General features: G+C 41.0%; 1 protein-coding gene across 4 annotated transcripts; it reads right to left on the bottom strand.

Moving 5' to 3' along the window:
• Positions 1 to 9,237: 9,237 nt before the first annotated feature.
• FAM171A1 (family with sequence similarity 171 member A1) lies at positions 9,238 to 105,981 on the bottom strand. 4 transcript variants are annotated; one of them, XM_065666472.1, is made up of 8 exons: positions 105,580 to 105,981; positions 45,520 to 45,747; positions 39,832 to 39,924; positions 34,468 to 34,626; positions 29,150 to 29,326; positions 15,429 to 15,545; positions 12,868 to 12,922; positions 9,238 to 12,117 (listed from the first exon to the last, which is right to left on the bottom strand). In XM_065666472.1, the coding sequence occupies exons 1-8, from the start codon at positions 105,671 to 105,673 to the stop codon at positions 10,416 to 10,418; spliced, it is 2,625 nt and encodes an 874-aa protein (XP_065522544.1). In that variant the 5' UTR covers positions 105,674 to 105,981; the 3' UTR covers positions 9,238 to 10,415. The 4 variants fall into 4 exon arrangements, with proteins under 4 accessions (XP_065522544.1, XP_065522542.1, XP_065522545.1 ...); XM_065666470.1 differs by having other exon boundaries at positions 12,868 to 12,982; positions 105,580 to 105,980; XM_065666473.1 differs by lacking the exon at positions 29,150 to 29,326 and having other exon boundaries at positions 12,868 to 12,982.
• Positions 105,982 to 132,347: the final 26,366 nt, after the last annotated feature.

Here is a 132,347-nt window from a genome sequence, read left to right on the forward strand (position 1 = left end):
AAAGGCCAAATGAACAATGCTGAATTGTGCTTTGCATTTATGAATATGCAATTTTTGCATATACCACAAGTTGAGAAGTTGACCAGAAGCGAGAGGTATGCATCTGTCCTGCACTAATGCATTTCCAAAGTTACCAGATGGATTCCCAGAGTGTTTAAATTCACTCTACAGACACTGCTCAGCACTTGCACTACTTCATAGATGTTGGCTCTCACCTTGTATAGGTGATTTGTCCTCCCAAAATAGAGCAGCACGGTGAAAAAAATGTACCCCTGAATTTCAGGACCCCATGTTCTCAACCACAGTGAGTTACAGGTGTTATGTACCAACAGGACAGTAAGCAGCATGGATGGCACCTGATGTGCCTGAACATGCTATCTGTACTTCTAAGACCTCTGTTGTTACAGGTGGAATGTCTGGGAACTCCCCAAACTGCTGTGTGTCAATTTACCATTTTTAACGGATTACAAAGACCTCTTCCTAGATGTATGGGGAAGATAAAAGCCTTTTATTTTATGAAGATTAAAAACACAGTCATTTTACACAAAAGCTAAAAAATTAATAACAAAGGAAAACAGACTTCCTAATCAGGAGATACACTTCACTTACTTGATACTAAACACCATATCATGAAGTCAGTTAAAATCATTCCAGCACTGATGAATTATTCATTGGCTGGTTGGTTATTTTCATAGGTCTCCTTAGAGCTTCAGTAGTGACTATAGGTTTGCTTCTAGATGTAGCGAAAATATCCAGTTGTTTATAGCAACAAATTGGAAGTAAGGGAGAAAGGTCAGTAACACACTATAGATGTAGTTCTACGTAGCTACTCCCACCATGGTCAGCCACTGAGACAAATCACTATAGGAGACCCCCGACACTATCATAAATCATAGCTTTCTGTATCTTTCCCAATCCTACTTTTCTTCCTAGGCTCTCTCTCTCCCCCGCTTTCCATAACAGATGCAATCATGGGTCTGTCATGGATCACAAAATTAACCTATGCCTGAACACCAGATTCTGGTGTTGCCATGTTTAACATTTTCCTAGTTGATTCCCACAGCAAAATCCAGGACTCAAAACAAAGCCCAACAAACACTGGAATACTTGGGGCATTTCAGTGTCCAGCATGAGTTCAAAAGAATCCCAGGCTACAGAAGGAGGAGATATCTAAGCTTGGCGGTAAGAAATACTGAGGATTGGGAAGCCTTAACTCCCAGGGCTGTATGGGGCTTTGTCAGACCTTGTTTGTTGGATGAACCCTCAAGTGAAGCTGTGTAGGACGTGGTTAGGAGCATACCTTTCTTCTCTTTGCTTTTCTGTAGCTGAATAAAGCCAGCCAGTCACAGATTCAGTTTCCCTCAAGCAGCCAGGCATAATCCAAACTTGTTTACCTGCCTAGTGATATATATTAATTACATCCCGGGGGCTAGTGATATACAATACAGCATTCAGACTATTGGCATCATTTGATTAGCCTGTGTTTTGAGTGTTAAACACAGCAGAAGAAAAGCACCTGAAGTTTTCATGCAGTCTTCTGACTTCTCCTACCTTCACACACTGTATTGGAATGTCCATGGAATTTATAACTTAAAATGGATTTGCTATTGCAAGTAATAATATAATAAAAACATGGTATGAACTTTTTGTAATCTTGTAAATCGGAAGCAAAATAGATCCAATTTGAAAATTAGCTAGCAGTTTAGTGTTTTCTCTATTTTCCTAATAAATATATATATGTAAAAAGTTATGGAACAAACATATTTAGACTTTGCTCCATAGAAGTGTCCAGTAGTACCTTACAACAATATCTTTTTTATTGGCTGTTCTTTATACCAAGAACTTAAATACTGCCTTCTTCCATCCTGAATGAAATGCAAGGGTAAAAGAAGACAGGTTCAAAATACACTGAACAAAACATATGCTATAAAACAGAAACAGGTAAAAACAGAATAGGTAGAAATAGGAAATGAAATGAGCTTGTGTATTGTGTATTGACCATGTATTGCACACTTGTATCCATGTGAGATCATGTCTGATATTTATGGTTTGTCCTACCCACTTTACGTCTCTTTAGCCTCCTTCTGCACACCACACTTGGTGAGCTGCAGCCTTGCCTGTCTCCCACAGCCCATTTGCTGGTCTGTATTGGCTGTATTCATACAGGGGGGCGAGCACTCTAAAGAGCCCATTCTTTCTGCTGCACTCTTGACATTCAACTCTTTTTGTTGAATTTTATTTTGAAATGCAGCTCATACCACACCTCTTTGCTTTTATATCTTACCTTTTACACTAAAGCATCTACTTCTCCATGCTGATGCCTGCATCTGCAAGGGCTGTGGGCTATGCAGCATAAAAAAGGGTTAGACATTCACATGCATTGTGAGAACATATTGTAGCATTAAAAAAAAATGTGTATGATAAATAAAAAGCCTGATGCTTAAGGATACATGTGATAAGGATAGGAAGACTTTTATCCTGTGGGGTTATTATCACTAGTAGAGATTTCTTCTGCAGTTTTCTGATCCAGCTGTTTTTGATGATTGTTTGAAGCAGGATACAAGACTTAGATCAAACACAGGTTTGAACTGGTTCCAGCATTGCAATTCCTCTGTTCCTAGGGTCTCTATCCCTAAAAGGTAAAACATAAATAAATCATTCTTTATACTGCAGCGATAGGACAAGGGGTAATGGGTTTAAACTTAAAGAGGAGAAGTTCAGGTTAGATATAAGTTTTTTACTGTGAAAGTGGTGAGGCGCTGGAATGGGTTGCCCAGGGAGGTTGTGAATGCTCCATCTCTGGGAGTGCTCAAGGCCAGGTTGGACAGAGCCTTGGGTGACATAGTTTAGTGTGAGGTGTCCCTGCCCATGGCAGGGGGTTGGAACTAAATGATCTTAAGGTCCTTTCCAACCCAAGCTATTCTATGATTCTATGATATTTAATAATCAGAACTGACTCTTAGTGACTATTACAAATATATACTACTACAAATATATTACAAATATGCATATTTTGCATTTCTATGTCTGTTTTTTTTCCCTCTTTCAGGTTTTTCTCAAACTACATATGTGAATGAGGATTAGTGGTGACAGTTTTTTACAAAAATGATGTTGACACTCCTGCTGCAGGAGCTCTCAGCAATACTCAGCAATTACTTCTGCACATCCAATCTCCAAATCAATCCAATTTACTCCTGTCTGCTCCTAAATCAGTTCTCCCATCAGCCTTTTACAGTTCCCCTGTATCATTATGCCTGCTGTTTCCTCCTCTTTCAGGGAGGCTGCAGGCACAGTCAAGATGCTTTGTTTTCCAGATTCTGGATAGAGAGAGCAATAGAGACGTGAATTATTCTTTGTCTTGTGACTATTTCAGTATTTTTCCAAGCCAAAAGTTTTCAGAGTTTTCTTTTTGTCTGTTTCTGATAGTTTTTTATTCTAAACCAAAAAGGGACTTTTTCCATTTTTTTTCCTGCTGGATTGAAGAGGCTACAGCCTGACTGTAACTCTCAGAGCATTTGTAACAGACTAGAACTATTAGGGTGCTCCTAGGGTATTTAACACTGTTAGACATCATCAAATGGAGACTAGAGTCCGGAAACCTTGAGAATATTAAGTAGGATAGTTCTCCAAGTTCAGGTCCAGAGAAGAGAACCTGAAAGTCTGACTATCCCCAAACAAATGGTATGTTTATCAGATCCTGTAGCATTCAGTATCTATTCACATTAGCATAAATCACTTTTACTTGGAAAGTGCTCTTCCAGTCTTGGGAGATTGCAGTCTAAAGACAAGCAGGCCTTGGATGAGGATAGTATTTTATGATGCACAGAATGCCCCTTGTGACAACCTGCTCAGGGACAGTATGTTGTTACCTCTGGGTAGATGCTGTATTTCTCACATTTCCGTGAGAGAGCCAACAGGAAATATTTTCTAATGTTCCAACCAGAAGTATCCCATTAACTTACAAATCAGATAAATGGATAATGCCAATAAAGGTTCTGCATACCTTCTGGGCAGTTAGAAGCAGATTAACAGTGTTGTTCAGGACGCACGCCTACTGCACGGAGAATTACGTTGGATTAAAAGTGTCTCATGGACACATTGTCTTCCCTATGACGAAAATGGGAGATCAGACTTTATTATAACTCCTCCATTTCTATGCAAAATTTTTGGAAATTTTGCAGTAAGATTTTACCCTTCAGAATTTTACAACTTGCTGCAAAAGAAATGCCTCTGTCAAGTGCTGCAACAATTGCAGAGTAAATGACTTAAAACATCATCACTAGACAAGCTTTAATCATAAAATTTAGACATTGGGTCTAGGCTAGTAGGGAAGTGTGAATAAATCTCATGGAAGGTGAGGGCAGAGCCACAGCAGAAACTCACCATCAAGCATGGTTTTGACCCTGCAACGTCAGACCACAAGGACAATTGAGTTAATTAATACAAGTCTTTATGAGCTCTTATGCTGGTTCATCCAGTCAGCCTAGTTGAGCGACCTTTACTTTGGCATCACTTGATGGCAAAATGCTGAAAGTAGCATTTAAGCCAGCTTTTATATTAAATGCACATGTATCTACGCATGCAAATACACACATACATTTACTCAGGTATGCTTTGCTGATTTCAAGGAATAAAGGACCAATCTGTCTCAAAATTTTCCTCATATGGGGGAAGATAGCTACCACATTCAGCTCCTGACATTGTTACTGTGTTATTAAATATAGGATTACAAGCTGTTAAATTCAAGGCAGAGCTAATGGCATAGACACAGAGACATAGCTTGAGAAAGCTCACCCTCACCAACATCTACATATAGCATTCCTGAAATGTTATTAGTGTCACATTGTATGTCCCATCCATGTTGGCCTCACAGCATGGTACAAAACTGAAGGTGGAACTGGGGTTTGAGTTTATAGAAGGGCTATTCCCTGAAGACATAGGGAAGGAAGCCCCTGAAGACACAGAGAAGGAAGCCAAGACCTGTGGGTTCTCACCTTCAGGGGTTGGGGACACTGGGAGAAAGGCCCTGCCCTGAACATGTAGGTAAGGGTAGTATGCAGACAAATCTGCTGTTAGTTTCTTGCCATGCAGATTTTCCCAAGTTTGAGGTGTGGTTCTGGCTTCTTCCTTTATTGATGGAAAAATCCCAGAAGAAATGCGTAGGGAAGAAAATCTCCCTGGAGTAGCTGGCACAGCTCTGGCTGTGGGGCACATGCCACAGCCAGAGCTGTAAGCTCCAGCATCAGCGTAAGACAATGGGTTTCTACCTAGGGAGAAGCTGAGGGGCCAGCACCGCTGCAAGTGTGCTTGTGAAAATCTGGTGAGGTTAAATCCCTACAACCACTAAACCACCAAACCCCTTTAAAAACCAATGCTTGTAACAGGACCCCTTTCAGATAATTTCTTACAGCTTTGATGCCCAACATCTTTCGCAGCAGGACCAGCCATTGCTCTGAAATGGTATTTCTCATTTCAAGAACCATTTCCTACCTTTATAATACCAAACTGGCAGGACCATTCCTCAGGTGAGTTTATGCAGGAATCTGTTTCTCCAGTCATGTGAACACAAAGTGCTTCTCTCAAGAATTACCATAAAATGAACTAGAAAGAAACCCCTTCATTTGTACCTCCCTGTTATCATATTTTCCTTCCCTGTAAGATTCCCAGGCAGAAGAGATATTTAATGATCAAACATCCTAACTGGCACTGTTTATTCCTAAAGGAAAAGTGCAATAATAAACCAAGAAGTACTTCAGTTAAATGATAATAGACCAGGTGCCACATTTTGCAAGCTAGTAATCTGTGGATACCAGAGGATTATTAAAAAGAACTAGATACCTTGTCTGCTCTTACTGTCACATAGAAGACAGTACCTGGTGTCAGTTTTCCAGTTGGAATTATACCAGTAACATAAAAAAAATGGTCCTCCACACTGAAAAAGGCACTTGGCTGCTGCCTACTGGTGTACCTGAAGCTTCAATTCCAAATGGTTTGCAGCCTGGAAATGAAAATATCAGACATGTATCATGAAAATATCATGTATATGTATCTATCATGGTACAGGATCTATCATTATACTCTTTGTATCATATATCATATATATAATGCGAGTAAGGTCAGCAGTGAGCCTGACAGCTTACATTTATCTGTAAGTAGAGGAACAGGAAAAGAATAATTATCGAGTAGCTTTTATTTTTCTCAACTTCTGAAGCATTCAGATTGACAACAGGCCCATGGAACAACTGATGCTCTTTTGCCAGCTGCCTTCAATAACTGGTGCTATTAAAGTTACAAACTGTGCTTTATATTGAAATTATGAACTGTGTTTTATAGACGGCATGTACAGAGACAGTTCACCACCAGGTGGCGGATATTCCAACTTCAACAATTTCAAAGGCTTAAGCGGACCCAAACGGCAGCAGTGATTTAAAAAATACCCCTTACCGGTCAGTCATACATTTTTGAAAAGCAAACTTTTTTTTTATTATTATTTTATTTATTTTATTTTTTAGAAAAGACATTCCTCTTCTAGTTTGACCAAGTCCAAGGACGTGTGGGATGGATGCTACCATGCCCCAGGATACAGCCTATTGATAGTTTAAGAGATTCTGTGTTATACAAGAAGTTTTAATCCTCAGATAAATTCGTGTTGATTAAGAAAAAAATCGTACCTTTTTGTTTCACTAGGGACCTTCCTAGAGAGAGTAAATATCTAATCCAACACTTGCTCATTTACACCTGTACTCCTCTGTAAGCTAAACCCTACATGGGACAAGTAATTTCTTACCAGACCAACCATGTTGATTTAGGATAATGAAATTGGTCCACCAGAGCATTCATGGATAAAACAAAAGGAAGAAAATGAAAATACTGCCATGGCATTTCAAGAGTGCTTAATTTACTCTAATAAAGCTACTAAATCCTTCCTGTAAGAGAGAAAAGCATCATAAGCAATTTCCACATGATGGGGTTTCTTTGTAAGCTGTTCATTTAAGCTCAGTACCACAATTTTGTGTGGTTGTGTAATGCGTTACTGTAAATGCTGCAAGGCAGGAACCATTTTTTTCCTGTACTTGTAGAGGGTTTAGCATGCTGGTACCGACAAAGCACTTAATCAAGTAACAGAAGGTCATTATCACAACAAGTCAAGGTGCTTGACAGACAGTTTAATAAGCTTTGAGAAGCAAGTGTTTAGTGAGAACAAAGTGGGAGCTGAGAGACAACCATGAAGTGAATGGATTCTTAATGAGTATATTAACTTCCAACAGTCCTAACATTTCATAGGCCCTGTGATATGAAATGGACTTTGGATAATATAGCCTGAGATTTGATTTTACTCTTTCACTCATTATCCACCTGAAAATCCTGATTACTGACAGATCAATTGAAGACCTATTCTTAGTTTAAGTCCAATGTATTTTCATGACTTTTGTAATCTTTGTCATTACAATATTTTGCATTTTTTCCCACTAATAGTTGCCATCAAAAAGTAAGAAAACAACTACTTTTCTAGGTTATCGTATCTTCTACATGGGCTAAAATGACTTGGGCGCTGCTTAAGCCAAGACCTATTCAAGTTATAGTTCACCCTGTTTTATACATCTTATTGGTACTTGCTTCACTGTGCAACTGCAAAATATATGCAACAAAATTTCTTTATATTTTACAGAACTCTTCCTCAGTATGCTTTTGAAAATTAAAACACAGAACTTGTCACTGGACTGTAAGATTACACAAAGTGTGTACAATGGACACACTTTAATCTCAGCTGATTATCTGATCTGTGTTCCTCTGTTCCCATTTCATTTAACATGTGGCTCAGGTCTGTTGGATATACTGAGAATTCAGTTTCATAAACTATATATTCTGCACAACCCAACTACTATATGGCTCATGGTTATGACAGCAATTTAAAAAATGCTATTTTAAAGATGTGCAATACCCACAGTGTTTGTTCAAATATATTTGCTGCATAATTTCACAAATTATCAGACCATCAAAATATATGTTTTGAACATAAAACCAACACAATTAAAGAAACAAACCACTGCCATTTAATAGCAACAATCTCACTTTACAAGATAATAATGATGGAAAATGCAAAGGAATCTGAAAAAGAATGCAATTAAAAATGACCCATTTAAGACAACAGAGAGTTCAAAATTAAATAGCACGATAATTATAGTGAGTGGAAATTCTAACCAGAATGTTTACTTGATGCAGCATTCTGTTTAGTAAGAGACACTGTTAACCAGCACTTACTGACACCTGACAAATACTATTCCTTTAAAGCAGTATTTTTCTGTTCAGTAACCTTGCACAGACAGGCCCCAGAGACAGTTCGCATGTGGTCAGTAGCAAAATTCCTAAATAGAAGAGGAAGGATGTGGAACACATGATGAATAAACCATAACTTACTGCCAATATGGTGACTTCAATATTCAGTGCACTCCACAAATATTATTATAGATTTCTTTTACAACATACACCACTTCCAAACATAAATCAAAGCAAAACAGAGGTCAAGTGACTTTGTGGATGGAGAGGAGAACTGGCCTGGCAACTAGGAAATCAGGATTTGGTTGCTGGCTCAAGCCCAGATTCCCAGTTAAGACATTCAGTAAGAGAGAAATTACAACACTGGCCTCCTAAGAAAACCTTGAAATATACTGAACCCCCCCCCCCCGATGAATCCAAGTCAGAGCTTATTATTAAAAATTAAATAGGAACTATATAATACTTTCTCTAATCACTTTGGAGACGATGTAATAATTAACTTTATTAAGCATGACTGCTGCTAATGTTGCATAAAAATAAACATGATAAACTGAATGTATATGAAGGATTCCACAACAGTGAATGTCAAACTTTGCCTTCTTTGAACCCAATTCATGAAGAAGTGAGAAGTGTGCGATGAGCACCCACAGAAATCTCAGAAAGAAAACTGGTCCCACAGGAAGCGTGACTCCACAGCAAATTTTAGTGATACCAGGATTTCATTTCCAAGGTCTTCAGTGATACTTAAGTAAATAGTTATGTATTTATCCAGACAGGGAGGATGCTTTTCTGAAAAGTGGTCTTAATTTCAGTATTGACTGAAGTTCATGAGAACTGCATAAGAAAGTATGTAAGTCACACAAGCATAGATAAGCACAGCGAAGTGAAACCAAAGTATTTTTCTCATTAAATAACATAAAATAATGTGATGACTATCAACAGAGGAAGAAATCCACAAAGGTATTTTTTGCAGTTTATTTTCAATTATAATTTTTGGATAACCAAGCAGCTCTGTATGGAGAAAGCACAGAAGAGTCATTCTGGCACTTTTGGATAGTACATAATTATTTGTTTTTTCTTTCCCAAAATTTTTCTAGACACATTCAGTCCACTTGCTCGGTCTATAGTCCATTTGATATGAGCATGATTAGCTCATATGATTCCAGAGGAAACTAACAATATATACAGTCAATGAAACTATCTTCTTGGCTACTCTGGGCCCTTTAAAATGACTTCTAAGTCTATCCTGGCTAAACAGAATCCACAATATACATGATAGCTACAGAATACACTGTATTGAAATGAGGAATGCTCAGCACAAAATGGGACTCTTGGCATGCAGCTTAAAATAAAAGACAGAAGTTCAGAAATTTATAAAATCTCAAATGGGGTCAATTAAAAGGAGTTAGCAAAAGAAGGGACTGTTCATTGTTACTGTAAAAAAGGCACTTTGAGTAAATGGGACCAGAATTGGAGGAATCTTAGTCGACACAAAGTTCAGTTTGGTTTCATAAAAAGGCTTCAATGCTAAGGGATGCTACTCAAGTTTCCTGCAGTTTTACATTAAAATAAATTGCTGAGTAGTTTATAATAAAGGACATAAAATGTTTACAACCAACTTGTAAAATTAAGAAAGCATAGTATAAGCAAAATATTACTAAAAGCAGCAATGCATAGCCTTTCATTGAGATAATGCACGATTTTGGACACCATGTGTCAAATTCTTGTTTTTAAGATACTTTCAGTAGCATTATCAACATAAAATTGGCCTACAAAACAAAAGCTTTACCAGCTCCCATTCATAAGGAGATTGAGGTCATAAACCAACCAAAACAACTTGTCAGTATTTTCAACATCCTGGATGACCAATATCAAGTATATGGAATAATAATCACACTCTTTGTTCAGCTATCTCACTGGAGGCAGCTGTTAAATCAGAGGAATGATTTTAATTCTTTTCTAACATTTACACAGTAATGCATTTAAGTTCTTTCAAATGTTGCTCACCACAGTTTGTTTTTCTCTTTTCTTTCCACAACAAAACAAAAAACAAGAAAGGAAAACAAAAATCAAGCACTTCCACAGAAAGAATATTTGGCAATTTTATACTCCACTGAATGGTGGATTTTCACAATAGCTCACTTCAGGTTGAAAGTCATTAGTGGTCGTTCCTCTCGCTTCTGCCAAGGACTCTTCTTATCTTCACCTTGGTCATCTTCCTCATCCTCCTCATCCTCCTCCTCATCTTGAACTGACGTTCCGTGTTCAGGACTAGTTAATGGCTCTGGTTTGGTATCCACAGTTCTTGTTTCCTCCTGCAGGCTGGGCAGCTGCACACCACTTCTCTTACTCGTGCCTTCTAGTAGGCATCGTAGAGCATTGTCCTCAGGGCTACAAACCGCTGTTCCACACTCACTGCCACTTTGGTCCATATCATCCAAGTACACAAGCTGTGTGTAAGCTGTGCTATCTGAAACCTTCCGCTCTCTCTGCTGGTGCTCTTGCACTGGTGGGTGACTCTGTGGCGCAGACAGATGATCTCCTCTTCCCTTTCGAGCAGATTTTGGTTCATTCATGTCAACGCCAGAGTCCAAACTGGCATCGTTACTCCCATTCCTACCAGCTCTTTGGAGATCGATGTATGAATGTCTAACGTGAGCATTTGAACGTCCATCTAGAGAAACAAACCATGCTCGAGGATGAGGCAATGGCTTTCCACCTCCTAATTCCATCAAAGCCTTTTCTGTAAGAAGCTGCACTTCGCTATTCATTTGAGCCAGGGATGCATCATTGAGTGAGGCAGGAATGGAAATAGATTCAGACATGGAAGCATTCTGTTGACTCCACTCAGCTGCACCTGCATCTTGCAAATGTTGCTGAGATATTGCTTGGGATGCTAGCTGCTGGGGTTGCAGCTGTTGTGGGGGGTGTGGAAAAAGCCGTGCGTGAGGGTTAGGAAGCTCGGCCTGAAGTCTTTCTATATCAATCTGCTGGTCAGCTGGGACAACCAGTGGCTGGCTAACAAAAGGATGCTCTCCTGGCAATTTCATGTAATGACCTGGGATTACCAGTGCAGGCAAAACTTTTCTGTAAACACTGTCATTGACTTGGTCAACAGAATTGCAGCAGATTAACTGACCTGGTCGAGGGAAAGATGTAGGTCTTTCAAGGTGATCAACTGAACGAGACATCATACAATCAGTAGGTCTGCAGTCCAGCAGCTCTTTTTCAGGGGCTGAAGGTGTGGGGTATATTTGTTCCTGAATATTGTATTTACTTCCAGTAGCAATATGATTCATAGATACTTGAATTTCTCTTTCTTGCTTTTCAAATAAGGGCTGAGACAGCATAGCATTGTAACTCCTCCTATACTCATCTTTGAGAGGCGACTCATAGCCTTCAGCTGTTTCTGTAGATTTTCTTGTCTTTAAAGGAAAACTATCTGCTGACTTGTGGTAGTCTTTCCTTAGAGACCCACTTGGAGTCAGGTCATCCAAGGAAATTCTGCTCTTGTCTTTCTCCTTCTCAGAGAGCAGCTCCTCTCGGGAGCTGAACTCCTGGGAAGTGCTGAATGAGTGTTTGAGCATAGGTGTATGCATATCTGCTTCTCCACTAGGTGATGCCATCTCCATGTGGACAGCACTGATTAATTCCTTTGCACCTGAGTTTTCAGTGTGTCCATTGCTGGCAACGGACAATCCGCCAGGAAATTCTGACTCACGACGTGAAAAGATTAAATTTATATGGGACATTGAGGTTGCTTGATCCTTTTTAGAGGTGTCCAGTGCTGTTGAAAGCTGCAGTTTCTTATGATGCTGACGTGGTCTTAAACATTTTCTTCTACAAAAGCCAGTAAAAAAAGAAGTTACACGTTTATGACTGTTTTATACAGAAACAAGAGCAGCAAGTGTGTTTCAATGGGAGATTTTTAAGCACTGATTAGTATTAGGGGAATTGTGCTTTTATTACATAACCTAACAATTAAAAGCTTATTCCAGCAGAGAAGATAAAATTAAAGAATAACTAATGTCAATTGGGAAATATCTCAAGCACCAATTATAAATTGGAGCAAATGTCTGGAGGAGGCAAATACCAAATCGTTCATTAATATACACTTGCTGATAAAAGTTTAACATTCATTTTAATGTAAGGCCAACCGAAAGATCACTTGCAAATATGTGAGGTGTCCCTGCCCATGGCAGGGGGTTTGGAACTAGATGACCTTAAGGTCCTTTCCAACCCTAACTATTCCATGATTCTATGAAATGTGTAACAGGTACAACAACAGACATCTTGTACCTATGCCCATGTTCGACAGGAGGCTTTAGAACATCTTGTAAGAAAATCACAGGTACAGATGCGTATGATTCACTCAACTCCCATCCTACCAAAGATTGTACATGTTGCGTGTAATCAGGAATGTATGAAATTTGATTTCACTGTTTCTTTCTTTTTCAAGCCTTTGCTTGCCTTCCCCCTCTCCCAAATTCCCAAAGTGAAAAAGTTTCAGTACAAAAGCTTGTAATTTGACAAGCACAAAAAACCTTCCATTTCCAACACAAACTAAGTAACCAGGTTTCTGAATCTTACCTGCAATAATACAAAAGCAGACACAGCAAGACTAGAAGTATGAGAGCCATCCCTCCTAAAATTGCCAAAAGAAACATTGTGTGATAGCTGGTAATGTCGTGAGTTACAACGGGACCTGGAGGGCCAGAAAAGAGAATTTAGACCTGTAACAACCTGCAAACAGGGAGCGGACCAACACTTAAACAGAGAGCGACATCCACCCCTGTTATGAGGGTGGTAAGTGAGCAACACTGCCACTCATAGCCCTGGTGCCTGTTGAGCAGACCATCTCTGGATCAGGGAGCAAGTCTGTGGAGAAAGCATGTGCTGGTTTTCATGGCTGCGAGTCCAAATAGATCATTCTGTGGAAAAGCAGTTAGTTTCAATGGGAGTATGCGCCAGTGAAAGCTGCCTTCCAGTTCCTGATGCCAACACAGTGCACCAAAGCTCTCATCACTGCAGGAAAAAGCATTACAACATCTTCCAGCACTGTAATGCATGCAGCAGCCCTGTGGCAAACAAATTCTCTTTAACAACATTTGTGGTGCTTTGCACTAAACAGTACGTACAGTGCAGTACAGGATTCACTGGAAGATGTGTGGTGCTCTGAAGTCTAGATCAAGCCAAGCCAAGCAGATCTTCAGTAGCTTTAAAAACCAGGCCACTAGTGAAACAGTGTTGTAATTCCAGGTTTCAATAATGCTTAGTAAATGTTCTAACAGACGAAGGAATGCACACACATGAACAGCATCTGTTCACAATTATGCATGTGGAACCCTGTTGGTTTGTAAAATCCTTATCATGGTTTTGAAACAAAGGCCCAAATGTTCATCTGCAGGCAAGGAGGTACAGCACCAGCTGATAGAGTAACATGCACATATTGTGAAGGACAGCCAACTTGGCCAACATTCAGGTTCTAGATCATGAGGTTTGTAAAACCTCATCTGTGGATCTTGAATTGTCAGCAGAGCCACTGCTAGGAATACAATGCTCATTTTTGCCCATTTTTTGAGATAAGAAATTAAATAGATTCAATGAGGAGATAAGCAAATACATTAACCTTATTAAAAATAACATCAATTATATGGCATTTGGGAAATACAAATATTTATACATTCTGGCCCACCACTACCTTTATATAATTGATTGATACTGTTGCTTCAGGACATTAAGCAAAAAGAAGAGATGAACCACTTGAATTTTTTCATGAAGGTATTGTTCCCATTACAACAAAGTTTTAGGAACCCAGATCTAACCCCGGGAAAGAAGGAAAAGTAAAATACAAGTAGAAATTCTGCTGTACAAGTGAAACTGCAAGGACAAATAAGCCTTCTGTTAGTGTTACACGCCTTCTAACCTTAGCGTTACAGGAACAATTTCATGGCTAGTGTAACTTCCTTGTAGTCTGCAAAATGTCTGATTCAGAGCAGTTGCTTTTTCTTGAAGTACAATTCTTTTGTAAAGTTCCATTAAATTCAGTATGACAGCTTACCCCGATCTGCACCTGCCTCTGAACTCTGCTCACCAAGGACTCAGCTGAACATTCCAGCAGTTTCATTTAATATAACCTCAGATAAAAAGCTTGCATATCATGGAACAACTTCATGGCATATACAGCAGACTTTAAAAACAGTCCTCATGCTAGAGTTTGTTTTGTTGGTTAGATATAGTTTATTTAGCTTGCACAGCCAAGGCAAGAATGTTTTCATTTCTACTGATTTGGTTTTCATCCAGAAAACCTACTAAAGAAAATCTGGAAGAGGATGAGGTGTTTTTTGTTTGATTGACTGGCTCTTTTATACAGAGAGGTATCTCTGGTTATTGGTGGCTGAAGAACTCATACTATGAAATTCAGGCAGCCACAGACAGAAAAAAGGAAGAGCAAGCTGCAGCATTAATGATCTCCATAGGCATAGAAGTACATATAATGCCTAATTCAAAGTGATTTTCTGCAGTTATGCCAAGAGACTTGCAGATGGACGGTCAGCTGGTCTCCTAATGCCACTCTGTTAATACACTTTCCAGAACTTCTATGCCAAGTTATTTGCGGTGTGAATTAATCGGTCACCAAGATGATGCAAAGCATAAGTCCAGGCAAAATGGGCATCTTCAGTGTAAAAGAAAAACAAGTTGCAATCAATCAATTAACCAATCAGACCATTAGTAAACATCTAACCCAGAATGATGCTGGTCTTAGGTGAATCAATTTCTTTGAGAATTTCTGTGCAGAAACATCACAGCATGTATTTTTCTACCTGCTGCAACACCAACACATTGATGTTATAACTCCCCTTATTTTCTAGCAATGGCTCTACCAGGCAGTGTTGACATAAATGCATCAAAGCAGGAACACTTTAAAAAGTTTCCCATTTAAATGGCTCAGAGATTTTGAGCACAAGGGTTGCCCCCCACAATCCCCAAAAGATTTTAGCCCTTTACTTTCAGATTTCTTTTTTCTAATAATCCATTATTGATCAAGCTGTGGCATCTCAGATGGGGTCATTCTGAAAAACATAAACATTATAGATGAATAAATAATTACTCAGTGCTGTGAACATCAATAAAATTTAATTCCATCTTACCTGGGACAGTAGGTGACATAGCTGCAACCCAGTAGCCCAGCTGAGGTGCAATGTAAGTCCAAGTTAACTGATTTCCTTCTTGTTGTACAAGGCCCAAACTACTCTTCAGCCATGTCCCTGTAAAGTTTGTAGGAAGGCGTTACAGATATAGTCATGCCTTCCTCTGCAAACAAGTGGAAAAATAAATAGTGACAAACCCTGCAGGGGTTGTATACATTGCTGTTAAGTGGAAGATTGTGCCTTTTTGTCAGTGGCATTTGAGAGCTTCCACAAGCAGACATCCCCGTGGCCTTCTCAGAAGCTTTGTACAGAAAAAACATTGAAGATTAAATAAAACTAAAAATATCTTCAAAAAGGGTTAAAAGACAATTATTGCTGCAATATTAGATTCCATTTTGCAAAGAAGGATATTCCTGAAGCTGATTATATGTAGGCAGCCCACTTAAAAACTGCATTTCAAGAGACATCACATCTCCCAGACCACATGCGAGTTCTACACACCACTATTCTTTCTATGAGCTCTGGCTGTCAGCTTCTGAGGGCTGAAGAAAATACTTACACAAAATGTGAGTTTTCCTATACAGAAACCAAGCTTATGAATATTATTGCCAATTCACGTAGAATTAAGTTGCACCATCACTTTGATTCATTCAGCATGTGTATACACCCAGGAATCCTCTTTGATAATAGAGGATGCGTTTTTTAAAACATGTTTCTCAAAGGAAATGTAAAAGATTTTTTAGAATTACCAAATGATCATCCTGAAATAAATAAGACTGGCAATTGTAAAACAACCTGTTTAAGTTCATATCGCTCTTAAGTAGTCCAGATTGACAATCTACACCAATTGAGAGTTGTTCTATTTACAGAAGATAAATTTTGTTGCAAGAACTGGGCTACAAAAAACCTTTGTAACTGAATCAGATGTATGCCTTTTTGTAATTCATTAAGACCTCTGATTCTGGGGCTGCAGGAGAACAAAATTATCATAGTTTCTGATGTATTAAATGTCCAGTATGGCTTGTAGACTGCTCCCATATGTACTGTCTCTAAAAGAAACACAGAATTGCTGGCCTGGACACTGAGAGCAGTTGCTGCGAAGCCACCCCTGACATCAAGCAGTGTTTCCAAAGCTGCAGTCCTGGTCTGGCATCTCCAGTGGGTGCCGTAACACAGGACATTAATTCACTAAAGAGGTTCTTCACTTTGGTGGCTACTACCGGTACAGCTGACCTGTGTACAGAGAAGGGATAAATCCCTCTGCACTTCTGTAGCACAGCTCTCTGTTTTTGTGCATTTCCCTTACTCCAACTGCTCACTGTAAAGGCAAGCTGTATCTTGTACTTGTGATTCCCTTTCCTTCAAACAGTCTCTGGCATGTAATTCCTGAAACAGTGCTTTTCATCAGATGTCACTTAGGACTAAGACTGAGCATTTGTGGATGACAGTCATGACAACACTTAGCAATGAATGCAGAAGAGATGCTGCTATTGTTTTGGGTTTTTTTAATACCTCTGATACCCTGATGATTTACTCTGTATTCCTTAGACTGTCCATTTGTGCAAACCCTGTAAATATCAGAATGTCTTTCGTAAGTATTTATTTTCTCTCTACTACTGACTTGTCCTATGTAAGCACACCCTTAAAGTCCACCATCTTTGGCTAAAAATAAACACATTTACATATTGTTTATGTTTGTTGTTTAGTCTGGAGAAGGGGGGACCTTATCACTCTCTACAACTACCTGAAAGGAGGTTGTAGTGTGTGTGTGGGGGGGAGGTGGTGGTGGTGGTGGTGGTGGTGTCAGTCTCTTTTCCCAAGTAACAAGTGATAGGACAAGAATTAACAGCCTCAAGCTGTGCCAGGGGAGGTTTACATTGGATATTAGGAAAAATTTCTTCACTGAGAGGGTGCTCAGGCATTGGAACAGGCTGGCTAGGGCAGTGGTGGAATCACCGTCCCTGAAGTGTTCAAAAACCATTTAGATGAGGGCCTCAGTGAGAAGGCTTAGTCATGGACTTGGCAGTGTTGGGGTAACGTTTGGACTTGATGATCTTAAAGGTGTTTTCCAGCCTAGATGATTCTGTGATTCTATGATACAGTGAAAGATTTAGAAAAACACATGTTTGAGAGGATTTCTAGATCTAGGTGACTAATATTGCCAGACAGTGACTCTGTATTTGCAACCAAACTGAATTTGTGGGCAACAGGGGAAAGGAATTATGGATGTAGTTTTCAGCTTTCCAAGTATTCTTTGCAGTCTGTACAGGATAGCTATAATCTGCTATTTCATAAAGAAAGTCACACAAGACAAGTGATTTTGATTCACAGTACCAAAAGGACCAAAATCTGTACAGATCTGCACATATGGCATCCATAGCTGTCATATCAGAGCACAAAGAACAGAACTGAATTGTCCACAGTTATGTGTGAAGGTTCTGGAAAACCCAGGAAAAGTAGATTTATTTTCTCCACTAAGATGGCCACTATCCCTTCACATTTTCTACCCATGCACTTTTTGGGAAGATGTCATTCATACTAAACAGCCCTGAACCACAAGGTGAGAAATAGCCCATAGGGTCAAAATCTGCTTCTAAAATGTCATTTGTAAGAAAACTCCTGTAAGCTTAAACTTTGTAATCTTTTTCTGCACATTCTAGACAACAAGATTGTGCACTAACTATTCAAATACGCAACAATGTGAAACAAAACTTTGAAGACCAAAAGAGATATAAAAGTGCTGATTAAAAACAGAAGAATGGAAGGACCTGGGTGATGAATTCATCATGCTTCCCATACTTACCTTACCATCTCTAAGCCCTTTACATTTACACACAAGCAGAACAAACATGCCATGTAGCAAAGTTCATTACCTCTGCACTCTATATAGCTACCTCACTGCGCAGAAACTATTACTGATTCCCTCACTAGGGGGAACTTGTGTTCAGCTTCCCTTATTCACATTGCACTGCACTCTAATGAACACAATCCTCCTAACGGCTCTTTAAAAGCCTTTTGCTCAGTAATACTCTGCTTGCATAATGCGGTGATCAAGATGCTAACAGAGGCTGAACTCTAATCGCTGTGAGCAGAGCTCAGCTGCCATCCTGCCAAACAAGCAGCAGCTCAGATTGCTCATATTTTAGCAATGAAAGGAATCCCTGTATTTGCAATGGAAGCAAACAATAGTATCTACTGTACATGATCAGTCAGGTTTCATGCTTGTCTTCTGCTCTTTTAGGTCACCCTTTTTTGCTAACCACTGGATATACACAAGAAAATGTACGGGTCTGTATAACATTAGAGAAAAATGTAATTCGCTCTTTCTCTTATGGACAGTGAAGAATTTCAAAAGACTAACAAATATATCCGATATTGGTAATGGAACTTTTGTTGATGATAGCCTACACATCAGTATGTGATGACTGCTAGAAAAGAACTACGTTTTTAAATGGCACTCTCCCGACTTCCTTCATCAAGACAACACCAAGTGCGGGTTCCCGGGAACCATGGGTACACATCATCAACTGCCTTTTTTAATACCTTCTTGGTCCAACATTTTAGTGATAAACTCTCCTCTTATACTTTCACCATATCTTACCAATAGTCCACTAATAAAACAGAGCATCCTCCCACATGATGGGATAATGAGAATAAAGAACTTCATCCTTGAGGACAGCAGCGGCAAAACAGGTTCGAGTGGAAGCAGTTGAAACGCAAAGTCCTGTACTGTTTCTTATGCGACCATATAGCTGTAAGCCAGCATAGCATTACTGGAGGGAACTGATATGCCTTTGGTATTCTCCAAATCCATCGCAACATTTCCAAGACTCTCTCATATTTCATACTTTATAGCTTCTAATATCCTGGTTGCTTTTCAACTATGATTAAACACCAAGCGGAGTTCTTGTAGCTTACTACTTACAATGCCTTGCTTTAATAACTAATGCTGGACCTTCTACCAAGCAAAACCCAGCCACACTGTACTTTCTGGCCATTGCTCCTTGTGTTTTCAAGCTGCCTTGAGTAACCACGACTTCATTGCTGTGCAGCCTCAAGAATGAATTCCCTATCCTGCCCCAGATTTTTCCTTGAAGGGTGAAACAAGATGTTTTCCTGTTCTAAAAAACACAGCTGCCTATCCTCTGTGTCCTCACATACTTGCTCTTGTAAGCAAGAGAGGAGACTGAGGGGCCATGAGTAAAGGACTTTTTCTGTCCTTTCCTATCCACTAGCCTGCAAATGGAGTAAGGGCAAGCAGCATTCATTTTGCTCTGTGCAGGCAGGATTACAACTGCAGAACTAAGCAGTAGGATTTAGGAGGGAAGAGAGATCTTACCTCCCTGCATGGCTGTGTTGTGATCATTTAATTCATTATTCTCCAAATATCCCGTAACATCTACTTCCTCCCCATACCCAAGGCAGCTCGATCAACTGGCTTTATTGATTATAAAATTTAATACATGATGTGCAATAATTGTTAAGTAACAAGCAATATAGGATTATAAATAAAAAGCAGTACAGATAATTGATGTAATAGAACTGGTAATTTTTGTTCAAGATTGTGTACTTACAAAGAAAACTTGTCAATGCATCTCTGGAGCAGAAACAGCAAGTTCAGTATAGTTTGTAAGCACTGTATGATTTGGGACAGTTTGCCATTAATTCCTAAGAAGTGCCTGGTGCTCCATGGAAAACTTCTATATATAGAGACATTCTTGCTTATAGATCATTTTTACATTTCTCTGCCTCTTTTTCCTCTATTGCTGCTCAGTGGAGCCAACATGCTGATCCAGGATTCAAGTCAGGGGAGCTGTCTCCTGGCTCAAACTAATGGCAGGGGGAGAACCAAAAAGTTTCTTAACTCTTTCCTTACTAAAATTATATTTAGTGCTACTGACCTTTTCAAATAAATGGTGTCATTCAACAAACTTTTAAAAAAGCCTATGAAACAGCTACCCAGCACTCCTTCCTATACAGAACTTAAAACCAAGGCAAGAGAATTACCATCATTGACACTACAAAGGATATAAAAATGAGAGTACTTTAAAAGAAATACAAATCAAAAAACAATCAGATAAAGAAAGCTGAGCTCCATCTGGCCGCAAAAATACCCAAATATCAGAGATAAGTTGAAGATTTCAGCAGAGCAGGAGAAATAAATTCTGCTATAGAGAAGCATCTTGATGCTTTGCAGTGACTTTGATTCTGATGAACATGCTTATTTATCTCAGGCAGCTTTTAGGACTTGCCAATGGGGCAAGAGAGGGTTACAAGTAAATATAACGGCAACAGGTTTGCACATTAAATCTTCGTTTCAACACACATTCTCCACTAAAAATGTCTTTTTGTAATTTGATCTAGTTTACTTCTAAATCAGATTGCAAAACCACACTTTCAGCAAGGAGGGTGTCCAGGTGGGCAGCTACTGCAGAGAAGCCATCACAAAACAGCTATTCTAGACTATTTTCCTGCACAATCAGGTCACTACACGCATGGCCAGTCTACCAAGAAAAGAGACATCCCGTTGTCTTCAAAGATACTAACTATTCAATGTGGCAGCTTGCTGGTTCCAGGCAGCATGAATGGATCTGCTTTTGTAGCACAATGCCTCTGAATAAGACATTGCTTCCATATTCTAAAGGTAGGCCTCATTATTTTAAATTAATCTGTGGTGAAATCCAGGGAATCATGCACCTCTCTGGCTTCCATGTGTGTGACTCTGCATGCTAACAACCTTGTGCTGCTCCAGCTCAAGCAAATGGCAAACCTCTGACTGGCCTACACAAAGCAGAACCACACTTCGTTTAGGCAGGATTGTCCCACCAGGCCACCTGCTCTAGAGACACACTTGAGACTCCTACTGAAGTCAAGAAGAAAGGAGACAAATTCCCCTCGTGTGTGCTGGCTGTAAGGGAAGTTTGCATGCTGGCGCCCCAGCACACAGTGCGACTCTCTGGGAGGATGTACAATGCTGCTTACTTCAGGTTGAACTTTCTAAGCTGACCGTGTCAGAGCCTCCCAGATCATTACTGCTGCAGTGATTTCTGTTGACTTTGACTGTGACTTCTTCCTATCACTGAGCAAAACAGTTCTGGTAAATGACTGTTCAGAGGAGCGTGCCGTAGCCAGCAGCTTCCCCTAAGGACAGTCATAAAGTCTAAATATTGCTAGTGTTTAAATATATGGAAGCTGTGGTGTTTTTTTCCATGGATTACTTTTACATGTGAGCTTTTGGTAAGAAACTCTTCCACTGATCAAATACTGGATGCTATTTGTTTCGTTTAACTGGCAACAGCATCATCCGATCCCACTCAAACAGGGAACCAAAATTGTGCTATTTACAGCATGAATTATTTCCATCCAATAGGTTTGACAAATAAAGAGGATTTAATTAGCCAGAGAGCAAATTAAGCATAATCCCATTATATGAATTTATTTTTATTCACAGGATTACCTTCCCTGGACAAAGGAGTTTTGGAAAGAAAAGAAAGATACTTATAACTGTACAATTAAATAGCATAGATGTTTTAAATAAATATAATGGGAAGTGTTTTGCTTTCAGCATGGATCTTTTCTACGCTGTTTATGATGTCTTGCAAGACTGCTGTTGCCCCTTTCTTGGGCAGAGATTCATAGTTACATGGCGATAAACGTGTCAAAAGGAATGAGGCAGATTGTTAAACAGGGTGTGGGACAGCAAAGGATATTCAAAACATACAGTCTTTCCAGGACTAATTGATTTAGACACTTCAAATGGCAACGTTGTTACGGAGGTTAATCAAGGGCAAGTTTGTGAAAATAACTTCCTAAAGCATGTTCTGACATACATAAAATGCAGCTTTTCATTCTAAAAGCTGAAAGCTGCTTATCAGATTTCTTCTTCCAACCGAAAATCACCTCTAATCTGCATCAGCACAGGAAGTTTTACTACAGCAGGATAGTTTTGGGGTTTTTTTTTGTTTTACCTTTGTCTATTTTCTAGAAAGCAAAAAGCTGCTGGAACTGGAAGCCAAAAATTTCCTTCTTGAATATTGGTAGAGATTACTCTCCTCCTGCCCTGCCCCAATACACAGGGGTTTAAAAATTCATAGTATTTCAGTTAATATCACAATTTTGGTTTTGGAGTTGCTAGGCAACATCAAAAAAAGTAAATGTCCCTGCTCTGAGCTCATACCTTCATTATTCTGCCACTCTCACAGAATTTGTTACACAAGCCTTCCAGGGCTGAATCCTGCTACTGTTCAAGCAGCACCACCATTATTTGGTGCGCTGTAATGGAAATGTTTTTAACATCATACCTTGAAGATATCTGCAAGGATGTCTAACTGTTCTATTTGTTACTAGTGTCTGAGAAGCTCTGTGGTTTTTCCCATCTCTGCTCATTTTTCCCCTTAAATCACCTGTCAAGTAAAGAACAAAAGAACACGACAGTTTCATTATTTCATAATTTTAATTATGTCAGGGCAGAAGGCAGAGCACATTGTCCACAGAACTGCTTGCATTGCTTCAGTCCCCTCAGCATTTCCTTCCAGAATGCCAGAACAGAAGAGATTTAGTAAAGGAAATGACTTCCATACATAATTACTGGTTAATAATTGTATTTCAAAAGGGAAAGCTTAGCTGTGCTCGCTAGACCATCATCCCTAGTTACTGGTGTATGTGAAAGATATTACCTTTAATATTTACTTTATCACATTATTAACCACATTCAGTCAATTATTGACAAAATTGTTAGAACAAGTAACAAATAAAAGCTCAAGGCAGTTCAAAACACTGCATGGCTTTTCCTTCAGTCAGCCTCACATCACACTCACATTCAGTTTCTATTTTTCAAGCTGGAAGTAGAAGCAGATGCACTTAGATTTGATCTGCCACCCCAAGGCCATAGTGAAAGGTTGTCCCAGCTCCTCCTCAGCCTCTTCCAGCTCCACCCAGACACTTCACACCCCTGCTCTATGCCCTCCTGCATGTATTCCCACCAATCTCCCAAGTCCTCTCCAGCCCAAGCAGCTGCACAAGCACAGCAGCTTTTAAATCTCCACTTTTGTAATTTCCATGTCCACCTCTTCCCACCTTCTACTGCATGCCTTCTGTAGGTGGAGCTACAGGGCCATCTACATGATGCAGCATATAGTCTGTTACTAAAACCTGTTTCCAGAAGCCACACTATTTGTATCATCAGTGACATAATAGTAAAGTATTTGCATTTATCGCTAAGCTATGGCACCAACCTGATTTCTTGAACATCCTCTTAAGCTCCACCAGCATGCTATGCCATACCATACCTGTTTTACCACAAATGCAACTCACATGGTATATGAGGTGCGCAGAGGATCAAACAATCTGTTCACATCACTTTCACATGTCTAAGTCACAACATCCATTTTAAAACCAACATACGTATCAACAAACAAGCAGAACTGCATCCTGTGTTCCACTACACCTCTCCACAGGAATCATGATAATGAGAACATACCTCAGTGAGCTACACTGTGAAGCATCGGAGGAAGAGCTTCTTTTCCTTTCAATGCTGAGGTCTGTCTACTACTCTGCAATTATATCTGCACCTATTATGTAGACATCATAAATGGTAAAAAGCTGGGTTTGGTAGCTGCCATTTCTATGGCAACACATAAAATACGAAAATCTTTGAGAACAGTTAGTTAAAAATCTGTATTCCTTGGTGTATTTAGTCTTTAAGAATAATTTAACCTGCACAGATGAGATAGAAAAGGAAGTCAAAATCAGATTGTCAAGGAATTTGTAAAGTACAGAAATAGTGTAGCTATGAACTTTGTGAAAACTTGGATTTCTTCTTGCAATCTGCAAATACATCCCCGTATTACCAGTGAATCTGAGCTAGAACCAAATGTTCTGGATCTGATTATATTAAATTCAAAGAGGCATGTACTTGTACCCAGTGTCTGATCAAGTAACAGACAGCAGAAGCTTTTGTTAAATGATTGTGTTACGCAGTGTATGTCTGCAATCAGAAATTAACAGAATTCATAGCAAAAGGGAATGATTTTTACATTTAAACTATGAAAATATTAAGTCAGTCTTGTCTTTGGGTGGATTATCTTTGCTACCACACGGCAATCTTGAATCAGGTTTTTACAAACCATGTTATTCACAAAACATGTGCAGTGAACTAGACAGGTAAGTGCACAGAAACCCGCTTACATTTTCTGCCTGACAGTAGCTGTTGCTCTCTCCCTATGAACAAAAACCAGGCACCATTTTACCTCTATGAAATACAGCAAAACCATACTGCAGTCAAGTTTAAGTAGGCACTGATACTGTTTGTGCATTAAGTATACCCTCATGGCTTCTTTCGAACACAGAAAACATTATCTTCATTTTGCTGAGGAAAGAACATAAGGAAATTCTGACTCTACAAAAATAAATGGAAATTTTACCGCTGAAGGCAGGAGATCACCCTGAAAAAGCAAGTACCAGACTCTGAAATGTATTTAGAAATCTATTATGGCATTAAATGCAGTCAGAAAGCACTGACCAAGCACAGCAGATTACATAAACTATTGTGCTTTACAAAGCTATAAAAAGAGCTCCCCAAGATACTCTTCTCTCTATTCTGCCATCACTTTACATTAATACATGGTTGAGATTTCAGGCACTGGGGAAACATCCTGCTCTGCAAAGAAGCTAGTAATTTAAAGACAACAAGGTCATGTCAAAGATGTACACCAAGTGTTCGGAGAGGAGGAAGAGCAGACAAACGGTACTTCATTTACCGGTAGTGCACAAGAAATAACACATTTTAAGGAGGAGGAACAAAGGAGTGTAGGTTTAACCCCTTCACTCCACAGTCCTTTGCCCCACAAGGTAAAAATAGTGTTGAAAATATTTTCCTGTTATTGGGTGGAATTAATAAACTAGCAGATACATTGATATTGCCGCTGAAGAATAAATCCCATTTCTGTATTATACATACTGGAATATTTGGTAATATTTTAAAGTCCTTCATACAGCTCTAGATGGGGTTCTAGAGGTCTAGGTGCAATACAATGCCGCCGTATCACATGGGATGAAACTGAGGACTTAAAATGGAGAACTCTGGTCTTACAGTTCTACTCACTGAATCCAACGAGAAACAGACACCTTAATATAAAGCACAAGCTGTTTAAATGGGGGCTGAGGAGAACACAGCTAAGCAAGTGCTGTGTTATTCAGTCCAGCTGGTGAGAGCTGGAAATGATACAGGAGGCACAAAGTTTCCTTCCTATTGGGATCTGCAGTATTCATTTCTGACTGAAGAGGACAAGGCTAGAAAGAAGTCTTGGACAGAAACCTGGTGTCCAAGAATAGAGAGATTAATTTCATTGCTGTAAATCCTGCTGACATCAAGGCAAATAAAGAGGGAGGAAGTCATGATCCCAACCATCTGCTTATGGATAAAGAAGAAAAAAGTTTTCCATCCCTTCAGATTTTGAGAAGAGAAAAAAAAAAAAAGACAACACTTGGGAAATAAAAAAAGCCAGCAACCTGAAAACCACACTGAGCAATCCTGATTTATAAAAACAAGAACCCATATCTCTTCTTGTTCAAACCTTTAAGTGTGCACTATGAAATAAAACTACACTCCTACAGTAGTGCGAAACACAAGAGATACGGATATGTCAACAGCAGGGAATGATTAAGATACATTTTATCACAACATCAATGCATCTGTGCTTATTATTACCAACACTAAGAAATGCTGCAGAGAAAAGTGGTGGAGTGCATCTCCATCACAAGAACAAGGCTAGACATATTCCTTTACCCTAAAACTTCTCCCAGGCATAGCTAGCTGCTCTTCATTTTATTAATTATTCAAAAAGGTATTACTGCTTTAATTTGCTTGCTGTGCACGTAGAGCAGTAAGTTTGTTTTGTAATGGAAAATCTCATTTGGAACAGCATAAAATAGATGTAGCAGATTGTCTTATTTTGATGTCAGCCTGCTTTTTCTGGCTGTGTGTTTCATCAGTGTCAATGGAACCACCCTCAGCCCTAAGTAGGCTATGCTGCTTCTCCCCATTCTCAAGGATAGAAACTGTAGTCATGAAAATACAGATTGTTTACAGTAAACATCCAAAAAGCCATTAATTATTTCTGGCTGCTATAATATGCTAATATGCCTAATTTCTGTAGAAACTATAAAAATCTCTGCACTTCCAATCAGACGCCACTGGGTTTATATTAGTACATCATGAGATCAGCAAAATGTATGAGATTCTAAGGTTTAAAACATATTTGTGGTATTTCTGTCCCTTCTCCATTTTCTCCTCTAAAAGTGAAAAGTAACTCTGCTTTTTAGAGCAGAAATTATACTTCATGCAGTAATGATGACAACCACATGGATTCTAAACAAAAACAATGGCTTGCACGAACAAGCACCCACTGTACTCTAATATGCTAGAGAGAAGCACTGAACTATTGCCTGGTAATACAGTCACAGTTCCCTATCTCTGGCATTTACTCAATTTTCAGATACAAGTGTGAAAATTTAATTCACTGAAAATCTATTAAGGAGAGACTGCAACAGAACTATCACTGAAAAAAGCAGCTCCTGAAACAAAAGACAATCAGAATAATGAGGTTAGGTGTCCTCTCCTGACAAGGTGCAGATCTGGCAGTGCAAACGTGTTACTGTAACTTATTTGCCAGTTAAATATTTCTCCAGCATGGAGCCATCCCAGCCATCTTCTATCCTCCTCCCTTTACAGTCCAAGCACAATAGGAATGGCGAATGACAGGGTAACACCGTGTTTACTTTACATATAGCTAGTTTGACAGCCCTTAGAGTGCTCACGTAGCCTGCACGAATAGAATGGCTGCTTACTTATTAAATTAGGCTACTTTAATATAAATTGGTTGGGACATGGCCAAAATTCTACTAGAACTGGCACGATGCAGTCAGGGCTTAAATGCGTCTTTGTTCCACATCTTTGGTTGCACGGAAAGATGCTTGCTTCAGCTGAAGTGTGAGCTGGAGCCTAAGCATATCATCTTCAATACCTTCCTTTCCATGGCTTTGTGAAGCTAAGTGGCCCAACAAAGACACATTTTGTTTAGTGGTCCTCAAGCTTTCCTTTTCCAATAACACAAGTGCTCCAGCAGTTTGTCATGAATCAAACAAGGCTGGATTTGCCTCAAGACTGGGAGCCTCAAGCCTGCAACACTAATTAACTAACCCATATTGCTCTTTACTAATATATACTGCACACAAAAGGGTAACTAGCTCTTTATATGCAGGAGTAAAAACCATTTTCCATACTACGAGGAAGGACTCAGGATGGACTGCTTTTTGTGGAGAAAGTAAATGTGAGTCAGTCTCCCCTGTCTTTTTCTGAACAAGGGAAAACAAAATAGTTTATAAATTCACAAATTAAAATCGGTTTCAGGAAGAATGCAGTGAAACTTGGTGTGAGAGCACCACCGGAGAAGTGCCATTTCCACAGTTAAGGGAAATGCTGAATCCATTCATTGCACTCTTTTTTCTATTACTCAATTTTATATCATATTCAAATTTATTCTTTATTAAATCCCACTGTTTTATGCTCTAATACAGCCAACTTCTGACAAAAGATTTCTAGCACGCTCTTTGAAAATACATCACCTTTTTCAGTGAACAGAGGCAGGAAGGAAGCAAAAAATGTTTCCCCCTTCACCTCTCTCATCCTCCCACCCCTCCCTTCTGCCAACACGCTGGTTTCATGCTTGTTGCTCTACTTCTGGATGTGATCATACACTGGCTCAAAGCATTTGTCTTGCAGGGACAAAAATCCCACCAATTGTCTATACAGACACACATTTCTGGCTCCTTTTTCTTCTCTTCCTTACAGCATCTATCTTTCTCACCTTCCATTCTTCTTTTTTTCACTTCTTTTTCTTAACAACCTTCTGGTGCATATTTAAGAAGACACAGTGCAATTAACTGAAGGGGAACCACCCGAAAAGACTTATGCACCCCTTAATCGTTTACACTTGGAAGGTGTAAAGATGGCCAGCACAGTATACCAGCTAGCAACGATAAAACAAACAGAAATAGGGAGCCTAAACCACATTATTTCTGGAAAATGTCCTGTTTGCAATAGGGAACACTATCCTAAAGTGTAGAACACTGAGTGCATTTTACAGCTCGTATTACTCACTCGGTCCTTTCAAAAATATTAATCTTTTGCCTTTTTTTTTTTAAATTTTAAATCATTTATATGTACTTTCCTTCTTTAATGTAGTAGTCAATCTTAAAGTGATTTACAAAAGAAGTTGGTACTATATTCCCTATCTGACAGGCAGGAAACTGAGCTACAGACAAGAGACAGACCAAAGGTCAGATAGCTGGCTGCTGGCAAAGATAAGGCTAGTTTCCATTTCTACAGGCTTCCAATTCAATGCTGCAGTAAATTCGTCTTCCTACTTCTCCGTCTGTGGGTGAAATCAAGTTTTTTCAAGATACTTTTTACATGAAATATTTAATAACTGCAAAAATGGCACATTTACAAAAAAATCTGTCTAGAAGTGGCACACAATGCTACTCAAGTATATTTGCATATATACTATGTATTACTTGATGAATAAAACTCTGTCTTCTTTTAGACAGAAAACATTTCTGTGTGCTTATATGACCATACTATGTTAACATAATAAATGCAGCAAGACATTTGTTTCAGGCAAATGAAGCCATCCAGGGAATCCCAATGAGATGTTACCTACCAAATTTTTGGTCAAACCTCCATGCTGGAACGTGCGCATTGTGCTTCAGGTTGCTGTTTGGTGGCAGAGGCACTGTTACATAGATGGGGCCATTCACAGGGATTGGAGTCCCATCACTGTTGAGGAGATGAACGCTGACTGCAGTGACAGGGGTGAGGTCATACCTAGTGCTGTTTCCTACCAAGAGAATGAATTAATATTGTGACCACAGAATTTCCTAGAATTTACACCCATGGTGTCCTAAAACTGCAGTACTACACCAGCATATTTCCTCTAGGGACTGTGGAAGTAATCCTCCCCACCTTACAAAATTCACAACACAGATATCCATGCTTCTGTATTTTTCACTTAATTATGGAAAATTGTGAAGAAAATGACAACGAAAAAATCTCCTGCATATATTTTAATTAATCTTAAATAAATATGAGTATCACAGTGATAATCATGGCAAAAAAAATTAATCTCACAAGCCTTTACTATAGCCTCACATGCCCATATTATAACTAACACAGCCAAACATGCAGTGAAACTACAATGATGATCAGGCATATGTTTAAGAATGCCAGGATGGGTTTCCTTTGGCCTTTCACTGAAATAAACCAAGCTAAAGGGATTATTAGGATACACAGTGTTAGCTTCTTATCTATGTAAGGTAATAATAATTATTCTTTATGTTTAAACTGCATGCCAATGGATGTTACTTCATGACAACACTACTTAAAAAAGCATTATAACTCTTCAGCTATTTAACCAAATTAATCAATGATGGGAAAAATACCATATATATACATACACACACACACACACACACTCACATGTATTCAGGGTATATACAGATATGTATTCAGAGGAGAAAAGCTTGAAGTTTAAAACCATAGAGAACTGAAACTTTAAGCAATAGTGGTAGTAGTTTAAATCTGAAGAGGTGGAGCTTCCAGTTTTACGGGTCCTTAGTGCTGCCAACAGCAGCAGTCCTGCAACCTCCTTTGTGCTAATCTGGGGTTGTGCAGCTGGTCATCCTGCTGTGGGGCTGATGTGACAGCAGTAGCAGGGGTGCCTGGTTGGTAGAGCATGGGGTACTGTCCTTCCTGCGATCCTGGTGCCTTACGTCAGCATAAACTGCCTGTAAAAGCACATTCACACCCCACAATGGGACACTACCTGCTACAGTGAGACACACAGTATTCTCAGGAACATGCATTATCTCAGTGACTGTTCACTGGGATGAGTACATTTGAGAGAATGAAGGGAAAGCATTAAGACCTTTATGACTTCTCCTAACAGTGAGCAGGTCTCAAGGAATGGCTTTTAAATTTGGTATCTCTGAGTAACAGCTCACCAAAGTTAAGACATCACCAGGAAAGGGGTGGGAAAGTGGCGGGAAAGTGGCAAAGGGCAAGGAAAAAGACAAAACTCCTCAGAATTTTCAGATTCTTTGGATTTTGCAAGAATTGCCAAACTAAAGACATGGAAAATAACCAGCATGTGGCTTATTTACTATAGCATCTACTCTGATGCACATTTTCCCCAGATTCCAAGGTGAGTGTCACTGTTGAACAGCTGACACACAAGGGGCATGCATGCTGCTTTGATCTACTGTGAACAGCAGGGCAGAAACCTATCTTCCAGAGGAATTAAAGTGCTGAGAAAACAGGCACTCTGAAGATGGCCATATAAGAAAGCCACAGAGCTAAAAGAGAAAAAAACAGAAAAAATAAGGTTTGGAAATTCAGTTAAGGGGTAGGAGAAGGCTGCCAGCCTACCCAAGCATTTGTATATTACAGGTTCCAATGGTGCACAATATCATCCCCTTACGACCTTAGAATACAAAATAAAAATAGAGGAGGGAACTGGTGGGGGAAAAGTTGTTCTTTTATTCCTGATTGGTCGATCCACTGCTTCTGTCATGCACCTATAACTTATGTCAGATTGATACTTGTCCCCAGGTCACTGGACTTGAGCCACTAAGTTTCTCAGGCTGTATCACAGAAATAAATTCCTGGTACTTAGTATAATGACCTAAGTTCTGGCATATACAAATTCCTAATGACAAAAGGTACAACTTCAGATCTTAGTTATCTGAACTAAGATTAATACTTAAGATTAAATTATATATTTTACTTATTTTTAGATATTAAATGTCTTGAATTTCTCTTTCATTACTGTCTTGATAAAGCACATCGGCTTAATACCTGTAAATATGAGTTTTCATCCCCAGAAAAAGCATTCTGACTTTGCAACTTTTTTACTTAAGATGTACTGACTTTGCTCTGTGTTGTCTTGTACTGATGCTTTGCTCAGTGCTGGGTTGAACAAGTTATACTAGAAAATGGAAGAAATTTCTGAAATCCACTGACTGCTGCAAGAAGAAATAATCCTTCAGTTTTCCACCTTGCACAGTATGTAAATGCTCATTAAAAAGATAAATCTTTGTCTTTTCTGTTGTAAAGGTAAATTAAAATCAATGCTTATGAAATTCTCACATGATATAAAAATGAAAAGCACATGCACAGATTAAATGGGAATGGACTTCAATAAATGTCAGCTTTCATTTCTTTCTTGTCATTTTTTACTTCTGGTGACCTGCAAAGAGCTCTAAAAATAATTAGAGGAAAATCCACTGTGATTTAGACTCGATTCTTTATAGAACAGCCTACAAATGCAGCAGGAGTAATGGTTATTACCCAGCTTTGTCCATTGCTGCAGCTAATGGCAAGTTTTGTTTACCTTAGTTAAAAAGACAAGATATTGTGAAACCAATCTGTCCAACTGGTGATTAATACAAACAATAAGCTAATACTATACAGGCTTGTCACTACAAGCAGCTAAATTCTCGGAATTTTTATGTTTGGAACATGCTGATTCATGCAATGAATTTTCACTGCTCCATATTCAACACCCAGTTGGGATTTAGTGGAAACTGTTGAACTCATAGATAATAGGTTTTAGTTAAACAACTGTAAAGTCATTCTGGATGAACACTAGTCAGAGAACTGAGCTCACTGAAACAAATGGGAGGACCTCTCCAAAACTCTGCAGACATGTAGAACTGCAAAAGAACAGAGGAGTAACTGGGTGGGGAAGAGAGGTGAGAGACAGGGGAGACGGAGCAGTGCTCAGGAACACTCCAAAACCTCCCATGCATGTAAATGCTAAGCTTTTTTTAGAATTCTAAAAGTTTTACATATTTTCCTTTTGATAAGAGAAATATCCAAATTACCCCAGCAAGTGGTGATTTCATTTTTTATTTCTTCAAAAGCTTTTCAGGTGAAATCTTCACCAAGCCACTTGGAGATGAAGGAAAGCAAGTCAACCCAAGTTTAGGATTTTAAAGTTTCATCTTTCCACAGGAGAAACTTCTAATAAAAACGGAGAACATTCCACCTATACTACAGTGCATATACAAATATATTGTATTTGTAGTCTGTATTATATCATACTGAATACTAATACTACAGCATTCAGAAAACATGGCTCTTCACAGTCTTTTAAACTCCGTCTGCCAGTTATTTTGGTCTTCTGTGACATACTTTTACTTGAAGGCTAGTAACAGTCAAATCCAGGGCCCCACGCTCAAGTAGAAAAGGTTCTGCCATGCAAGCAAACACAACACTAAAAATCCAAGGGTGTGTTCACCTGTTCTGTAGGAGGCAAAACAGGAGAAAGATGATACCCTGGCTATCTGGGGGTGTTGAAGGCCAGGCTGGACAGAGCCTTGGGTGACATGGGTTAGTGTGAGGTGTCCGTGCCCATGGCAGGGGGTTGGAACTAGATGATCTTAAGGTCCTTTCCAACCCTAACTATCCTATTAGTCTATGTAATTCTCAGGAAAGTGATTATCTGAAAACTTGGCAAGACCTGTTTTCACTAAATAAATGCCAAGGGTGGGAAGCTGGGTTGCTGAGTACTAAGGAAAGACTTGGGAAAGAGGAATCCCACACACATGGTTAACGCTTTGTTCAGTGGGTTTAGAGATAAAAAGAAAGTAGATGAGGAAGGAGACAGATGAAAGAGATCAAGTGCAGTCCTTCATTTTAAAAAAGAGATAATTGATCATGTCTGAGTATGAAGAGCCAGATAAGACTGACGGTTGAAGATGAGAATAGGGAAATAACAGAGAGAGAGAATCAGATAGGATGAGATGTACTCCCTGGAGCAGACAGAAGTATTGGAGTAAGGTAGCAGACATTCCTAATCATAATAGAAAAGGAGATATTCAGATTTGTACAAAGGTAAGTTTATTTTGCCTTTTTTTTTTTTTCGTTTTTTTAGGGAAAAGATAGCAAGCTCAGTATATACACACATGACCTAGCATTCAAAGTCACCTAGATCAACACATCACAAGTAAACACATCCTGGGAAACAGCAGGGAGGGATCTCAAAGGGTTATTCAGCCTTCTTCAAAGCAGGCTCTTTACACCTATGCCATCCTCACAGGTGATTGCCTAACCCTGTCCCAACACCCTCAAGCAATTGATTCTAAAGCTTACACTATTCTCACCATAGCAAGGTTTTCTTCATAACTAGTCTGAATCTCTCTTGCTGCACTGCAAGTCCACTGTTGCTTTCTACATCAACAGAAACATAGAGAAAACATTATTCTCCTTTTCCCAGCAGCATTTTATGGATTTAAAAGAGTTCTGCTCCCAATTCTATTTTTCTCTAGCCTACACAACACCAATTATTTCAATTAAGAATAAATGAGAAGTGGAAGAAGATTAACAGGCAGTCGCAGTCATAAAAATGCATTACAGCTTTGAACTGAACACTGGTTGTGTTTCTACTATGAATTTTCATTGTTTTCCCTTTGGTGCTAGATGAATTTGCACATTTTTGGCTGAAGCTAGATTCAAAAGTATTAACCAAGTCATTGAAACAACTCTTAGCTGAGACAACAGAGTACTGAATCCTTGCTATACAGGCATTTTTTTATTTTTAGAAAAAAAATGAACAAGAATTCTATGGCATCCTGAAGTTAAATTCTCTTTTGTCCCTTCGCATTAACTTCCATTCTTGTATGCGCATGCGTGATACATTTGGAAACTTAGCTCTAAACTACAAGTGTAACAAACTTTTCTGACCTCCCAAGTCCAGAGTTTTCACCTTTGCTATTCAGTGGCCCCATTTAAGGGAGAGCGGGCCTTGCTCTCTTGCTTACTGGTAGGGAAAGGAAGGCACTTTGGTAGGGAAGGTGAACCTGTCACATCACATGAACTTTAAGGAACATTTGCTGGAATGGGGAATGGAAAAAATTGTATGTTCAAAAGTCAATCCCAGGACCAATATGAAATCAGAGCAAAAACAAAGTAGTGGGTTACCTGTTCCATTTCCATCTAATCCCTGCAAATAAGGAAAACTGTCCACTTCCCAGGGTGAACTGGCTGCAGTCAGATATGCTGTTAAATCGCTGTAGCTAGTGTTCTCGGGTAATTTCACAGATCTTCTCTGAAAGTGAACTTGTGGCTGAGTCCGTGCACCTAAAAAAAATTAGAAGCGCCTTTGTATCCAAGGTGGGCAGAATACGCAGGTTTTCACATTTATGGAAGCACATTTACAGTCTTTTTTTATTATAAATTATGATAGTTTGTGAAGGATAGAGACATCAGAGGGCTATTATGAAAGAGGAGGGAAAACAGTATTTTTACATTTATTTTGCACTTGCCATTATTTTTCCACAAGTATTACAGAGCAAAATTGTTAAGGCACCTACTGTCAGAGGCTTTTCTGACTATGCTTTTTCCCCTGGATCACCTCCAATTTCATTACATGCTTATTTTAATGTATGTAACTGAAACTAAAACTGAGTTCGGAAGTAGAGCATGTGAAAGCACAGAAAAGAATCCTGTTCATCGCATTTGTTTATATTTTGTTTTTCCTGAATTCCTGAAATAGCAAGATAAATATAGTTTATACTCTTGAAAGTGATTTTCTAAGAAACAAGTCTACCTGCAGTCCAAATTAACTTGTGTAATCTCTGTATTTAATTTTTACAAAGCTTTGACCACGTTACCTATCTCTAGTGCTGAGGGAACAATTGCTTTTTATTTAAATCACTGGATAAAAAGATTTACTTGACAAAACTTGTGTGAAAAGTTTCCACATCTCCCCACATAAAGAACACATCTAAACAGAACCAGATTAGCTGGCATCTGAGATTTCTCTCTTTTCCTCTGCGCTGTACAGTTTGAGTGTTTTTTTCAAGATCACTAGGTGTTAATTGAGGGGTCATTGCTGCAACATGATTTAAGAGTGTTTTATGTGCTGTGGCATTTCATGTCTCATTTAAATCTCAGTTTATAAAGTCAATGGTCTTTTCTCAATGGATGCTCACCATTATCACTGTTCAGCAACACACAACAAGACTCCGTCTGCAAGTCTGTGTGTGCAACATGCAAATTCATTTTTAAATCAAAAGGTGTTGTATTCTCTGGAGCTCATTTTGAACACACACAGAACACACACACACACAGCCAGCACAAAAACAGGAGGCAAACAGGTTTTTTCTTAATTCACATTTGACTATGCAGTTCAAAGATGTCAACTCAAAACAATTTTGCTTCTTTTACCCTATTAGTCTCTGCCAGCACTTTAAGGCTACATGCAACTTCACTGCAAGAAAGATTAAAGAGTTTGACTCCCGACTCCTATGCTTTGTAACTGCCAATGTCATTAACCAGGAGACTGGAATCTTTTCTTGCATTATATTCTAGCAGGAGCTCTAGCTATGAGAAAACACAAAAATTCCACAGGACAAACTTTGTATTGGCCAACAGTAATCGCTATGTAGGCAGGCAAGTATCTCCAAATGGCTGATCATTGTTTAGTTCTCATATCTTTGGCAATTCTGCAAGAAAAAGCTATAAACCAAGTTTTTCAATTTCTGAAACACATAAGTATTTACAGTAGGCTCTCAGGACTGGCAGTATCCTCAAGTGTTTAAGACAGGCACTAAACAACACTCATGTGAAATAGGGAGAAATCTCCCTTACCCAATTTCTAGGCTTAAATGGAAAACAACATAAAAGACTAAATAAATTGACTGCAATGAACTTGGGGAAGATTTCCCTCCTGAGTGCTCTGCAGTACCACAGTAGTTTGCTATACCTTGGGAACAGATCTGTTCAGGTAGTTGGGAACCTCTGACTGCACTACTGAGCAGGCTCCTACAGCCCGTAGTGATAAGCATTCACGGTAGCGTAACAGAAAAAACCCCAAACACAATAAAGAAACTGGCATTAGGATTATCACTGACAGTTCAAATGTAAAATTGTAGGATCTTCTGCAGTCTGAATCTCTGGTTAAGGTGACTTATGCAAGTTGCCAAGAACCAGTATTATATTTCCAAAGATCTGAAGTAATTAAGAATTAAAAGCAAAGTAACTGCTGTTGAGTGTCTAACACTGTAGTTTATGTGAAGGCTCTACGGTCTTCTACTAACAACTTGCTGTTTTGTAGCACTGGGAGAGCACTGAGCTTCCAAATTTTAACTAGATAGGGAGGACTCAGAAAGCCAGTCTTAGTTTCTTGAATCCTACAGGCAGCACAAAGCATTCCTGTGGCTGAGCCGCAAATCTGGCAGGAAAACTTGGATGCAAGTTTTAAGGTGAAAGAAACAGCTTCCTCTGTAGATAGTGCTGATACCTACAGTAAATCAGTGCAGAGCAGTTAATTCACACTCTACGTTAACAAGCTCTTTGATACTGATGTTAGCATCTGCCACTCACCCTGACTCTAGCCTCAGATGGATCTCTCCAAACCTGGCAAGAGCCTTCGAAGGGGCAGAATACTGGGACCTAATCAGTGAAAGGCTTGTGAGGGAAGCAGGTACCAAAACTTTTGCCTTCTCTCACCACCTTGCTAGAAGATCATCCAGTGTATTCCTTTAGCTGAGATCATAAAGGATTTTGGGGCATATGTTTAGGAACAGATTTACTGGGGGACTTGGAAGTGATAAAATGCAGAGAAAGACTTGGGCTGACCATACTCTTTTTTTTTTCAGCAAGTCAACACTTATCACTGGGAGTGGATTGTTACTGTTTCTAGCGAAGTTATCTGGACAGCATGCTGGGAGATCTAGTCTAGGTCCACTTTGCCTAAAAAGGTTGGACCAGATGATCCTTGAGGTCCCTTCCAACCTGGTATTCCACGATTCCATGATACCTAGTTTTGACTTAAAAAACCCAAACAAAATCCAAACACATTCAAGTATTAAACTGGCATGTGAGCTCTCTCCACCTGGTGATTGCCATGAGGTAAAGGACTGCTGATCACTGATCTTACCTCCTTTAAACATCTTCTTGTCAACACACTGGCCCTGCATTGATTCACACAATGATTCAAAGGCTGTCAGCTCCAGTTTGCTAGTACACACCTGAAGACATAACCATCTCAAAGACTCTCTCTAGGGTACCTCTTATCACACTGAATATGTGACACACGGCATTACTGGCATTTGACCTTCAATCTATGCAAAATAACACTGAAGTATCATCAGTTCATGCTCTGATTGCTCATATGTCAGAGGCAGATAGAGGGTACCCATACAGCTCCCATTCACTGAATGCTGAAGTTCAGCTCATCACTGGGCTGGTATTAAATAACTTGAATGACCCAGTGGCTGGCAAGCTCCATCCCTTGCAATTACTGACAGAGCAGAGCAGCGGAATGTATTGCCATCATGAAAATGAAGCTGGCTGCATCAACTCAGACAAACCTCTCAACTGCATAATAAGTCGCTTGCTTGCTTAATTATTCAGAAGCAACTGGTAACTTACTGTACCAGACAGGCCTTTCTTTCCCTTTGACTGGTGTTTCCAACACCAGTGCTCCCACTCTGTTCCTGGGTATAATGAGTCCTGTTTTGCTCTCATTTTTGTACTGAGGTAACTCCTGATCAGCTCTTTTGAAGCAGTGCGAAGTTACTGGGAAATAAATTGGAAAAGTAACAGAGAAAAAGTAGGTCACAGGGACCTCGGATCAAGACAAGAGAGTCTCCATTCAAATTTTAGTACAATGTCTAGGCTGTCCTTCATTCAGGTTTCACCGTAAGAGAATTCCCAAGAAAAGGAGTGTGGGCTGTTCCCATAAAATAGTTTTTACTGGACAAGACTGAGGGTTCAAATCCCAACCCTTAGAGTACTTGGGGTATCAGTTTCCTCTTTTATCCTCTTTCTCTGCTATACCAGCAGAACCAGTACTATTATTCTAATTTATATATATATATAGGGGACACCCTCGATCAATTCACTGAAGTGAGCATGATTATGAGGGAAATATTTACGGGTGTCACTCAGTTGTTAAATTGTCCCTCTAGCCTTTTAACATCCCCCATTTATTTGAAGAAAGGAAGCTGTAAATATGAAAAGACTGGTCTTTTAAAGTTAAATGCATAATATTGGCACTTTTAAAAAAGAATAAGAGTATTTAATACACTGTGCTAGTAGAATACTGTTGGTAAACAATATTTCATGTCTTGTCTAATGGAATCCCTTGTGGTTTAACACAGTTCACTGTCCATCTAATCTAACCATTAGATAATATCAGCTCTCAAATTGCAGAATGTCTGTATGGCAGCTGTGCTGTTCTCAAGCTCCTTCTGAGCGCTCCATCAGCTACCTAGTTTGTTTAGTGCTTTTTCAGCTTCAGTTGTATCTACTGCTATCATTAATGAAAAGCCAATTGTATATCTGGATGCTTTCTAACTATATAAAAAAAAAAAGGTGTCAGGAAGGCATAACTGTATTATATTCTCTCAGATAAAACAAGGTTCTCTTAGGATGTTACTGAAGGTAGCATTCCCATGTTTATTAACTATCTGGTGGAGTGATGCTAATCATAATACATGTGAATAAGACAAAGTTTATGCACAATAAGCTCATGGGAAGGATGTCCCTTGTTCTGGCTCATTAAAGGTAACTTTAAAAATGTCTGTTCTTACATCAACAGACTTACCTCAGTTTTCACATCAACTTGGCTAAGTCAGGTCTGATCCCTAGGTCAGATTAACATTTTATTCTTTACTGTGTAATTCAGGAAACACACTGTTCATCCTACTGATGCTACTGTTGCTTCAACTTCTACGTTTGGCCTTATGAAAAGGAGATTCAAACTTTACTCTTCTAATACAGTGGGTTTCATTCTGTAGTATACGGGTTTGCAGACATCCTGAAAAGGGGTCCACAGAAGGTACTTAAGAAAAGTAAGTTTGTATAGGATATACAACACAACAAAGTTGATATGAGAAATTTTTCTATGCCCTAAATTTCTAAGGGCTTCACAGTAGGAAGCAATAAACAAAACCACATAAATTTCTTAGATAATAACAACATCAGAAAACATTTTCTGTAAGGGCAGCCAAATGGGGTTAGATATAAAAAAGAACCAAAACACTTAACAGATAGCAAAATAAATTTCATCTCTAGCTCTCAGATAGCACACTGAAGTCCACACTTGTTTATTAACAAGTAACTCGAATGCCCTAATCACAGCAGTTAGGAATGAATTTAGCTATTAATCAGTTTGGTAAAACCATCCTACAGAAGAGCATTCCTTGGGGAACTCAGAAAAACTCCCAGTGAAATACCAGTCTCACCCACAGGATAGGGTTCAGAAAGTATTAGGCTGTCAGGCTTTTTGTTTAGAGACCCTCAAATTTCACTTCTGACTTCCAAGAAACATCATACCTTGAAATCCTGAGACTATCTGGACTACATCATCATAGACCATGAGAGTAGCTGAGCGTTCAGGAAGAAGGCCGAGACTCAGTGAGGAGAACACTGTGGGAGAGAAGTGGTTTAAGTAGCATATATTTGAGTTCTTATAAACATAACCCAACAACAACAACACTTACTTTCTTCTACATTTTTGCAAAAGCAGGCCACCCGAACTACTGCAATCACACTGTATACATGGCAGAAACCACATGCATTTTCTAAACGAAATAATTAAACTGCCAGGGTAATTATTATTGACCTGAACAACCTGGTCTACGCTTTGACTCCTGCAAGTCATGCATGGTAGCTAAAAGCACACAAGAGTGCAGTGTGAAGCAGGATTTTGGGTTATAATGCCCAGCTCCAGAGAAACACTTGTCATTACATGAAGAGGCCTGGAACAGTAACTCAGTCTGACTGCATTATTTTTTTGTGAAACAGCTAGACTTCTTACCTCAGGAAGGTATTAATGAAACTTAACTTTTAAATACTTTGAGATTACATAAAAAGTCATACAGAAAGGTAAAATATGATAAGTCTGAATAATTTGCTTTAAAATACAGCACATCCCTACTGAGTCACCACCCACACTACAGCAGTGTTACATATAGCAGAACTACTGTCTCTACCAGTGGTGCAAAAGGGACAGATAAATGGTATTTGCTGCAAGAAATTTGCCCGTGAGGACCTCCTTTGCCACTGGGTACTGATGTTCCTTACAGGGGGCTGTGTCTGTATGCACACACGTCTCTGGAGAGTGAAGATCATGGTATAATTTCATGCTAAGTTCTTTAGACCCAGAAGACCAGAAGTACGTATGGAATTAGCCACCAAGCACATCTGACTCCCACACCCATGAAAACAGCAAGAAGTAAATCTGCCTGCAGTCCATGCATGGCTTTCGAAAACAGAAGAGAAGGAGATTAATAGAGACTAATAATTTTTCGGAAGTGGGCAGCATCCCACATTTGCACCTGGAAAGTACTCATCCCATTCTGAGAGACCACAAGCTGAGGAAGACATTTCCAGCACTGATTAATGGAACACTGCAAGCTCTTCTGATTTTCTGGAGCTTCATAAATTTCCTCTAAGCTAATAAGTATTACCTAATACAAAAGGCCGTATAGATGTTAGCTACGAATATGGAGACTGTTTAAAGAAATATACTTTTTTAAATATTAGAAATTTTAGAATTTGGGAGAAGTACAGAGGAAAAGAGAAGAAACTTGGAGAAACACACTGATAAGAACCACCATCTAGAAGATGGTCTTAACGTATCTGAACACTAGAAAAATAAAACAAAGAATTATGTTATTGCAAGTACAGCTGAGAATTTTCTTTCCAATGCTCTAGATGTGAAACAGATCTACACATCAGGCAACATAAATAAGAAAGCCTAGTGTAAGTAGCACTAAGGCCACACAATTACAGAATTTGTCTGTCTTTACTCCAATAACTTAATTTGTACGAAGAAAGCTAATATAATTTAGACACCCTGGGGAGCTCACTACAATAAAACATGCCAACATCTTCTTCCATATACACCAGACTATAATGCACACGCAACCTCTAAAGTTCCCTTGGGCTTTTCTGCACAATCTTTTCTCAGCATGACAAAGGCAGAAAGTCATAGTTTTTAAGGCCAGAAGGATGACTGTGACGATCCAGTCTCACTCCTGTGTAACCACAGGCTTCTCTAAATTAATTACTGCTTCGGCTCCAATAGCTGAGCTTAAACTAGAAAACATGTAGAAAAGCTATCAAATTTTCTTTTAAGGTGTTCAGTGGTGAAGAACACACCATGACATCAAGGCTCTAGTAAATAATTATGAGCACAGTTGAACTATGTGCCTTTTTACCCATCAAAATTTATTGAGGTTAGACTTCCAGCCATTTGATCTCCTTTTTATACAAGCCTGCTAGACAGAGGAATTCTCTCATATCCTTTTCTTGTTCTCTGTGTGGGTACTGATGGATATGATCAAATTACTCCATGAGCTTTCTCTCTGGTGAACAAAATAAATTAAGCACTTCCAAGTCTTTCCCTGAAGCCATATCTTCCAATCTTTTAATCACTCCTGATATAACCCTAGAGATTTAAACATTCTTCTTGCAGCCTGGATCCAGAACTGGACACACATTTTCCTGAGTGGCTGCACCAAGGACAAGTTCTGAAACACTATACTCTGCCTTCTCAGTCTTTACCTTATTTTACAGCTAAGGATCAGATTATTCTGCTTTATTGCAGTGCTGAATTGGGAGGTAATTTTCAATCACTCATCTACCATGACTCACATGTCATCTGCAGAGGTACTGCCTCCCAGATGAGCTCTCCTCTCCCAGGAGCACCATAAGCATCCTCTGTTCCTAGGACTACATTTCACCACACTGAATAACATGCCTTGCTTTGACTGACTGTCCTGGTTTCAGCTTGGAAAGAGTTATTTTTTCCTAGTAGCTGCTGCAGTGCTGTGTTTCAGCTTTAGTATGAAAACAACGCTGTTCACCATGTTTTAGTTGTTGCCAAGTAGCGCTTACCCTGATCAAGGACTTTTCAGTCTCTCATGCTCTGCCAGTGAGGAGGGCACAAGAAGCTACAAGGAAGCAGAGGCAGGACACCTGACTCGAACTAGCCAAAGAGGTATTCCACACCATAGCATGTCACACTCGCTATATGCCACAGGCATATACTGGGGGTGCTGGCCAGGAAGGGCCAACAGCTGCTCAGGGACAGGCTTGGTATCGATTAGCGGGTAGTGGGTGTGAGCGAGCAGTTGCATGGTACTTAGTTGCTGGCTGGGGTTAAACACAACCATAACCCTACCAGCTTGTATGAACTGGGCTGCCTTAGCAACTTCCCACTATTCAGTGCACATGCTGCTCCAAAAACATCCTCATAAATAGGGACTACCAGTCACAAATATTTTTCTTCCAAATCATTTAGAAAGGAAAATCTATGTGCAGCCAAGAGCAGATAGATGAGCACATCTTCCATCACGAACACTTCAACAGCTCAAGTGCTGTTAAATTAATGAATTGTTAATAAGTGGAGCCATAGCTCTAGTGATAAATATTTCAATGGAAAAAAAGATCTTAATCTTTTCCTCCTACCATTTATCTTTATGTAAATAAATAATTTTCCTGTTTAAGTGGTAAAATGCTAGTAATTATTTTGGTTAATATAAGAGAAGTTCAGTTTTGCCGAATTCAGGGAACAGAAAACCCTTGATGCTTACTCCTTAAAGCTAATACAGTAATATCATGAGTTCAGTAGCTGCACAACTTTTCAATGTAAGATTATAACTAATGCATATTGACTGTGATGCAAGCATAGTGACTGCCTGTTCCCCATCATCCAATCCAGATTAAAAATAACAACAAAAAATTCCATAGTTTTCAAGACTTCTATACTGTGCTGGTTACAAGTTGTAGAGGCATTTAAATACAGCACATTTAAATACAAACAGTTTTTGGAAAGGTTTTTAAAGACTAGGTATCTTAGTCAATACAAAAACTAACAGCCTAAGTATCTTGGGCCTGAACTTTTTTGTCATGTCCCTTTGAAGGACTAACTCAAAGAACAACCCTATTAAATCTACATAGGGCGTATCAAGTTGTAACTTGGTGTTTCTTTAATCAAGGAAAGGATTAAGTTCAAGGTAAAGAAAGCAAAAGAAAAGATTCTACTCCCAATTAAATCAATGGGAAGCTATCTACCCATTTCAATGGAGGATGATCAGAGGTGAAAGGAATCTATTTTCTGAGGTAAGCTCACATTTCAGCAATGGAAAGATTTTGTGGAAACTGTATACAATTTCTGCTCTTTAAACTTCAATGACTTACCAAAACAACAACACCATGTTTGATTCCCTTCCCTCAAACTCAGTATTTGAGAAAAAGCATCATGAGAAAAACCTAACCAAACTAACTCCAGGCCATGGAGGAGTAGGTCGCATTCAAAAGATCTAGGGTGCAAGTCAGAAAGATAGGAGACATAAAACAAGAAAAGGTTCAAGCAAGAAAAGGCTATTGCATGCTTTAATCATATATGATTGTATCTTCAGGAAGTACATGAAGTATGCTGAGGAAATTGCACTTCATCTTATTTAAACAGAAAAACTATCAAGGAACATTTTAAACAGAGTCACAGAACAATCACGGTTGGAAGGAACCTCTGGAGGTCACCTGCTTCAACCAAGCAGGGGGGTGTTCAGTTGAGATTTGAATATCTTTAAAGACAGAGCTTTCACAACCTTTCTTGGCAACCTATTCCAGTATTTGACTACAGCTGCTGTAAAGAATTGTCCCCTTTTATTTATTTGAAACTCTCCTTGCTGCAATGCATTTCAGTTGCTTCTTATTTCTTCACTATGCACCTAAGAACCTGGCTTAGTCTTTGCTATAACTCCATTAAGTAGCTGGAAAACGTGGCAGAATATAGCAGAAAATGTGGAAGAAGTCAGTCTATCTTATCTGAAGCACACAAATGCAGGTAAGTAAACAGCATGCTGAAATGCCTAAAGCATAATCCTCAGTTTGAAGGGACTCAAGATCCTTTCCCCATCTGAAAATACATTTGCTGCTTCACCTTGCAGCAAGTCACACAGTCCCTCTGGCTGATATTAATAAATATTATTTTAAATTTATATTAATAAATAAAAATAAAATGGGTTTTTGAAATATTAATATATATTAATAGATATTAATAAATATTAATAAATAAAAGAAATCTTAATAAATAAAATGGAGTCAAGGCATGGGGCTGAACACTGTCCTGTGATCATTTATATTATTTAAATATTAGCACACTTAAAATCCAGCATGGCTTTGGCCTCTGCTAATTATCAGATCTGAGGTGATACTTGGGTGTGATCTGGATATAATACTAGCCTGGGACCATTCCCAAACTACTTGGACTCCAATAGTGGCTGGGGATTAGAGGAAAGGCAGAAGAAAACTGCGGATGTGACCTTCACCTAGACATTATGTCTCAAGGTCTGAAAGCCACCCCCAATCTGTTCTATTTAGCAGTACATACATAAGTCTTCATGACTCAGATTCCCATTCTGTACAACTAATGCAAAGTCTCCCACTTCTCATAAAATTGAGGCATTCTGATAAAAAGTAACATGCAAGTATTATTGTCACAATTTTTGCCTGCAGAAGAAACAAATCACGTTAATTAAGTTAGAAAAAATCCTTACATCTGGATAACATAACTGCAGATTATTGCAGGGCCAAGAATTGAAAGGCCAGGACTTCTTTTGTACACTACATGCTATGGTGCAACGGTTTTTTCTACACCTTGGGAGAGAAACGAATGAGTACATCACAGCTGCTGAAACAAAACACTTGGAAACAGAGCTCCCATAAAGAAAAAGATCTTGAATAGATATGGATTTGCTGTGGAGCTCCAAGAGCACTGACAGTTGTTTGAAAACTGATGTAGCATTGTATAGAGGACAGCCAGGAGAAGAGCTAGTCCCTGCACAGCCCTGATACCACAGTTTAACTGAGGAAGAAACCTTGCCTTTTTTGAACAACCCAGATGTTCTTCCTCCCACCCAGGATTACAAGCATTAAAACACATCATACAAAACTGTGTAGCTTCCTTTAGATGCAAAATCTTACCTCAGAACAAAAATAAAGATCTCTTACCAGGCAATCTTACAGGTTTCCATGGTGCAGAATTTGGCACATAGGCATGTTTACTAGCAGTCACTGTCAGCTGATTGCCCAGCTTATACTGAAACTTGAGGAAGGCGTTGCCATCTGCTCCTGAGGTTCCAGATGCAATGGAGATCTGGTTGGTAAAAATCTCAATGAAGGCTTCAGTTACTGGCTGATGTGTGCTGGCATCGCTTACATGGACCTTCAGCGTTACTTCTGTAACGACAAACAACCACAGCAATTATCGTCCCAAAAGCTTCTATATTCTGTATTCCACTTATGACGCCCATGCAGCCAGGCAGCACATCAGGGGCAGGCAATATCCCCCTTGATGGGCAACATGTCAATCTCACAGTAGCACCATAATTCTAATTATGCATGCTATCAAACATCATGGATAATATAGCATCTTAACTCTGTGAGGTCCCTGCCTTCCTGTGCTTCTGCTCAGCCAGCCTTTTCCACCAGCAGTGGGGAGAGGGAAAGGCTGGAAGACTGCTGTGCTCCGTCTCCCCTTCCCCAAAACATTCTCTCTTTGTGTAGTGAAGGAACAGAGGATGTCGGCTGTGATGGAAACCTGGGAAGAAAATGGGCAATGCATGGCCTGTGTTACAGTCAAGAGATTTTGAACTCCAGCAGGAGAGGTTGCCCCAGCTGGCACAGGACTTCCCTGGCAATGTCTAACCAAGACAGTGAAAACCCACAGAATCAGGTCCTTGTCCTCAAAACACAGGATGCTAGCGGTGAGGAAGAGGGGTACACTTCCCCCACCACCTCCCAGTTCAGTGGCCTTGCTTCTGAAGGGGCAAACATGTCACAGGCCCTGGTGATACCTGCTTGTCTGCCCTGATACCACTGTATTACCTGTCACCATACACAAGTGGTGGCTATGAGAAGCAAAGAAGTGATAAGGCAGTCTGGAGAATCATACATCTTGTAGACATGCAGTCAGAAGCTAACACAATGGACTTCATTTTCCTTGAGTAATTTGCGATTTTTCCAGAAACTAATTACTTGTTTAAATGTTTCCAGATGTACAATATTTGTCTACTCCTATGACTAAACCATGCATTGTGTCACCAGACTTTGTTACATGAAGTGGAGTGGCTTGTGCAAGACAGTCCCTGTGGAAGGCATTCCTCTATATCTACTATTATTTTTCTGCCCCTCCAGTATTTCCTCTGCCTCATGCTCTAAAGAAGCAGCTGTTGCCTTTCTTCAATAACTATGACTTAAATGCAATGCTGCATTGAAAAGACACAGCAACAGTTCAACGCCTCCGCCAAGCCACTCCTTGGATTTTTTCATTTACAGTTGCCTTGTTTTCCTCCATGACTACCTCCCTCCCTCCCTCTTCTCTCTCCCACTTTCTCTTCTCTCATTCTCATCTTTGGAAATCCTGCTGTTCTTGCATGAAGTCCCCCACCTCTGCTTATTCCATTCCCCAAGACAATAGACAGTACCACGAGCAACTCATTTCTTCATGTGCTGCCCAGAAAAGAGAGCATGACCTCCTTTTCATACAGATTTTAAAACAATATATTGATTTACATAGAACAGTGTTGGTGGTACAGTTCCATTACTAAAGTGTGTTAGCTTTCAAGAACTTATTTCAGTGTAAGCCCTGAGCCAGCAAGACATAACACCAAGAACCACAAAGAACAAAACCTCTGTTGTGAATTTCAACAGTGAAATGACACAACTGAGTATGCTGAGAAACATCCTGCAACAATGTAAAAATTTAAAAGGGTATCAGGATCTAATACAAAAATGCCAGCACATCTGCCCTAAGGGCATTTCAGCCAGAAAGATATTGGCCCTTTTATAAGCAGAGACTTTCTGTTTTAATCCTACACTACAGAAAATACAAATATCAGGCAGCCCTGAACAAAAACCCCATTAGAGAAATTCATCATCATTGCAGCCCTCACTTTAGAACTTGGCAATGGCGAATGCCAATTTAGAAGGGATCAGCACGAAATACGTTCTAGCTATTAAAGATTCTGGACTTGTTCCCAGTTTTGCATTTAGTAGTCAAAGAAAACAATATATACTGAAAAACAGTGTCCATACACTCTGATGTGCCCATACTGAATGCCTACTTAGAAATCTTGCCTTGACCACCAAGCAACTTGTTAAGTCTTAAGCATATGAAAAGCAGCCACATTAATTAAAGGAGGAATGCCTATGCATTTACGTATTTACAAACTGTACATGTATTTACAAACATGAGGGCAAAAGGCAATATAAGTTATTTTCAAAATGTGCAGGAACAATACACTTAGATCCAAAGCCAGATAGTTGTGCTGTTAATGTTTCCCACTTTGAATTGCCTAGCAAAGAATGCTGAAGAACAGATGTGGTTAAGAATAATGGGTCATGCATTAAAGAAAAAGCAAGGGAACAGGACAAGCTGAACATTGTGGTTAGTAACTTCAACAACATGAAAGTTTAGTCTTTTCTAAACAACCACATATAAGAAGGAACTAAAGAGCTTTGAAATATTAAATACTAATCAAGGAAGAGTATAAGAAAACAACAGAAGCATCAAATCTATTTAATTCCTTATAGACATTCAAAATTCTAGAATAGACTACTACTAAAATTGATCTAGAAACAAAGACTGATAAACAAAAATTTTCCTGAATACACAAATCCAGACCTCTCTTCCCAAACAAGAGAGCTAGCCACTGGTATCTCCAATAGGAAATTCCTTTATCCTTCACTTTATAGCTATATAGGTGGTTCTGCGTACATCCTATTCTCTTTCTGATAAGGAAGGATAAGGGGTTTCCAAAATCCTGTTTCCAAACACAAGTGATAAAGGCCATCACCCAAGATGGAAGACTGATCCAACCCTAACTATTCTATGATTCTATGTCCTGAAAGGCAACAGACTGGAACTGCTGTTGTAATCCATAGTCCCTAGATCAGACATTGGGCTTTGTTGTTTTTTTTTCTCCTCCTTTTTAATATTTAGACTTGTTGGGGCTTTTCTATGACTCAGAAGATAGAGAAAATCCTAGCAGCCTGAACAACCCCAATTCCTTTTCATGTATTATCTTCCCTGACATATATGTGAAACGTATACAGCTTACTTAACTCAGGGTTTTCTCCCACGCAAAAGCTCCTTTTTCTTCTTATCTAATGCAGCAGTGAAGTCATGAACAGCAAACCTGCATTATCATAGTGATTTCCACAGCAACAGAATGATTACAAGCTTTAAACTGCAGAGAAATTGTTGAAACAGTGAGTGTGATGAGAACAACCTATAAAGAGAGACTACTAAGAAAACTTAAAGCTATACAGTAAGTTTGAGAATTGTAAAGATACTCAGGGACTTCTTAACAGGAGAACTGAAGAAAGAAAAGAAGAGAGCAGAGGAAAGACAGCAAGTGATCACAGTCACTCTGACCTCAAATTAATAGGGAGGTCTTAGACTGAAGCATTAGGCATAATAAAAGAAGTATTTAATTATAAAAAGCTGCCTAGAAGACTCATTATTAGCTACAGAATACAGTCTTTAAGATATCTGGCAAACATTTTAGTCTGTACTTTCAGTAAAACAGTGGGAATAAAGCACATACATTATTCTGGAGTTTTACAGCCTACCACAGCAAGCAGCTCGCCAGAATTAAAGACACATGGACTCTGAGAAGGAAGAACATCTGCAGTAAGTGAGGAACACGATGGAGACAGGAAACTGAAAGCACTGCAGAAGGTGAACTCTGAGAATGTGAACTGCTAACATGAAGCATGCTTCATTCTTCCACAGATTTGTGATACTGTTTTCTCTCTATTATTGACTACAGCAGGAATATCAGTTACTAAGATCAGAAGGAGCTTTGCTCTGTGCTGCTAGTGAGGTTCCTGAGGAAGGAAGGGGACATAATGGTACACAGCGCTGATGTTTCCTCCCTGTGGATCAAAGCAGAGACGGCTGAGGTGACAGGCTCCAGGCTGATGAATTCACGCAGGGCAGGTGTCATCTCTCTCACCCCCTAGACAGGATAGGCTATGCCTGAGCCAATAGCCCCTATATAGCTGGCTCCTGACCAGTGTGCTGTGAATGTGACCCTTTCAGACCTGGGCTCTGGCACACGGCTCCTTGTTGGCTTGCACGGTACAGGCAGAGCTAGAGTAATTTGCTTATACCACTAGCTCATGCCCTGTAATATTCCTACAGGAATGTTTCCTGTCCAAAGCAAGAGCTACTTAATGTTAACTGTTCATTTCCAGGAGATAAACTACAGGCAGAGATATTCTGTCTGGATGGGCAAAAAGACTCTGCGTCCCTGTATAAAAGCATTGCTAGGAATGGGCCACACAACGGTTAAATAGTGCAAGCCATCTGGGAAACCCCACAACTCCATTTCAAGAATCCCAAAGCAAAGTGGGAAAAGGAGGTTAGTAGGAAAACAGCAAATACAGGGTTACAATCCACAAAGAGGACAAGGTTGCTGTATGTATATATTCAAGCAAGTCCAGCCTAAATTTCTCTTTTCACAGTTATAATACTTTGTCTTCTTTCAGCAATTGCATCTTGTTCAAATGAGTGCAAAAAAACTCTACTAGTTACAGTGAAAACAGCTGCTGAAGTGTAACTCCCTCCCAGTTTTCTAGTACTAAATTTACTGTCAGCTGTATAAAAAAAATCCCAGCATCTTCAAGGTTATAATTTGGGAAAGTGAAACAGAAAAAGGCAAAAAAAGCCCTAGTATGTTAGCATTCCAATCCAGAGCTCCATCTGTCTTCTTAATCTGATTTTTGAGATTTTGCTAAATCTAAACTTTCTCTGAGCAATCCTTCCAGTGCCATCTGCTTTATGAACCATACTGCCTCCTCTGAAATACAAGTAACCTTAAGACAACTATTTCTGCAGTTGCAATCCCTCTTAGACTCACAACTGCTCTTTATATTGCTATGTACTCCCAGTTTGGGAATGGTTTCCATCAGAACTGGTATAATCAGTGCTGTCGTCTATAACCGAACTCCTGAAAAGTGAAAAGCACTGGTTTTGGTTTTTAAAAATAACCAAAAGCACACACAAACCCCCCATTCTTTGTAAAATTCTGTGTAACATTCTATATAATGTTACATAGAAAGAAAACTGAGTGATCTGAGTGATGGCACACTGTCAGATCTCAAATACTGAAATAAACAGAGAAAAGTTACGACACGGATTGAAGTCAAAGACGACAATCTTCTTTAGATGCCAATCCTGCAGTTTCATGTGCATACACTCCTTTGTCAGGCAGACTCTCACTGATGTCTGCTGGACAGATGATCTCTTTTGGGAACATGCTGACACAGGCAGCCTTTATCACTTATCTTTTCCTCTGTGGGTCCCCTATCCATGGACAATGTCAGGATATTACCAAAGCAAGAGATATTTAAATTATCTAGGTTTTGATTAGAGAAAGAAAACTTCCTGCTCATTTAAAAAATACCATTATGAACGTTATTTAAAATTGCATCCTCTGCTCTGATTGAGCTTACTGGCAACTTGCCTGGTTTTGAATCCTATGTGCCAAATGAATAAGCCTTTCTGCCTCCTGACCTTTTGCCCAAGTGCAAGGTCACTCCTCAGCCAAACAATAGGATTTTCATTTATCTAAAGGAAAAAATTTTCCAAGAAAAAGGAGTGTTTCCCATCTCTAGCCACAGATGCCAACTCAAGCATTTACATATCGTCATATCTTTGTAACGTACTGTATCAAGAAGACTCTACTCACAGCCATGCTTCAAAATAGTAGCAGAGTAAGTTTGTATGAAGAAAAAGGAAATGTACATAAAATCCTTCCAGAAGCACAGAGTCTGATCTTCACTGATGTCAACACCTGAAAAGTTCACTAGTATCACCTTAAATAGCAGACTAGGTGTGCTTGAAGAATACTCACAGCAAAGACAATGACATCCCTCGCTCAGAACAGGCTCTGGTCCCCAGGAAACAGGACAAATCAGTGGTGCTACACAGCCTTCCCCTCCACCACAGAAGACCAAGACTTCAACTGGGTGAGCATCTTCCACTGATTTCCAGGGAACCCAACCATGCAGAGGGTAGGATTCGGGAGGTCTGCTTCCACTCATTGCCTGTTCAGTGTTTCTTGAGATTATACCAGGGCCACTGCAGTCCCTGGCATCAAGCAGAAAGATACTTATTTCTGTCCACAGCACTGGTCAGAACTCTAGTAAGGACCACACAACAGGGCTTGGTTCTCAGCCCCACACTTGAAGGATTTAGAAAGTGGAGGGGTTCAGAGAAGAGCCACATAAAAATGTAGGGTACAGGGAAGCAGCCTTGGTACTGGCCATCTGAAGAAGCTGACCTCTTCATCTATTGAAAGTGAAGGCTGCATGATTGTGTGAAACAGGGAAACTGCCAAAACCAGCAAATTCAGGTGTCATTTCTTAGCAACAAAAGAACAGCTTGAGAGACAGCAGACTCATTTGTGCTCACAGATAGTGGGAAGGTATTTTTTTTAATAGCATTAATTTTAATTCTAAGTGTTTAATTAAGGTTTACAGTTAATGTTTAATTCTGGAGTTAAGAGAATTAATGTTTGATTCCAGAACATTTATGAAGACAGCCCAAATGGTTGTCTGCAGTGCTTCTGATTTTTTAGCACTGCAATCTGAATTTGCTAAACACTTTTCTGCTTTACAGGTCGCAGGGAAGACTGTCAGTACTGTCCTGACACACTCTGTCTGTACACTCTGAGCACTTACAGTGTGATGACTATAATTAACTCTCACACCTCAAGTACGTTTTCCCCCAAATGTACAACTGACTGTGATTTCTGAGTTCTTCTTTTATTCCTCTCCCTTGCTTTTCCTCAGAAACAGTAAGAACTCATGCAATGGGAGCTGCATAGTCCAGTCTCTGAGCTGGCACAGAGAAGCCCATCTGTGATGCTCTTGGGTGGCACATAAGGCTTTTTTTCCTCCTCTGAAGCACAGGTTGATTTGTCTGCATTTCTCATCTAACATTCCTTGCCACAGCAAGTGCCTCAGGCACTGCTGGCACTGTGGCTGGTTCCTCTAGTGTGCACAAATTTCATTTCCAGGGGACAGAAATGGTTTATCTTAACTAAAATAGACTCAATCCACAATATTAAAGCACAGTGGTCTGTGATACGAAGGTCAGACAGGTGACCTACTTGCCTCTTCAGGTCTAAAATCCATTAAACAAAGCATTTGAAAACTCAAATGATAAATACGTTAATCTTAAAATATCTGCTAGTAATAATGCACATGGATTTTAACAGAATGTCACAGAAGGAACTCCAATATAAAAACTAGAGCAATTTATGCCATGTCCAGTGACAACCAGGCTACTAAACAACCATGCACTCAAAGGGGAGGGAGGGGCAGAGAAAGGATAATAAAATAAAGATATCCATCACACAACTGTCCAACATTTAAAAGAGGATTTGCGTATGTTGACCTGTGAGAGCCTGGAGCAGTACCATCAAAATTAATTTCTTAGGGAAAAAAAAAAAAAAGGTAGGAATTTGCTTTAATTAAAAAAAGTGAGAGCTATACGCACAATGCCCAGATGAGACTCCGATACCCTATTGTTAAGTGATTAAACAAGCATTTATAATTAACTTGAAACTCACACGGCTACAAAACTCATGAATAGCAATAGTTGCATTAACAGGTCTGCCTTTGATCTCTACAGGAACTGTGCACAACGCAAACTAATTTCATTTCCAAACCTTGTCTTTTAGACATGGAATTATATAAAACACTGTCATGGAGCACAGATGGAAGTTGACTTTCAAAGCTTTAGCTTGCCACACACATAATGCATTCTTTGCAAGACATGAAAACGTAATCCCGGCTTAAAAATCTTTTTTTTCCCCTAAGAGAATCCTTTGAAACTCTGTTTGGAGATCAATATGGAATGAAAAGTTAATGCACTGATATTTTTCAGTTGCTGAGCATTAGAGTTCTCCACTGACTCAAACAAGACCACTGCTGATTTTGCAACATCAGCTCTGAGGATAACAACACATGAGCTCAGCTGCTGCACAGCTTGCAGGGATTTTAAGCCAACTTTATACCTACTGCATCACCAGTCCAACCTGGGGGAGGGCAGAAAGAGAAAGCCTGGATTTGCTTAACCATGAATGGATGTGTTACATTTTCTTGGAACATCCTTTTCCTAACTCTATTATTAACAGTATGCATCAGATGAAATCAATTTAAAGCAGTTGTATTCTATGTCTAAGTGAACCAGTGTATGTGCAACGGGACAGGGACGAGATAAGCAATTCTTTTTGGTTATTTCCCAGTCAGCATTAGCGTTAAGTTTAAGCTCTACTTATTTCCAAAACCTGTTGTGAAAGCAAAGCTAGATATCACTTTGGAAGAGTGTATTTTTACTTGAGTTTTTTGTCTAGTCTTTTATAAACAAACCACTGTAGCAATTCAAACAAACCCAACTCAAGTGACTCTTCTACATTCTCATTGCAGTCTGCAGGGCAGATTTCCACTTTCATCTCAGTACTCCGCTGGCGAAAGCTAATACAGAGGCAAATTCTTGCATTAAAATTTTATCCAAGCACTTGCCTGACCTCTTTTTTTTTCAAATAACTAAATAAGCAATTTATATTCACTTCACTCCTTGAAGAGGTTATCCCCAACTGGCCGACAGGAAAATTAAGCCTCGGTGAAGTTATGCATGGGAACAAACTCATTCTTCCCAGCAGCTTGCCCGAGCAGATTTCTGCAAGGTGATTAGGAGCTCAGCACTGCTGCTTAGCTACTTCAGGGCAAAAAAACAGGCGTATCCCCTCCCTTCCCACCTCCATGGCCTGGCTGCAGACTTCTACTCTGTCTCCTAGGCTGCTCTGCTGCTCCTTGGACCTCTCACTGTGTCAGCTCCATTTACTAACCCAGCACAGCACCAGCCTAACAAAACAAAAGGCTTGTCGCCAGGTTATCAGGTTGAGCTGCTGCAGCAATGTGGCTCCAAGTGACGACAACAGTAGAACAGGCTGGAGTGGCGGCAGAGAGGCATGAAGTCTTCTGGCCAAGTACAACACTGGTAGAGGAAAAGGCAGGAATGGTTCCGCCCCTGCCAGTTCATGGGCAATTAGGTCTGCCCAGCTGTACCACTGAAACACACCCTGAGAGACCTTCTCAAGTAACTGCATCCCTGTGGTCACTCTGGGAGGCTGCCTGTGCCACTCCCGACTTAAGACAAGCTTTAGGTCAGTATTTGACATGTACAGTTGCAGGAGACCTTTATTTTGCGTTAGTCCCAAATGCCAAATAACTTCCTGGCTGCGGTACCCCTACCACTGCAAAATGGTACCTGGCTCCTTAAGGATAGGACGCTTGTGACAATGCCAAAGGGAAGAGTTTGATTTGGAGTAGCAAGGACTTTCACACGGGCACTATACAGGGTTTACAGCTGCTCCTGAACACCCAAAAATCTCTACAGGCACAGCTGATATTTCTGTCTGGGTGGAAGTAGGTTACTGTTTGTTCCTCCTAACCCTAAAAAGCATGCTTTCATTAACATGACAGCTGCTGTGGCTTCTGTTTTCTCCTCACTGAAGCCAAGGATCAATTGTCACCCTACTTGTCTATATTGAAACTTTCGTATCCTCCAAAAATTTTTACTGTATTTCCAAGTTTCTGAGTTTTTTTGCTCAAAACAATGTTCACATTTCCTTATTTGAAATAGCTAAGAAAAAAATTTATTTGTGATCTAAGCCTTCTTCTTGGAAATGAATGAAGACTATAAACAAAATAGGACCCCCTACAGTTCCCTCCATCCTGTGAAACATCCCCAGCTTTGACACAGGGCCATTTGTCATTACCCCCTGTTTAGTTCTTCATCCAATATCAGTAACACAGAAGCCTTTTCATCCAAGTCAATTTTTCAATTAGTATTTTCGAACCAGGCTGCTGTACTGTTTGTATTTCAGCTGAGATGACTGCATATATATGCAGAGCATAACAACTGACTCAGCAACCAAAACTTGCTTTGGTTTAAATTATTGTAACAGCATGGTGATCTTAATTCCTGTAAGAGGATTAACTTTAGGGCTGCTAGGATTTCATTAGAAAAATTTCTAATCAGACTAAAATTGTAAATTTTAAAATATTACTTTCTATTCCCCTACACTGGAAGTCAATTATGTAAATCAAAGTTACTGGCTCTTCACAAATTCACAATCATGACTGGAAAGTACATTTACAGTTACACTTGCAACATGTATCTTTCTTGCAGACTCATTTTATATAAAAACCACAAAGCAACAATGACCAGAGTTTTGATACACTGCTCACCCAGCCTATATTGCTTTCCATCACTGGAAGAGCACTGGAGCGTACCTTTGTATTTCTTGGTCACCTGCAGCTCTGATTCACACTAGCGCTTGTTACAGTCCACTACAGTTCTACAGTCTCCTAGCACTGTAGCTAGGAGACAAAGGTTTTCAACTTAGAGGTCCATGGTCCAGGCATTGGGCATGTGTGAAACTTGACTTGGTGAAGCATGTTCATTTAGGCTGTGAGACTGCCTGCCTAAGGGGGGCCTGAAGGGGATGGCACTCTGGTAAAGGACTCTTGAGGTTCACAAATCAAAACGTTGAAAATCAAGGAACCACAGAAGAAATGGCTGATCAAACAAAGAGGTGAATTACCTGTTCTCTTTAGAGATAAATCTCAATGTAAAATGCTCTGACTGGCCAATAAATAATGGAAGAATGCTGAAAGGAGACAGGCAAGGGTGACATGCCCTGAAGCTCCGGGAATAATGCAGGGTGTGACTGAACACAGCTGCTGCAAACAGGGCTGACTTTATCTCAATGCGAAAGGGACTCAAGGTTGACCTTGTTTTACATGAACATGAGTTCCTCCGACAGCTACTGGATCAACCGACTACACCACAGGTGAGTGGATCAAATCTTTCTCCCAGGTTAGAATAGTTAGGGTTGGAAAGGGCCTTAAGATCATCTAGTTCCAACCCCCCTGCCACGGGCAGGGACACCTCACACTAAACAATCCCACCCAAGGCTACGTCCAACCTGGCCTTGAGCACTGCCAGAGATGGAGCATTCACAACCTCCCTGGGCAACCGATTCCAGTGCCTCACCACCCTCACAGGAAAGAATTTCCTCCTTATATCCAATCTAAACTTCTCCTGTTTAAGTTTTAACGCGTTACCCCTTGTCCTGTCACTACAGTCCCTGATGAAGAGTCCCTCCCCAGCATCCCTATAGGCCCCCTTCACGTACTGGAAGGCTGCTATGAGGTCTCCACGCAGCCTTCTCTTCTCCAGGCTGAACAGTCCCAAGTTTCTCAGCCTATCTTCATATGGGAGGTGCTCCAGCCCCCTGATCATCCTCGTGGCCCTCCTCTGGACTTGTTTCAACAGCTCCCTGTCCTTTTTATCTTGAGGACACCAGAACTGCACACACTACTCCAAGTGAGGTCTCATGAGAGCAGAGTAGAGGGGCAGGATCAGCTCCTTTGACCTGCTGGTCACACTCCTTTTGGTGCAGCCCAGGATACGGTTGGCTTTCTGGGCTGCAAGCGCACACTGAAGCCGGCTCATGTTCATTTTCTCATCGACCAGCACCCCCAAGTCCTTCTCCACAGGGCTGCTCTGAATCTCTTCTTTGCCCAACCTGTAGCTGCGCCTGGGATTGCTCCGACCCAGGTGTAGGACCTTGCGCTTGTCATGGTTGAAACTTCTTAAGGTTGGCACCAGCCCACCCCACAAGCGTGTCAAGGTCCCTCTGGATGGCATCCCTTCCCTGCCATGTATCAACTGAATCACACAGCTTGGCGTCATCGGCAAACTTGCTGAAGGCGCACTCAATCCCACTGTCCATGTCAGGTTCATTAAAAGAGTGATAATGTGTCCCAGATCAGCATGGAGACGGGGTGTATACATGGCTCAGCCTGGCACAGAGTATAAAACCTGAAAAACTAACAACAGATACAAGTAAATCTGAAGACAGCAAAGAGCTTCAGCTGGTTTCAACCCACATATTTCTTCTTGGTACCTGGTGATGTCCAGCATTGTGATGGTGAACATACTACAAAGACCAGCAACACACGTTGGTGATTGTGACTGAACTGTTATTGCCATTGCTGTATTTCCTATTTGCTAAGTGCAAACTGCACTGGCATTGTGCTTACAGTATATTTTGTATCACTGTGCTAAAACAAAAATCCCATGTAACATTAAATATCTTCAAGTAAGTACACTTGATATTAAGCATTATACCCTCCACATGTGGCCTACCTGAGTCCAGGCAGAGTACAGGATTCTGACAAACACCCCTATTACTTACTAGTTTGCTCATCTCACAACAGAAAGGGGTTATCGCTTACACTCTACCATAAACCCCTCTGAGATATTTACAGCTGTAAACATCATCCTGCTCAAGCTCTCTCACACAGCACAAAATCCCTCAAATTCTGCCATTTTATCTCTTCTGTTTCTATGCTCATGCTGCAAAACACACATCTGTTTAAAAGTAACACTATCATGACAGGCTGCTGGCATTTTTAGTTTAACAAATACGTCCACTTTCCCATTAACAAGCAGATACGTAGAACTGAAAACATTCCAGCAGCATGCTCTGTTTCCTTGGCACAGACAGCAACATGAATATTTTGTAGGCCATTTAGTCTATGCATTAAGCAAGCATTTTAAATTATTATATTGCTTTAAACGAATAGCTGTATGTTTGGAAAGTAAACTACTGCATATGAGCAATGTTTGAAGGGGAAACAGGAGGAAGGCACTTCTAAACAACCAAATCATACAGATGCTAAACTTATATATAGAAGCTGCATTAACAAGATGTGCTGGGGGAATTTCCTGAGAAGTAAATGAAAAAGTACATATACAAAATGAATAATCAACTTCTGAAAGGGTAAAATATGCTTTATTTTCTATCTAAGATGAACATAAGGTTAGCAGATGAAGGGTTCACGGATGTTGTGCATACTTGCACGCATATATGTGTGCTAAACTAAACTGAAAATACAAGGTACAGCTAATCTCACTAAAAGTTATAGCATTTACTTAAAACGTTTCCTCAGCACTATCAGTCCATATCCCTGCCCTGAAACCCATTCTAAGAAGCTGTTTATGGGTACTTTCTTGATGTTAAGAAAGTATGTATCTCATGCAGGGATATATCATCTTTTGTTTGTTTGCAATTAATTCTGTTCTCACACTTAGAAAAGAGCTGCTAAGGAAAATAACAGTACACAACAGTTAGGCAGTATTTTAAAGGAGCCAGCTGAACACATTTAAAACCTGTTGTATCATATTTAGTCATAAATACAATTCCAGTGAGAACTACAGGAGTGCTAACCACCTTGTAAATATGTAAAATAAAGATACAGAATCCTCATCTTTACTTCTGAAATTTAACAGCTTTAGGAAATCTACAAATACCAGTTTTTAGCAATATATTCAGTAACATTTCATGTTACATACTACTTTGACATCCATTTCTCTGAAGTGCTATACACCTAATTTTAAAGTTCAGATAATTTCAACATGTGCTGGAATTTGGGAAACTAACACTCCACAATAGAAAAATAAGATACTCTTCATGCTTTGCTGAGCATATGTTCTAAATCAAAATTGCACTTCATTTTTTTTTATCCCTCTTCACAGTAAGCTCTGGGAAAAAAACCTAAACACATAACCCAGTGGATGTCTATGTACATAAACACACATCCCACAGCAAGCAGTTTTACAAGAAAGCTGATGTATTTATTTCAACAACTGGTCTAATAACCCAAGTGGCCACTTGTTCTCTTGAGGTTACAGGATTACTTAAGGGAAGAGTAAAAGGACAGCAGACTGCTATTATTGCTAAAAGCCAACCCAAATTCCTAGGCAGCCTTGTGCTACCGTACCAGCATGAGGGAGGCTTCCAGCCATCAGCTGGCAGAGCACAATATGCACAGTTTTAAAGAGCTTGCAACATAAAAAGGTTAGGAAATCCAGCAGCACTCACCCAGTAGGAACTGGCTGTCTACCCCAAAGATTCTGACAATCACCTGAGTTGCCTTAGATGCTTACAAAGAGAAAAGGACTTTGGGTCCACTGATCTAGTACAGTATCAGCTAATGCAGGGTAGCAAAAGAGTGACAACTCTGATTCCACAGTTACAACATTAACATTCTCTACCCATATACATGTGGATGCAGCATAAATAAAACTGCCTTACTGGCAATGTAAAATAGCCTATCTGCAGGCTTCAGTTTCTCCCAGAAACAGCTGTTACACCAATGCCAAGACATTCAGTGTAAGCAAGAAGGATTTTAACTTCTGCTTTGGACCATTCATCAGATACTCCCACCTCAGTGGGTAGTTAAATAAAGTGTGACAAGTAATAACCATTAATAGTTAATGTGAATGAAACAACCTTAAGTATTTGAACTTTATCTTTCTAGCCATTAAATGCATATTAAACTTAGACTGAAATTATTTTGTGGTTATATTCACATACAGCACAAAATCCTTGGGACCATGAACAGCACAGAAAATGCAAGGTAATCACCTGGCTAAGTACAGACATTCATAGTGTACATGTACTCATTTAAAACATGGTGGTTCTTACGTTATCTGCAGTACCAAAGACAAGCAAAATATATTTGGTATCCTTTTAAATGAGTATGCCTACATATGAAACGTTGCTGTGTACTTTGCATGCTCCTTTTGAAATTCATTTAACAAACTGCAGCAAGGTAGGTAGAATTCCTTAATATCTCTTTTCAGACAGGAACCCAGCAAACATATTTTCTAGAGCCACTGTTCCAATTCTCTTGGTAAAAAGGACTTTCTGAAAATCAAATAGGTACCTGTGAAGCATAATGGGTGAGATTTCATGATTCACTTAGGGATGCAGTGCTAAACTTTCCGTCAACACAGAGAATGGTAGGAGCAGATGGCTTTGCAGGCCATAAGCTAGTTTTGCACCATGCCTATCCTTTGCTGCAAATTAGAGGGATTTCCTGGCAAAGTGCCTTGGGGACTGCCAGAAATCAGCTGTAACAATGCCTGGACTCTGAAGATGTGGCTTTGCCCTTGACAGTTCTCTCATTTCTGCTCCCAGGCTACATCAGGGTCATAAGGAAGGGGTCTGTGAAAGGCAGCTGTGCTCCAAGACTCTCTGGCAGGCAGCACAGTTCCAGAGCATCTCCCCGGCCCTAGGTTCCTGGCACAATCAGTGTAAGAAGATGCTCAAGGCTGATGGTCTCAACCAGGAATCATGGTCTGGCTTATTTGCCACTCTTGTGCTGAAGTCTCATTTGGCTTAAAACCACTTCTTTGGCCTGATGAGCTTCTGCTGAAGTAACTTTGTAAGATGTGTTTTGTACCTCAGCTATGAATTTTCAGAAATGTTTATCAAACACCTTGCTTCACATTCAGGTACCTTTGCTCTGCTGGCCTCCCACTCCAAGACTCCATCACTTACTAATACACATTTTTTAAAAAGGAAAAGGAGAAAACTTCGCTAGAGATAAATTTAATCAAGTGATTGCAAGTTTAAAAACCTCAAATAAATGCATTTATTCTAGAGCAATATGTCTTAAGCTTCTTTTTATCCAAGTAGTGATAGCAAATTATACCAAATATGCTTAAAGAGCAGACCTGCCACCATTAAAGACAAAACAAAACAACACATCTATTTTACTTTTGGCTCTCTCTGCAAAAGCTTGATACAACCTGTCTCAAGCTTCACACAAGGTTGTGCCAATCTGCAGAGAAAAACAGGTTTCAGAAGTTCATCTTACAAAGTGCATCAAAATCTGAAATTGCTTTTTAAATTAAGACTGCCTGTTTTTCAACAGCTTCATTGCAACCCTCACTACTTCGATACCCAAGAGTCTTCTTGAAAATACACATCCTTTTTAGTTTGCTTACTGCAGTGACAGCAAGCACACTGCTTCCAGCAACTGCAGCAGCTCAGTTGTGAAGTTACCAAATTAAATCCAAAGTTAAAAGAAGCCCACAAAATTATGTTGCACGATATTTTGAATATCTGGAATGTGGTAAGATCACGAAGGTCAGAGCAGCAAGAAGGCCCCTTGGTACACCAGGGTCCTGGAGCTCCTACATCTAGGGTGAGAAAACACACGGTCTAGCAGACTCACAAGAACTCATCTTCCTCTCATTTTGTGTGGGCAGCCCTAATTACCCTTGCATATCACTCAATTGTAACAGTCAGCAGAGGGGTACTTGACCTACTCCCTTTCAAGGGAAGCTATCACCTACTCATCTATTTGTTTTTCATGGCAGCGTTTTTCAGGTTCTGTACAAGGCCCCTAAATCTACAGATTAGAGAAAAAAGATTCACAAAAAATGACACCTGAAAAACAGTAAGTCTTAAAAAAGCAAGCCATGAGGCTTACTAGTGTTGTACTAGCATTTTTGCTGTTACCAAATGTTTTCATATTTTTTAACAGGATCCATAAAAGCAAAAATGATAAAAACCACTGCTGAATAATGAATGAAATCTATTAAGATGGCAGTGGGGTTGCTTCTTGGTTTGGGATTCTTAAGAAACTGGTACTTACAGACTGTGCATGAAAACGAGCTCTGAACTCGAATAATAGTGCGATAGTGGAAGATGAAAATGTAATAAAGATAGAGCAGTATCTAGCTTTTACATGAGTTAAATTAAAGCCTATGAATAGATTTATTCTAATTATTTGTTAGCTTGCAAAGAATCTACACAAGGCTTCGTGTTCAGTGGGACTTTCACCCTCTATTAGATAAGAACAGGTGAGTGAATGTATCCTTGTGAAGGGAAAGGCCTTTGGGGTGAACAGTAAAGGGATGTGCACGACAGGCAGAGACAGCTAACACAGCTGGGAGTCCTCCCCATTACCTGCCATCTCTGGCAGCTTGAGTAGGAACAAAGCTGACAGGAAGACACAGGGAGAGGTGGACAATCTCCATCCACTGCAACAAATAAACAAGAGCAAGGAGAGATGCTTATGGAAAAGTCATAGGTTTGCAGATGCTATCCCTCTGTCTTGCTGGAGTATTTAAAAAGCCCAAGAGTTTTCTCCCTGAATGTTGCGCTCTCCTTCCTTTATGAGTCCTTATCATATTCCAGTAATTCCCATCAGCTCCAGACTGACAGCTGCAATTTGCTTGTACTTGCCTTAAAATGGATCCAAAAGTATTAGGAGAAGCAAGATGCAGCAAAAATTCTTCCTTTGTGCAGTGGTGAGAGAATGACACTTAGAGCATGCATGCCACAGGTCCTGCATGCTGATGCATCCACCTCTCCACTTTCCTTACCTGCCAAGCTCTCCAGGATAGAGGTGTAAAGCAGCAGAGGCAGCACAAGCTATGTTCCCACAGACAGAAAGCAGCTGGGTTTCCTTAGTGCTCTGCTGGGGTGGCTACTCCCTCCCCCATCGCTGGACCCACACACTTCACTGACATCATGCAAAAATTCACCCCTCTCCCAGCACATCCACCCCAGATACTGCCAACATCTGCTCTGGGCCAGAACACCTTGGCCTTTTGACTCCTATTTCCCCTTACTCTTTGGGATCATTTGCTGCATTTTATTTATGACAGCAGCTGGCTGTTCAAGTTTAAGATCCTCCTACACATGTGGGGTTTGTATACGAAAAGTATCATGTCCCCCTGGATGTGGGAGTGTTGGGACATAAACTAAGAAGTTGAGTATTTCAGGCTGCTCCCTTTGATTTGCACAGGACTACATCACTGCTGCAGCCCAAGGTGCTGCGGTCCAAGGGCTGCAGGCAGCCGTGCTGTGGTGGAGCCAGGCAGCAGAACAGGGCAGCTCCGCAGCTGGCATACACTCCTGCCCACTGGGCCACTTTGGTGTCCTGCCTCACCACACTATCTCAGGGCTGTCAGCTAGCTGGTAAGGAAGCCAGGTGAAAAGAGGAGAAGAATAAATAATCTAAGGCTCTGTCTTCTCCCTTCGCAACAGTCAAGACAAGCTGCAAGAGATACAAACACTTCTCTACCCACACATTGTGCTCTGATGCTGCTCAGGGACTGCAGGAAAATTACACCCCCTCTTTCTCTCTCCCTCCTTCTTTCCCCAAGAGAAACAGTGACTCATACAAGCACTAACTTCACATCATGCAAGCATCAAAACCAGCGGCAGGGTATCAGGGGTGAGGGGATGGTATACTGAACAGCATGCCCCATCTTCTATTATAGGACCTAAGGAAATTTCTTGGATTTTGGCTCTGTATGCACTACTTCAACAGATACCAGTGCCAGTCCCATGCTGAGAGGAGACCTAGGAATACGCCATCCCCTCCAGCTTCTGCAGCTTGTTTTCCACAAGATGAAACTTGGAACAGTTGCAATCCATCTGTGTCCCACCCCAGCCAGAACTGCAAGGCACGGGGTGGAATCCTCTCGCCCTGAAGCTTTGACTTGGCTTGTGTGACCCACTCAGCATCTGGGACACTTGCTGCACTCTGCAACTGGCTCTGTTCTTATCTTGCAATGAGAAAGGCATCTAACACTGGAATGGCTTTCACAAACACCTGAGTAAACCAGAGGTTAAGCAGCTAAGTAAGTGCTAGAAGATGATCTGAACATTGCTTTATGGGAGGAGGGGGTCAAATAGAATAGATTTCATCACTTGCAGCAATGAACAGTGGTGGAGGACATAGATACATTTTTGAAACACATTAGAAATCAGATATGAAGCAATACATGAAGTGAAAATTAGTAAAAACGGCATGCTTAAATGCAAATGGTGTGTCATAGCTGCTTTTTCTATGCTGCCTTAACTCCAAAAATCTTGATGCTTTTTTGGATGTTAAATGATTAGAGATAATGCTGGGGTTTTTTTTTAGCAGTTTTATTACGTTCCTCGTTGCCAGTAAAATATTTGCTAGCTTTTACACAGACATTTTCCACTGACGTCTTACATAAAAGGCTCACTGGTGCTGCAATGAATAACCGTATGACACTCTCACTTGCAGGCTAAAGCTTGTTTACTTGTTTACTTCAGAAACTGCAAGCTTTAGCAAGTCCAGAAAATTAAGCTTTCTGAGCAGTTTGTATAGACCTGCAGGATTCCAGAGGCTGTAGGATTCATGCTCCTATGTCACCAGCATACCTCTGTGAAAAAGGCAAGTAATATGGAGTGTTTAGGCTCCTATTTTTGAATGCTCTGCCTGTATATGTCTAACAAACTAGTCCTGAATTATTCAAAGTCAGTACACAAAGAAAGTACTTAGTTCTTAACACGAATCCAATTTTACTATGAAGTGCCAGAGGCAACACAGAATACAGTTAGTGTTTCTCAGGCAGTTGTTTGGTTCTACACTCTACTCATGTCCAGCTGCCAGAACATCCTTAACTGAGTACCCAGAACAGCAAGCTTTTAAGGTGCAAGCACATGGACAACAGCACCAAGGCCAATGGCATTAGAAGGATGAGTACCATTACCTATCATATGCACGTTTTACAGACTCCTGGGCTTTATCTGCACTCTTTTGGCTTTTGCTATAATGGGGGTTTTGAGATATTCAAAAGCACTCTAAGTTAGGACAGCTTATTAACAAACCAAGATGTAACTCAAGCCTTATACACTTGTCGTGGTTTAAACCCAACCACAAACCTCGTTTGCTCACTCCCCCCCTTCTTGCCCTCCCCCTGCTTCTGGAGGGACGAAGAGGAGAATCAAAAAAAATGCAACTCCCACGGGTTGAGATAAGAACAGCCCAGTAACTAAGGTATAACACAAATCACTGCTGCTACCACCAATAATAATAGTGCTAAAGGAAATAGCAAGAGGAAAGAATACAACACCTCAACACCAGCCGACCAATAACTCACCCCACTCCCTCCAGCCAAAAAAAAAGGGAAAATCTGGGAAAAGTGCGTCTTCATTAAGTAAGCAGTGTTTTCTAGCTGGAGATTTAGCAGCAAGTTTAGATAACAGAAAAGAAATCTGAGAAAACCAGTGTGAAGTAGGATTACTTAATGCTTAGGTAGCCAAAAGAACTGTCGTGGTTTAAACCCAACCACAAACCTCTTTTGCTCACTCCCCCCCTTCTTGCCCTCCCCCTGCTTCTGGAGGGACGGAGAGGAGAATCAAAAAGAATGCAACTCCCATGGGCTGAGATAAGAACAGTTTAGTAACTAAGGTATAACACAAATCACTACTGCTACCACCAATAATAATAGTGCTAAAGGAAATAGCAAGAGGAAAGAATACAACACCTCAACACCAGCCGACCAATAACTCACCCCACTCCCCCCAGCCAAGCACCGACCGATACCTCCTCCAACCCTGCAGTCCCTCTACCCCTTCCAGGTCACTCCAAGTTACATCCTGGGCATGACGTGCTGTGGTATGGAATACCTCTTTGGCTAGTTTGGGTCAGGTGTCCTGTCTCTGCTTCCTCCCGGCCTCCCCTCCTCCCTGGCAGAGCATGAGGCTCAGAAAGTCCTTGGCCAGACCAAACATTCGAGCAGCAACTGAAAACATCGGCGTTATCACCACTGTTCCAAGGCCAAAAGATCAAAACACAGCACTGTACTAGCTCCTAAGAAGGAGAAAAATGACTGCTGCTGCTCAACCCAGGACAACACTATAGTCTGAAAATCTAATCAACCTGTGCTTTTAAACAGAATACACACAGTAAATACATAGTTTAAAAGGGAGATTTAAAAGAGCTTAAAAAACCCAAACAGAAAGAAGGGTGTTTAAAACTATTCTTAACTCATATCTGGTCTGAAAAATTCTGCATTCATATTTACAATTCACACCTAGCAAACAGAGTCCCTTCTTTACAGAACCTGATCTTTATAAAATACGTAAAAAATCTAAATAATCTGTTGTGTGTGAAGCTTAATTCCAAGAATACCACTGTAACTGTACTTTTAATATACGAAAAAGAGCCGTGAATTTCACCAAGGGACCAGACCCTTCCAGTTCCCAGCCTGGGTTCTGCCCAGTCAGGTAGGAAGGTGACTGGAAGTTTTATATGGCAGAAAGGATGACAAGCTCTCCTGGGGTCTGAGGGAACAGACCACAGGCAGACATGGGAGAAGTTTCTCAGTTCTAGACACTCCTCACGCCAAGGAGCCTGACATGTTTAGCCAACATGCACTTTCCTACCTTGCTCCTCCAGGGAAATGTGACACTGATTCTAAAGTATGACCCGCAGGACCAACAGAAAACCAGGTGACTGCAGGGAATCAGATGTTTTTATTAACCTCCCCCCCTTAATTTTTAATAAAAGCAATTGATAAGGGCTTGAAATTCTGTGAACTGCGTGGTGACCACATGGAAATATTTCTCCATTGTGCTGAAGGGGAGACTGCCTCCCTGGCAGGAATGCTCACAATGACTGCTATTCATAGCTAGCTCCAGAGTGCTCACAGAGGGGTGAGTGGGCTGAGGATGACAGCCACTTTGCAAGAACACGCAGGAATCTGGTGACGCACTAATCACTGCCTTCATTTTTCACTGCAGAACCCCTCATGTGCCTGTTTCAGCAGCCAACTCTCACCCTGCTTTGCTGCCACAGCAACACTGGAACCATCACGTGGGAGTGCTGAAAACGGATTTCCTCTCATTACTGAAACCAAGAGACCCAGCAGCAGATGGGGAACCAAGAACAACTCACTCTTCCACCGCTCTTATACCACCTTGTGGGCTCATCCCACTCAAGTCCCAAAGGCACAGTTTGAGGGTTTTCTTACTCAGCCCTAAAACAAACACCCCTGCTGCCCACAGCCAATATGAAAAATCTAAGGTGAGTTCTACATACTAATGCTTTCGGGCTCATTTTGATCAGTGGTTACTGTCTGGTTCGTGGGCAAGGAAGAGCTGCTGACACTTTTTGTGAATGAGCCTCAGCAGCACAAGAAGCCCCAGGTTACATTGCAGAACCAGGCAAAAGGAAAACAGCCACCCTGAAGCCAAGGCCATACGAGTCAAGGAAAATACTCTTGACCTTTCTTGTCCTTTGAGGAGATCCCTGCTTTCTCAGCAGGGCTTTAGGCTGACTGGAAGAACTATAAACTTACACAGCACCTCAACGGAAAACAAAGGCGGCTGCTACTGGGGTAGGTCATGCAGATCACCAGGATATCTTACTATGCTTTGGTTTCTTTTCCCTTGTAATAGATTTGCAGCTTTTTGACAAGGATACCGAGTTTTTAATTTTGCATTATAAACCTTCACAGTCAATACCCTGACACCTAGTGAAACACATAATAGGTTTCTGAGATTCTACAGTGTGGAAAATTTAATCTGTGGGTGGTGTTTTAAAACTAGCAATTTCCCTCCTGAGGGTTGCTACTGCATCTGTGGTTATAGGGAGGAGAAGGCCACAGTTCACCACAGCACGGCACGCACTAAAAAGCCCACTGCTGCACACCTATTGCTTTTGTCATGCTCTATGCCAAAGAGAGAGCAAACCTTGGTCACCACAGGAATTCAACCTATTCGTATACACCCTCATATAGTTCACAGCTTTTAGTGATACAACCACATCACCTATCTTAAAATTTTGTTTTCCTGCAGGAGAAAGAAAGAATATTTAAAGTGTGCCATCTATTAAAAAGCAAACAAGTAAATAAGAAGTTTATCATTTTTTTCAGCCAAGACAAAGCAGAACTGAAACACATGAAAATTAGAATATCACTTAATTTCACTGGAATATATCCTTAATTCCAATTAGGAGATTATTTTCCTAAAAAACTTCGTGGGTTTTATGTATTACTCCTTATGCATCACATCTTCAATAGAAGTATTGGCTCAGATGCATAAGGAAGGGTGAAGACTAACTTTCCTGCAGTTAAATCAAGAAACCACAGTTTCCACTTCATGCGGGCTTTGTTTCAGGGCTAGAACACTTTATCATATGGCACTAATATAGAGCCAAGAAACCAAACCAGAAAGGCCTTAGCCATACTACAATTTCAGACAAATTTTAATTCAGCACCACTCAATCTGGTGGTCATTTAACTGTAAGTGGCAAGCAAAAACTTAACTGTATCTGACAGTAAGGTTCTCAGTATCAGAATACTTATTCAGTATCATATGAACACAATATGTTTTGGAATTTAAATATGTCACACCTCAGTATGGACCCAGCAATGTGGCGCGGCTGCTTGAATCACACCATTCATGCACAGCATGCCCATTGACAAAAAATGGCCTCGGTGTGAAATCTTGCAACAACAGAGCCAGAAGCAGAACTCTGAGAGGATTCACCTTTCCCCCTTGTCAAACACATACCATGAACCGACGGTAGACAGACAGTGCTGTGAGCACGACAGCTGTACCACAGTGGTCTTCTTCAACTATACAGGTCTACTGAGGTGGGGGACTCTTCATTAGGGACTGAAGTGATGGGACAAGGGGTAACAGGTTAAAACTTTAACGGGAAGTTTAGATTGGATATAAGAAATAAGTTCTTTACTGTGAGGGTGGTGAGGCACTGGAATGGGTTGCCCAGGGAAGTTGTGAATGCTCCATCCCTGGCGGTGTTCAAGGCCAGGCTGAACAGAGAGCCTTGGGTGACATGGTTTATAGTGTGAGGTGTCCCTGCCCATGGCAGGGGGGTTAGAACTGGATGATCTTAAGGTCCTTTCCAACCCTAACTATTCTATGATTATATGATTCTATCACCAGCAGCAAGCAGCATGACTGTTCAATGCACAACTGCTACTGCCTGGCATTTGACTTGCCTTTCAGGTCTTTTATCTTATTCTGACTTCTTTTCCTTGCAGATCAGAACTGCTGCAATAAAGCTTTTAAGTGTAAAAATCCTCGACTGGAGACACAATGAGGGAGTTTTATATCGTATGTTTTAGACTGCCAGAAGCATTCAAATCCAACACCTCCAGGGAAGGTCAGCATGCCTCCAGTGACAATGTAAAGAATACAGTATGCTTATTTTGGTACTTTTGATTTGCAAGCAAGTTAAATACCTATACAAGCTTAAAATTGATATGGAAAAAGATTCCATGTATCTACATGAAAACTTATGCAGAAAAATCTCATGGCAATTGGGGAAAAAGTTTGTAGTCAAACTGTCTATCAGGAAAAGGAGTCTGATTAACAGAGCAGCATTTCCTTTAGTTGACTTAAATTCAGCTGTATTCATTTATTTAACAGATGTCAAAGAGAGCAAACTATTACTTGCCAGTTTAAAGCAATTTCAGAAAGCAATCTTTAACCCTCAGTGGTATTATCTCCCTTAGCTTTCTGACCACTACAAAGTTACTACAAATGTAGTTAATCAGCCTGTTATCAGTACTGATACTGCTATGAAGTATCAGGAAAGCAATGCATAAAACCCACATAGCTTTCTAGGAAAATCATCTCCTAATTAACAGAATACACTGTGGCAATGAAATCAAGTGATATTCTAACTTTCAGACAGTGCAATTCCAGCTCTCCTAGCATCTTCATTAAGTCAATACACACACACATTGATAATAAATAAGCCTGCCTACAAAATTCGATATGCTCCCCTCTCCTTTTAGTTACACCTAGAAAAGCATAATAGTGGTATGATGTCCCATATCTTGCAACCATATGCTTTTTACCTGCTGTCTGCTGTATTTAAAAGAGAAAGTGGATACTGTCCAGTTTTATATAGCAAGAAACACTCCTCAGTCAAATTTTGCTGCAATAAATTATCTTATTCTAAACCATCTTGAAGGAGTGATCTTGTTGAAATACATCCTTTGAGAAAATACAGTTGAAAGAGTAATATGGAAAAGACATAACACTAAAGCAGACTGGAAACTGGTTTAAAAGGCAGTCTGTTTTCCCTCCATGCTTAACAGAGAACATTATCTGCATCAAGCCACTTTTTAAAATCAATTGGATTCAATTTCTCCTTGGAGTGCTTTCAAGCCTGATGCCTCCTCAAGACCTTTCCAATAAATGACTGCGTTTGCACCTTAATTTTATTTGACATTTGAGTTAACATACACATTAAATGTTAGTTGAAGATAGAAGTACCCCACTTAACAGTTCCTGTATGTGAATATAATGGGTATATCACCTTAATTACAGTCACTCCCTTCCCCCTCAAAGAAGAGAAAAGAAGCCCAACCACAAGCAGAAGCCAAGGCTGTTAACAGCGCATTAGTTTACCATAGTGTCGGAAACAAAGAATAGTAGTGGGCAAACTTTCAAAATACAAATTTTCTACTGTGAGAGTCCTTCTGTTTTCAATCTGTTACAGCTAAGTCTGCATGCTCATTAAAGTATGTTTTGCACAAACAGGGCTTAGAGAGCAATGAAATGTTCACTTTCAAGTGAAGTTAATATGGTTGCTCACAAGTCAACATGACACAAGCAAGCGAAAAGGCAATTCAGTGATGCAAAGGCAACACCACTTACCCTACCTGCCAAGAGTAATATAACTGAAACCTGCCCTGCTTGATTGTCTTTTCTTTTAAATAATGCATATAGTCTTTCACATTTAGCCAACTTAATCTGGCTTAGATCACTACCTTGTTTTTTATGGGCTTTTTAAAAAGATCCTTTTCTAAGGCTGTAGATGACCAAAACTTCCATCATTTTGGTAAGTACTTAGGAAAGTGCTTGGATGGATGCCTTAAATTAGACTTTTCTGTTGAATGTAGAAAAGGCTCACAACCACATTAGCCTGCATTTATAAGCCACATAGTACATGTGGGACAACCTACTTTTGGAAGAAGGAAAAAAAAGAGAGCAGAAAGAACAAATTTAAATCTTCAGAAAAATGTCTTCAGTGATCTGCATAAGCGTTTGTCTGAAGAGAAGTTTTATTCCTGGGTATACAACATACAAGAATACTGCAGCTCTCAACCCCTCATGTGCCTTTGTGTGTTGGGTTGGGGAAAGGGACAAAAGGAAAGAATGTGCAGTTTACTTCTCCTGAGGACACAAACCTCCTTCTGGCATGCACCACTGGAAAATAGAATTGATGCAGTTATCACATGGAAGCAAAGTACACAGGATTTTGAGGTATAATTTTATTATTTTTCCATTTTAAACTGGTCAAGTGTTTTTTCTGCAAGATATTGAGGACGGGTGAGTACAAACAAAATCGGCAACTTAAGCAAGTTAACTTGTAACGGACAGAACCCCATATTCAGCTGTATCAGAACTATTCCGAGTTCCTTCTGCAACAGCACATAGATGCCATCTCATTTGGGACTCCAGATCAGGCAACACACACCACAGAAAAGATGAATGTCAAGGAAATGAACCATTAAGGCAGTCCTTTTCTCTAACTGAACTTCAGTTATAAAGACGTAGAAGGTGTACAAGCCTGTTTATTCAGCCACCTGCCTTGCTCTGTAACTTTATCAATGCTGTCTGAATACGGCTATACTGACAGGACAGAAGGAAGAACTCCACTAAGAATGTTAATATTCATGGGTACATTAAGTAAAGACATTTATCCTTTTAGTAGCCTCATGGTCCTATGAGGCAATTCTCCAACTTTACATTAACACTATGGGGACAGCTCTACATTTTGGATTCATGAGTGCCACTTACTACTCTTTGCAAGCCCTGACTTGTTACTAAAAAGAGTGACTGAGTGTGCAGGGGGTTAAAGAAAGAGGGGAAACCTGCTATGAATGCATGACGACCTTCATAAGGTGCAAGATGAGATTCTGACTTAGTCTAAAGATACTTCATTTTTTTCAGACAAATCTATTTTCCCTGCTCTTTTGTCCAACTATAAACCGTATATTTTTCTACTTAGCAACATAATTTATATAAAGAGGCAGCAGAGAGCTGCAAAGAGCATGTTTTACTCGAATTGCTGCATCCCTGGTGTTGATTCTACAAAGAAAGATCATTTCTATACTTCAGGCGCATACATACTACCAAGAGACAAGATAGGGCTCAGGCCACTGCAATATCTACAGCATATCCATCAGAGCTACAAAACAGCTGAGCATTTGCAAGGACAGGCAGATCAACAGTCATTACAATTAACTTCAGTAACTGCTTAACAGCTGAGAGCCTGAAGTAGCTGATGGGCTGCACCTTTGCTGAGGTACACAGATAAAAATGTCTCAATAGTCCTCACATGTGTACTCTTGTCGTGGTTTAAACAAAGTCAGCCATAAACCACACAGCCCATCCACTCACTCCCCCCCTTCTTGCCCTCCCCCTACTCCTGGAGGGACGGAGAGGAAAATCAAAAAGAATGCAACTCCCACGGGTTGAGATAAGAACAGTTTAGTAACTCAGGTATAACACAAATCACTACTGCTGCCACCAATGATAATAATGATAAAGGAAATAACAAGAGGAAAGAATACAACACCTCAACACCAGCTGACCAATAACTCCCCCCACTCCCCCCAGCCGAGCACCGACCAATACCTCCTCCAACCCTGCAGTCCCAGCCCTTCCGGGTAACTCCCCATTACATCCTGGGCATGACATGCTGTGGTATGGAATACCTCTTTGGCTAGTTTGGGTCAGGTGTCCTGTCTCTGCTTCCTCCAGGCCTCCCCTCCTCCCTGGCAGAGCATGAGGCTCAGAAAGTCCTTGGCCAGACCTTGAGCAGCAACTAAAAACATCCACGTTGTCAACACTGTTCCCAGGCCAAAAATCAAAACCACAGCATTGCACCAGCCACTAAGAAGGAGAATTACTGCTACTGCTAAACCCAGGACAACTCTGTAAATTCACATCCCTGTCATGTGTCATGACAGTTGTTTTAGTGACTTTAAATATCAACTTTTCCATATTCCACAAGTCCTAATCATCTTGCCAGCGACTGTATCTTCAGCAGGTTAGAAACAGCACAAAATGAACATATGGCTGGTATAAGGAGACAACTGGACATCTCAGTTGCAGCCACTGAACCAGAGGAATGTTGTATCCTCTTGAGCCATGAGATGTTTGAAAAGGATGTTTTCTCAATATAACAAAGCTATCTAATAAGGAAGCTACGCCCCAGGCAGTTCTAGAAGCATAGTCAAGTTCTATGTATTTCACTGTCAAGCATGGTCAGTTATATCTTGACAGCAAAAGCAACATCTACATTGGAGCATGAATTACCATCTAGTTCCTTAACTAACCACTTCAAAGCAGATATCCTCTTACCCAGCCAGTCGTTTTGTACTTGTCAAGATACAACAAAGAGTATGCAAAATATTAAAGTAAACCAAGTCCACTATTGAATGAACTTTTAGAAAAACAGAGCTGTATGGTCCTGAACAAAACAAACATTTGCCAATTATTCCCCTGCTACAACACAGGGCAGAATGTCCTTTAACTCACAAGCACGGCAGAGAATTGACTAACCTATTGATTTCTGTCCCAGGGTGTGAGATGGGTTTTAGCCACACAAATTTAGGGTTATCCAGAGCCAGAGGGTAGGTACAATCCACCTGATAGATCCTCTGTGACAGAACTCAGTCACTGCTTTGACAAAAAACAAGTATCAAAGCTGGCAAATGAGTTGAACCACTGAAATGTGCCTTCAGGCAGTTTGGGTGGGGTTTTTTTGAATGGTAGCAGCGCATATTACTTCACAGATCAGGGACTCCTGAATGATGTATATGGGCTGAACTTGAACCAGTGACCTATAAACTGCATTATCTTTTGTTGGGTTCTGCAATTTACTAGTATGACTATTGAAGTAATTAAAATAATTCACCTCATTAAACCATTATATTGACACTCCCAACGGTCATTCACTCATTAATGCTTTTAGACACAACTTACATCTACACTTGGCCTCAAAATACTCGATCATCATGAAGTAATTTGCAATATTTCTATGTGGTTTGGATTTAGGTAAATCAGACTTTAAACCAACAGATATATTTAAAAAAACAAACAAACGAAACATTCATTAAAGAATGCAAACAGGATCTGCCACAGCAGATCAGACCACTACTGTATGGTATTTGCCTTTGTCACTGGTTCAATACCGCGGATTGGCAAGAAAGTGACAAAGTCAGCCCAATTAAAAAAAAAAGAAGAGTTGCACAACATACATATATGAAAATAAAAGAGTAAAGAACAGGGGAAAGTGTATTGTCTTACATAAAAATCATGTAATAAATTATGCAGTTTCCCAAGAGTTAATTCACTGTTCAAGGCTATAACTCCGCAAGCAGTCCAAGGAACAATTAAGAACAATGCCGAAGTAATCTCACAAGCATTACAAGTGAGAGCAAACTTAGAAATAAAACAGATAATGGTATCATGACAGATGGGGCTCCGTCTGCCAAGTACGTCTAGTCAATAAAGGAAATTCTAAAAGGACTGATGGGGGGAAAACAAAATTCCAGCTGGTGCGAGACCTTCTTCAGATGTTGTTCCAGAAGGGACCTAACCAGGGTACAGCAGCACTTGAGAGTTCTGCAGGTCTTTAATTCTCTCCACTTTCTCACAAACATGGGCTGGTTAACAAGCCTGAGGTAAAAAACTGAAGTAAGATGGGCAGGATTTGTTTTTAACCCAGGTCACTGGTATAGTCGGTAGTGATGGTATCAGTACCATCCAAAGGGTGGTAGAGAAGACAGATGAGTGATTGGGGTCAAGGCCAGTGGAGTTGTACCCTGACTTTTACATATGCAGCAGTATCAGTGTATCAATTTTTCTTACTCAGTTTCTTATTTTGGGAGATGGTATGTGTTGCTCACAACATATATCCTTTAAGATGCCTCACGGCTATCAAGAAATTCCCCATGAGGGAGTTACTTGGATAATCAGGAAATAATTCCCACATTCATTTTACTAGGATTAAAGAGAAAATAAACTTTCCCAGGCAAAGAACTGCTCAGTTCACTGACCTAGGTTAAAGAATCTACCTTTTTTGTAGATAAGCACAGCTGCCAGGAGATGGCATTTTTATGGTCTGTTAAGATCTAACAAAGTCCTGAAGCAATAGAAAAAGAAGAAAAATCAGGGGGAAGAAAAAGAAGCTAACTTACCCCCACACCCCAAAAAAACAAAAATCTAGGAAACTGCTTGAGAGAACCATCCAGGAAAAGATCAACTTGCAGGCAAGCCATAGGGGATTGTATGTACCATGCTGGAGCAGTAAGCAAGACAAAAAACAAGGTCACATAGAAGAAAAAGGACATGTTCCTGATATCTGCTTTTTTTCTTGATATCTGCAGTTTCACTTGGGATCGGTTTTCAACTAATAACTACATTTTGTCAAAACAAATGTAGAAACAGAATATTCTTTGGCTGAAAAATAGCTAAACCAGAAAACATCGCTGAAAAACAGTTAAATAGTTATTTGCAGTAAGCTTGGTCAGACTTAGATATATGTGGGACACTCCATGAAGAAGGGTATTCCACAGCCTAAAGCATTCTTGCATCAAAAGAATCTAATGTTTCTAGAATTCTGAACAATCTCCATTGCTGGTCATAATATTAAACGAAACACTGCATCAATTAGCTCTCTAAACTTAACAGGAGCTCTCTGTTCTTATCCAAGTGTTGAGAATACTTGGATAGCCGATTTAAAGCTTCAACCTTTGCCACTTTATCACCGAAGTCTTCTACACTACAAGTGAGCACACAAAGAAACCCACAAACTGAGGTTCTGCAAGCATGTTTGCTGAAGAACACAGCCATCACTATATAAATTTAATTCCATCAACTTATTAAAGCAGCATCCGCAGTAGTCACACCTTTGTGCAATCATAGAAGAGACACCTAAACAGCCATTTAACTTTTCCCAAGATTAGGAGCTGCATTTAAATTTGGATTGTTTTTCATATTCCTCTTGCTATCCAGTCATTTGCATTAGTGATTAACCACCACCAAACCCACCACAAACAAGAAAGTGAATTCTTCCATATTCAGTCATTCAAGGCGGCACTGAAATACAATTACAATATTTATCCTTCAGTCCCTTATTTGCACAGTAATGACTTCCTGTGTGCACTGAATAAAGCTACAAGTTCTCTTGCAGTAAGAAGGGACAAAAATTACTTCCACTTAAAGTAACCTGTACAGGTATTATCAAGAAATACTACCATGCAATCTCTAATGAACTTCAATACACATACAAAAGGAAGTATAAATCCCAAGAAATTAGAGAGTAACTTTTTCAACATCTTGTGTTGGTTTTAGTTTTTAATTTAAATACTGGGTTACCTCAGGCCATTTTCAGAAAAAGGATGTTTTTTGGTATTCCACTGGAAAAAAAAAAAAAAAAAAAGGAAAAATATTGATCTTCATTGCACTACCACATCTTCCTGCGTTTTTAATTCTTTTCAGTTGTTCTTAGTAGGAATGTTTTAAATTAGAAGAAAGGACATAAAGGTATCATGTGGGTAGTCATTTCCAGGCCTCTGTCCACAAGAACTATATGCGATAAAAAAAGGCACAAGCTTTTCAAGTGCCATTTTAAAAACAGTAATTATGCGTCTTTCACCCCTATGCAGCTGGCTGCTGTGCCAGAACCCCATTTCTCTCATTTCTCATGGCCAATCTCTCAAGTGTCACTCTTCCCTTAAAGATCCTTTCTGTACCTGCAGGCAGCAATCACATTTCACTCTTCACTTTCCTAAGTTCCTTTTTTCCCTTTTGTTCTCCACTGAGATGCACCCTCTTTTGCTTCCCCTGTTTGAAATGCATTTTCAAAGGCTTGAACTACCCTCTTCCAAATAAGAAACAGAATGGACTCCAGAATTTTAGAGAAGGTGCTGCCAATGTCTTTACAACATCATTAATATCACTCTTGCTGCTGAGAAGAACTCATCCAACACATTCTGTGGTCACATTCATTTTTTTCACAGCAAAATCACTTTAGGGGCTCATAAAACACCCTGTGATTGACCAATACTCTTGTATCTATTTCTTCTTCTGTAACTAACAACTGATGAGCCTCCAACTTAAAAATTCTTGTTATTGGCCCCCAAAGCCACAAATCCGCACTGTAATACAGTGCCTCATGTTGTAAAGAATGTTATAAAATTAAACCTTTAGAAATCTTACCATTGGAAATGTGAACAAAAAACTGTTGGTAAAAATATGCAGTACCTATCCATACGCTAGTATGCTTGGTCACACAGGAAATACTTTTGTGATGCCAGTTGCAAAACAAAATCCGCATGAAACACTACTAACATCTTTGGTACTTCAGGTACTGAAAGGTTTGAGCTCCATAAGCTTAAGAGGAACAGCACTATTATCCCATTAAATATTAACTGAAGCTTATGTGCAGTGTTAACATGTTACAAGAGAAAGATCGAAAACAGCTTCTACAAGAGTCTATAAAAATTTCAGGTTTGTAGAAAATAAGGGAAAACAGTCACAAATGTTCATCACAGCCATTTTTCGAAAACATTTTTCAAAAAAAAACCAACCCAAACAACTCAGAACCAACTGAACAAAAAACCAAGCCACAAACACACACATACATGCACACAAGAAACACTCACCTCCCTCCCCCCCAAAAATTCTACCAAACAAAACCCCAAAACCCAAGGCACAAGCTCTGGAAGTCTAAATACAAATGCAATCTCAAGACACACTGAAGCCTTTATCAAGTTAAAAGTTAGATGTAAGACTACAAGTAAAAACTGAAGATTCAAACTTTGCTAAAAAGTGATCCTAATAAATATGATGTTTTCCCATGTTATTGGATTATTGCACGCACTATGAAACCATTTACTTCAAGACCATCAATGTATATGCTAAGCGTAAGACAGGAAGTCCAGAGGAGTGCCATGAAGATGATCAGGAGGCTGGAGCACCTCTCCTATGAAGACAGGCTGAGAGAGTGGGGCCTGGAGAAGAGAAGGCTGCTTGGAGACCTCATAGCAGCCTTCCAGTATCTGAAGGGGCCTACAAGAAATCTGGAGAGGGACTTTTTACAAGGGCATGTAGTGACAGGATAAAGAGGAATGGCTTTAAACTGAAAGAGGGTACATTTAGACTAGATATTAGGAAGCAATTCTCCACTATAAAGGTGGTGAGACAGTTGCACAGGTTGCCCAGAGAACTAATAGATGCCCCACACCCTGGAAGTGTTCAAGGTCAGGCTGGTTGTGTCCTGGTCTAGTGGAAGATGTCCCTGCCCATGGCAGGGGGGTTGGAATTAGATGATCTTTAAGGTTCTTTCCAGCCCAAACCATTCTATGACTCTACGACTGGATGCATTTATGTTGTTTCAATATTAAGACATTTGCTTTGTGACTGCCATGAACAAAACAAGAGCATAGAGCAAGCACATACTTTTCTGATAATCAACTTTTCAGCTTTAAAAAGAGCATTTCAACTCTGTAAGAAAAACCGAACTTTGTAACTGAGACCACAGAACACAAAGGACAGTAAGGGAAGCAAAAGAATACAAAGATCTTGGGATAAAAAGGTTTAGGAAAGTTTACTTGAGAATTAGCTTCCTATCTGTAACTGAAAGTACAGCATTACAATAATAAATAATGTAATAGGTTGAACTGTGATGCTTCCATGAATACAAGTGCTCGAGATTTATAACTTTGTAAAAAGTTATGCAAAATTACAAAAACAATAAAAGTGCTTTTAAAAGGTGGTCTGATCTCCAGAACCATGAAGGCAGGGTGTAACCCTGAGAGAAGCTCCAGCAGACAGGACACCTACTGCAGAAGTCCCCGGTTCTGATGGTGAATTTCCAGCTACAACTGCTCTTGAGCAAGAGGCAGTGACAGTAATTCCTACTATGCTCAAGAGGTCAAACACGTGCTATTATCCAAAATATTTTCCAGAATTCTTGAAGAAAAGCAGCAGGTCATATGGATTAACCTGGGGATGGCACAGTGTGGCCATGAGACAACCAGCTTGATCATGACATCTTGAGAAATCTTTTTTCTCCCCTCCACCCCATCTCCCCCTTTTTTTTATGGGGGATAGACAGCTAAGAGTTTTGCAAGTACTGGGATGCAGCGTTCGGTCACTGAAAGTACAAAGCTGAAAGTCAAAAGAGAACATGGCAATATACTCAGAAATGCTGATGGAATCTATCCTATAAAATTATTTCTGTGAGCAATCTTTACCAGAGGAAAACTAAGTTAATTATGCCATGAGAAGAAAAAAAAAAGTGTGATTGAACAAGTTCATCTGTAGTTCAAAAGCTAGATAGCAATGAACATTACAGAAACAAGAAATGAATTCATTTATCTTCAATCATCACACACTGATGTTTATATGATTATTCAGGGCCTGAAGCGGCTGTTTCCTCCTTTCTGGAAAAGGAGAGAAAATTGAATGTATTGGAGCTGTGCCAGGTGGCAAAAACTAAAACAAGAGAAAAAGAAAAATCCCATGTGGCTTTGCAAAGCTGTGAGCTCAGGCTAGCAACAGCAGCCTTTTCTGGATAGGTAAACAGCATCCACTTATGATTAGCCTAAAGAATAAGACTGCTTTTTGAATGGGATCAATCACTATTATAACAGCTACTCACCATGGGTACCAGAGGGGTAGGTAAAACAGTGTATTCACAAACATCAGTAGCAGATGAGGATGCTCATACCCAAGCTGCCTAGCACCATCCCTCATCTCCATATTATTGCTCCTACAGCTGAAGGGTTGCAGAGCTTACTTGAGCACATCTCGTCTACAACAGCACAAAAGCAGCCAAGCAGTGACTCCATCCACCAATACTGCCAACAGGCTTCTGGTGAAAATCAGCTGAAGTTACCCAAACTGTAGAATAGCATCTACCTGCTGCAACATCCCAAGCTGATTCTGCTAGATCTGGAAAGATAATATGATTGTATTTTAACTGTAAGGAGGAAACAGTGTAAGGAGTATGATATAAAATTGCTTATCAAATAAGATACAGATGCCAACACCTATGGCTAAAAAAAAAAATAAACAAAACCCAAGCATACAAGCGGGGTAATACTACGACTCGCTGTATATTAAATTCTACATAGTCAGAGCTCTGGATAGACAGATGTAGTGTGAAAACATTTTCCTTGAGATACTTTAGATCACAGGCAACTGTTAAACATCCAAATTGCCTGGCAGTCCACCTTGTACCTTTACTGCTCATGTTTTAATAACAAATGCTTTGAAAGCAATATAACTTCACTCAAAATTACCTGGCTTACTGGCAACTTCTTGGCTCTGTATGGACTTAATAATATTGAGGAAGTATGCAAGGCTTCATTTCCAAGACATATCTTATACTGAATGAGTAATTAGCAAAATTTTAATAATTTTTCCAAAGACAAGTGTCTTTTCACCCTTTCTGGTCTTACTAGTAGCAGCACCTTCCAGTCAAATTTAACTTGGAAAAAAGAACTTTCAATGTGGCATAGTTATGCAAACACCATATAGTCACAGTTTTTCCTCACTTCCTACTTTAGTGTAAAGATGACAGAGCCAGGCTCTTCTCAGTAGTGGCCAGTGACAGGACCAGAAGCAATGAAACTAAAACACAAGAGGTTCCCCCTGAACATCAGGAAACACTTTTTCCACTGAGAGGGTGAGTAAGCACTGGGACAAGTTGTCCAGGGAAGTTGTGGAGTCTCCATCTGTGGAGATACTTAAAGGATGACACAATCCTGGGCCACTGACACTAAGTGGCCCTGCCTGAGCAGGGGCGGGACCACATGACCTCCAGAAGTGCCTCCCAACCTCAAAACTTCTGTGATTCTGTAATCCTAGCACACTGTTATTTCAGTGCCTTCCTTTCTCCAGTTTGATGGATGTTAACCATCCTCTCCCTCTCCCAATTCATCTTGTCTCAATATTAACTTAAGTCAGTGTAACCGTACTGAGGTATTTACAAGTTGAAAAGCCAACTCTGTCTAAGACATGGAGAAAATCTTTATGCCTGCAAGCTTACCTGCCGGTTTTCTGATTCACAAGATAGTCTAAAATACTATAATTCTAAGAAACAGGACCACGTGCAAGCTACATTCATTTGGGTAAGACTGAAGAAGGAAAGCATGAGGGATTATGCTGGTTTATCACTTCAGTTCAGTTACCCAAGTTCTCCTGAATACCAACTGGACCGGAACTGATTGCTTGCTTTCTGCACACTTGTGGCTAGCATCTGTTGGCAGAGACTCCATGTGCCCAATTTTTAGCTTATAATTTATTCTTCTTTTTTTTTACCTTACACCAAACATGAGGGTATTTTGTACAACTATGACTTTCACTGAACTCAACCAGATGCATCAAGCTGTTGGATCACTCATGAGCTATGATTTAACTATTTTAGTTGCTGTTGCAGACGAAAAGTATTGTAAAGTTTGCGCTGGGTAACACAGTATTACTGTAACACAGTGAAATGCTTTGAAGCATCCTCCAATTCACAAATGGTGGAATCAAGCAGAACTCAGTTTCAAGATGAGGTCAGTAAGAAGAGCTCACACAGCACCTGCTATAGAGATGACAATCCAGTCAGTTCCAGCCCCATACTCCTACACTTTCATCAGGATCACTGTTCATATTCAAAACTGTGTTCCAAACATATTTAGGTCAAACACAGACGTTAACATATTGCTGCACTTCATTACCTCTCCCCATCTACAAAGAGCATTGTGGTTGCATCTTGCACACCACCTGTAATTTCTGCAGTAATACATGCGCAGATAGGATGGCAGAAGGGCCATCTGGTATGACATCTAACACCAAGGAATTTCACCTAGTTCCCACCTCTGTTCTGCATACAAGCACTAACTGCAACCTTGCAGGCCAAGCTACTTGCTCTGAAAACATGCAATCATTTTGCACACCAAAAAGGAGAAATGAGACAGCCTCCCTCTACTTTCAGTTAGCAAATACTTGCTTTTTATGTTCTGCAGTTAACCTATCCTGTTCCAGGTTAAAAGCAAAGACAAGATAGATCTATTAGACTAAAGAAATGTATGTGTGGGCAAGTTAAAAACAGAAAAATCAGTAAGCCAAAATCAAGTACAGGCTATTGATGGTGCCTATAATAGCTTTCAGAAATTCAAATAAACATAGATTACTGACACGGAAATCTCAAGTTTATATAATACACAAAATCTTGAGACTATTATCAAAGTGCTCCAAAGACTACAAATCACCCCTGAGGAAATAATTCTAAAATAATAATAATAATAATAATAAATTAACCAGAAATCACAAGTTGCATTTATTCTGGCATAAGACCTGTATATTTCTTGGAATTAAATATCTGTTCTTTTATTAAAAACATCCATGTCTGCTCATGCTGGGTTTAAAACATGAAGAGAAGACATTTGCTAGATTAACACCCTTGCTGTCATGTTTTAACTCTTTAAAGAATCACACAATAAAAAGTTAGCATCTGATTTTCATCAGTTGACAATGCAGTCCAATTTTTTTTCCCGCCATAGAAAAAATAACCTTATTCCTCCCTCAGAAACCAAGATGGCAAGTAAAGAGTTAAAGCTGTTTGGCAGCTGTTACTCTAAACTCCTTTGGGTTTTATAATTTGCAGAGCATGTCAGTTCCTCCACCCTGGAACTTTTTTAAAATACCCAAGCAGAGGAATGTCACAGCACGATCATCTGCCATTAGTACAATAGTCAGAGATAGGACACAGCAATGGACCTCCTCCTCCTCCTCCTCCTTCAAATCTGTCACTTGTAATAAATTATGCTGTAGCCAGGAGCTGACTGAGACCAGACAGACAAAGAAATCAAAATTAAAAGAGTATGTAGAATTGAACATGACCTATATAGAACTGACAGATAAGGCTGAAGAAAGCAGTGATTTCTTGGAGAATATAGGCAGAGAGGAGGGACAGAGCCAAATAGCACTCCACAGTGAAAGGGACAAACAGGAACATAAAGCCTGTAGTTATTAAAAAGGAGCAGTCTGAGGCAGTAGTCAAGCACACACCACCAGTTTCTTGTTAGAGGGGCTCAGAAAGTAAAGACTAATGAACATCACTAAAATCCAGCCACAGTGAACTCAGATCAGAGATGAGGTCAGCACTGCAAGATGTGAAGGGCAACTGCCACACAGAAATCAGAAACTGTCTTTGAAGAGAATACCTAGGACAGAAGCTTTTGTACAACTGAGTAAGAAAAATAAATGCTTGTGTTTTTAATTCTACAAATCAATGCCTTTTTTCCCATAAGCTCCTCTTTTCAGCACCCATGGAGAAAGGCTATTCCATCAGACGAACATCACGTATCACTTCATCAAGCCCCTATATCTGGGAAATACAAACCCCCTTAAAGCAGAGAAATGCAATGTGGATAGAGAAGCTAACATTTGAAGATAGCTAACTGCTACCCCATCATTTCATAACCTTGCACTACATACACTTCCTCTACAGTATCCAATTCCATCAACTCCATCAACTGTCAGCAGGAACTAATGAACAGTAAAATACCCTCCGGCTCCTACTCAGTACTGCAGGACAGTAGTTCTGAAGCGGTGCTGCACAACTCTGCCCTTGGCAAATGAGGGTGGACACATTCTTCTCTTACCAGTTTAGAACAAGCAGCCAAGGCCAGTAAGACACTGAGGGGTACCTTTCATGTATCCTCTCCTATTCTGTTTACCTCTTCCAACTACTTGCATTTTCATATGAACTTTTTTCTTCTGTTTCCATCTGATTTGCTTTTCCCTAGTGCACAACTTACAGCATTAGAAGTTGTCACAAAGCACAACTTCTGCTATTTAGCTCCCTGGCAATGGAAAAAGGAAAAAAAAAAAAAAGCACAATTTGACAGATTACAGCACAGCAGAACCCCAGCCACAAGCTGGGGCCCTCATGCATTACTGCTATTTACAGACATTTAATAGCCAAGCAAGAAATTACAGCAGTGGTCGGCAGTGCAAGCCCAGCATCTGCCTCCTGCAAGTACTGAGAGCCAAACAATGAGACATTTGTTCCAAGCTCACACAGCAAGGCAAAAACAACTGTATAGCAGCCACCATTCTTCTGAACAGAAGCCAATAAGATGATTTTATTTATTCCTTTCCCACAATGAGTTCACAAAATGTTCATAATAATAATATTTTTTTATTAATTATTGCACAGATCCATGCAATCTGGAAGCACAGTTACTCAAAAAGCAGCTGCAGTGGGCTTGGGATGACTGTAAAGAACAGGAACATAGTCTGCTCACTGCTCTAAATTCCACCACACCAGCCCATGCTGAAGAAGCTGCAGTGTAGGATCCCCAGTGGGCAGAAAGCCAACATGACAGGTTCTTCTCAGTCTGGATGCAATGTGTCAAAAAGAACACAAGTGACGGCCCAACCACTGCAGCACTTAGTAGCCATGAGATACCACTGCCATGGCCGTCAAGCTAACCAGGTGTCCCTCAAGCAGGATATAACACAGAAATATACTGTTGTAGCAACAGCCCCATCTGTGAACGTCCCTGCATGGTAGTAAAGGCCACTGAAACGCCTTATTCCACCTACACATCCAGCATCTCTCTCCAGGATCCACTGAGCAACCAAACCCTTCTCAATCACTTCTAATTGGGATTAAGAATCTGGGAGAAGAGCAAGACATAGGGATTACAGTATTTCAGAAGCCAAAATGCAGCCGTATTTCAAGCAGCTGGAAGGACAGGTTGAAAACACTGCCAAGCTATCAGAGACAAATAACTCACGAGTAAAACACCCAGGTAATACAACCTTCATAAAGCACAGTTGGAAATACTGATCAGAAGTTCAAGTGAATGTGACAAAGTGTAAAATATCTTCAGAACTGCCACAAGAATGGACAGCCTCCAGAAACAAGAATCATGAAACAACCAAGTCTTTAGCACAACTCCCTGATGAACTATTCATCTCCTCAATACTTTGGCCTGAGTGTGCTCCTTGCTCTAAGGGAAGCATAGGAACATGATGAGGAGGAGCCATTTTCATCTCTTCTGAAAGTCAAGGTGGTCATAACCTTTAAAAATGACAGTGCATCAGTTCCAAACTGGTTAGTAATAGTACAGGAGCAGTTAGAAACCAAGGACCTACTATCACCACCAAAGTGAAAAGCCTACTTATAACAGAGTAGTACCATCTTGGAAGTATATTTTTTTTGTCTTTAGTCATCAAGCATCAATATAGAGTCACACAAACTCCAGCACAAAGCACCACTGAGTTGGGAAAAAGAAATCAAAATAGACAGAATTTACCAGTTCTGGGTAAATACATCTGATTCAATATCTGGTTAATTTTTAAGGTAACTTAACTACCTCTGGAACCCTAACTTGACAGATAAAAAGCTCTCCATTTTAATGTTATGCATATTTGTGTTTTTAGAAAGGATAATTTTTAATAGTTTCAAAGGCACTGTCACAGACTAAAGGCTGAATTGTCTTAAGCTACTAGAATGGGAGTAAAAAAAATTCTGAGTGATACAGGTTTATGTAAAGATCTAAAAGTCAGCATTAAGCATTACAAGACGTGAAGAGCAAATGCCACATAGCAATGAGACTGTCTTTGAAGAGAATACAATCATAGAAATCACCTAGGTTGGAAAATACCTTTAAGATCATCAACTCCAACAATCACCCCAGCACTACCAACAAGTCCACCACTAAGCCATGTCACTGAGGGCCTCATCTACAGGGTTTTTGAACACTCCCAGGGATGGTGATTTCACCACTGCCCTGAGCAGCCTCTTCCAATGCCTGATCATCCTCTCAGTGAAGAAACTGTCCCTAATACCCAATCTAAACCTCAGCTGGCACAGCTTGAGGCCATTTCCTGTTGTCCTATCACTTGTTACTTGGGAGAAGAGACTGACCCCTACTACAACCTCCTTTCAGGCAGTTGTGGTGAGCAATAAGATCTCCCCTGAGCCTTCCCTTCTCCAGACTAAACAGTTCCCTTGGCTGTTCCTCATCAGACTTGTGCTTCAGACCCTTCGCCAGCTTTGCTGCCCTTCTCTGGACCCGCTCCAGCACCTCAATGTCTTTCTTGTAATGATGGGTCCAGATCTGAACACAGTATTTGAGGTGCAGCCTCACAAGTGTCGCGTGCAAGGGGATGATCACCTCCCTCGTCCTCTTAAGCACACTATTTCCAATACAGTCCAGGCTGCTCTTGGCCACCTGGGCACAAGCTGGCTCATAATTCAGTTGGCTGCCAACCAGCACCCCCAGGCCCTTTTCCACGGAGCAGCTTTCCAGTCATTCTTCCCCAAGCCTGTAGTATTGCATGGAGTTGTTGTGGCCCAGATGCAGGATCAAGCATTTTGCCTTTTTGAACCTCTTACCACTGGCCCCAGCTCCTCGATCCAGCCTGTCCAGATCCGCCTGCACAGGTTTCCTATCCTTCAGCAGATCAACATTCCCAGCCAACTTGGTGTCGTCTGCAAAATTACCAAGGGTGCATTCGGTTCCCTCATCCAGATCATCAATGAAGATATTAAACAACACTGGCTCTAACACCAAGCTCTGAGGGACACCACTACTGACTGGTCACCAACTAGATGTGACACCATTTACTACCACTCTTTGGGCTCGGAAATCCAGCCAGCTTCCAACCCAGCCAAAAATCTACAATCCACACCATGAGCAGCCAATTTCTCCAGAACACTGTGGGAGGCAACATCAAAAGCTTTACTTAAGTCCATACAGATAGTGTTCACAGCCCTTCCCTCATCAACTAGGCAGGTCACCTTATCATAAAAGGAGATCAGGTTGGTCAAGAAGGACACGCCCTTCATGACCCCATGCTGACTGGGCCTGATCCCTCCATTTTCCTGTACACGCTTTGTGATCTCACTTAGGATCATCTTCTCCATGACCTTTCCCGGCACTGAGGTCAGGCTGACAGACCTGTCATTTCCAGGGTCTTCCTTCCTGCCCTTTTTATAGTGAGGTGTCACATTGGCCAACACACAACCTTGACCCTGAATACCTATAATAGAAGCTTTTACACAAGTGAGTAAGAAAAATAAATGCTTACGTTTATAATTGTACAAATCAATGCCCTTTTTCCCCGTAAGCTCCTCTTTTCTGCACCTATGGAGAAAAGGCTATACCTTCACACAAATATCACATATCACTAAATCAAGCCCCTGTATGTGGGCAATACAAACCCCTTTAAAGCAGAGAAATATCAAAAATCAACATTTTTTGAGAAAATTTGAAATTTGTAAGAACTCCTGGTAATAGTATGCAAATACCATGACAATTACAGGCAAAAAAAGAAAAAGACCAGAAGCCCATGATGCTTAATTAAAGGTTTCAACAGACTGTTTAAGAATTTTGAAAAATGAAGTACATGTACTCACACACTCAGTTAATTTACATGTCTTCTATGTGCTAGCAAGGATTTATTTCAAATCTATTGCTATGAACAAGAAAGAACAAACACAACTGTATACGTCTGCAAGCCAAAGCTGCTTTGAACAAAGTGAGCAGAAAAGAAGACGGAACTTCTGGTGTTATTTCAATAACCGCAGCAATCCAAGGACAAAATTGAAGCCAAGTACCCTGGATAGCACATTAATTTCATAGAATAATGACCATTTATAAAGGACAATCACTTTAAGGTGTTCAAAGTACAGAGTACCATGCCATGAACACATAACTGACAATGGTGGAAAATGCATTACAGTTTTACTACTGAGGTAAGCTTTGATTCATACCATATGGTCTTACAAGACAAGCATGTGCGCACATCTGCACATGTGTGCATGAATGCTGAGGTGTCCAACCCACAATTATATCCATCCCAGTTTTCTAGCAGAAGTAAATACTGAATCCGTAGGTTTTCAGAGTCATTCAGGGAAGTTAATAATACTGCCTTGGAAACCTGGTAATTAAGTCAAACTGAAATAAATTAAGGTGCAACAATAATACCTACCATCAATATAATACCTAGTTATATAATACCTTTACAAAGCTTAAAAAAAAAAAGCAACCCTAAAACCTAACAAAACCGATCATACTAGTGGCTGAATAATTCACGACAAGGAAAGGGATCAATGGGCATATCATTAAGTTATTTTCTTCTTCTCTATTCTGTTTAACATGGTATAAAACATGCAATATTTTTATTACCCCCTCAGGCAAACAGGTCCTGTGAATGCAATATGTGGCTACCTCACAAAATCATGGGTCATCAGTCTGGGTTTAAAATTTGAAAAAGCTAAAGGAAATATTACACTAGGCACAGAGAGAACATCATTTACAAGCTCAATTAGTTATCAGCAAACTTCTCTGAAGTCAACGTTTATCTGCGTTGCCTTACTCTTTGAATTAAGATAATTGCTTCTTATGGTATTTTCTGCATTGTAACTACAGACAAGTACTGACTCTTTTAACAGCACTTTGGATTTGAAGCATTTCATCCTCCTGATGCTTAAGAACATGAAATAAGATTCTGATGTTACTCGCAACATCAAGCTTGTGAGTATGTTTGAAACACAGATTTGTTTACATGACTGCTTTTGAAAATGTAGGCTGTCTTCTGGCAGACTGAAATAAAGTTAAAAATTAAGATCAGCTCCATAGGGAAGAGAAGGGGAGGGAAAGAGCAAGAGGAAAAGGAAGAAGCTACTTAGTACTTGTAGCTGGAACCCATTCAAACTTCATTTCCTATGTAGGAATTTTAACATGCCATTTTATCATCTTCATGCTTGTCTTCCCCCTCCCCCCACTGCATACATGTTTTTATACAATATATATGTTTTCAGAAACCAAGCTTGCCATCAATTTGGGGGGTAGAAAGCAAGCTTGCCATATACATAATGGCTGTGTATCTACTTATAAAAAAAAATATCCTCAAATTTGAACATCAGTGTAGCAGAAGGGAGCTGTCTGCCTTCCCAGAAGGCAAAAAACCAGCCCAGACCACTGACACACCACTGCACTGCCCACAGCCAGGCAGCTTTCTGGCTTCTCCCTTTTCACTCATGCAAATGTGACAAAGAAAAGCATGGCATGGCAAGAAAAGGGTGACTAAATTCACAAATTATTTCGTAAGGATCCAAAAAGAAACTCCCATGACTATCAGCAAATTTTCTTAAATCCCCCTAATCACTGAAGTAAAACTAGCATGAATTAAGACCTGATTCTTGTGTGGCTTTGGTTTACTTCCCAGCCCTGAACTAGACAATGTGCCATCTTGGTCACTGCTCTTTCTCTTTACTCTTGACTTTATATTCTGCACAGCATATGCATCTTCATCATCCTGTGACTAGGGAGTAAGCAACGAGTATTTCAACAAAATACATCCTTTTATTACTGTTAACTTTTATTATGTACTCAAGATGCTATAAAGAATAACTTAGAGATGCAAGTCAGCACGAGAAAGTGCTATTCCTCTTGGCGAATGCATGCATCACCTCCTTTGGGTTGTTAAGAGATCTTCTGAATTTTAACGAGATTTGGAGTAATGAAGGCTGCACTTTGCTATCTCCACAAAGACACACCAGAAAGGAAGCACTGATCAGCCCTGCAACCCAATACTGTCAGATACTATTTGTTTACAGTCCCCAGATGTACCAAAGGTCTTTCATGATGGACTGTTTAAGAGCATATCCTTACTTACTGTTAATCTGTATAGCAGTAGACAGAATGGCATAAAGAATGGCATAAAGGCAATGAAATTTCTGCCCCATGTCAGCATCATGGTCAGGAAACACTACTATGCATCTGCTCTTCCTCCAATTCAATATACACCTTCTAGGAAATGCTAGAATCACCACAGTTTTGTCAGGCACAGGCAAGCAGATTAAATAACACCTGAGAGTTTGGCCATAAGAATTTGAGCTTCAATATTCTCCACCATGAAATTAGGCTAAGGGTTAAGGGAGGACGATATTTGACCAGTTCTTAGTGGCTAACTGATACAAACCTTAATACCTGAATGCATCGGATATTAAAAAGCATCTTTGTGTGCAATCATCCATGTAAACAAAAATTCTCTACTGCTCTGGAGGAATCCACAGGGCTATCACTTTTTATAAAGAGAGTCTGATACACATCTTTTTGGATTTTTCTTCACCGCGGATGAATTTATGAGCGTATGGAGTACCCACTTAAAAGCACGCATTAACTTGCACATGGGAATAACCATTACTTTTCTAGGACACCACCACAAACACTGCTCTACTCTCTGCTATGTAGCCCCTCACCCCTCAAAACCCAAGGATTTTTTCCATGCAGAAAGTCAGCTTGAGATATGACACTGCTTCAGTCCCCTTTCTAACGAGAACATCTGCTGAGAGGGCTCACTCGGCTCTTTCGGCAGCAACAGTAAACCACGCTTTAAAAACAGAGAGTGAGCAAGAATGTTACTGAAAGATTAACTGCAGACTCACAGGTAAAATTACTAATTAAAACAAGATCTCCAGCAAGACTTTGAACATAGCTGAATAGTGCCAAGTAGTTTTCTTCAAGGTAAAGCTTCCCAGAGCAGATAGCTAGCTACTCATATCTGATCAAAAGAAGAAGTCCTTATCTAATCAAATGTCTGGAAAACTATTAGCTTTCATCAAGAATTTCAATACACCATGGTGTCTTCCTTCAACAACTGATTTTTGAAGTATTTTTACTAGTTTAATATTCCAAAGCCTGGTGTAGTTATAACTCAATAGCTTGCAGCAACAAGTAAACTTGAAATTCATCCCATTAGAAGCTCTTGGTCCTACTGCTTCAGGCTGCTGGAAGCAAGCATATTTTCAATTTTCAGGTAGACTGCTAACAACAATATTTACATTGAGTAAGTTTTATGCCATAGCTCCCTCTAAAAAGTTTTAACTAGCAGCATACAAAAGAATAACTGTCCTGGAAGAACAAAGGAAATTTTAACTTTTGAAGACAACGAATGTCTTCGTATTAAAGTTTTAATAGTAGGGAAAAAAGTCCCCACACACAGGCACTCTGAAAAACAACAAAAATACAGCTCCCATTTCGACCATCTGTGTTTCTGGCTCCTGTAAATCCTACATCATGAACCTAGAGACTGGTTCAAACTTAAGTTATTTGCCAGGACCTCAAATACAGCACCACATGCTGAAATAAACTGAGTTGCAAGAATACTCTGGGTGCTAGCAGTAAAGCTAAAAGAGCAATATAGTTATTGCTGTGCTTCACTGTGTCTTTCAACATTATTACCACAAGTAGCTTTTTAAACTACTGTAATATTTGCCCAGGTCAGCATGCTGCTCAGCAGGTTTCAGAACATGCCAGCAGCACAGTTCAAAGGGAGGCAAAGAGAGCGACTGCTGCTCCCATCTTGAGCCGATGCCACACATTGTGCAAACACAACGCGGCGCCTGAACAAGTTTATCACCCTGCTGCCTGTTGGCATGTTCCTGCCCTTGCTGCCTCACCCCCTGCAGACCACCAGTCCTGTCTCAAGAGCTCCTGGACCATTTATTGCCCTAGCAATGCTTGCCCAACAGAAACCTGAAATGGCCACGAACATTTCTTGGCAGACTTTCCTGCCCGTCTGCAGCAACCCCACTCCAAACCTTTCATGACACAAGAGGGCTAACGCAGGGACAGAAGGAGAAAGGGAAGGATAAGGAGTGAAAATTTCTTATCTCTCAGCAGACACCCTGATCCAGCAGACATCAATGCAGACGTGCAGTAACTAAGGAAAGCAAGGCAATTATCTGGTGGAGAGTGGGAATTGCTCTGGCTAACAGACATGCCAGGGAGGAGTGACCAGAAGCTATCAGGTGCCATGCACTAATTATGCCAAATCAGGCACTGACAGCTAGCTGACAAAAGTTACTTTACCAGAATGCTATGCTGAGTGCCCAGAGCTGCCCTCCGCATTTCTATGGCATTTAAATAAACTGAAGTGCATCTTTTCCTCTCAACCTATTCGGGACATCCAGACAGCAGAGAAAAGATGACTCGGATACTAATCCACCCATTACCCTACAACTGGGAGAAACACTGATGAGTGCTGCATCTCACACTTCACTTAAGCAGAAACTGCAGATGAAGCTCCTGTTTAAACTATGACACAGGGTACAAACTGAAGTACCTGAGGCAGGGACAAATCCTGTTCCAGTGGAGACAGTCACAGCTGAAAGAATCTTAAATCATCTGTCATTGCCTCCCCTGGGACCTGCACTGCAGATACTTTCCCTCAGACTTAGGTCACAGCTTGTCACCCAGAACTATACACGTAACATATCATAGCTGCTCTGTTCTTATCTGTTCCATTCCATTCCATCCCATTCCATTCAGACACAAATCAGACATAAGTCAGCTTACAGGTGGAAAGAGTATTTTATTGATTTATAAACAAAGTTATTTTTCCTTAGTTTAGGTGAGCTTAATTTAAGTTAGTTTCAGTTAGTTAATTTTAGTCTAGTTTAGATTCTATTTTCTTTTTCTCAATCTGTTTCAGAGCTGATGCCCACAAGCACTAACCCGATGCCCGTGCGTAGCCAGCAGCAGGCTGACGCATCCTTCAGTCTACCCTGAGAAAACATCCCGTGCAGCCCGAGCAAGGAAAAAGCCGTGCCAGGAGCGGTGCCGCGGTGGTGCGAGAGCAGTGCAAGAAAGCACCCAGCCAGAACGGGCTGAGGAAGAGCTGACAAGGGGTGGTGCTCAATGCCACAGAGAGAAGCAGCAACGTCCCGGGGCCACGCTGGGGCCACCCTGGGAGTCCCGGGGCCACGCTGGGGCCACCCTGGGAGTGCAGAAGGCTTCCTCCCCCCGGATGCGGGGCACGAGGGCCACCTGCGTGGAGCACGAGCAGCTGCCTTTGAGCTACAATAGCCCAAAGGAGCCCCATGGAGGGGCTGTGCTCGGCTGCGGAAGAGGCAAAAAACCCCGGGGACACTTGCTAGTCCACCTGGGGGCAAAAAAGCCTTCCCCCCCCAGCTGCAGGACACGAGGGCCACCTTCGTGGTGCATGAGCACCAGGCGATAACGCAGAGCACCGGGACCAGAGGAGCCCTGACAAGTGGTCGTGCTCAGTGCTCAGAGGAAGGCAAAAAACCCCCGGGGACCGGTGCCAATCTGCCCCGGGGGAAAATTCCTTCCTGACCCCAGCGCTGGCGATCGGCTACTCCCTGAGCACGTGAGCAAGACCTGCTCCCGGTCCACGGGCTGGTTATGCCTCTGAGGGGACAAGGGGACGCTGGCACTGCCTGTTCCGCCTCCACCTGGAGCCCTCTCAGGGGCTCCCAAGAAGAGCAAAATGCCGCTGGCCTGATGGAGCCTGGGAGCAAGAACCCTTCCGGTGCCTGGCGCTGGAGCTCCAAAGCACTGGCGGAGGGCGCTGGGCTTTATAGTGCCCCAGAGCACTGTGACGCTGCGTTGCCGGGTGCTGGCACTATGACACAGGGGTGACGGGGCCCCCGCAGCCCTGCCCACCGCAGCCCTGCTGCTGCTGCTGCTGCCCCTTCGCCCAGCGTGCCTTGGAGAAAGGCCTTTGGGCTGCTGGCCCTGAGGCAGTGCCTGTGCCCAGGAGGCCCAGGGGGATGCCCCTGCCCATGGCGGCCCCACACTGGGCACCACTGCTGGGTGTCCCTCTACATTTATCGCTATGTCCAGACTGTATCAATAAAGGCTTTTATACCACATACGGTCATTTGAGTGTGGCGATCCCAGACGTGAAAGAAAGAAAGAACGGGGTTTTTGTTCCCTCTGCATGAACATTGCAGAAACACAGAGAGCATACAGGATCTCCTCACCATCCCTCATCAATACATCAAGTGGCAGTTGCTACTACGTTGCTTATGGTGAGGTCTTCTTCTTGGAAAGAAGAAAGAAACTCAGAAATCTCTTCTGCATTTGTTACACAGGGTGTTTAGACATTTGCTTGTGTTTATTAACATTCATGTGTCTAGTTTGGGGGTTTACATCTTGCATTGCTCCTTGACTGCATCACTTCACTGACTGCTGCCCGATTCCATGTTCTTGATAGCTCAATAAAGTGTTTTGATTCCAATTTGGTTTAAACTGGGTGGACCAAAAAGCTTTTCCCTGCAACACTCAAGAAAAACAAGGAACCGACTCTGCTGTGTAGAACGGTTTTAGAAACCTCAGCTAAATATCGCGTAAGGGCACTGTACGGAGGGCAGAGATTGAGAGCCTGGCGACAAATCCCCCCAGCACATTTGTCCAGATGCTTGAAATGCAGAATGCCCGCTGGTCTGTCTCCCATAGGCTTATTTCTCGCGCGGTCTATCGGGAGGGAAAGGGACAGCGAGTTTGTCATTGGAGATGTTGGTGTAGGCTGCAGAAGACAGCCCTGGCTGGGTTCCTATCTGAAATGAGGAAATGTTTGTGTCTGTCTGAACAAACTCTTCCTTTAGGGAATAAAACATGTTACGTTTTTCATGTACAAGAGGAGAAAATGCTACTGCTTCTGTCCAGTTTTGGAGGAAAGTGATCCTTCTCTATCTCTCTATAGCTATATAATTTTTATCTCTATATCTGTATCTATATCCATAGCTGTGTATGTGTATCTACATCTTTCTCTCTACCTACCTATCTCCTGGATTAGTGCAAATAAATCCTCACGTAACAGCAGTACTCATGACATCATGAGATGGTCAAGTTCGAGTTCCTCAGGACAGTGAGAAGGGCACACAGCAAGCTCACTGCCCTGGACTTCAAGAGAGCAGACTTTGGCCTCTTCAGGAACCTGCTCAATAGGGTTCCATGGGATATAGTCCTAGAGGGCAGGGGGGCCCAACACTGTTGGATGATATTCAAGGATCACCTGCTACAAGCTCAGGAGTGTTGCATTCTAACCAGAAGGAAGTGCAGCAGGAGGGCCAGGAGACCTCTTTGGATGGATGAGGACCTGCTGAAAAAGCTTAGAGGTGAAATAAGAAACTTTGAAAAAGTGGAAGCAAGGACATGCGGCCTGGGAAGAATACAGGGATGTTGTCCAGGAAGCTAGGGACCAGGTCAGGAAAGCTAAGGCCCAGGTAGAACTAAATCTGGGAAGAGGCGTGAAAAATAATAAGGGCTTCTATAGGTAGGTAGCAAACAACAGAGAGAGTAGGGCTAATGTGGGCTTTCTCTGGAAGCTCTCAGGAGAACTGGCTACCGCGGATTTGGAGAAGGCTGAGGTTCTTAATGACTTCTTTGCCTCAGTCTTCACTGGCAAAGGCTCTGACCACATCACCGAAGTCTTGGAAGGCAGACAAAGGGACTGCGAGAATGAAGACCTTAGGCCCACTATAGGAGAGGATCTGGTTTGAGACCATCTTAAAAACCTGAACGTACACAAGTCCATGGGACCTGATGGAATTCATTCACGGGTCCTAAAGGAGCTGGCAAATGAAGTTGTTAAGCCACTGTCCACCATATTTGAAAAATCATGGCAGTCAGGTGAAGTTCCCGATGACTAGAAAAAGGGAAATATAACCCCCATTTTCAAGAAGGGGAAAATGGAAGCCCCGGGGAACTACAGACCAGTCAGTCTCACCTCTGTGCCTGGCAAAATCTTGGAGCACATTCTCCTGGAAGGCATGCTAAGGCACATGAAAAACAACAAGGTGCTTGGTGACAGCCAGCATGGCTTCACTAAGGGGAAATCCTGCCTGACCAATTTGGTGGCCTTCTATGATGGGGCTACGGAACTGATGGACGGGGTAGAGCAGTTGATGTCATCTACCTGGACTTGTGCAAAGCATTTGACACTGTCCCATATGACATCCTTGTCTCTAAATTGGAGAGACATCAATTTGATGGATGGACCACTCAGCGGATAAAGAACTGGCTGGATGGCCGCACACAAAGAGTTGTGGTCAATGGCTCGATGTCTGGCTGGAGACCAGTAACGAGTGGTGTCCCACAGGGATCAGTGTTGGGACTGGTCTTGTTCAACATCTTTGCTGGCGCCTTGGACAGTGGGATTGAGTGCACCCTCAGCAAGTTTGCCAATGACACCAAGCTGTGTGGTTCAGTTGATACGCTGGAGGGACCCTGTCAAGCTTGAGAGGCGGGCCAGTGCCAATCTCATGAAGTTACCTCATGATACCTCAGGAATCTCATGAGCCAAGCTCAGTGCAAGGCTCTGCACCTGGGTCGCAGCAATCCCAGGCACAGCTACAGATTGGGCAGAGAAGAGATTCAGAGCAGCCCTGTAGAGAAGGACTGGGGGGGTGATGGTTCATGAGAAACTTAACACGAGCTGGCTTCAGTGTGCGCTCGCAGCCCAGAAAGCCAACCGTATCCTGGGCTGCATCAAAAGGAGCGTGACCAGCAGGTCAAAGGAGCTGATCCTGCCCCTCTACTCTGCTCTCATGAGACCTCACCTGGAGCATTGTGTGCAGTTCTGGTGTCCTCAACATAAAAAGGACATGGAACTGTTGGAACAAGTCCAGAGGAGACCACGAGGATGATCAGGGCACTGGAGCACCTCCCGTATGAAGATAGGCTGAGGAAGTTGGGGCTGTTCAGCCTGGAGAAGAGAAGGCTGCGTGGAGACCTCATAGCAGCCTTCCAGTATCTGAAGGGAGCCGGTAAGGATGTTGGGGAGGGACTCTTCATTAGGGACTGCAGTGGTAGGACAACGGGTAACGCGTTAAAACTTAAACAGGGGAAGTTTAGATTGGATATAAGGAGGAAGTTCTTTACTGTAAGGGTGGCGAGGCACTGGTTGCCCAAAGAAGTGGTAAATGCTCCACCCCTGGCAGTGTTCAAGGCCAGGTTGGACAGAGCCTTGGGTGACATGGTTTAGTGTTAGGTGTCCCTTCCCATGGCAGGGGGGTTGGAACTAGATGATCCTATGGTTCTTTCCAACCCTAACTATTCTATGTTTCTACCCATGGCAGGGTCTGCCATTATTCACTGCTCTAATTCAGACTTCTTGTCAACTGTAGGCAAATTAGTTTTCATGAAATTCTTCATGCCTTTTCTTGAGCAATGGGGTGGTATTGTATTTTCAGACAATAGCTATGTCCTTTGAGCAGTAACTTCTAAAAGTCCACTTATTAAATGTTGTGTCCTACATCTTATGTTACAGTTCTACAAACAATTTAATCCTGCATCAACTGGCACTACTGCCTTGAAATCCTTTTCCTCTGTCACCTCCTCTCAGCCCTTTCCTCCACACCAGCAACAGCATTTGTGTAATTCCCAACGGGAAGTGATTCAGGTAAAGACTAAACTGGTGCATAGACTTTTCAGTTCAGTAACTTCCTTGATTTGGTTTACCACATTGCTTACACAAACACCAGTAAGAGAAAACAAAGGTGAGAGTAACAGTGCAGCTTAATCCAGAATAAATCAGCTCTTGGGAATACAAGGCTAATTAAAAACATGGCAAAAAAAAAACATGCAGGCAAAAAAAACATGCAGACAAGCCCAAACAGTTCTGCAAGTCTCCTGACTTGTTTCTAAACCCTTCTTTTTGTTTATCTACTCTTGGGAGCAAAACACTTAGGTTCATAAGCATAATGTACAAAGACAAATGGTTTAGAAATGTAAATAGACAATAACTCAAACTTGTTTGAGCCCTGAGAAATGCAAGATAACCCAGCCAGGTAACCCAAGAGTGCATGTGTGTGTTCCTTCACACAGTTTATTACATGGTACATATTCAGCAGCTCTGAGGCTGAGCCAGAGGGCAACACCAAGCTGATGAAACTTCCAGTTAGAAGCATCTGAAGGAGAATTCATCTGACTAAATGGGAGTACAAACAGCTTTGTCTAGGCTGCCATGTTAGTCAATGAATGTCCACACAGCACAGTCTACCTGACCAAACGTGCTTATTCCAGGTGACAGGAATGACACTTGGCTCCATTAACTGAAAAGATCAGATTTTCATGTCTGTAACAGGGCTGTGGATGACTAGCTAAGAGGTCACAGACACTTGCAGACTGCAGACACCCAAGTTAGGCAGGACGCCTCTCACCCTGGCTGACAGGTACATACCCCTTGCATGACAAGTTTTACATTCAGATACCAAGTACAGACTGAGAGACGGGATGTTTGGATCTTAACCTTTCATTTTGCACAACTGTAGACTGTCTGCTAGAGTGCAGGAGGGCTGGACAAAACTGCTGATACATTAATTTCCTTCCAGCAGCAGTTCAAATACAGTGTTTACCTTAATTTGTCCTTTTTTTATTATCAAGTCTCACAGCATCGTTTGATAAATACTTGTTGCTGCATTACTATATGCCCTTGCTTATAAAGGATGAAAGAGACCTTTTTTCCAGTAATGACAATCACAGTCACAAAGCTGGGATAAAACAAGAAGGAGCTCCCAACACTGCTATCACCTCTGTTAATTACTGCATGAAGAAGAAAGGCATTTTTGTTTTCTTTAACAAAGCAGGACTCTTACTCTACCTCTTGTCTCAATACTTAGTGATTGTCAAGGTAAGCTCACCTTTACTGTTAAGCATTGCTACTGTATTATACCTACCACACAGTAGTAGGTTCTCAGCACTCTTGCAGCCAGAACTTTAGAAAACTGAAAGTACTTTGCACCTTACTGGATTCAGCTCCTTTGTTGTCCCCAAGCCAAAAGGATGCTGCTACTTCCTTCCCCTAAGCTTTCCCCCCATGCTCAATTTCCTATTTCCTCCCTGCTAACAGCAGTTGCAGCTGTGTCTCCTTGAAGCTTGGTTCCCACAGGGCAGAGAGGCTGAGGGTGGCCCGTACAAGAGTCATCACTAGTCCAGCAAGGTTTATGTGATATCCCCTCTCCTGCCATGTGCTTTTGCCTCCCCACCTGAAAAATTACCATTACAGTAGCATAGCAGAGGTCTCATCGTAGAGTCCTACTCGCAGTGACAGGGAGGCTTCACCTCCTGGTGCATGAGGTGTACAGATAATCCATAAAGACAGGATTTCACTTCCTAGCATGCCTCCGCAGCATGGCACATGCAGTGACAGCTCACAGAACTGCAAAAGCTAAGAGCAGGAACAATTAAAAGATAGCTTTAGTGTTGGATTTCCAGGGACTTCTGTGCCCTGCCTGCAGAGACTGCTTCTACTCAAAACATACTTTATATTGAAAGCAGTTCTGTTTAAATACACCCTATCTCCCAAGTAGCTAGTGAGGGAGATAAATTTACAGACCATACTGTGTGTTAATTAATTTTTCCTTCAGATTGCCTCAAGATCCACTGCTCTTCAAGCTAGCAAAGAAGTGAGATGGGTGTATCTGAACCAGAATACCAGCATTTTACATGAAGTAAAGGTGAAATATATTTAAATACTGCTTTCAAGACCACAGACTCGCCATTATATCAAATATGATTGTCAAAATATTTTAAAGTGAAAGATTCATTGTGCTTACTAAAAGCAACAAGAAATTACAGTATGTTCATATTTTTACAATTCTGTATTAACAACTATACAGGTATCTTTCCAGTTTCCCATAAAACTAAAGATGGTGTTTGGAAAAAGCATGTCTGTAGTACTTATTACCCATGCGCAACAAACCAGATACTATATTACTATATTAACTGAAAACATAATTGCAAACCAGCTCACAGGAAAATGTTTCTGTAATTTATGAAGGAAGAAAAAAGCAGCACTCAGCTCTCTTTAGTATCTCCCAAACCAAAATATTTTAGTGTATGTTATTATTATTATATTTAGTATTATTAAACTCAGTTGTTCTAGTAAATACAACTCTTTACACAGGCTTCTTGCCTCCCTTATCTGTGCTTCCTGACAAGTAAATAATAAAACCACTGAGACCTGTGGGAGCAGCAGAATACCAACAGTGCAGTTCCTCAGGAGTTGCCTTTCTTCATATCTAAAACCAGAAATTATATGTACTGAAGGCAAGAGAAATTAATGCTACAAAAAAAGCAGCATGCATAAGGTAATTGGTGTGTAAGGTAACAAATACTGAAAGAGCACACTTTGATTTGATGCAAGTATTCTGGAGAGATTATTTAGTTTACCTTTGGCTGACAGGAAAAGTTAACTATCTTCCTAATTATCAGCTCAAGATACACAACACAATCGTATTGATCAAACATACTAATTTGAGATATGTGGAAAAGAAGGATCATTTCCAACCAGACTGCTATACAACAGCCAAACTTCAAGAAGGGTTGTTAAGAAATGGCATTAAAGATGAACCACCAAGATGCCAGGTTCTGTGCATACCTACATTGGCATGACCTATGCACTGAATTTCCTTGCCATGCATTTTCCCCTCAGTTTTTCTCACGCACCAAGACTATGGCATGGAAGACAAGAGACAGAATGAACTCGTGAAGTTTGAACAGGCAGGAGGAAGAATGACACCTCAGCTCCTCCATGCACCAAAATCACTGGAGATTTATTAAGTTTTCCAACAAACCTAAATGCACAATCCTTCTTCCTCCCCAGCACACAACTACATATACCCAGGTGATTCTGTTAAATTAACAAGCATACGGTAAAACTGCATTTCATTCATACCAGAAACCTCTCCTGTGGAGAGGGGACTGCTATCTGAAACCATTCACTTGGCCAGAAGTTGGCCCAGAAAGGAGCCATCCCTAAAACTTTAATGAACCAGGTTCCAGACTCATGCAGTAAGAGGTGTCAGTGTGAGGTTTTAAAAAAAAAAAAAAAAAGGACAAAAGGGAAGGGAGAGGGAGAAGGGTTGTTTTAACCTTTCTGTTAGGTGACACATGGCAATTAACACCATCTTAAGACACAAGCAGACAAATGACCACAGGGAAAGCCAGCATGGGAATCTGCTGTCATTTACCAAGTGTATACACGCATTATTTAAGGTAAGCTGAATCATTTACTGGGAAGTATTACAAACCAAAAGAGCAAACACAAATGTTTAGTAGAAAAAGACTGCAGTTAAAAACCCTCGGCTCATCCAGGTTGACTTAGGCATCTGACAGAGAAATCAGTTACTAGGCATTTGCAGGCATTAGTCGTTCAAGGTAAATATGAAAAAGAAATCAGAAAAAAAATTCCTGCTTACCTGCATCTTACAACAAGCAAAACCAACGAACACCCCATCCTCATGAAGATTTTGCAACAGTATGTAGTACTAAGTAAGCAATTTGCTCCTACACTAAAAGAAAACATCATCTTTTGTGCTGTTTTAAATCACTTTAGCTTCTACTCTTATGAGTCCATTTGTGGTCTCAATGAAATAAAAGTTTGCATTTGAAGGTCATTAGTAATTTGCAGCTGACCGAGATGAGACAGTATGGCAGCACAAGATGAAAGACAGAAAGACTATTTCTGCATCATCTAAACTGTGTCATCATGGCTAAAACTGCGATTCAGGATAACTGGCTTAGGAAAAAAAGAAAACCCAACACGGGAACTTGTGGGTCTCTTCACAGCTGTTACTATGCTGTTCAGAAAAGAAGCCTTCACAAAACATCCAGCTGAAATGGTTGTGAAATTAGCTTTTACATCAAGTAATGCAATGGCTGTTTGCAAGGCAGGCAGGCAATTCAAACAGCAGCACTCAAGCATCAACCCTCCTGTCCTCCACGTGCACAGAAGGAGAAAATGTTGCAGATTCTGACTAAGAAGCAACAGCCGAACTTTTATCCAACATTGTACTAGGAAAAAAAGTATCTGCCCAATCTCACTCTGGGATTACAAAGCTGATATCCTGAGCATATTCACCTACTAGTAGTATAGTCCTTGAAGTGGCTGCTATCTATTGCTCAAATTGTATTTCATTATTCCTAACTTCTTTGAACAACTACCGAAATGGGAAGATCAACCAAGACATGACTTAAAAACAATACCAAAGTCATACTGGACTTCTGAAGTACACCACAATATCCTAGTTTTTTTCCTAAAAGAGCCTCCATAGCATCTACAAATGAGGTGTCCTCATCTACTGTGAAGCAAAGTTTACAGGTGACAAATTTAACCCCTTCTAACATTACACCAATTTTGCTTACTTTCCCCCCGGGTTAGTGTTAACTTCTTCACGTAACTCTTACATTACTATTTGCCAAAGCTCCCTAAGTTGAAAAGAGATCCGTTCATATGAAGAAAACTCGCTTGTGTCTTTCGTTTGTACCCATCAGACAAGTCACCAGTCTAGGAATGCATTTAAGGGTTGGTTTGGCTTTTTGTTTTAATTCAAATTTCTACACATTCATTTCAGTATTGAAACAATTTAAGCTCTGGAATACTTGGTAGAACAATTAAAAACCAAACAAACAAACCCCACAAAAAAAAAAAAAAAACCTCTCAAACCCATAATTTAGTCCTCACTTGAAACACTTGTCAGGGCTTAAGTATTGGAGAAGTTAAGGAGGTAAAGCTGTACCAATCCTAAAGTGTACCTTCATGGACTTTTAACTACCTCACTGCTGGGGCTCCAGGCATCAACAGCGACAAAAATTAACAACTCACCAGTCTGGATTTTACCATATTAAAGACAGTAACTTACTGAAACTTAGAAGGTACCTCTGTGACCTTCAGAGGCCACAAAAGATCTGCATAATGAGTCAAATAAGGTAACAGAGTGCCAAAGTCATCCAATTTTCTAAATAGGGTGCTAACTGCAGAGCTTAATTACCAGTGCTTTTCATATTCAGGAATTACGTAATCAGCCTGGCAGAGCAGAGCTTAAGGCTGGGACTGTCTGAACATACGGCTGAGAGGAGCGAAAGAGAGAAACGCTCGATGCAAAGCACTGCTCCTTATCCCTTCCTTAATCAGAACACCGACTACAAATCCCACCTTCAAATATCTCCCAATGCAAGACCTATTTACTCGGTCTACTAACACAGGCATGGAACATCTTAACTCAATATATCTGTCCCATTTTGAGGAGGGCTTTCCAACTCAGTCTCTTCCAACTTGTCCAGCAATAAATATTGCAGCTGAACCAATTACTCCACGATGGCATCCTCTGGTTTTCTCATTTTCCAGCTTTATTCCAATCCCTTCGTTTTTCACTAGTGTCTTCCCAGCCACAAGGGGAAAGCAAGTCATCTGCAAACATCCCTGAACTTTGGCAATGGCCATTCACCTGTACCTACAACTATCACCAGGGTGCTAAAAGGGTAAGAGGGGAAAAAACAGTTGGTTTAGGTTTCACAGCTATTTAGCTCTTACTGCGCTCAGTATCCTAACAAGAAATGTGACTGGTACTAAAACTCTTCTCTCCAAATGACGTTCACACCTGGTGACAAGGAATTTATTCAAGGCTACAAGCTGGTATGGCATAAACTTTCAAAAGAAAAACTCATGGTAAGTAGCTGGTAGCTAGTGAGCAGAATACACTTTGAGATTAGCTCTACATATTCACTTACTGATTTGGCTCACAATTAGACTTTGGAAAGTGATGCTATCTATGAAAGCTCCTATGTTCCTACACCAAAGATAAAATTAGACCATTCTATTTAGACATAAGTGTTCGCTATTCATAGATATAGCTGCTATTACTTAAATAATCAGCTATCAGGCTTGATGTGGATGTAGAGACAAATTCTTCCACATACCATGAACTGAACTTGACGATACAAGATGAGATCAACAGGGCAGTTGAAAGGCACTCATTTGCCCAATACCTGACCACTTTGATCACATACACGAAAAAGATTTTCCATATGACACAGAAAATAGATTTAACTATTACACTGGTATCTGAAGTGCTAACTTCAAGGGAGGGATACAGTTCTATTTTTCTGACACCTTTATCAATACACACAGTATAGTCTCAAGTCTACTGGTCTTCGATGCAGTTTGGTACTTCTCATTCCGGATCTGCTACGGTTTTGTCCTTCGGAAAAGGCAGGATCTGACACATTTGATGTCAGACTGCCTAGCATGGTAGGTTTTGCAACAAGATACCAATACTTTTTGAATACTCTATACAAGAATTTATAGGCCTACCTAGATCTTACTACACCACAAACCTTACTTTACTATTCTGCAAACAAAACCATTAAAGTTCAAAAGGTTACTTCTAATGTTTTCTTTCTTGTGGCAAGCATCATTTACTGATTCTTCACATGTGAGACAGGAAAGCTTAGAGGAAACTGGACATAACATACCCTTTGCATGGTGTATTTCTACCCTGCCACAGCAAGAAGAACGCTGCCAACCCATCACCATGAAGGCTAAGCCAGCATACGATCTCTCATCCTAGATGACACATTTCACCTCTTGACAACGCATGCCACCAGGCTAACACTGACCCTGAGGCAGATGCATTTCCTTGTAGCATGTTTCGTAACCTTAGGTAGTCAAGTTTTCTGCTTCCTAGCATAGCTGTGGTCCCGGCAGGCATGATGCTGCTACAGGATGCCTGTCAGAGCCAGGCGGTAGGAAGCTGAAGGAGGTGCGTCCTCCTGCCCCTAAACGCAAGGCCGAGGGCACGGGGAGCATCTCCCCACGCCGAGTTTCCATACGGGCTGTAGGGCAGGTGCACCGAGCCGCCGAGGGGACGCCACACCGTGGCACCTGTGAGGACCGGGGCAGGACCCCGGCCCTGGAGGACCAGGAGCAGCCTCAGGGGCCGCGGACTCCCCGTGGGGAGGGGGTAGGGCACTGCCCCGCCGCGGCTTCTGGTCCCGCCGGGGTGAGGGCGGAGGGGGAGGCCAGCCCTACCCAGCCGGGAAGCGTCCCTCTCCGGCTACTGAGGGGCGCAGCGGGCGCCCGGCGCTGTGACAGGCCCCCGCCCGGCCGGCGGGCAGCCCACCTCGCCGAACAAAAGGCCCTGCCAAGGCCCGGAAACGTCCCGGGGCGGCGGGCTGAGCCGCGCCACCAGCCCGGGGGGCGAACCCGCAGCCCGGTGTTCCCGCACGGCCGGGGACGGGGCCTGCGGCCGCCAGTACCCCTCAGCCCGCCTCTCACCGCCGCGTCGGGCCCCGCAGTGGGAGGGAAGGAGCCGGGGTAGAGGGACGCAATGCAACAGCTCCGGCGGCGTTAAGGGAGGGAGGGGGCAGCACAATGAGGCCAGCGGCAGCCCCTGCCCCTTCCGTTAACAAAAGCTCCCCAGCCGTGGGGCTGCCACCCGCCTCCGCCCGGGGCTGCCTCCACCACCCCGGGCCCGGGGAGCTCTGCAGCGTGCTGCGCCCCGCAGCCGGCGGGCGCTGGATCTCGCATCGCCGTTCGTTCCCCCACCGCCAAATCCCCGGCCAGGCCCCCCGGCCAGCCCCCACCACCACCACCAAGTTTGCCGCCGCCCGCACAATGCAGCCCCACACCGCCCCGGGGGCCGCCGCACAAAGCGGGCCAGTCCCGCCGCCCTTCCCGCACCGACCTTGAGCCGCCTCAGGCACCCCTAAGGTTTTGGTCACCGCCTTCCACACGTTGCAGCCCAGCAGGCAGAGGAGAAGCGCAGCCGATCTGCTCATTTCCACCCGCCGCCGCCAGCCGCCGCCAGGGAGGGAATAGCCGCCGGAGCCGCTGCCCGGAGGAGGAGGAGAAAGAGCCGCATCAGGGGCTGGCCCGCTCCGCGCCTCCCTCCATGTTGCCGTGCGCTGCCCCTCCTGCTTTCTCCGCCTGCTGCATTGTCGTCCCGCCGCTGCGCGCTGTCCCCGCGGGCGAGCGGCGGGTGCGGAAGCAGACGCGGGGGCGCTGCGCGGCCGCCTGCCCAGCTGTGTTTCCGATCCCCTGCGCCGCTCCCTTCTCCCCTCTCTCCCGGCAGCAGCAGCCAGGCTCCACCGCCCGCTCCTTAACCCTTTGCGGCATCCCCTGCCCCGCGCGGCGCGCCAGCGCCCCCTGCCGGCCAAGCCACACCTAGCCCTGCCCTCCCGGCCCGCCGCGGGGCGCGGGGCTGCGGCTCCCCGGCCATGGCTGGGGCTGGCCGGGCGGGCTCACCTGCCGTCGCTGGAGTGCCTCCTCCCACGGCACCGGCTGTCGCCCGGCGGGGGGGGGGCAAGCGTATGGCCCCGGCGGGCAGCGCGTGCCTCCGCCAGGTGGTACGGCTCCTACCTGCCGCGGGGGGCCGGGTCCCGCTTGGCCGCGCCCGCCGCCCGCTCTCTCTGCCTTTCTCTTTCCCCCTCGGCGGCTGCAAAATGGCCTCCCCCCGCAGCGGCGGCTCGCTCGCCTTCAGCCGCAGCCCAGCGGGAGGGACGAGGGGGAAGACGGACGTGGTGGCTATAATGACACGGCTGAGACGTGTCTAGTCACAGGGTCCCCCGCGGCCCTGCTGCTGTGCGTGGCACCCGGCCTCGTCCCTGACGGTGGTGATGTGTTTAAGTGATACTGAAAAATACAACCAAAGCACAACAGAAAACGCATCCATCTACTGGTTTTATGCAAAACTGCTTAAAAAACGCTATTGCAAACTGCACAAGGAAAGCAAACTTTGAGGTTGAAATACTGGGATTGGTGGCTGAGGTCAGCCCCGGCTCTTGAGGTGGGCTGTGGCAGTGTGGTGGCCTCCCACTGTGTCACAGTACAGGGCAGGACAGAAGCGGCACTGTGGAAACTAGCCAGGGCACGGAAGTCTCCTTGAAGGCTTTGTCACTGATGTGTTTTGCCCATCGTAAGAGCATCCCTTGGTGCACTGTTTTCCAGGCCAGCAGAGACAGAATACAAGGCCACATTGCTCACGCCTCTCTTCCTGAGCTCTGCTGAGCATTATGCTTCCTAGAGGAGGGAGAACAGGCGCTCCTCCTGCTTCCTCCAGAGCAGGGATTGCTGCTACAGACAGCTATTATGGCAAGTCTTTACACAGCTGTGCAAAGCAAAGTCCCTGCCCTACTGCCTCACAGATTCCCCACGACCTGCTCCCAACCACCACCAGTGCTTCAGTTTGCCCATGAGACTGAAGTTTGTAAACCTACAAGTTCAATCTCACAAAAGTGACTTAAAGCTTCAGGTTTTATTTATAACATCTATTTTTAAATAAAATTTGCCATAAAAATGCAATGGGCTGTAAATTTATTCTTAGAAACCAGTTTACTTTGTCACTTCAGTATTTGACCAGAGTAGGTATACCACAAGCTACAGGCTGTTCATTTTATGAATTTTATTAAATTCTTGTGCCCCAGAAATGTTAAAACTCATTTTCTGGTTCCTTTTTAGAGATGCTCCAATAAATTACAATATATTTCACTTTGGTTTTATTACTGAGTTGTTCAAATACACTTTCTGAGAATGGATAAATACAGCATAGACGCTGCAACTTTGTCTTTTTACCCCGAGAATCTGGAGTAATTGCTTGTAAAACGTGGTCTTAGAAGAAAAGTAGGTACAAAAAGGCCATTCAGTTCACAGAGGAGACCAAATGAGCAAGTACAGATCATCTGATCTTACTCCTGCTTGTCATAAAACAAAGATTTCTATATTGTAAACTCAGGCCATGTCTAAACAGTTATCACCTACCAAGCATGGTCTGAAGAGTCTACTGGATTTATACTAAAGCTGATTGGAGTTTAAGGGGCTGTTAGTGACTGTGAGGCAACTCCTTCCTAAAGAAAGGTTGGCCATGTGGTAAATAATCACACGTTATAGAACATCTTTTTTTTGAGACCCCATTTCCCTTTCTCTGGATGTCCATGGTTTCAAATTAGCATACATAAGATGAGCTCATAGCTAGAAACTTACATAAAATCTATTTCTGTCCATAAGGAAAGCAAGAACAATTTGTTACAAGTAGGAATATGCGTTTTCCTGAACATAGTTGTATTACTTCTACAGAAAACGGATACCATGGACCTTGCAACATCAGTGAATAGCACATAATGATTTGAGCTGGAAAAGAAATTAAATACTGCATTGAGATGTTTCCTAAATCATACTACAAGCTACAGGCATATGAAACATTAACTTTTTGTTGTTGTCTTTTTCCATCAAAGAAAAAAGAGTATTACTTGGAGCCACTCTCCATAGCACCCTCCTCTCTCCTGTGGCTGTGCACTGGGAACTATCACATCTCACTGGACTACAGTCTGTTTTGGTCTTCCTGTGTTGATTTGCTACCTAGCTTGAGTAAACTGCCTCAAAGTTATGAAACCCAACTTTATTAGGCTGGTGGCCTCATAGCTTTTAGGTTTTATTTATCCTGGGAAATATAGTTCACCTATGTGGATTCCATGACTAAGAGGTGTCATCATATGACATCTCCCAGTTGACAAAAGCCAATTAAACATGAAGAAAAGATCAAAGCTATTCTGAAATTGTTTCTTCACAAATCTTTTTAAAATTACATATAAGTTAATATCTAGATCTTAGTGTTACAATATCCCATCTAAAAACACGGCAGAGAATGAAAAGAAAACCCGTAGCTTTTCATCATACTCTCATAAACGTTTTGACCTACCAAGGTGAGGTGTGAATACCTGATCCTAAATAAACTATGCAGATTTTGCAAACACAAGCTATATATACCACACACTCCCTGCATTAGCCTTCTTTATTTCAGCCCAGATATAGACTATGCTGGGTAAACAGAGTTTGTCTCCTTCCTGAATAAGCTAAATTTATATATATATAATTATGTGGTAGCACTCTCATAAATGCACCCACTCATGTCATGAAACTGATCTATTCCTCCAAAGAGCTTCTCTTGAAACGCTTTTCTGCCTTGCTTCAGTGAGCACTGAAGTATCTAGGGCTGACATATTGGTAATGCCATTGATTCCTGGATGAACACTCCCTGTGACACATGTGACAGTTCATGTCTAAGAGCTCAATTCAAATCCTCTTCAAACTTAAGCAAATATCAGTTATACTCTAGCCACGTTTTCATGCCCTGTTTGCCAGTACCCATTGGCTAGAAACCTTTAGAGAAAAAGAGGGACCAATTTACTGTAACCTAAGTAAACACCACAGGAGAGGTGTCAGTAAGTAACATTAACACAATAATATGATCTAAGTCAGGCTCTAGTGAGAGTTCAGCCTTAACTCTGGGCACACATGAGCCAGAAATGTGCCCTTGTAGAAAAGAAGGTGAGTGGTATCCTGGCCTGTATTACACAAAGTATTGTCAGCAGGTCAAAGAAGGTGATCCTTCCCTTCTACTCAGTGCTGGTGAGGCCACACCTGGAGTGCTGTGTCCAGTTTCGGGCTCCCCAGTACAAGAGAAACAAAGACATACTGAAGGGAGTCCAACAAAGGGTCATGAAGATGATGAAGGGACTGGAACATCTCTCTTACGAGGAAAGGCTGAGAAAGTTGGGGCTGTTCAGCTTGGAGAAGGCTCAGGGGGATCTTATCAGTATATATAAATGCCTGAGGGGAAGGAGTAAATAAGATGGAGCCAGGCTTTTGTCAGTGGTGGCTAGTGACAGAACCAGAGGCAATGTGCACAAACTGAAACAGAGGAGGCTCCCTCTGAACATCAGAAAATACTAATTTACTGTGATGGTGCCTGAGCACTGGACAGGTTGCCCACGGAGGTTGTGGAGTCTCCATCCTTGGAGGTACTTGAAAGCCATCTGGACACAGTCCTGGGCCACTGTCTGTATGTAGCCCCACTTGAACAGAGAGATTGGACCAGATGACCCCCAGAGGTCACTTCCAACTTCAATCCTTTGGTGATTTCTGTTCAGAAGGAGTATTTGAGGCTTAGCACTCGAGGTGCAGTTGGAACTAGATGGCTGGACCTATTACACAAGGTGGAAAGGAAATGTTTCCTATCTACAGCATTTTCTATTTGTGCAGTCTGCACTTAGGCATGTACACATTGTACATTTTTACACTGTACAAACAGTGTAAATTACATTTTAAATTGTACAAACACATGCATTTTAAGTTGTACAAACACATACATTTTAAGTTACACAAACACATTTTCAAATAGTGGACCATTCAAGTAATGCATACTAATATACTTACAACATGATCAGCTATTAATGAGGCTCTCTGTACCAATCATTAGTAGATAGACATATTCAAAGAGGTTAGGCTTATAGTTAAAATTTTCGGTTTTCTGTGCTGAGTAGTTTCACAGACACTTTTGAATAGTATGATGAATAAGTAAAACAAAAATTCAGGCTAATTCTTTTCTAGCTTACAATTTCTACTACAGTATTTCTTGTGGTATTATTTCTGTGTACACAAATGTAAATTATGGCAGCTGTGCTCAGACAGCCAATGACAAATCTAGAATGGATGAAGAGTTAAATATTTTCTATATAGCAAGTGAATTCAGTGAACCAAGAGGTGCAAATATCTGTAATAATGACATTTATCTAACAGGGTCTTATCTAGCCTTTGTGCTTGGTAGTACCGGTCTGTGCATTTCAGAATGTCTTTTATCGTTTCTAGCAGAGTCCTTGTTTACCAGTGCACAAGTTACTTTGCATATGGATGATCACACAAAACTAAATAAATTAAAAAAGAGAGTGAATGTCAGAGTACAAAGCCCTGCAGATTATTGCTGAGCTAGCTGCTCATTATGTGGTATTCAATATTTCACATGAAAACTACAGAAGCTATTTAGTCCTGGATCTTTCAAAGTGAAAAGCAAAGTTTTATGGCCAGGACAACAACGATTTCCAATCTTTACCAGAAATCTAGCAGTGTTTGAGTATGACTGTTGTTTTAGTTGTAGCCATGCTGAGAGTAGATACCAAAACATAATGCTATCTTTGGCATAAATATCTTTTACCCTCATCTGAAGATCTCAGATGATTTCAATATTGACATACACATGCTGTGCTATTAATATGAAAGTCAACTAGTGCCTGTATGTGCTCATAAAATAAAGAAATATTTGCCTAAGTAAGACCTAAGTACTTGTTTACATAGGGAAGTCAGTGTGGAACAGTTATGTGTGAAATACATTGCCATACCTGACTGCACACTAAATCCCTTGGTAGGCAACTGGATGCGTCCCAGCTCAAGGCTTCAATTAATATGGGAGCCAAAGCAGGTTTTACTGCCCTATTTCTATATTAAATAAAATAATATTTACCTTGCAGGAGCTACCAGAATAGGATTAGGCTGAGATCAAAAAAAAAGGGGGATCTGTAAGCATTGCCTAAGGTCACAGAGGAGAAACTAAAACTAGTAGGGCATCTTGAACTCAAAATGAGAGTTTTAGGAAGCTGGTCTCTGTCAGCTGAGAAAGGACTGGGAGAAAAGGATGACTGAGAAGTCAGTGGGCTTTGGGACAGGGGAAGGAGGGATGAAGGATGGGGCCTGTGGAGCTTTTGGGAGCTATGTGAGATGGCTCACAGCATCTGTGAGCCTGTGCCTCTCCCTTCAGCATGATCTGCTCAGAAGATGAGCAGATCCTCACTGTCTTCTTTCCCTGACACCGTCTCCCTTTTAGCAGAAAGAGGAGCCTCTGCTCCTGCCAAGGGAGACGACATGAAAAGGTGAAGTGCAGGCTCATGGCCAAGAGCAATGGAAGATGAAAGCAGCACCAGGGAGCAGTGACAGAGTTGTGATTGCCACTACCCGCAGATCACAGGCTCCCCTTCAAAGCAGCCACTGTCCCTCCCACCCTGGTCCTTCCCTTAGTGGGAACAGCAGCAAGTGGCCTTGTGCATAGCTACCAAAACCGAAGTCCGCTTCTGGGAGCAGTGAGCTCTACTTACCCACTTGTTGGCCGGTGACCTGTAAGGAAATACATATTGCTTACTGGGGTGAGCGGCAGCTCCTGTAGGTTGCTGCCTCAGGCAGCTGCCTACATCAAACCCTAGCTTTCTCTGTCAACACTGTTTGTGCCAAACTTCCTTGGAATATCTAAGGCACAGTGTTTGTATTTCCCTGAAGATCAGAACAACTAGCTGAGTGATACTCTGTCTTGACGAAGAAAAGGTCTGGACTGACCCCAAGGACTCTAAGGAGTCTAGGGCAGAGGTTATTTAAAAAAGCTTCATACTCTTCTGTTCAGCATCTCCCAGAGGGAAAGTGCAAGTTCAGAAATACTGTACAATAACCTATTGCTTCTTAGAAGCAACCCGTACTTCTGCTGGAAAAACATTCAATGGAAGCATATGATGGAAAAGGCTTCTAGACATTAGTCTGCCAGTCCAGTGTAGAAATGCCTATCCTGCTACCTACATTATTTCCCAGTGATAATACATGTCTTGGCAAGTTAGGCATGGATACTTCAGTTTGTTGTCTCTGAGTTAGGGCAGAATACATTCAAGCATGCAGCAGCTGGAAGTCTCTCTTTCTAACACATGGAGAGATGCTAAAATCAACACTTGGGGGTATGATCAAATTATTATTTTATAAAGTAAGAAGTTTTATAACTGCAGAGGACAGGCCAGAGAGGGTATATTGCCTTGTGAACAGCTTACTAACAACAAGCAAATAAGAACCCACTAGCACTAGGCTGAAGGGATTTCATTTAATTGGAAGACAAAACCTGAAGACAATCCAAAACTAGAACACTGACAAGCAAATCAAGGTCTCAGTATCTAACCACAAATGCTCTAAAGCAGAGCTGTAGTTATGATTCATTTTAGCTTCTGCCAGTTCATGCTCATACAAACATACAAAGCTTTAGACTTGCTTACTGCTGAGTGGCTAAGTACATCCTAGTTTTAAGATTCTTTTCTTGTATACCCAAAACCGCAGCACCATGTATGATGCATCAAGTGCACACACACACAAGAGTAGTTTTCCTTATTCCCTCCTGCATTAATTTCAGATTTTCAGTATTACTAATCCTAAATGTCCAATTGAAAACCAGACACCTCACCTCCTCCCATCCCCAAATGGAATTATTTAGCACATTTTGGGACTGGCAGGGGTTTGTTTGGTTATTTTTAACCTCAAAGGTATTTACATTTTCCAGATTTTCCTGTGTTTCTGAAAGCTGAATTTGAAACAAACAACAAATACCTGAGGGTCTCAGATGAGCCCCTGACTCTGAGCCGTAAGGATTTAGTAAGAACACCAACACAACAAAATTCTCAATAAAATAAAAATCCCCTCAAAACCATTCATACTAAGCATTGTTATAAGGTAACACAGACTATAATTAAGAGGAAGTCAAGTACACAGCTCAAAAATCCTTTTCCCTTTTCTGTGATATATGGCTTGAGTTATATGAAGGGATGACTATCATTCAGGTATGAGAACTTAAAACTTGATTTAAACTGTGCTGGGCACGATCTATGGGATTGTCTGAACTGTCACAAAGCTCTCATGATATAACAAGAAACATGTCAGATTTAAACAAAACAAACTATCTTTGTGCTACAGCAAAGGATGGCAAAAGGATATCAGCAAAATAGAAGCTTTCTAAAGTGTAATTTTGGAGCAATGCCTTACTAAACCCACTGTCTTCTCTAAAGCTCTGAATGACTAAATTTAAGAGCCTCCACTCTGCTTAACCACCTTGATAAAATACACTCAGAGCATTTTAGATCCAAGATCCTCACCACAGAGTCACACCGTTGCTCTCAGTTATCTCTCCCCATGCACCACAGCAGTACAGCTCTTCTGGACATTGATGGAGATACGAACACCTGGTCCAGGCATATCTCTGTTCAGTGAGCTTGCGAGTGCTTGTGCTTCCCTGTGCCTCCTGATTATAGTTACTTCTGTTCTCTTCCTTTAAGTCAGCACAAATAAAATGCAAGAGAGTCTTGCTTAATGGCCTTGAGATGTCATTAAGAAGTTCTGTACATATTTTAGTCTTTGGGAAATAAATAAATAAAGAGAACCCACTTTATAAATCAATACAGAACTGTCAAACATTGTTCTCAGAAGCCATGATCTTAGTAAGATTTTAAAAACAGAATTTCACTGAAGTTCTCCAGTCAATTTTGCCTTTCTGTGACTCCCCTTCCTCCCATCTGCCTTTTACCCATGCTTTATGACCTTGTCTCACCCAGGACACTTCACTTATTCTCAAGGTTTCAGCTACTGCCTATATTACCAAAATCCCATTCATCTTTCTGCTCCAATTATTTTTTTACTTCAACCTTTCCATTTCATACACATCAATTTTAGAAACTGATTGGAAATTATAACCTTCTCAAAAACCTTATCCTTTCCTTCACCATTTAAAACCTGCTACTGTACCCTCTCACCCATATGTCTGATTTCATTATTTGTTTTCTCTTTCTTTCCATGTTTTCTCTCATATATTTATCCCAGTGTGTCTTTCTAAACTGTGCTTTATCCTAAACATGCCTACTGCCACAGTCTTGATCAAGCAGTTTTACCTAATCTCTGTTATTACATCCACTCCCACCTTCCTACTTCAACCTCTTTCCTTCTTTAATCTAAACTGAGGAGCGGTTGGTTTCGATCAGAATTCAGCCCTCATCTTTGTTTGGTGTCGATACACCTGCTGATTCAAGCAGAAGATGCTGCACTGGTTTGATTCACTGTTCTTCATAAGAGCTGGAGACAGCATTTTAAAGGTAAAGCTCAAGATGATTTTTTTTTTCAAATGCAGTTATGCAGCAGCTTAAAAATAACTCAGAGGTATTGGAAATTGACAGAGAAATGCATTGTAACCTTGGGACCTCTCTAAAGTATAACTTTCCAGGCTCTATCTCAGGTATTCATTTCACCACATTATGCCACCAGCCCTGACTGGAAATAAGTTTTCAATTTTGATTTTGTCTACCTAGTGAAAAACAAACTATCGAGGCAATTATTGATACAATTTTTCTCAAATGACTGGTCTGCTGCATCTGATTGCCACACACATCCCATCACAGCTTAGTAATCTCTTAGACAGCTGCAGCTGTGCCAGCAAATGCAACTAGTTTCTTAGCTCCCAAGGGCCCAGCTCTGAATTAGCTTGTGCTAAACTGTGTCCCTCCCACAGCCATTAATGGATGCACGTTGCAATGTTAGTTTTTTTCCTTCTGTCACTAAACCCAAGCTCATTAATAATGTCTTCAAACGCACAGAGTCTGCTTCCAAGTGTTTTCATGTGACACGTAAGTATTAATTCTATGATATTAATATGTGTAAACTACTTGCTCATAAACGGTTCTGATGGTTTACTTGCAATTATTCTGAGTCTCATGATTTCTAGAGCTCACGTCTCAGGAAGCTTCTTGGTGTACTTGGGCCTTTTCTTTGTTCTGCATCTCCCATTATTGTGTAAGTAAACAAAAGCCAAACCCATCACTCTTAAGATTTTGCCGTTCCCTGAAACCATTATGCATGAAAGTAAAGATAGTCACAGTCCTGCTCTTTTCAGGTTGCCCCTGAAGACCCTGAGTGCATTTGTTCTTGTGCATAGCACAGAGAGAGGAAGAAATGGAAATGAGATTGTACATGAACCAAAGTGTCAAAGGTTCATCTGGCAGTGAAGGAAGGAAAGAAGGCAATGTCAGAAACCTGTTGGAGAAAGCTGACCAAAGGACTGCTAAACAATATAAGTGGTTTTGGTTTGTTCTGGCTATTTTGTCAGCTGGGGAAAGAAGAGATTACACTGTTCTGTATGCCAGAGTTTGAGAAATAATTTAGTCCCTGCTTTAGTAAAAAAGAGATAGCTTTTTCACTGTGCATTTAAAATACAAATGAGCATTGAAAATGAAGGGGGTTCACCTGAAGACTAAAAAATTAAAAGACAATTCATTATTATATTTAAATATTCTTCCCTTTCCGTGGTCCACTGCTTTTCTGAGTGCACTGAGACTGATCATTTAATGTCATCTAGATTCAGCCAAGAAGTTAATTACCATACGGGCAAATATTTATGCACTTGTACCAGGACTTTTCCAGGTCAGGTTTTGCATATATTCCCTTGTATTTCTCTGTATACTTACTATAAATGCATAGAACTCTGTCTAAACTGTTCTCTCCTTATCATTTTATCCCTGTATTTGTCCAGAGCATGTAGACAGGCCTGAACAGTCTGTTCATTTGAACTGTGATACTCTTCACTGTAAGTTTACATTATACTTGGTAGATGGTATTGACTAAAGCACAAATACAGAACCCATCACTGACTGCTAATTAAACCTGACATCTGTGCTGTTGATTACAAATGTACCAGAATTGAACATTTGCTGAAATTTGTATTAAATGATATTAAGAAGATAGGAGAGTGGTTATTGTCTCAGTTGCTGTCAGAGAATCAGTTCTTCCTATTCTTTTGGATGACTGTCTGCCTGAAACAGATGCCACCACAGATTTCCAAGGGAGGAGAGCATGAAGGAGAGAAGGAGCATCTGCAGGTGGTTTTGCCTGAATTACTCATCATCTGGAAAAGACAGAGCTCAAGTAGCGTGCAAGATAAACACACTGAAATGTGAAATACTGAAATGATGGACAGGACTGTATTATTTGTCTCATGAGTGAATAAGACTGGGCATTGCAATTAATCATAAATATAACTGGCTGGGAGGGACTTGTTTCATTATTACTTAGGAAAATGTTGAGGCTTTTCAAGAGGCACAAACCTCAGGAGATGGGGACTGAAGTGTTGTGAAATTGCTTTTGTGTCTGGCATTCTGAACTCTTTGAAGACTGATGTGGGCAGGCCTGGCTCTGAGAAAGGCAAAGTGGATAGTTGCCTATTAGAACAGACTCCTGGGAGTAATAAACCTCTGCTGTCATTGAAGAAGGGATCAGCTGCCTCTAGGAAAGGCATCAAAATTCTCTTTCCCAGGCCCTTCCCCTTGGTTCTGCTCACAGCCTCTCCCTGATCTGTTGGTGTTTCCCACCACGCTGACACATCATATGGCTGCTCTGGTTATGGATTATTATCAAAGCCTGTGCTGCTTCCTGAGGAGCATTCATAGTCCCTTACTGAGCACTCCTACACCCTGTGCTGCTCCAGGAACAGCTTCGGCTGAAAGTATGCCTTCTGTAAAGGAAAAAGTGTTGTTATCATCTCCTTCATCTGACACAGAGGAAGCTACTGAAGGCAAGAGAGTTTGTGGCCATATGTTGGGAAGACAGGGTAGACATTAATTAGAAATCTAAAAATCTCTTGGGTTTTTTTCCCCCAGGAGGGGAGAAACCGATGGGACTGCTGAGCATGGGATTGTGGAATACTGTCCACAGATCAGAACCAGGCTATCCCTGTAGTGGAGGGCTCACAGACACTCAGCTTCTCTTACAAGCCCTGTACACTGCAAATGAAAGACAATAACTGGGAAGATACATCGTGCTCACTCATTGACAGGGATGGTACGGCCACCAAAGAGAGTACAGAACCAGTGTGCGACAAAATCTGAGAAGCAGGCTGTTTCTGCTTTCACTGAAAACATGCCAACTAAAAGTTGTTCTTTGCAATGTGTTTTCCAGAGCATGATGAATGTAACTTATGTAACTTTTCTGGGGAGACCTAGAAAATGAGATGTGAACTCCTTGTATGTATCTTATGATTCCATGATTTTATCTAGCTTGAGAAAATAAAGATAAAACTGAGTGGGTTTAGCCCAAGGAAAGTAGACAGTCCCAAAACTGGGTCTGAAACTTGCAGAGAGTGAGAGGTGCTCTGGAAGCCCTCTATTTGTCCTGGTTGCAGGGAGTTATTTCAGTGTGAAAGTGGCTCAGTCTAGTGCCAGTGCTGTTAAATGTGCACCGAGTTTGTTTGCCTGTTTCAGACTGGCTTAGCACATGCCAGCCTGCTTGTGAGATGTGCTGGCTTTGGTCTTAAGGACTTCAGTACCTCCAACAGTCAGGCACAGTGTTCTCAGGAATGTTTGGATACATGATTTCTATTGAAATTAAGGACTTACGGTGGTCATAACCTATATAAACACTACTGAAATGTTGACTGTTGGAAACTGGGACTTTTCCAATGTTAGACTTATCCACATATGCATGCACATGCATGTGGATACACACAAACAAATAAAAATGGAAATCCAGTAGTACCAACATGGAAGTTGTAGAATTCAAGCATGCTTTTCTTGTATTTCCCCTCCATGAAAAGCATTTATTTATGTCTTTGCAATGTCACTGTGGAATACTGGCCTTTTTCAATCTTTATGTATATATTGTTAATATATACATAGATATATATCAAGACACATAAGTACATATATGGATGGATACAAGTGAATCTGTGCGTGCCACTTGTAGACATACATACATACATATCTATATATACACATATATGGAAAGTATTGACTGAGTAAAAGGCTTTAGTTTCTTGCTCACTTTAAAGTCTATAGAGTTAGTATAATTCTTCAAAAATGACTATTCTGTGCCAAGGCACACAAACATACATTCAGCACAAGCATCTTGAAAAAACAAAAGTGCACTGATAAAATCTTGTAACTTATGTCCTTACTTACCGGTCACTACGGTGTGCTTCAGAACAGAGTCATGGCATTAGTGTCAAAGCATGGCAGTGACTGGAGTCCAGGCTAATAAACCCTACTGGCATAATTACCATGACCTCCCTGCTATTGCCGTTAAGAGACATTAAGCCAAGGGAGAGCACAAGGAGGAAAACAAAAGCAGAAAGGACCAGACAGACAAAGATGAAGTCTGGAACTGGGAAAGTGGAGAAGGTGGCTGCAGGGAATTCCGGCTACAAAAATGGTGGGAACAACAGATTCATATTCTGTAGCATGATCTAATGGTCCCAGCTGGCCTTAACCCAGATGGAAAGGCTTTGTTTAAGAGCTATAAAAAAACCTTCATTTTTTATAAGCTATGAGTGTAATCTAGGAAGAGAGAGAATTTGTCTGATCTGAATTACATGGTCTTTGTTCACATTATATTCCTTACTGAATCTAGGAAACAATATGAAAGCCCTCCTGTGGCCAGCTGAACACCTCTGAATTCCCTTGATAGCAGTCAAAGACAAGACAACCCATAAAGTAATGCATCTGCTTTCTTGTTCAATGGGAACAAGTTGTTATAATCACACTGTTTATTATGCCTGCACCAACAGAGGTGTGCACGGCACCCTCAACAGTAAATCAAAGGTGACTAGCATCAAACACCTATCATCCAAGTTAGTGCACAGACACAGCAAAGTGAAAAACAGAGGTAACAGTTGTACAGAACATAACGCCTTGTTATCTATTGCTGGAAGTTGGCACAGCTCCATCAGTGCAGACAAAAGAAGGTAAGTGGATTGAAGAGGTAGCCATATGGAGCACTTCAAGAAAGGCAGTGGACCTGAAGTGGAAAGGATGGTTCTGAGCACATACTCTGAGTCTTCATGCCCACTACATTTACCCCACCATGGAACAGATTTGAAATTCTGTGCTCTGAATGGGTATTTTTGATAGATCCCTTGGCAGAGGTGTAGATCCTTCACTTATTACCCAGCAAGATTCTTGTGATTAGTCTCCCACTTCTACACAACTCTGACTACCAGGCTAATCTTTATTCACATTGACTTGATTTACAGCCATATCAGACCAAAATGATTCAATATCATAAGAGAAGCTGAGAGATCACACCTTCAATATCAGTAACTTTTCCAGTAAGTATTTTCCATTTGCTACAGAGGCAGACAAAGATTCCATGCAGCCTCTTAAAAAAAGGGAATAGCTGGTCCAAGTACATAGAGACCTTGTACGGTTAGAAAAAGAACAACTGATATTACAAAGAATATGAACCAAAATAATCCTTTTTAAGCAAAGAAATTTTACATCAATTTAGTCCTTTCATAACTATGAACATATCTTGCCATTAAATAGTTTATAAATTTTATAGTCAAATTCAAGAAGACATACTGAGAAGTGACAGCTTAGCTGCTCCTAACAAATGTGCCCTGAGCATAGCATAAAGAACCAAGTGTGCATCCTATGCAACGTAATGCATTACATTACTGGGCTTTTTATATGGATGTAGATAGCTGAGTATCTTGGAAGGGTTGTCAAAGATAACTTACACAGTGTTTCTGATGATTTTCATTAGCATGAGTAAATACGCAGGAAGAGAAGGTGGTTTTTAATCTTTTCAGAGCAACAATCAGCGGTGCCTATCCCACTGTTGCCAGTTTTTCATGACTTGTAAGTCAAAGTGAGAAGCTGTTCGAATAACCTGTATCTGTAGTTTTGCCAGCAATAGCTCAGCATTATCCAAAAAACCTAAATAGTTGCTCCCTGAAATTTTTCAGCTTCATAATTCTTCTGGACTCATGCATTTAGTTTCCTTGCTCTCCTCGTTAGGCAGATGCCACGTGTGACAAACTCTGGCTCAGTACAACAACTTTAATGTGTGAATTAAAATCTCTGCAAATCCAGATCAGTCGGGTGTGTGTGTGTGTGTGTCTCTGTTGGTAGTACAGCCAGTTGATCAGTAGATGGTGGTGGTGCACTGTCACCTGATGCAGTTGTCCAACTACCTAGCTGTTAGAGTAGACCAGTACAGCCCTAGAGATGACTGGGTTTTTAATGTATCAAAACATTAAGAAATGAGAAACGCTAAATATTTGTTTCTTTTGAACGATGGAAAAGTTTTTAAATTTCTAAACTTACTTTTCCATCATCCTGTATTTTTATTCTGTGGGAAGAGAGTCGTTTAGCTTTTGCTGTTTTCACACACTAATCAAAATTAAGCAAGGAGAAGTATAATAGAGTGAGGAGATAGCTAATGCAACCATCAAACTGCAGAAATCCTGCCGTATTTGCCACTTCCCTCCCACACTGGTTTTGTCACAGTGGCATCTATCTGGAGGTAAAGAAAGGAGTGAAGGAGCTGGTTTCAGTTTCCTCCTCTTCCCAGACAGGCAGGATGGAGAGGAGGAGCACTGGAGACATCCTTCACCTGTCTTATGTCTACCTGGTTCATGTACAGGACTCTGCCATACCTTTATATTAGAAGCTTGATCTGTTTTCCCTGCTGTGGATATTTAGTGCTCCCTCCTAGTGATATGTATGGTATTATGAATCTGGAGTCAGTGTCTCTGTCATGGTGATGGACTGTACTGATCATGGGGCCTCTACTGAGATTGGAAGAAGTGAGGTCTTGGAGCAGGACCACAAATGAGCAGATTAGAGCTGCCTTTCTGAGCAATACAGGCACTGAAGCTTTGTAGCAGGACCTCTGATGCGAGTGACATGCTGTAAAGCGGTTATCTAAAATACTGTAGACTATAGAGGCCACATAGCAGGGCCAGATCAGATCTCCAGTGAAACACGTTTGCCACCCACTGGCCAGGCTGCAGATTTGCCTGTTGATGCAATGGGAATCTGCAGCCTGTAGGCGCAAGTATTTACGTATGATGGATGGTTATGATGCAGAAAGCATAGTTTAACAGTAGAATATATCTGACTATTTCTAGGCTTTTGTTTACAATTTTAAATTTAATGACTCCAGAATCAGGCAGTGATAGGACCATACTAATACCTTTAATTTGGGTTTAACATATGCCATCAAAAGCAGTACTTTTTCAGCTCCCAAATCATAATAAGAAGAGTAAAAGAGACATGATACCTAAATGACAGATTAAGTGCATGAACAAGCAAAGCTAAAAAAGCAAATTGCATCTGGGCTGTGCGCAAAACTTATTATGGAGGTGAAACCAGGTGTAAGTCAAAGTTGAACTAGTAGTTGAGAACAGAGTGAGGAAGCTGATCCAGACTGTTCTTTTCCTGAAGCATCTGGCGTCAGAAGAAGAATCTGGTGTCAGAAAAGAGAATCAAAGGGGGATGCCCAGAGGACTTGGCTGAAAGCACCTTCCCACAGTATTTGATCCTATTCAGTTTTGTTTTCAGTCCTATCTGCATACAGAAACAGAACTGCGTTGTGACGGTGGGTAAGTCTTTGCCTTATTTCAAAAGCACTAGCAAAAGTTGGGCAGTGAAATGAGGAAAATGTGCCCCAGAGCTAGCAGGCCAGAATCAAGAAATGACCTTTTCATATTTTCCCACCATGAGTCAGATTATTGTTTTTTCCCCTTTCCTCCCTCCCTACTTCACTGTAATTTTTCTGTCACCTAGAAAATACAAGGAATGCTTGTATAAAGATGTAATATAAAGAGTAATTCCCATGCTGCCCCTTTTGGATTTGAAAGCTGGTAAGAATTTATTGCTCAGTAAGTTAAACTTGATAATATGACATTTCTGAGGGCAATGGTTATGTCAATGCATCCTCATACTGTCTCTGGGGTGCCACTGCAAACAAAAAACACAATCCCCACAGCATAATGATATCACCTTCATATGGCTGAATACAGAAAATGGAAAACCATAAAAATAATCTTTTATGAACAGTTCCTCCTTTATTAGCTCCTGAAAAAATATATATTGCATCAAAAGGAAACAAAGCAGTGAAAGGGGGAGAAATCTAAATAATTTTTCATGGTACCTTCAAATATTAAAAAAGGAGGTCAGTAAAATAGAAAAGAATTCAGAAACTCATCTCTGCCCAGATACAATTAATTTTGCACTATGAAGATATCAATGAAGACACATTATTAATGTCAGGAAAAAAATCTGGTCTTAAGATAAAATTAATATCTTGAAGAAAAATCATACCAGAGCTTGTACTGTAAGGCTTTGTCATTAGGGAAGTCATTTAATATAGCTGTTTCATCATGTAGTATAATTAAAATGATAAGTTAACCATGATAGTTCTTCCTTGATTAATGTGTATTGTTCTTATAGCGTGGTGGTTTTCAGTCTTAGAGTCATGAGCACTTGGTGAATTGGGCCTAGAACCCCCATATGGAGTCAGAAGGTTTTTCATGCCAGTTAAATTTCTGACCCTACAAAGACTGAAGAAAATTTACCTGTCTAAATTTATAGGTCTCCAGTAATTGGATGAAGCAAATAGTCCTCTAAGGAATATGAAAGTCATGAATACTGCAGGAGAATAAATATATATTTAATGCGTGTTAATATAGATATTTGATGTAGTCTTAACGTTAGCTCTCACACTTCCCCATATAACATGAAATCTATTTGTCTTGGGCAAATGCATGACAAAGGATTCAGGGACAGAGCACTACCTAAAGAAAAATATCACTGTCAACACTGGAATAAAAACCACCAAGCTCCCTTTGTCCCTTACCATGTTAGGAGGCACAGTACTGTGCTCCCTGTTCCTATAAATGATGCCTATCTGTAAAAAAAGGCAGACAATAAAAAGCAAAATTTGGTCTTTAAATTTACTTGAAGTTAGTAACTTATTTTGTGCGGACTATTCCCTAACTGAGAATGTTTCAAAGAAAGCAACATTATTAAAGGTAAGTTTTGTACTTTCCAAGACACGCTACGGGAACTTTCCTGTTGCCTGAAGAGCTAATGAATTTTCTAGGCAATACTTCAGAATCACCATGTAGCCGATTACCTCTTTCTGCTGCTGTTGACAGACTTATAAACAGTATCAGGAAGACTTCCAGTACTGGGAAGGACTCTGTGAGGGTGCTTTCACCATTCTTCTGACTTAGGCTGCACTTAGTCTCTGCAGCCCATTCTCAGCCATCCCTGGTGACTGGAGACTGTGTGTCCCAATGCACTCCCCAGGCAATCCGATTCCAATGCTTCACTGCCCTGCCTGTTCAGAAACACTTTCTAACATCTAACCTAAATCTCCCTTAGTGATATATAAGCCTCTTATTTTTGTCCTATCCAACATGAACATGGCAAACAGATTACTTCCTTCCTCTTTGCAGAAGCAACTTTTCACATGTGTGAAGCTTATTGCTGTCTCCCTCCTCAGTCTTCTTTTCTTTCAGCTGTCAATCTTTCCAGACAGCTAATCATTCCTTACTGCCCTCCTTTGGACCCCTTCCAGATCATGCACATTTTTCTTAAAGTAACTGGAGTTGCCAGACATCACTTACAACGTGGATTTCCCATGTTTAAGCCTCAAATCTCACATGCCTTATTAAAAACATGTGACACATTGCCTGCTCTTGTATTTCCTCTTTTTTTTTTTTTAACAGGGGACATGGGGTTTGAGGTTGAAACATAGAAAAACCTGCAGCTGCTTTCCTGCCTCATTCTTCAGAGCTGCCTTTGACAGCATAGAGCCGTGTCTTGGATGAGGGTGTGACAGAAGTGAAAGCCAGAGCATCCCTTAAAGGAGCTGGGGAGGTCTGAAGGGCAATACACACCCTGAAGCACCAGAAGGTGTATTGGTAGTTTAAAATTCAGAACCCAACAACTCTCACATCAGATGTAATCCTCCCGCCAAGGACTCACCAACATAATAACAGGAGAAATATTCCTGTGTTTTGTAGGTGATACTTTTGTTTGTACAGCTCAGGAGATAACATGTTATGTTTGACTTGGGATTCCCTATGCTCTCTCCTCTGTAAAATGCTATCCAGCCAGTCATGCACTGTCCCGCATTGGTTTGGTTGCTTATACCTGTTTACCTAAATACCTTGTCTTTACTGAACTTCATCTTTTTCTTATCAGAAGAATAATTTGTCAAGACCATTCTGACTGTTAGTCCTGTCCTCCATTACTCTCGCTGTTTCTGCCAGCCTCGTGGCATCTGTGAATTTAATAAGCCTACTCTCCTCTCAGGAATACAGACTATTACACACTCCCCTAACCCACTAGAAACAGACCTTTGAACTGTATCTGATGTATCTTTAATATCAACAGAGAATCATCTGCTCTGTTATTTGGAGCAAGTCAGGAGCAGAACAGACTTTCCTCCACATATACTATTACCATGGATACGATGCGACATAGAGGTATAAGTCTGCTTTCTTTCACTTCCAGATGTATGAAATTACTGTGTTGATTGTAGAAGCCAGTATTAGCTCTTGTCTCCGAAAGGAAAGACTGGAGAGGCAGCCTGAGCATCCTCAGCTTTCTCTGCTGCAGCAGAAGCACTGGTTCATAGACAGAATTATCAATATTATGCCCCATCCCTGGCAGTGTTCAAGGCCAGGTTAGATGGGGCTCTGAGCAACCTGATCCAGTGGAAGGTGTCCCTGTCCATGTTAAGGGGGTTGGAACTTTTAGATGATCTTTAAGGCCCCTTCCAATCCAAACCATTCTATGATTCTGAGTGCAGATCTAGCTGGAGCAGATTAGATCAACCCAAAAGAAGAACCATCTCCTCTAAGAGCTGAAAATGCTCTAGCACTAGGACTGTCTTCTGCAAAATACCTACTGAAACAAATAGGAATGGTTTGTTTAGGGATCCCTAGGCACCTTAGTAATAGAAGAGAGAAATTATAATTCACTTTTTCAGCCTGTAAGGTCTCTGACATCAAACTGCAGCAGTGTCCATCATGTCTGAAAATTTAAACTGTTTTTTGCTTTTACTGGTAGACCCCAACTTCATGAGAAGTATTTCCTTCAACATCATCAAAAGGCCTGGGAGCTTCTCTAGGAACAAATTTAGGAGAATCTTTTGATAATTTTCTGTGAAGATGTATGAATCTTTCCAATCTGGGGCCTATCCAAGGACTGGGACTTGACATATAGGAAAGATCTGAACCTAACCCACTTGATTTTCTCCCCCCAGTACTCAGACTGATGACATGTCAGTGTAAAAGGAGGCTTTGCAGTTGGTGCAGCTGTCCTTACTATTCTTATCAAGGAGACCGTGCAGGCAGTGGCAAATTCTGCCATTCCAGAAGGTGAAAAAGATACTGGTTATCCTTATCTAGTCTACCAGGAGTGAACTTCTAGGTAACTCAGTCCCAATGGAAAGCTTCCGATGACCAAAGCTGATGGAAGGGAGGGAAGAAAACCCACCCAAACTAAGTTTTAAAGTTAATTTCACTCAGTCTATTCCCAGCTTAATTTCTGACTTTTAAACCAAAGACTGTTATTTGCCAGACCATTAAAAAAAACACACTCCTGTTGAAAATGGAGAGGATGGTTTATACCATTCACCAGCCAACAGTGAGAACAGAGGTGGCTAGAAAGATACGAAATGTATAGCCTGTGCTGATAGAACATAGGCTCACAGGATTTATATGCACTCAGGGACCACTTACAGGACTGTTTTGTGCTTGTGTGGCCAGACATGTGAACGTCATGGGGAAGTTTTTCTTTGCAATGATGCAAAGAGGTAACAATTCCCACATTTTTCTCTCAGTGTCAGAGGGAAGGTAGCTTGAAGAGCCGGAAGGCAGAGGACTGGGACCTCTTGTTTCTCTAAGGTGATATTAAAAGATTCTTTAACTCCAGACGCTTTGTATTACTGAGCTCCTTAAAGATTTATGACCTTTATGACGATCATTTTCCCCTGTGAAATTTCCCTTCTGCTTAAGTATTTACAGGAAGAAAAAGTTTTCCTTTTTTCCTCCTCAAGTCAGCAAAACTTATCCTGTGAGGATTTCTGAGTGAAAGGGGGAGATTAGTGTTTCAGGAACATACCTTAACTCACTTTAGAAGCATTTACTGGACTTCCTGACTTGCCTCCTGTCCAGCTGGCTGGGCAGCCACTGCCCTGCCTGCCTCTGTGCATAGATCCTTGGCTTTATTTTGTGGGAAGGGATTGGGAAGAAAATCCACAAATAAGCTTTGAGATGCTTTACATCATACAATCCCACTTGGGATGTGATTGTTTTTGACTAAAGGAGGGAGCTTCACTTAATGGGATTAAGGAAATTTCCAGCTGCTTAGAGCCTGCTTTTCTCTGCCTCCTATTGACAGGGAAAAAAGTTTAATCATCGTAATTGTATTGCAGGATAATGCATCCAGTGGCTATTGATTCAGTGCCCATGGCCATGACTGCCTAGATTGTAAAGAAGGGAGTCAGCTGCCCTCAAGGTTTTTTTACCAAGACCTATTCCTCACCAAGACAGAGAACATTTATTTTGTTCCTTAGATGCACCTTGGCATTTGCTGAAATTAACAGTTCCTTTTTATGAAATACTGTCCTGCTGGGGACATTTGGAAAAAAATGCAAATAATCTTTTGTTGAACATTAGCTTTTCTCAGAAAATCCCTGCAAACTAATTTCCTATCACACTTTTAGCTTTGGAATACATTTCACTGTGATAGTGATGGATCTGCATAATGGGATTACAGATCTATTTTGTTAGTACAAAGTAAGCTATAGAAAGACAGGAAAACAGAGGAATCCATCTTAAAAATAATAAACCCCCTCACACCACTGCACGAACTACTTACATTATGTTTTCCAGATTAGTACAAGATGTTCAGAGAGTCAGGGATCTACACCCTTTTGTCCCACCTACAAATTTATCTGCCTTCATAGCTTTGTGTCCCTGAAATGTTATTAGAAAAAGACTATTAGACTATTTTGAGATTGAGAATGACATGCTCAATATGCTGCTATTGGGCTTCTTCAACATGAGCAATCTGTAGAGATACTTTTGGCATGTATGTTTTAATAGTATAATTGTATCTTGCAGTAAGCATATTGTTAGTAAAATAGCCCTATCCGTAACGGTTTCTAAAATAGAACAGGTCATAGAGAAATTATGTACTATTTTGAAAAGCAGATCAGTACTTAATCTTCTGCCAATATATGTGTGGTTATTTAAGGTTATTTGCTGTTTAACACTATCCTTGGAAGGGAAATTAAAGGCTTTCTGTGCCCTAAAGAGCTTGTGAAAGGCTGCAACCAAAGAAACGTATATCTCATTCCAGTTTGAGGTAGACAAAATATTTATGATGCTCAATGTTCTTAAACTTTTCTACTGTATATTCTACCATCCAAAATCTGTTTTACCTTTTTATTTCTCTATCAGAGTCTGTTGTGCAGGCCTATCTGTCCTCAGTCTGTCCTCATGGACAAGTAGAACAGGCAATGCTGATCATCCACCAGGATGCTAAACACACCTGGTGCATGGCATGGGTGGGCACTGGGGTCTTCACTGGAGCAGCTCACTCTGTGTTTGAACCATCTCCACCATGGAGTCCTCTGTGCCCTCTCACCTCTCCTTATATATGTGCTTCTATGTAAATACATATGATTTCTGCATACGTGTGTTTAATCTTTGATGTTCAATTTATGAAAAGATTAAAGAAATACAGTGGTTTTATGGAGTACATTAGACTTTTTTTCTAGGTGAACTTGCAGAAAACTGCATAAATTGTGCTTTCACTTTACACATTTCTAATGGAAACTTTTATATTCTCAAAGGAAACATAAAACTTTCACAGAAACTGTTTTCAACAAAGTGAGATATTTTCTTCTAAATAAGTTTCCAATTTTTCCTAAAGAGTCCAAAATGTTTGCCCGAGAAAGATCAAGAAAGCTAAAATTAATATTCTCTGATTTTGCTGAAAGACTTGTAGGAAGCCTCGGGGGTATTTTTTTTAGAAGCTCTGGCACTGTAATTGCATCATTTTTACGTAAATGAAGCTCTTGTTAAATGTTAAGTAAGGTTAAATCATGCTCTTCAGAGATTAAGCAGCTTGACTTAAAATTGCTCTCTCCTCTTGATTACCCAATTTTCTTATGAATTTGTAATTTCACTACGTCTCCAGTTGCCACAGAGCTTGAACAGCTTATTGAAATGAGCTAGAATTCCCAAGTAAAATAAAGACTGCATCAAAGTAGACCAGTAAGGTGAGGAGAAAAGGTCCTGACAGGGTAGGTAGAAACAAAAATTTTGTAGTGCATTCTTCAGAGCGTGTCCCACTCACACATCATTCTTTGAGTTAATCAATGCCATATGAATACCAAGAAAAATTAGCCAACCTCCGTATGTCTTAAAAAAAGAAATATGTAATATTATTTCACATTTCATTAATTTAACTAATATGTTACTTTTCACTGCTATCGTCTCTTCACTGATTGTTTCTCTAGCTTTTACCCATAAGCCTGCTAGAGGGGCTACAGGGCTGCAAAATACAGCTTGAATGCTGCATGAATCACTGTTGGAGATTCAGAGACTTGATCTTCATGCTGGCGTGATTCCTTGGTGCCTCTATCACTTAAGCACATTTTTAATCCAAGTTTCTTCCACATGTTTTCATACAAGACTTGGAAAACCCCCATTTTTGATCTCTCTGAAGCTCTCTACAAGTTATATGCCTCCCAAAGGAGGAGGTTGTTACCTACTTCTTGCTAATGACTCCTGGCCAACAGGAAAATGTGTATCTGAACAACTTAGGTTATGTCCATATGGAGAGGTTGAAAATTTCATTAGATGTCAGACAATACCATATGCAAAATGTTTTGTTTCCATACTGCAGCAGGCTCACACCCAGTCTCCCCAGAACACGAGAAAGGTCCAACAGTAGCCTTTCATGCAGAAATATATTTGGCATACATATAAGCCTGCTGCAATATCCCTTGAGAAGCCAAACTAATTTAAACTTGTCTCACACAGAGCTCCTTTAAGATGTTATTTTCTTCCCTAAATACCATGCTGACATTTTACTTTTAGCAAGTTTAAAAATGTAAGTTACATTACATTTTCAAAACTGAAAAAGAAATCTCTGTGAATAACTAAATCTTGAGAAATACAGCTACAGGACAACAGACACACACCACATTGTACCACTCAAAAGTTACAGTTTGAGTTTAACAAACCCAGCATCACCTGCAAGCCAGATAAGTAAGAGGGTATGCTCTTTCCTGAGGGAAAGCTCATATTTTCAAGAGTTCATAACTCAGTCGTAAAAAGTTAGCAACTGTTTTCCAGACTTCTCTTTGATGTACGGGATTCAGCCGAGAAATCCTTCCATTTCATCAAGTATGGTTTGGGTTAAGGGGAAAAAAAGAGTTTAAATATATTTGCAGTGGGTTTTTTTATAACACTAAAGTTCTATCAAGGGAGGAATGACTGTAAGCCATAGGGTACAAATAGTTATTTTCATTTGCACAAATTGAATGTGCAATGTTAGTTATATGAGCACCTAGTTTTGTGTAGTACTACAAAAATACTACAAAATCTTCATCAGTAGATTCTGTGAAGTCACGTCATACCCCGTGTTAATAAGATGAACACCTAGTTCTATGTAGTACTTTTCACCAGCAGTTGCCAAGAAGCCAAGTTTGAGGCCCTTGATCTACAATCAACAAAATGAAGAAACAAGTGATCTATAAGCTGATCTACTAGACTAGCAACCAAGCTAGGAAAAAGACCAAGTGATCTTTAGTCCTAAGTGGACTTACTCACTGGAAAGCAAGTTACATGTGCAGTAAAAAGTATGATATACTGTCTACATACAAACAGTGTATGAGAGTCAGGTCTGTAACACTACCTGCTCACTTACACAAGTCCAGTTGCAGCCATAGCCATGGCTTGCTCTGGCAGAGTGTGATCAGTAGATCTACATGGCTCCAGGAAGGGTTTCCTTTGCCCGTGAGGGGGAACGAGTGTTTGTCATCCATGTGCTTTGATGCTTCTTCAACAGTAACGGGAGATAATTATTATTGGTTAAGGTATCATAAGAAACAGGTTTTAGAAAGAGCTTTTGTAATTGTCCTAAATACCTAAATATCTGGATATTAAACCTACAGTTTTCAGGGGTACAGAAATTTGGTTCCCACTCACTCCCCTGAAAAACAAAGAGAACAAAATCAACCAGTATTATCCTTTGCCCGAACACCTCTAATGGTAATAGTCTGTAAAACTTTCTTGTACAGTATCTATTGAGTATAAGCACTGTGTACTTCATGCAGCAAGTGTGAAATTGTGTTTTGTTGTAATTTGTGTTTTTTAGCCCACAAAAAAACTTACAAAAAAAAAAAAGTTCCTAAAAAAAAGAAGTAAATAATAGTGGACCGATTCCTTCCTGCAAAATGAAGCAGAAACTTCAACCTTCAGTCACCTCTGTGAGCTTATTCATATCCCAGCCCAGGCACACCTGTGACACTACCATCTGTCATACTCCTTCCTGTACAGAGTACGTACATACTCTGAACATCTATCTGTACATAGCATACAATTATTATCCATTATGAAGACAGCACTGAAACAGAGATATAATTAATTACAGCAAATTTTGCATCATGAATTGAAGGACTTGACTGCCATTAGCAAACAGGGGAGGGAAGCTCAGCAGGCAGATAACATCTTTTATAGGCAGGGATCATGTAAATGCCTATTTCACACTATTTAGTCTTGCAAAAACCCTATTAGGAAAAAAGAAAAAAAGAAAAAAAAGTTGTTCCTGAAAAGCAGATTATAGAATCATGGAATACCAGAATACCAGGTTGGAAGGGACCTCAAGATCATCTGGTCCAGCCTTTCTAGGCAAAACATGACCCAGAGAAGATGTCCCAGTACCTTGTCCATCTGAATCTTAAAAGTACACAACACTGGAGAATCCACCACTTCCTTGGGGAGATAATTCCAGTGCAGATTGTTCTCAGTGTGAAAAATTTTTCTCTTGTGTCCAGTCAGAACCTCCCTGGGAGTAACTTGTGCCCATTACCCCGCATTTTTTCCATGTGACTCATTGTAAAAACATGACTCCATCTTCTTTGTAGCCACCCTTTAAATACTGGAATATGGTGTTAACGTCTTCCCTGAGCCTTTTCTGAAGGCTGAACAAACACAGTTCTCTCATCCTTTCCTCATGGGACAGCTTCCAAGCCCTCTGATCATCTCTGTGGCACTTTCCTAGACCCTCTCCACCATGTCCACATCTTTTTTGTACAGCAGGGACCAAAAGTGAACACGGTATTCCAGGTGTGGCCTGTCAAGCACTGAGTAGAGTGGGATAATGACTTCTTTATCTCTGCTGGAGATACCCTTGTTGATGTTCCTCAGCATCCTGTTGGTTTCCTTTGTCACAGTAGCACACTGTTCACTCATATTGAGCTTGCTGTCCACCAGGACCTCAAGGTCCCTTTGGTGGTTTATTCAAAGGAATTCAGACAGCTCCATACAGCATTTGAGTTTAAGAGAGCCCTGAGCAGTCAGGTCAGCTTGTGATCCAGCTGGCAGACCTGCTGGAGCAGGTTGCAGTCCTACATGCTGGACAGGTGCACAGCAGTGCTGCCAAGGGCGCTCACTTCACCCCTTTGGCTGTGTGTTGAGGTAAGGACGCAACAGCATCCATGCTCTGCACCATGACCAGCATGTGATGTGCAGAAGGGGCTGCCTGGGGTGAAGTGTGCCAGGTTGGGCAAGGAAAAGCATGCAGGCAAGCACCCTGCCCAGGGTTGAAGACCTTCTGTAAGGCTCTGCAATGAAAAACACTACAGGGTGTGATTATTGGTATGTTGCTATTCCGTGGAGATACCAGCAACCACCGGAGTGGGTATGTTCTTGTGAAGATACTTGAAAATGAGACTGCTGTATTTCAGACCAACAGCATTTGAACATCTTTCTCTTAATTTCCCAAACATGCAGCAAGACTAAGCAGAAAGCAGCAA

Source organism: Lathamus discolor, chromosome 2, assembly GCF_037157495.1.
Source record: "Lathamus discolor isolate bLatDis1 chromosome 2, bLatDis1.hap1, whole genome shotgun sequence".
NCBI lineage: Eukaryota > Metazoa > Chordata > Aves > Psittaciformes > Psittacidae > Lathamus > Lathamus discolor.

Coding starts and splice junctions, on each gene's coding strand:
- FAM171A1 (XM_065666470.1), bottom strand. CDS start 105,673: ATGAGCAGATCGGCTGCGCTTCTCCTCTGCCTGCTGGGCTGCAACGTG. Junction 34,627..39,831: donor GATAGTCTCAGGATTTCAAG/GTATGATGTTTC, acceptor AATTTTTTTTAG/GTGCACGGACTCAGCCACAA. Junction 29,327..34,467: donor ATTAGATGGAAATGGAACAG/GTAACCCACTAC, acceptor TTCTCTTGGTAG/GAAACAGCACTAGGTATGAC.